This window comes from Colossoma macropomum, unplaced genomic scaffold (assembly GCF_904425465.1).
Source record: "Colossoma macropomum unplaced genomic scaffold, Colossoma_macropomum, whole genome shotgun sequence".
Lineage (NCBI taxonomy): Eukaryota > Metazoa > Chordata > Actinopteri > Characiformes > Serrasalmidae > Colossoma > Colossoma macropomum.
The window spans coordinates 22,548,462-22,690,550 of NW_023494800.1; the positions used below are offsets into that span (position 1 = coordinate 22,548,462).

General features: G+C 39.1%; 10 protein-coding genes and 1 long non-coding RNA gene across 12 annotated transcripts; 9 read left to right on the forward strand and 2 right to left on the reverse strand.

The window, feature by feature from the left end:
• Positions 1–3,630: 3,630 nt before the first annotated feature.
• mrm3b (mitochondrial rRNA methyltransferase 3b) lies at positions 3,631–8,584 on the reverse strand. The gene is made up of 4 exons (XM_036589016.1): positions 7,949–8,584; positions 6,995–7,239; positions 6,135–6,302; positions 3,631–4,341 (listed from the first exon to the last, which is right to left on the reverse strand). Exons 1-4 carry the CDS (start codon positions 8,485–8,487, stop codon positions 3,806–3,808), a joined length of 1,488 nt encoding a protein of 495 aa, XP_036444909.1. The 5' UTR covers positions 8,488–8,584; the 3' UTR covers positions 3,631–3,805.
• A 2,739-nt stretch (positions 8,585–11,323) lies between these two features.
• On the forward strand, positions 11,324–28,296 carry rskrb (ribosomal protein S6 kinase related b). The gene is made up of 12 exons (XM_036588727.1): positions 11,324–11,617; positions 13,813–14,064; positions 15,195–15,278; positions 15,421–15,489; positions 15,864–15,933; positions 22,886–22,993; positions 23,801–23,841; positions 23,955–23,982; positions 24,448–24,537; positions 24,785–24,873; positions 25,771–25,881; positions 26,057–28,296. The coding sequence occupies exons 1-12, from the start codon at positions 11,588–11,590 to the stop codon at positions 26,390–26,392; spliced, it is 1,308 nt and encodes a 435-aa protein (XP_036444620.1). The 5' UTR covers positions 11,324–11,587; the 3' UTR covers positions 26,393–28,296.
• A 505-nt stretch (positions 28,297–28,801) lies between these two features.
• Positions 28,802–39,385, forward strand: aldocb (aldolase C, fructose-bisphosphate, b). Its single transcript, XM_036587688.1, has 9 exons — positions 28,802–28,903; positions 34,772–34,891; positions 35,275–35,486; positions 35,840–35,894; positions 36,066–36,226; positions 36,498–36,581; positions 36,786–36,960; positions 37,313–37,512; positions 38,137–39,385. Exons 2-9 carry the CDS (start codon positions 34,780–34,782, stop codon positions 38,227–38,229), a joined length of 1,092 nt encoding a protein of 363 aa, XP_036443581.1. The 5' UTR covers positions 28,802–28,903; positions 34,772–34,779; the 3' UTR covers positions 38,230–39,385.
• Positions 39,386–42,420: 3,035 nt separating this feature from the next.
• pigs (phosphatidylinositol glycan anchor biosynthesis, class S) lies at positions 42,421–51,862 on the forward strand. Its single transcript, XM_036588711.1, has 12 exons — positions 42,421–42,470; positions 42,817–42,956; positions 43,573–43,684; positions 43,764–43,853; positions 43,936–44,027; positions 45,285–45,522; positions 45,912–46,054; positions 46,160–46,274; positions 46,681–46,826; positions 47,120–47,220; positions 48,954–49,164; positions 49,567–51,862. Exons 1-12 carry the CDS (start codon positions 42,452–42,454, stop codon positions 49,843–49,845), a joined length of 1,686 nt encoding a protein of 561 aa, XP_036444604.1. The 5' UTR covers positions 42,421–42,451; the 3' UTR covers positions 49,846–51,862.
• A 3,008-nt stretch (positions 51,863–54,870) lies between these two features.
• Positions 54,871–60,085, forward strand: srsf1b (serine and arginine rich splicing factor 1b). 2 transcript variants are annotated; one of them, XM_036587570.1, is made up of 6 exons: positions 54,875–54,961; positions 55,086–55,282; positions 56,566–56,735; positions 57,325–57,497; positions 57,933–58,752; positions 59,446–60,085. In XM_036587570.1, exons 2-5 carry the CDS (start codon positions 55,089–55,091, stop codon positions 58,119–58,121), a joined length of 726 nt encoding a protein of 241 aa, XP_036443463.1. In that variant the 5' UTR covers positions 54,875–54,961; positions 55,086–55,088; the 3' UTR covers positions 58,122–58,752; positions 59,446–60,085. The 2 variants fall into 2 exon arrangements, with proteins under 2 accessions (XP_036443462.1, XP_036443463.1); XM_036587569.1 differs by having other exon boundaries at positions 54,871–55,282; positions 57,933–60,085.
• Positions 60,086–62,058: 1,973 nt separating this feature from the next.
• dynll2b (dynein, light chain, LC8-type 2b) lies at positions 62,059–66,700 on the forward strand. Its single transcript, XM_036587572.1, has 3 exons — positions 62,059–62,250; positions 65,709–65,845; positions 66,152–66,700. Exons 2-3 carry the CDS (start codon positions 65,714–65,716, stop codon positions 66,287–66,289), a joined length of 270 nt encoding a protein of 89 aa, XP_036443465.1. The 5' UTR covers positions 62,059–62,250; positions 65,709–65,713; the 3' UTR covers positions 66,290–66,700.
• Positions 66,701–67,740: 1,040 nt separating this feature from the next.
• heatr6 (HEAT repeat containing 6) lies at positions 67,741–89,179 on the forward strand. The gene is made up of 20 exons (XM_036588640.1): positions 67,741–68,841; positions 70,183–70,290; positions 71,790–71,930; positions 72,019–72,134; positions 72,412–72,526; positions 73,308–73,409; positions 73,670–73,813; positions 74,648–74,946; positions 75,957–76,134; positions 76,275–76,481; positions 78,016–78,115; positions 78,283–78,647; positions 80,349–80,471; positions 80,569–80,658; positions 81,443–81,577; positions 83,353–83,475; positions 83,669–83,793; positions 83,885–83,981; positions 85,172–85,376; positions 87,217–89,179. Exons 1-20 carry the CDS (start codon positions 68,566–68,568, stop codon positions 87,843–87,845), a joined length of 3,678 nt encoding a protein of 1,225 aa, XP_036444533.1. The 5' UTR covers positions 67,741–68,565; the 3' UTR covers positions 87,846–89,179.
• Positions 89,180–100,953: 11,774 nt separating this feature from the next.
• On the forward strand, positions 100,954–117,538 carry hnf1bb (HNF1 homeobox Bb). Its single transcript, XM_036587950.1, has 9 exons — positions 100,954–101,425; positions 103,693–103,892; positions 104,984–105,260; positions 106,167–106,387; positions 108,861–109,006; positions 110,591–110,711; positions 113,358–113,507; positions 114,521–114,618; positions 116,105–117,538. Exons 1-9 carry the CDS (start codon positions 101,097–101,099, stop codon positions 116,123–116,125), a joined length of 1,563 nt encoding a protein of 520 aa, XP_036443843.1. The 5' UTR covers positions 100,954–101,096; the 3' UTR covers positions 116,126–117,538.
• A 378-nt stretch (positions 117,539–117,916) lies between these two features.
• tlr22 (toll-like receptor 22) lies at positions 117,917–122,522 on the reverse strand. The gene is made up of 3 exons (XM_036588103.1): positions 122,496–122,522; positions 118,832–121,857; positions 117,917–118,736 (listed from the first exon to the last, which is right to left on the reverse strand). The coding sequence occupies exons 2-3, from the start codon at positions 121,733–121,735 to the stop codon at positions 118,731–118,733; spliced, it is 2,910 nt and encodes a 969-aa protein (XP_036443996.1). The 5' UTR covers positions 121,736–121,857; positions 122,496–122,522; the 3' UTR covers positions 117,917–118,730.
• Positions 122,523–123,509: 987 nt separating this feature from the next.
• ddx52 (DEAD (Asp-Glu-Ala-Asp) box polypeptide 52) lies at positions 123,510–134,397 on the forward strand. Its single transcript, XM_036588823.1, has 15 exons — positions 123,510–123,622; positions 125,676–125,898; positions 126,086–126,240; positions 127,222–127,407; positions 127,641–127,784; positions 127,903–128,014; positions 129,533–129,605; positions 129,760–129,963; positions 130,322–130,412; positions 131,766–131,888; positions 133,255–133,405; positions 133,517–133,592; positions 133,705–133,776; positions 134,001–134,099; positions 134,237–134,397. Exons 1-15 carry the CDS (start codon positions 123,536–123,538, stop codon positions 134,304–134,306), a joined length of 1,866 nt encoding a protein of 621 aa, XP_036444716.1. The 5' UTR covers positions 123,510–123,535; the 3' UTR covers positions 134,307–134,397.
• A 241-nt stretch (positions 134,398–134,638) lies between these two features.
• Positions 134,639–140,576, forward strand: LOC118820597. Its single transcript, XR_005008261.1, has 5 exons — positions 134,639–134,883; positions 137,290–137,379; positions 138,210–138,299; positions 138,407–138,449; positions 140,516–140,576. It is a non-coding gene; the product is annotated as an uncharacterized LOC118820597 (long non-coding RNA).
• The last annotated feature ends 1,513 nt before the right edge of the window (positions 140,577–142,089 follow it).

The following is a 142,089-nucleotide window of genomic DNA, read 5'->3' on the forward strand; positions in this document are numbered from 1 at the left end:
ACAATGTCGTTAAGGTCCCATTAAATGAACTTTCACAAGGGAAAAAGGCATATCTGTACCTTTCCTTAAAAAGGTCAGGATGTACTATGGTATACTGTACTGCGTTGTCTAAGTAAAGGTACTGAAGACTTGTGGGTGCCGTTGAAGTCACAGTGTTTGCATCCTGAAAGACATACTATACAATGAGCTTTTAAAAAAAGGCCAACCAATAACAGAACATTAAACAACAGTTAGTTCTGATGACACAGTGTGGTGGGTTGTGTTCTGTGCAGTTATCTGTTGGAAATCTCGCTCTTAAAGACTGACAATGTCTCTTTAAAGGGCCCTCATCATGGAAAACAAAATTTTACTCTTTTTTTTTAAATAAGAAATCAATGTTTTATGTTTGTTAAGGTTTCAAAATGGACCATCAATTTTACAGTCTATATGGTTCATACAGGGAAGGCTGCAAATACAGCCTGTTCTTAATTCATTGTTTTTTTGTGATGTCACAAAAACTGACACATTTGAATATGAATTAATGCAGGACAGGCAATCTAAACAGAGAAAACATACATATATGAGTCCTAAAGGGACAGTAACAAAGCCAGTATGTTTACTTCTAAGGAATAAAGAGAGATTGGAAAATGGCCAAATGGCCATGAATTATGACTGTTCGTGGTACACAACACCACACAAACGTGGGCATCAGAGAAAAGAAAAACACAAGAAAAATATAGGATATGGGCCCTTTAAAATATAGAACATATTCTCATTATTTTTGATGATCACTTTATGCTGCAGCTAACTGTTACTAAGTTTCTACTTTAGCAAATAAATAAACAGAAAATGGGTATGTTAGATCAGGCATTCTTAACCTTTTCCACTTCAAGGTCCACCTGTTTATCTATTTATTATTTATGAAGGCCCACAGGAAAACAAAAATACTTTTTGGGACATTTTCAACATGGCAATGTTTGGGTGCCACAATATGCAAACATAAACTATCAACAGATTAGGCTAACATATGCTTGTTTTATACCTGAGATCAGGTGGGATGCTGACAAATTAAGCAACATTTTTCACTCACAAGTGAATAACTGAAATGTTGGGGCAGGGAATTTTGTTTCTAGAGGCAAAGGACAAAAAGTAGATATGCGCTGTTGTTGCATGACTTGTTTTAATATTGTTTGTCATTTGAAAACATTTTATTGTTTGTCAATTGAAATTGAATTGACAATTATTTTTTCACTGATTTTTATGATTAAGTGCCATCACTGGCCCACTGGACCACCACGGACTCCTCCTTAGCACACCGCCAAAAACTACCACAGGGTGCTTTCTGGCCCACTTGTGGTCCATGGCCTGGTGATTGAGAAACACTGCATTAGATAACTTCTATAAAATAATATTTAACCTGCAGTCCCTTTGGTCGGATTCTGAAGAAGAGTGTGACAGCAGGCCTACATCAAATTCTGAACCTGTCGTTGCTCCTAAGCAAAGTTTTGGTGAGCAGTTGTGAGAGAACAACTAAACATGCTGGAATTAGCCAGAAACAAACAGAACACGATTCAATGGTTTACAGACTGACTGGAACAAAATTACTTTTAAGTTAATATATCAAATACTGTAAAAGATGAGCTGAACCTGATATTGCGACTCATTTAAGACTGTAATGCAACCGATACTACTTTTCCTTCCCTGTGGTGGAAGGAAATGGAAATATTAAAGCATGTTTAATTCAATGCTTGGGGCTTCTATGTTTTACTTTTTTCTTTATTTTGCAGAACTATTGTATAAAAGCAACAGAACACTCAAGGTCGTATGTTATCATTAATAACATCACAGCTGCAGCTTGTGCCTGTAACAATGCCCTCTCTCTTATGTTCTATCGCTTAGGTAACAAACCCTTCCAGAGATTGCAAACCAGTTTACTGTCCACCTGCATCTGTTTTTGCAGTTTGAAAATCTGTATTATTCTCATGCAAACTTGCCAACTAATCGTTGCTGATTTATCAAGAAGTAAAATTTCAACTGATGATCTTTTTTTAATCCAGTAATCGAGTTTGAGTAGTGACAGCTGTACTATATTCAAGACTTTAAACCCTTTAGACTGAATCTGGAACTAACACTAATTCAAACAGATGTTTGTGCATTTTCTCGGCCATTAACATTAAGTTTGAATATAAATGGCTGTCGGATATATTAGTGTGTGCCAGGCAATTACGTCCAAAAATGTCAGCTCTCACTGGAAAACAAAGGATGACAAAGGTTGCTGCTTCTTTAAGACTGAGCAGCGCTGACAAGTCGAACCAGAGATCAACAGCTTGCACAGATCGGGTGTCATAACATGTCAGCGTCATTCTTTTACAGCCCAGTTAGAGAGTGATGGGACACTGAAGAAACAGAATTAAAGTGATTTAGAAGTAGCAAGTACGGTAGCAAATATGAGGCAACTGGAAGCATTTCTCCACTTTGTGTGAAGCGTCTTTAACAATCTGTGTAATGTAGTGGTAAACATTTCACCTGAGCATTAATAAATGAACAAATCAGAAATTGAGCATTTATTATGACTGACAGATGAAACCCTCAGGGTCTGATGATGTACTGAGCCTATCTGGACTCTTTCTGCCTGCGTGTTATGCATGAAACTGGCAAATGAGCCTAAACGCGTAGTTTACGGTGTGTGGGCATGGTAAACATGCAAAATGCGCATCTCTTGCTCATGCATATGCATTTGATGGAGGGCTGTGCAAATTAACTACAGTTTGAACAACTTGCGCCAAGTTCTCTCCACCTTTTAAATCCAGCTGTAAATTTGTATTTGGGTCTCAAAAGAGGTGTTGTTAAAAGACTTCCTTTAACGTTGGTAGAAGAACAGCAGCTGGATGGAGGCACAAGCCTTGAACACATGCTAAAAGAACATTTATCATCAGAATAACACTGTTTAAACTCTCTGGACCAGATGTACGTGTGGGAAGATGTAGCGCGAAATATGGCATGATGCAGCCGTATGTGCATACAGGCTGACTTTGCCTCCATCTAGCTGCTGTTTCTTCTACCAATGTTAAAGGAAGTCTTTCAACAACACATCTTTTTATAAACTTTTATCTTCTTAGCCAAACTAAAGTAACACCCCTTTAGAATGTTTAATTGGGAAAGAAGTTTATTTCTGTTTTGTCTCTTGTTATCTTGTCTATTATGTTGCTGGCTGCATTATTTCACTGCCTTTTTTAAACCCTGCACCTCCCGAGTGAGCAGTTAGTGAGCGGGGCTGCACACAGTTTGCATGCTAAGCTGCAGTCTTAGTAAACTGAAAGTTAAGTTCAGGCACATAGCAAGGCACATTTTGTGCTGCAGCTGCACTCATACATACATTTGGCCCTCAATGTCAGGTAAGATCTAATATGTTACTGTGCATTGCACTTGGAGTACTCTGCACAACAAAACTTCCAATATTAAATAAGCCTGATAGAACTAAACTTGGAGATAAATTTTGATATTTTAACTCAGAAATAATTCATTCATTCTAAGGCAATGCAACACGGATGAATTCAATGTGCAAAGAAAGGATTTTCTTCTTATTAAACTTCTGTTTTGTGGCTATGCAGAGCATAAACAGTTCAAGAAAACCATGGATTGTTGAAACACTTATAAACAGAAGCCAATGCTTCAGCCCTCCCAGTGTATTTTGACTTCATATGTTTTCCACCTACAGCAAAACGGCTCAAATTTGTTGTCTAGGGTAACTGATAATACAATACAGATGTGGCAGATGGAGATTAAGCTTAAAAACACTGGAGTCTTCCTTTAACCCTGTCCTCTTCTATTCAGTCACATGCATCAGTTGTCTCCTCCCTTCAAACAGCAACACACTGGTAGCCATGGCAGAATTCAGGCTGTCCACTCCATGCACCATGGGAATCAACAATCTCCGCCCCCCTGTTTGACCAGCCAATTGCAAGGCTTCGCGGCTCAGACCATGAGTCTCTCCACCAATCACCACGGCCGTATGCCTACCGGCCCATCTGATATGATAAGGTTGAGTCTCTAAAACCGGCCTTGTCGACCTATCCTTCTCATAGTCTTCACCATAGCTAAAATCATCCTCATAATGCATTTTCCAAGAGTTATGGCGGCTGCTGACCCATCCATAGTCTCTGGCTTTTTTCTGTTGCTGGGGTGCTGCTGAGAATTCAGGTTCCTTTGTGGTTCCTCTACAGTTGTCAGCCACATGGACAGTTGTGTTGGCAGAAAGGTGAGTCTGAATATCAGTCCAGGTAAGGCTAGGAATTATGGGTAGGTGAAAGTGGGCTCCCATGGCAACACAAAGAACTTTAGGCTCCCAGATATCAACACAGCCTAAAAAAAGGATTGAAAAATGACTGTTTACTCACATTCGCATACATATTCAGCTCTGTACTACACTCTTTAGCCACGTTATTAGAAACTCTTAATTTGTAGCTCCACTTTGCTGATGTACAGTTTGGTTTAGCCATCCTCTAACCCTTTATCAATAGTCAGCTTCTGACCACAGAGCCGCTCTTGGTTGGATATTTTTGGTGACAGTGACACTGGCATGTGTAAAAAATATGTGTAAAAACCCCAGCAATACTGCTGTGCCAGATACACCTGTACCATGCCACTGCCATGTCAGCGAACTGTAGTGTTGAGAATAGTTCACCACCCAAATAATCTCCGGTCAACCGCTATCTTGTGGTCAGAAATTTACCAATGAATTGGGTAGAGGAGAGCTGATTACAGACAGGCTTCAGATAGGCTACAGTATGTAATGCACATGTATAGTAAAACCTAAAAAGTAAGTGTATCTCAAATTGACCATTGAGATGCACTTATATTATTGTAAGTGTTTTTAATAAAGAAGCATGGTAAATGTAAAGGCCTATTCATACCATTCGGATTTTAACAGTTGGAAAAAAACACATGGCAAGTTTTAAAAACAAACATGCACATATTAATGTCTCTTTCACATTGATTAAAGTATTTAAACTCTATTAAATTGGACACTGTCACTTAAATATATATAACACCGGCTTCCTGCCTCAGTTTTAACCCGGCATCTTGTTAGTTCTGTAAAATATGACGATTTAGATCTGTTTTTGAGTCTTTCTCTGGTAGGTCGCACTGCAGCCTACTAATTACTTTTTAAGAACAGTGAATGAAAGTGTTTTATGTCTGACAGAAAAAGCCATAATCTCTGGCAAAAGGAGTTAAACATATGTTGAAAATGAAGATGTGAGCCAGACTCAAAAAACTTCTTTTACTTGAGAAGTTACTAAAATGCACTTCTCTGAGATATCGCCGTTTCCATTTCCTTATGCTAGCTTATCGCAGTTTCTCCGCGAATCGCTGTGGTGGTCTTACATGTTTTTTTTTCTTCAGTTTTCTTTTTTTTTTTCAAAACAGGTTAATAAAAATGCTCAACACTTTTTTTTTTTTAAATGTCTGAAACATACTTTGTCAGATGTCCACGTACCTTGGTGCAGTGGAATATAAATAATTGGATTCATGGTTTTTGATACTATTTTTTTTATATATATGTGGCACTACTTTGTCTGTACCAGCTTATCAGGTATCAGAAAAAAACATTCCTACATATTGTGTACTGTGAAAACTTGAATTATCGTGATATTACATTTTTGCCATATCATCCAGTTTTACAACATATGTTTATATCCATTGTTTGTACATTTGTGTATCACAGTCTGTTCATGCAGTGTTTTTTGTACAATGTGGTTTACCTAGTGTGTACACCTTTTAATTGCAGCAACTACAAGAAAACAATACATTTGTTATCACTACTACTTCAAGGAATCCATTCTTCCTTCCTTATTTGTCTTCTTCTGGCATTCTCAGTGTTAATTTAAAAAAAAAAGAAGACTTGGGTTCCACTCTGATGAAAATCATGTTTTTTTTATCCAAAAAATATACTTGCACAGGCCTTAAGCCTTACCAACTGACAGAGGCATTCCATTTTCTTTAGTTACTATAATCAGTGGTGCGAATTTGTATTAATTCAAATCCTATGCCTTACATATATGGATGTTCAAAGTCCAAAATCTACATCCATTTAAAAATTGGCAGTAATTAAGTGAGTCATTTTAGTAAATTGAGAATATCCGCTATGCAGATACCTTTAGTGAGCAGCACGCTGTGGCATCCAGCAGCAGCTGCGCAGTGTAAAGCTGTTCCCAGGTATCCAGGGTCTCGCACATTATCACAGATAAGGGTCAGCGGCAATGCCTTCCCAAACTTCTCCTCAGAAAACTGCATTTGGGACACTTCAGGACGTTTGAAGACAGCTGTGAATATAAATAACAGGTGAGTTTTATAGTCTGCCTGCTATAGGGTGAATGGAAATGTTCCTCCTAAGCCCTTCACTAGCTGTTTTTTTATAAGCAATTCTAACCACGGACCGTAACGAGGTGGGATTTATAGCCTGCTTTCTTTACACATAGTTTCTGCACCTCCTCTAGCCTTTCTTCATTCCACAGTGAAACTTTACTAAATACAAACACTAAAAGCTTTGACTTGTCAAACACAGTCAGTTTATACACTGCTCTTAAGCTTCAGTCAACACCATAAATGGGGACGAGAGACTCAGAAGCTCCTTCCTGTAACAACTGGTCTGTATTAATGGCAGCTTGGCTGTTTATAGTTACTAAGTTTACATGTACACGAATGGATTGATGTTAGTCTAAGGGCGTTTTCTCACTTGGACCATTTCATCATTTCAAGTGGACTCAGACCACTGAGTTGTGGTTTTCTGTGATTTTAATCGGCCCCAATGGACCGAACTCCAGCCAGAGTGGAGTGCATGTAAACAGGACTACAAATGGACAGGTATGTTTTAAATTTAACAGAATATAGGAATAAGTAAAAAAAATAAATAATAATAATAATAATAATAATGATTTTATATATATATATATATATATATATATATATATATAAAATACAATTCTAACACAAAATAAGAAGGCCTGGCCATTACCTATGAGGTCTTGTGGTGTGTCAACATCAGACCAGATTCTCATGTCCTCTGGCTTGACTCTGATTAAGCCAGCTTGTGCGAGTTTGTTCAGGGGAAGCTCCTGAAGTCTCTCCACAGTAGTGAAGAAGATGTTCTGTGGTGAAGCTCCCGCATCCAGAGCTTCACTAATGAGACGCCTTCCTTCCAGAAGAATTTTGCCTTGTTGTTCACGAAGCTTCTTAGAGTGAGCCAAGTTAACCAAACGTCTGCAAAAGTTCATACGAAAATTGAGTTAATGACTTCTGGTTTGACTATTGCTCACAGATCAATTCACGCTTCAACTGTCGCCCACATAAATGATCAGGATAAACACATGTCCACATATGTCAGACGCCCTTTCTAATTGGTTTCTAAGCTACTTTAGGCTGCACTCACTGTTATGTAATCTGCACAGAAAAGCACTGTGGTTTATAAAGGGGTAGTGTATGGTCATATGACTTTCATTTACTCTGATACAGTTTTAAAGTGGAATTCCAGCACTTTTTCAACATTTTTGCATAAGTCTGTTGCAATGTAAACAAAGTCCTTTAGAGAAGTTTGATATGAAATGGTGCATAATAGAGGAAGTTACAGACTCTTTCAACAGATACGGGTTGATACAGATTTCTTTAAAGTGGTGGTGATAGGAACTAGGTATCACAATGTCAACATCACGAATACACCACAAAAGAACCTTGGCCTCTCTTCTGAGTTTTATATGTAATGTTGATGATGATAAAACAGTGGAAAATCTGAAAAAAATATGTTTTATGGGGACTATTTTGTCTTACAACACCCTGCCTGTACTCCTCCACCACGATTAACGGAGCATATTAATTCACACCAAACCACTCTGAATGACTTTGTTTGCATCTTAACCCTTTAATTATGTGGAACTTTAACTACAGTTTACTGAAATCCAATGCTAACACTCACGACAGTCTCTTGTCACCAGGTTGGGCCTTTTCATACCGCAAGCCGTCTATCTGGTTTAAACGTGAAAACCTGGAAGGAAAAGTAGCTTCTCTGCTCTCCGTTTTCTGAGGATGTGAGTGTGTGAAGTGCAGAGATGCAGCCCGAGCCTCGTCTCCATGTTTCTGACCGACACTTCTTTCAGTCTCGTTCACTGGAACGGAGTCTCGGCTTTTAACCCGCAGGTCTTGTAGACCTGAGGATTCGGACTCGGGGCGGACACTCAGCGGTGAGCGTCTCACATATCTGCTGATTCTGACTGTCCATGTCGGTTCAAGTCCTGTACACACACCTCCAACGTACCGCATGAGCGTCGCCATGTTTACTGCTGGTACAGGGCTGCGTTCCAATCCGTGTGCTTGCGCACTAAGACGCTCAGATAAAGTGTGGGAAATTCTGCCGTTGCTCCTGACCGTTAGTGCTCCAGAGTCTGAATATGATCCGTCTTTGAGCGACAGCAAAGAATGAAATCTTGGCCGGACTTCTTGTTCCCAGAATTTCATTACCACTTCTCAAACCATGTTTATGTTCATTTTACTGCTTGAATAAGTGGCTAGCTAATGGCCAGCAAGCTAATCAACTCAGCATTGCCTTCGAGTGTGAAATGAAAGGAAAACGATGATGGTATCTGCTGAGCTGACTGCAGCGGCTTTAAGTGCACTGAGCAGAGGCTTATTGATAGCGTTACACTTAGTGTAACTTGGTAACGTTATTATACTAGAGACCGCTGTACACTGGCCAGGGTGCCAGCATCCAGACGCCAATCGGAACACCGCCACAGCAGAGAAACGGCGACGCAACACCATAGAAATCCACCATAGAAACTGTGAGAGTAACGCTATGGAAGCAGGACAGTGCGCTAATATAGTCCCCTTGCAATTTAACTGTGTTACTGAAAATAACAAAAGAGTTTATTTAAAAACACTGAGGAAGTAAAAAGAGCTTATATTAATACACTGAGGGAGTGCAAGAGTAGATGCAAGAAGGCAGTAAATTTGTTTGTTTGTATGTATTTCATTCCTTTGAAATTTTAACGTCATTTCAGAATTTCTTAGAATTTCTTCTTGGTATGTCCTTCTTTTCCTTTAATGACAGTGCACACCTAAGCTGGCGTGGACAAGTTTGTGTAGAAGCCTATGATCAGTAGATCAAATCCACCTGAGAATTGTCTGAACATGCAGTGAAATGGAAGAAATAAAACAAAAAACCTCAACTTTTTGTACAAAGGCTTTACTATGATCACAAATCTGTTTGAAAAGTGACCTAGAAATAGTGCAGAATTTCAAATATTTTGTCTTCATTTTCATTTGTCATAACTTTGTTTTAAATTTGTAAAAATTCTAACATGTTCTGTTGTTTATTTCCAAGTTTGAATGAAGAAAATAGTAGAATTTCTACACACACACACACACACACACACACACACACGCATTCATTTTCTTCATTATCTTATAGTTTGCCCACATGGTCCTAGAGGCCACATATGGTATATGGCTGAATTCAGTCTGTAATCAGGTTTGCTCACTGGACCGTTATGGGCAATTATGCAACAACTGCTCTAAATCTACTGTTTCCAGGATCAGCAGTGTGTGTGTGTGTGTGTGTGTGTGTGTGTGTGTGTGTAAGAGAGAGAGAGAAAAAGAGAGAGAGACTAAATAAATGGAGGTAAAATAATGGCTGTGGGCCAAAAAGTCCATCTCAAATCAAGTTTTTTTACTTTATTACATCACACCCCTGCAACATTTTGGTGCACTGTTCAAAATACTTTTATTCCCAAAATGATGAAAGATACACTGGTAACTTCACATCAGAAATTTTAAACATTTACAAATAACTCATAGACTGGCCTCTCGATCTCCACAGCAGTGCAGGCACTCATCCCTTCTGCACTTTCCCTCCTGACTGCATCACAGCTGATACACAGGATTATGGAGAATGTAGGATAGTCTTACACTGCCTTTAGTAATCAGCCAGATGGATTTACCTCAGCAGGCGGCTTCTTATGCAGACATTTAATTCAGACATGACTGGGTCCTTCCTCCCTCTGAAAACTGCCTGAGTGGATGGCGGTTGTTCATTTCAGCCAAATGAACAGCCTCTATTAGGCTTCCTTTGAGAATACACTCAAAATCCAGCCTCATAAACAATGCTTAGACTTTAAGATTTCCCTCTGCTGGTCTTAGAAAAAGACTGAACAGTTTTCTTGGAGTGTGTTTTATATGTATGATCTATTCCCATCTAGTCTTCTTACTGATCTGGAAGGTGTCCTATATGTTACAGGTTGAGTGAGTAGAGAGCACTTTATCAGAATTTCAGGCTTCCACAGTCACACTTATGCACATGAAGGGGTTGAGCCAGATTGTAAAATATCATCTGTCAAATCCTCCATACCACTGAGATAATCCAATCTACTGAGCCATGCCTTACGCAATCTCACTTCATCAGCATCATGACTGATGGTGGACATTTCAGCATTCACACAGTGTTCATTATGAACTTGTGGGTTTAAGATATTTAGAGTTATAGAAGAGGTTGGGGATATGGCAAAAATATAATATTGTGCCACTTCAAGAAATTTTAAATTAAATTTTTTATATTTTTTTTTATATTTTTTATATAATTTTTATTCAATATTTGGATACTGTCCAGTTAAATCAACTAATTCTACAGTCTTTATGATGAAACGTGCAGTTGGTTAGTGTTACTGATTATATCACACTATGTTCAGAAAAGCATATTGTATTATGGCATAATTAATCACAATAACGATGTTTATTGTCATATTGCAAAGATCTAAATTATAGTTTGCTTTTCTCTAAAATATAGGCTACAGCAGGTTTTGGTATTTTTTGTCAGCTGTCCTACCAAATCCGACACGGGACTCCTTAAAATCTAACATATTGTAATACACTGCGAGCAGCTTACAAGGGCACTTTAAAAGGAAGTGTAGAAGCGGCAGCGATTGTCTTTGCAGTTTTATTCATATGTATTTTTCACTTAGTCTCGGTTGGCAAGTCGTTTTAAAACATGCATATGGAAGTAATATGAAGTAAATTATTCAGAACGAAAGGCTGCATCTGCTCTTAAGTGCGTAGGCGTTGCTCGGAGACAAGCGAGCGATTTCATTGGACAGTCGATCAAGTCTAGCCAATCAGATGTGGGCAGAACGTCGACGACGGCAGAGACCGTTCATTTGTTTCCCACCCCTATCCAGGAAACCCCGCCTCTAGCGCGGTTGACTGCTATAGGATTAGCTACCGATAGGTGGACAAACTCGGGAGTCTGAACTACCAGCCAATCCTTGCACAGGAGGGCGGGGCTTGTCTGAATGCGGGTGGGTGTAAAAAAAAACAAGGCTAACAGAGATTATCTTGTTTATGTCGCCATCACTGTCATTCTCATGAGGAGTTAGATGTGACTTCGTTCTTCTGGTTTCGTTGCACGCAGCTCTGCGGGCAGATTGTCGTGTGGTTATGGAAAAGCAGAGTCTGAGAGATTAACTAATTCTATGAGGCTGGGAAACTGCGGGCTAATGTTATAGCCGCGCACAACATGGACGAACGAAATACATGACGAACCTAGTTTTCCGCGCGAAGTGATGTGATGGGCGCCGATGGGAGCAAGAGCAGCAAGGTGCGTACAGGGAGTTAGTCGGGGGGGAGTTTGGACAGGTGCTTTTATTAAGCCTTTTAGGGGTCCATCTGTGATGTAGAAAGACGTGTGCGTGTGTGTGGTGGTTGTTAAGTTTTTATGGGGATCAAATGAACAGTTTGCCAGACATTTTGCTGGCTCACATGAGACATTTGTTTATTTATTCATGTATTTTATAAGAATATTGGAAAAAAAAACTAAAGAGGCTCAAGATTTTCTAAGGTTTAAAGCTGGGTTAGCAGGGTTAGCTGTAATAATACAGAATGAATGCACATACTGCACAAGTAATGAGCTGTTTGTTTAAAATGGGTTCTAAATGTTTTTTTATAGTACCGAACAAAAGTTCTATGGCTTGTAACAGTAACAAAAGCCTTTTTCGTGCTATACACTCTTTAAAAAGATGGTTCGTCAAGGGCTCTTGAGCAAAGAGAATGGTTCTGTTTAGAACCAGTTTATGTTTAAATGGCTCTTTGGTGAAATGGTTCTTCAGATTGATGGAGAATGTGTTGCATATGGTTCTGTATAGCATCAAAAAAGGTTCTTCTGTTGTTATAAGATTGACATTGTAACAATAGCAAAACCCTTTTTGTTGCTATACAACAAAATCAGTCTGAAGAACCATTTGACCATGCAAAGAATCGTTTAAGCATGAAATGGTTCTATGTAGAACCATTCCCTTACTTAAGAGCCCCTGAAGAACCATCTTTTTGAAGAGTGCACAGAACTGTTTAAAAAAGAAATCTTTATATACACAAGTTTTCCATTATAGACAAGAACCATTCAAGCATTCCGATGGTTCTTTGAGTTCTTTAAGTTGTACTATGAGGTGTAAGTTCTATACACTCTTAAAAACATTTCATTGTAAGTTTATTTTGTTTTTATATCTGAGATGTGTGAATGTGAATAAGCTTTTTAAAGTACAAAGAAGCTCTACATAATGTAAAGAATCCAGGAAGAACCCTTAAATTGGCAAAGAACCTTTACGTTTTGTGAAGGTTCTTTAAACCTTTAAAAGGTTCCTCACACTATTAGATTTCTTTTGCATGCATGGTTCTTTAGGAAACCAAAAGTGCTTTGTTTGTGACATGACCCAAATAACCTTTTGTGGCAAGAGTCTGTATAACCCTTGCCTTTATTAAAGAATCATTGAATAGTTTAAAATGCACCTCCAGCAAATAAACAAGTAAATAATTAAAACAAACAAACAAATAAAATCCTGTTCTTAGAAAGCTTCACTCTTTTGCTTCTGCTTTGGGATCTGTCAAGTTTTTCTACATACAAGAATTTCACTCTTCGCCATGGCTGTATTGAAGTATTAATATATTTAATGTTATTCCTTATTCTGCTACAGTAGGAGTGAATGACAGTTTGTTGTTTTGACAGAGCGGAAAATATCAAACACACATGGAAAGTACAGATGGGATCAGATCTGACTTGCTGTCTAAATACACCCTATATGTATATGACGTGTCACAGTGACACACCGACTGGTTTAATTATTAAAAATTCGAGCAGTGTCGCTGCAAGCGGTGCTAAAGAATGCCAAAGGACCTTTTTAGGTCACACACAGCTCGTCATCATCCAATGAACCTTCATTTAGGCTGATGTGAACTTTTCTAGAATAATTATTTCTCCTCATTGAAACACTGGTTAGTTAATGAATTTAATACTAATGTGTTATTACAGAGTATAGAAGTGAATTGCATTGTATGGCAGTGATCATATTGTATTGTATTGTTGCATCATGATTAGCACGTTAGCTTGGGGCTCACATATTAGCTGGTGGCTAGATGGTGGCACGAGACTGAGGCACTATAAAGCACAACTTTTGTTTCAAATATTGTGTTATTTATATGTTGTTAAAACACACTTTACACATTCAAGACTTATTACTGCTCTGTTATGATTCATACAACATTCATTAGAGAAATAAAATATCTCTTGCATTATACATCAGTTATTATTCTATTAAAAACTCATTATATCCAAAACTGTTAGAAATGGATATACAACATTGTAGAATGAAAAGCAGCATAAGGCACATTTTCAGTCGAGTACCGAAAAATGTATCAAGTAGAGACACCACTCATATTGTGTACCATTGAATTTTAATTTTCTTAATTGTTACACGCCTCGTGTTTAATCACTCTGAATTTCGTGATCCCTGTGTGTTACAGCAGGAGAGCCGCTATTTATCCGGTTGGCGCGGCTTTCTCTCCAGTATGGGCATCTCTCTCCCCCCGCCGCTGTGCCAACTTGGTGCATCCCGGCGGATGATTCAGGACAAGGGGGCGCGTATTCCAGAGCACCTGCTGTCCTCCATGCCCGGCCCAGAGAAACTCCGCATGGAGTGGAGTCTCCCCGGCTTCATCACAATGTTTCTGCCTGAGTTCCCCCACCGCACCGTCCCTGGACATGAGCACTTTCAGGTAGGCCACTTTTGCAGTGGATCGCTTGATATTATAACTGAGTCAAAAAGTTCAGAAACCCAAACATAAAGTTAATTCTCATAACTACATAACTTACATATAATTGGCATTGCAGTTATTGAATAATTTGTTGCAGTTACTGAATAATAACAAAGTAGGGAGGTCTGTCAGCTCAGTGGCCATCTTGGCAACGCAGTTATTTCCACTCATTCAAGCCCAAACTCTTTTGTCTTTAACTGGGGGAAAAACTAAAAGCCACATTCACATTACAAAAGGTTATTTGAAATAAATGGTAAAATCTGACAGAAACTGCATAAATAGTATGCAGCATTTGGCTCAAATAATGCACAAAACATGTAACTTATTCTGGCTAGTGCTTGTTTGCATATCTCCACCACACTCACTTGCGGCTTTACCAGCAAGCTGATTGGCTCTTTTATTGAAAGGCAGGGCTTTCCCCATAAACAGACGCCATGTTGAGCGCTACAAATTTTCCTGTTCAGTTTTCAGCCAGTGAACTGTCTTTGTGTTTGTAACGTCTCTAATAATAAATCTTATATTTAATAACTGAATAGGAAGCCTGCAGTTTAAGGAGTTGGTGGTTGCATGCAGGGGCTTTGCAACTGGGGGAATAGTGGAACTAACTACCCAGAGCTCCTATGCTGCATTTACATTGCAGTGAAGCAGAACACTTACCTTGTCGACTATTGGTCGCTTTGTGGGTGTGTCACTAAAATACAAGCAAGTTTAACTGTTCAGCTTTGATTTCAGGGTGTAGTTTGAATATGGACGTGACACACAATGTGACGCTCCCAACCAGAAAAATGTGCTTTTTTGTTTAATCCCCCCTGCATAACTGCCACCTGTCTCAATAGAAATCAATGAGAGGTAAAATGAAAATTGTCTTGCTTAGCTATAATGTAAACACAGCATTACGTGAATGGAGGATTAAAAAGTTTGCTTTGTATAGTTGTACGGTTTTAAATTTAGGAATGGGGCCCATAGTGACTGTATTTAAACAGGGCCCAGACAACTGGGGAAATCCCCTGGTTATGTGTCTCAATATGGTAAAGTATTACAGTGGTCTTTGTAACACTTCTTCTAAAATGCTCTGTGTTTTATACCCCCAGGTCCTGGGTTACATAGCCAAAGGATCCTTTGGCCCCATCTTAAAGGTGAAAGATAAATCAAAAGAAAAGACTTACGCAGTTAAGGTAAATGCAATACTCTTACCATTTCATAATGTCAAAATAAAACATATGTACAAAATATGTAAGCCTGCAGCTCTGTATCACTTCTGTGGGTAAACTGTAGTCTGATCATCACAGTAAGCTTTACAAGTTCTTGGTTACTCAGGTTATCCCAAAGTCTGAGATCCTCCGGCTTGGTGTGCTGGACCAGTCTAAAGAAGAAGTGATAGTCCAGGTGAGTTCAGGCAGATCCGTACTGGCCTTCTCTTGTGCTTTTGGCTCCATGAATGTCTAATGTCTTTTGTATAGTCCACAATTTCAAAATGGCACAGTTGTTTAAGTAGCATTTGGAATCCAGTTCTTAGTGAAAGGATCGAGTTGAAACAGCTGAAGGACAGTTCAAGTGTAGGATCTATACTGTGCATCAGGGAAGTGCTGGATTTTACTTGTTCACGAGGTAAAACTATAGGGAGGGTGAATGTAAACCTCCATCTTTGTATCCTTGCCCATATTGACCCCTGTCCATAAAAAGGCAGAATTGTGGACCTGCAGTGGTTCAATGACTCAGTTAGTCTGTGCCGTTGTTGTTGTTTGACTGTTGCCTTGCAGCGTCAGGTCCGCCACCCTTTCGTCCATGATCTGCAGGACTGCTGGCAGACCCAGCGTCATCTCTACATTAGTGAGTGACTCAGACCCCACCCCCCACCTCGGCCCAGCTTTCCTCCTGCTTTTCCTACCAGAATGTCCACCTTTCCTCACACCTAATCACTGTTTCCCTAGCTACCACAAACCCTCTTCTTTCATGTGTTCAGGCTCTTCCCTTATCCTTGTAAATCGTTCTACTTTAAAGAAATACTTCGGTGAAAAAAATTATTTTCCCTTAGCAGAAATATAGTTGATCATTCAAAACATGTTTGGTGTCTGACGTGTGCTTCTTTAGAAACCATATAAGCAAGAAACCATATAAGCAAGCAAGCCTCGCAGCTCCAGTGCAGAACTAAAGAAGCAAACTTATGACACCAAACAGCCAGCTTATCTAATCGACTACCTTTGGGGTGAGGAAGATTGTGTACATTTGATTTTTCTCTAAACAATCACATGAAGCACCTTTCACTTTACTTCAGAAAAGAGAATGAGCTCAGAGAACTAGGCACGTCACAGTTACTACATAATCGCCTAACTGCAGTTATTTGAGCTGATCGCCACAGTTGTTAGTTGTGTTTATGTCACAACAATCAGAATGTGTGTTGGTGCGTTTTATCAGTTGGGTGGAGGCGAATGAATGTTACAGAAAGTAGAAATGCATTTATTGAGACATTAAAACAACAAAAGTTTTAACTTTGATGCCACGTCACATATAGAGGGGAGTAGTTAGCAGTGAGTAATGTTTTTTTGTGTTTGTGTCATCAGTTGGGAGCTACTAAGTATCGACAGCTAGAAATCAAAGCCAATTTGACCACTTTAGGCTTGTACTTCAGTAGTTACAGACAATAAACAAAAAGCTTGTTAACTTAATTTTTTGTCATCAAGTTGACAAATCAGCCTTCTGGAGAGACTCAGGACTCTAGACTAGGGCACAGGATGTACCTTTTTTTTACTAGGCACTTTCTAGCACTTACTTGAAGGAAAGCCAAAAAGATAACAGGGCTGCACAGTCTATACCTGCCAAGAGGCTAAAAGGCACTTAAGTAGATTATCAGTATATCATGACTGTCCATGGTGCGATTTTCTCTGGAACCAGACTTGCTGTTTTGTACTCCGAGTGAGTACATGCTGTCTGAGTAGAAAACAGGCCAAACCTACTGTGTCTATTTCTACCTGTATTACCAGGAGAATTAAGGGTATCTCATTAGAACATGCTCAGAGCCACAGATTAGTTCTATACTGCACCACCACATAGACCATGCAGAGTGATTTGGAAAAGGCACAGTGCAGTTAGGGCAGTGGCTGCTAATCCTGGTGTTGAAGTAAGGGCTGGCAATATAGCAAAAATGTTAAATCCCTTAACCATTCGAGGTGTCAGTGTTCGAATACGGCAGTCACTATTTGGGTACTCGTTCTGTTTTATTACAGTAAAATGGAGAACAATTCAGTGAAACACTGTGCAATGAAAAATGCCTGAACGTGAGCCAATGCAGAGTGTGTGTAGTTAGAGACATGACTGAAAAGGTAGAGAAGGCAGGTAGTACAGCTGTATTTCTTACTAGACTAGGCTCTAGCTGATGTTGGGTCCAGAAACATACATACATACATACATCATCTAAACCGCCTATCCTTCTGGGTCGCGGTGGGGTGCTGGAGCCTATCCCAGCTGTCATTGGGCAGAAGGCAGGATACACCCTGGACAGGTCGCCAGTCCATTGCAGGGCAGACAGACAGACATATTCAATCACACACACACTCACACCTAGGGGCAATTCAGCATTTCCAATTGGCCTGACTGCATGTCTTTAGACTGTGGGAGGAAACCGGAGTACCCAGAGGAAACCCACGCCGACACGGGGAGAACATGCAAACTCCACACAGAAAGGACTCTGGTCGCCCGGCTGGGAATCGAACCCAGGCCCTTGTTGCTGTGAGGCGACAGCACTGGGTCCAGAAACAGTGAAAATATATTTCTCTGACAAACAATCATGTGGGGCATTGTCCACTTTGGTGAAAATATCTTGTTCAGAAGATGAGTTCTCATCACCATCCCGTGTACCACTTAGCTGGAGTTTTAGCTGAAGAGGCAACATGAAAACTACCAATTTTCCTTTGCCTGTTTTGAATAAAACAACGTTTTCAAACCTGTTTCCTCTGCCTGCTGCTGATTTTTTTTTGCCTCTTAAACCAGACCCATTGGCTAAATGTGTAAGCCTACCCCTATACGTCCGTTTTGCTTGAAGTTCTTTTCTTCCTTACCTGTGGTTAATAGGATGTCTATTCAGTAACTCTTAGCTACTCTTAGTAACTCTTTTCAAAACTAGTCAGAATGCACACCTACTGCACAGCAGACTCAGTGGTGGAAATAGGCATGGCCTGCGAGAGTTTATTGTTGATGTGAGGTAACAATCTGCCTTAACTCAAGATGCAGTCCAAATAAGTTTTGTATTTGCGTGGGATAATTATTTTTTTTCTTGCCTGCTCCCACCTGCAGACCTATATAGCTGGGACTGTCAAAGTCGACAATCAACTGTCATGTCTGTTATCTAGCAACCGACCATATGCACGCAGCTGAAAAGTAAACACGTCAAAAATGTAAGTTACAGCTGCTGTCACTGATGTCAAAAAGGTCAAAACAAAACTAAAGTCACGAACGCTTTAACAGTGCTATCAAAACTATAGAAACTGGCAGTTAAAACAGACGTTAGGTCAGCTCTGGGGTTTTCTTAAAGTTAAGACAGAATTTAGGAAATTTTGTCTAGTTAAGATGTTAATGTAATACTGTTCTCTTATCTGGAGTTAGAATAAGATTATGAACTTAAAAAGTGTTGTTCTGTAATAGCTATTGACCTAAATTCAGTGCTAACTGAAGTTGTCCTAGTAACTAAACAGATAAGATTTCAGAGTTAAGATGTTTCTGAGTTACATCTGTGTTCACGACTGAAAACGACTGCCATAGGTCAGACTTGCCTTTAGTAGTGTTTATTCTCATGTATTCACCTTTGTAGTTATTATTGATTGTAATCATTTCTTCATCTGTGGGATTCCCTTACATGCATGTGTTGTCCTGCTCTCACCCACATTGGGCTGGTTAATGTTGGGCTGCAACATATTGTGTTGCTCATCTCTATTTTGTAGGCCTCTCGACTGCTAGCCAGGTAACATGCTATCAGCTGCATTTATTACAGGGAGTAGACGAGAGTGTTGTGGGTTTCAAGGTGTCCAGACCAGAAGAAAATGTATGCAGACTGTTCTAAAAGTACCAAACCATGAGAGAAAGACACAGTGATATGTAAATTATCATTGATAGCATATCATAATATCGCCTGTCCTGAAGCAGCTCCAGAAGTCAGAACTGCAGAATGCAAGGAATGCCACTGTTTAATATGACCCCAGTCCTGCTCTGTACCACACAACACTACCAACATCACATCCCTGTTCAAACCTCAGTCCTTCTTTCCCTTCACTGAATTAGCAGAGTGTGTTTTTCTTTCTTCCTTCAACTGTGGTATTTGTTCCCCTGGTACAGTGTTGAGACCAAGCTGTGACTGTTGCACTTTTGTTGACTCCTTGACTTCTGATTTTCACCCAGCTGTGTAGATAATAGGGCTGTCCCCGACTAAGCATCCCCAAGAAAAGAAAGGTTTAAGTAAACAGCATATTGGAAGACCTTGTATTATAGAACTTAAAACTAGTTGCTCCTTAAATGAAAGCTTTTGTTTCACCTCTGGATGTTATTGAGAACGATTTTAACAACTTTTGAAGCATGGCTTCGTAACACATTCAGTAAAAGGGTAATTCCTACATAATGAAATCTTGGCGATGTAAACATTCAGAGTTGTTTAATGTAAAAAGGTGCATTGCAAAGAAACACACCGATGTCTAAAACTCAAATATAGCCATTTTATTCACTATCCAAAACCACCAGTGTCTTCAGAGTTTTTGTAATGTTGATAATAGCAAAATAGCGGTAGATCTGGAAATCTTTGGGGGCTTTAAACCAAAATCATATATGAATGTATTGTAAAACACTGTGTCATTCTTCAGGCAGCGTTTTATAACCATAACCATTTCATATAATAACTTTCTGTGTATTAAACCCTTCAGATGTTTGGTTCCTATCACCACCACTGTGAACAATGACTCAGTGAGTTTCTCTAGACTGGGGAATATTACATCAAACCACTCTGAATGACTTTGTTTTCATTTTAACTCCTAAATGATGCAGAAATGTAAATGTATATGGAGATTTGCTAGCAACATGGTCCAAACTTCCATTTGCTAAAATATCTAAATGTAAATGTAAACATAAAAAATTACAGAAAGATATAAAAAATTGCATTTAGTCGGAATGGCTGATTTAGTTGACTAGTTGACTTAGAGGGGACAGCCCTAATAGATGACCTCTACCTGTGTGAAGAGGACTGTGTTTATTTATTGTGGGTCAGCTGCTGATACGGCTGCATGGCAGCGTGCCTTTAGATTCAGTTAATCACACAGGATGTTCTGGGTTTATCTGGAACATAGATTTAACTTTGTTTTTTTTCCCTCAATCAGATTTTTTTGTGTGTATGTGGGTCTATACATATCGTGTGTGTTTATCTGTGATTGAGACAGATGTTGTGGACAGATGTGTTGGTTTGAGTCTGGCGCTCTGCCAGCATAACAGCCATGACCTCTGTGCATGTATGTGTTTGTGTAGATGATTGAGTTAGAATATGGTTGTGTATTTGTTAGGGCTGGCCAGAATAGCATTTTACAGGCTTTAAATACTGCTTGTATACTCAGAATGAGTCATTGAGTACTTGGTACTACTCAAAACCACCCAGTTTAATCAGTGTTTCAGTTCACATTGGCTCCGCTAGACATGTCTTAGATTCATCAAAACATGACTCTTTCTGATCCGTCACACTTTGTCACTTGCACACAAGTGAAGGGTTTACTCTATAGAGATCCAGTCAAATCAGTTTAACATGAGATAAAGACAACACGAGTAAACACAAAATGCAGCGTTTAAATGATCATTCCATTTATTGAAGATAAAGATGTATTCAAAACCTATATCACCCATGTGAAAAAGTAATTGCCGCCTAAGCCTAATAACTGGTTGTGCCACCGTTGGCAGTAACAACTGAAATCAAACGTGAAATCACTGTGCAGGAATTCTTTGCAGAATTGTTTTAATTCAGCTACATTGGAGGGTTTTAGAGCATGAGCTGCCTGTTTAAGTTCTTGCCACAACATCTTAATGGGATTCAAGTCAGGACTTTGACACCGGCCACTCCACAACCTTAATTTTGTTTCTTTTGAGTCATTTAGAGGTGGATTTGTTTGTGTGCTTCGGATCATTGTCCTGCTGCATAAACCAACTGCACTTAAGCTTTAGGTCACAAAGTGACAGGCGGACATTCTCTTTCAAGATTTACTGATAGAGAGCAAAATTCATGGTTCCATCAAGTATGACAAGTCATCCAGATACTGTTGAAGCAAAGCAGCCCTAGACCATCACACTACCACCACAATGTTTAACTGTCATGTGTTCTTATGGTAGAATGCTGTGTTAGCTTTACGCCAGATGTAACAGGACCAATGTCTTCCAAAAAGTTCCACCTTTGACTCATCAGTCCACAGAACATTATTCCAAAAGTCTTGGGGGTCATCTAGATGTTTTTTGGCAAATGCAAGACGAGGCTTTGTGTTCCTTTCGGTCAGCAGTGATTTGCGCCTCCATTCCCCATGGATGCCATTTTTGCCCAGTGTCTTAATTATTGTGGAATCATGTACACTATGTTCTTAACTGAGGCAAGTGAGGCCTGTAGTTCAGATGTTAGTCTGACCTCCTAGATGAGTGGTCGATGCACTCTGGGTAAGATTTTGGTAGGCTGGCCACTCATGGGGAGGTTCTCCATTGTTCCAAGTTTTCTCCATTTGTGGATAATGGCTCTTGCTGTGGTTCACTGGAATCCAAGAGCTTTAGCAATGGCTTTGTAACCTTTTCCAGTCTGGGAGACTTCAATGACTTTGAAATCTCTTTAAAATCTCTTTAAAACGTGGCATTATGTGCTGCATTTTGAGACCTTATAGCCTGATTCATATTGCCAGACACATTGTATTTAAGGGATTTTTAGATTCAAATTGAAGTTGAACCCAGTAGTCAATTGAATTTGGTTAACTAGTTGATTTAGTAGCTAAGGGCCTTTTTTAGATTTAGCGGCTAATTACTGTTCCACATAGAGCCAGGTATGGCTGAACAGCATTTTTCCATTTTCATTTTCAACAAATGAAATCATCATTTAAAAACTGCATTTTGTGTTTACTTTATCTTTGTCTAATATCAAAAGTAGTTTGATGATCCGAAACATTCAAGTGTGACAAATACACAAAAATAGAAGAAATTGGGAAGGGGGCAAATACTTTTTCACCGCACTGTAAGATGATTCATCAAAGATGTCATGCCTTCACAGTATACTAGCTTTTAATCACACATTGTGTGTTGAGTATTTTTCTTATTGTCAGATGATTGAAGGTGCTCTCACACGCACAGCCTCTGCTCTATTAGCTTTGAAGGCTGAGATGTGCAGTTTGTTGCGCTCTGAGGTGAGGTGATGTAGATGCCTGGAATTCATTTATGATGTATTCGAAACTAAACCAGCTATAACGTATGTATTGTCAACATTTCTCATACATTAACAAACACTGTTCTATCTGAAGGCTGCTGCAGATTAAATGTATTTAGGCTACAACTGTTGTGGCTTAAAAAAGACAAAGCTTTCAAATCCTGAATGAAGAATTAAATACCACCGTAATAAATGAGTACTCGAGTATTTGAACTATTCAGGGCCAGCCCTAGTATTTGTCTGTGTGTATATCTGTGTCTGTTTTTCTGTCTGTATTTTGTCTCTGCTTGTCCACTTGACTTTCTGTTGTGTCGCTGTGGGTTTGTTTGACTGCATGTTTTCCTAACACTCTGCTTATTCCCTTTCTAGTGTGTGACTACTGCAGTACAGGAGATTTATACACCTACTGGGTGATGATCGGTCAGTTTGGGGAAGGTGCAGTGAAGGTATTTGCCGCGGAGCTCGGCTCTGCTTTGGGTGAGTCCTGAATGTAAACTCACTTTAAATACCTCAGTGTAAGTGGTGGTAGGTGGACTGGTTGCAAAGATAAACATACTGAACATCTGCTAGTGGCTAAAAATCAAATGTACATAGTTGATCCCAAATGTAGGGAATAAGCTAAGACTTGTTTGGTTATTGCTTTAAACTGCATAAATAAATCATCACATATTTGCCTCAAACCATGCCAAGACACTCATTTTTGGGCGGAGATTCTAATGCACTCTCTCAGCAAAAAGGGTTCTATATAATACCAAAAAAGCATTCGTTACTTTGACTCGTAAAAATGTGAAAACATTTTTGATGCTATGTAGAACCATTTTTAAATGGTTCTTTAAAGAACCATATACAAGAGCTTCTCCAGAGAAGAGAAGAAGAACAAATATGTTTTGGTGGATCAACCACCATTGAGATCTTTTTCATTTCATATTTTCATACAAGCATCAGACAAATCAAAATAAAAAGTGATTTTGTGTTACATAATGCGACTTACTATGCAGTCTGTGTTACTATGCAGTCTGTGTTACTATGCAGTCAATGTTACTATGCAGTCAGTTCCTGAAGGGAATCTTAACCGAGGGACAACTAATTGTAGGCATTTCTGATATCTCAAAAGCTACACAGTGTAAAATGTTTTAGAATAATATTAGTATTTGAATAATTGGATATCCACAGTATCTGTAAACATATGTACAATATATAATATATAATGTCATATAATATTTTGTTTTACTTGAGTTACAGTGAAATGCTGTAGGCAAAAATCTAAAATTCTCCAAATTGCAGGGTTTCTTCATGATTTTGGGATCATCCACCGTGATGTAAAGGTAAATACTTTACTATGTGTTTTACCATGTTGATAAATGGGTGGTCAGATGAAGCGACATGCAGTCAGATGTCTGCAAATCAAGACGTTTTTCATTTTTCATTTCTGTCCTAGATGGAGAATATCCTCTTAACAGATCAAGGTAAGAGCAGGCTGTAACTTGCGCTGCATCCACTAGAGGGTGATACAGACTAGCCTTTCCTTTCTGCCAGCATAGAACATTCCAGAATCCAGACTGTTTACAAGACAGATATCCATGTTCTAATATGTAGTGATGGCAGTTTAAATAGTCCTGGAAATAAAGATGGTTTTTAAAAAGATGCTGTTTTCAAAATATGAAAAAATATCAAAACCATCTTTATTAAAGATTTTTATTCTTTTTGTATTTTTATATGAAATTATACACAATAGGTGTAAATCTTTTTAAGAGCATCAAGAAAATATTAATTTCAAGAAAATTATGAAATGACCTTGACGTCCCTTTATGAGTGCTAGTCAAATCACACAGTAGCACAGGCTAGCACAGTGGACATAATACCACACTAATTGTCTGTTAATGGGCCAGACTATTGTAATGATTTAATGTCTGTATGTGGATGTGTTGCAGGTCACTTACGGCTGGCTGATTTTGGTCTGTCGCGACGGCTCGAGCGAGGAGGGAGGGCATTCACCATCTGTGGCACTATTCAGTACATGGGTAATTATATTAGGAGAGACGGATGAAATACAGACAAAACAACCATTCATACATGCAGGAATGTAAGCATGAATGTATGTGCAGTATGTATGCTTATTGTATCATTGTGAATCATTTTAATGAACACACATAGGTCTGCTCATAGACATTATAATGAAGTCGTGACGGGTATGTAGTAAACTGCACAGTTAAGTTAAAATCCAGGGTGTTTTCTATAGTCTTGCAAGAGCATCCTGTTCCCTTATAGCTCCTGAAGTGCTCAGCGGGGGCCCATACGGTCATGCTGCTGATTGGTGGTCTCTCGGCATACTGCTCTTTGCATTGGCCACTGGCAAGGTGAGGTCATAAAGCATGTCACTGCCATGTGACTGCATCATTGTGCAGTCGTTGTTATTTATAACCAGTGATGCTTGAGTACAAGAGAATATCTGAGCTTTCATATTTTATATTTCTGCATATTTCTCATTTCTTCTGGAACAATATATTTCAATCTAGACTATGAGTTTAAAGCAATGGTTCAGCCACAAATGTCTAATGTACACAGTTTCCCCTTTATGCCCAATGTAAGTCGGCCAAGACATGTTTGTGGTATAAAGATAGCTTCTTTAGTTTTGTGCTGGAGCTACAAGGCTAACATAGCTAATAAGTATACCCCACCACTTAGCATCATGCAAACTGCATGCCCGAATCATCACATTTTTGCCTCTTACATTGTTAGGTTGTTAAATAATCTTAAGTAGACTTTCTTTTGTGGTTTCTGACACAGTGTAATATACTGTTATCTATAAAAATGGACAAAGGATTCCTATATTGTTTGATGCCCAGATGCCAGTAACACAGTTTGGATTAGTAAACACTTCCTATTATTGATTTGTTTTATCAAGGTAACGATAAAGTGTGACTGATGTTTGAAGAGTATTCATGTTCATGCATTTTCTTGTTTTAAAACGATCATTTGTGACAAAAACAAAATAAAAATCTACAAAGTTTGTTTTGTTAGATCAGCTTCTTTACATTTCAGATAAACCCAACAACATTGTTGAGAAATAACGTGATTACAGCAGATGAGTAGTTCAAACGACAAAAATAGCCACTTTTTTGCATCTGTTTCAAGTGTTAGACAGTCTCATACCAAGTAGTATTAGACCTTATTAGCTAATTTCAAAAGTGTGTACTTGTGATCCTTGACCTTAGAGATGAAATATCTCACTGCATTGTCTTTTCCTGTCTCAGTTCCCTGTGCCTCCTGAGCTGGATCATTGCAGTATGCTGAGGAAGGTGCGCTGCTTTCCCTATGAGATGCCCAGAAGTTTCTCTCCTCCATTTGCTCTTTTGCTCACTGAGGTGAGGCACGAACTCTTTCCTGGAGGTTCAGCCGTCCACACAATACTTAAGTTCATAGAAGACGAGTTATATGAACTTGCTGTAGAGTCTCTAAGAAAGTCCTTAAACTGTTTCTGAGAATTTTATTTTGGACAAAATATGAAGTCATATTTATCTTCTTTGACACCCTCCCCAGCTTCTGTGCAAGACCCCAACCCGTCGTCTGCGAACGCTGGAGCGCTTCAAGCGACAGACCTTTTTCCGCGGCACACCCTTCGACTCGCAGCTGCTGCAGAAGACACCCATGGAGCTCATCCTGGAGCTGAAAAAGCGGCCTGACCGCCCTGCCAAAGCCCGCCGAGGTCTCACCCTGGAGCCCTTCTCCAACTTTGACTGCGACTTCCTCGTAGATTCAACCTCCAGTCCAGCCCAGGAGATGTCCCCTACTCTTGCTAACATAGAACTAGTGGAGGCCCTCATCCAAGGCCATGTATCTCAGGGCAGTGTTCCACAGCAGGAAGTGTTTGTGTAGCAGTAAGCTGACTGAATAGAACTGTCTGCAGAGAGACACATGGACAATTGTTTACATTTCATGTATCAAACTGCATGTCTTGCTTTTACAGATACTCAGGCCTGCTACCTAATTTTGGGGTTGAATTTTAAAGGGTGTCGTTTTTGAACTTTGAACTGCGCAAGATACTCTGGGTCACATTTATGTTCATGAGAAACCGTAGCACTAAATGTGCCTTGATGCAGCTCACAATGTACATGAAACTAATGTTTGATTTACTAAGGCTGTAGCTTATTATATAACCTATGATAGAAGTGTTAATAAGTGAAGTTCTACCAAAACATTCTGTAAGGATGTAATTCTAATCCCACTAGAATTTGGGAAACAGTAACATGGATTGCGGGTGTTACTGAAAATGTGAAGCACTGAATTTATTTGACTCAAATGTGTCTGTTTGTATTTCCACGTAACATAAGCGTACATCCTTGAGAAGGTACGCATACAGTTATTCTCAAAAGTATGTAAACTGAAAGACAAAATTGTGGTGATGCAATATGTTTTGTTCATGTGGAAATTTGAACATTTTTAATTCAGTGCATTACTTTTTTCAGCACATGTTGAAGCTGCATGAAGACATTTTCTGGTGTATGAATATTCAGCCCAGAGAGTTGATACAGTTTTATCGTGTTGGCAAATATTCATTCAGCACTTGTTCTATGCCTGTGTCTCTGTCTAGTCAATATGACTGCTGCCATTGTTAAAGAAAGTCTACCAACAACACGTCTTTGAGATGCTACCACTAATCTACACCTGTTTTTAAGAGGCTGAGAAAGTTCCATACAAACTGGCTGTTGCTAGATGCGCAAATTTTCCAATCATGGTGCATAAAATGTGCTTTTAGGCTTGTATGGCAGTTTGGAGGAGAATGCGTCCTGTTAAGACAAGTACATCTGTTCCTTCGTGTGGTATGTTCTTTACCATAGAATTTTTGCAGAGTGCTCTTGTCCCTTTGTTGTTCTGTTTTGAGCAAAAAGCCAGATTGGATGTTTATTTTATGCCATAAGAGCTCCTAAATTCCCCAGCCACAGGTTTTTCACAATTCTCAGGGCTGTTGTAAATAGCACATTTAAGAGTTATCCTTAACGTGATTATCCTAAACTACAAACCTCAATATTCTAATGCGCCACCAGTGGATACCTCCACCTTTGCATGATATTCTATTTGAAACTGTGTGTTGTCACAGATCTTCTGCCTAATGCACTTTTGTCTTTTAACATGTGTTTACAAATGTATGTTGTGGCATGAGAGGCATCTTTTTATTTTAGTAAAATGTGGAGGAGTCAAACATTGAGCACAGAAAGTGTAATGTAACAAACGTATATTAAATGGTGTACATTTAGCTGATGCTTTTATTCAAGGCAACTTCCATTGCCTATTGCAGGCGCGGCCTGTTGGGGTCGAATCACCTTGCTCAAGGTCTTAATGGAGTATCATGATGTTATCAGGATGGTATCAAGCCCATATATTTTTTTTAAAGAAACTTTCCTGACCAGTGGGTTACCACTACCCCAAATACAAAATCATTTACTATTTGAGTATGTTTATAATGATTTGCTGTTTCAGATAACTGAGCCTCTTTGCATCTATGCACAATTCTCCCTTAATGTCTGCATTTTGTCTGAGATGACAGTCCTTACTGTTTGCCCTGAATGCCTCACACCTTTCATCCTTTCTTGTATTGTAAATCATAAAATGTACTTTATTCAGAATATAGGGAAAGATGATGTCAAGATGATGATAAGTTGTTTCATGTGCTTTGTGTCCATTTGAGTACTTTTATCACAGTTAAAAGCGACTGAACAACTATAATTAATGTGTGACTTGTTGCTTGGTATTCAAATACAGGTGATTTAATAAAAAAAAGATTGTACCAAATTATTTAACTTGACTTTTTACTTGATGACTCCTTCATGACTCAGCATTCTCTGTTTTTCTCTCTGTCTCCTTCAATGGCGTGTCTCTGTACCACAAACATGCTGGCTATACTCAATATAATGTACAAATACAAAGCAAATATAAGCACTTTTTGAGTTTGTGCTTGTAAAACAGTAATTATATAAACAGGATGTTTCTGTAAGTCTGAGGAGGCCTACAGATACTCTTTCAGTCACCAGTATGAAAAACAAGCTCAGTAATCATCATAATTAATATCGTTATTCTTTCATTCAGTTAAAAAGTAAATAAATGACTATCCACATTTTAAAGTTTTGTGCAGATCTGAACCATTTCAGCATCTTATGATGAGGAACGCCACCCCACCAGCCTACGTGCTAAGCGACATGTTTCAGGAACAAGTTGGTGACGTAGAGACGTCAGGAGGACGTATCATGAATATTCATCACCCTCATGAATATTAACGAACGGCTCGTGATTTTGTAAGCGGTCACGTTGCTCTGCGGTACCAGAACGGCAGACTAGCAGCAGCTGCGCATCTTCTCCATCCACAATCTCTAGCTTCCGTACTTCAACTAGGTAAGTTAATACAATTACACACTGTAAATACAACTGTATATTACATTGGTTGATTAGCTAACAGTATTTGCGCATTTTAAGTCTTATAGTTTGAATGGAAATGTTACACGTTGTCATATTATACTGAGAAAAGTAGATTTGGGCCTAACGTTACAGGAGGCACGTTTTGCGGTAATATAACCGAATTATTCGACAGGTGGTTTAGCCTGACATCTTAAAACCCTCACTAACCTAGCTATCATACGGCAACCAAGAAGGTCATTTATGTTGAAGAACGGAGCTTGTAACTACATTATATAAATTGAGTTCGTAAAACGAGGCTAGGGTTTTCTATTCGCCAGGTTTTTGTTCGTATTTTCCCGTTCCACCTTAAACGGTGCAGCAGTTACAGTCTGGCCTCCGGCTGCTGCACCATTTAAGATGGAACGGGAAAACTCGAACAAAAACTCGGCGAATAGGAAACAGACTAAAGCTTCGAGTTCGTGCAGAAATGAGGTGTGCTGGACGGTAGTTTAGCAGACCCTCAGGCAGCGGAAAGTGGAGCAGCATCATGAAAATGTCGCCGTCCTCATCACTGACAACCTTGAACACGAGTTAGGACATTCTCCTCCTCCTCTTCCGCATTGTGGGCTAGAGGACAGGAAAGATAAAGACGTAGCGTTGAAAACGGTTCAGACACGTTTTATATCCTCACTCCTAACGGAGATGCGAGGTTCTTCGTCTGCGGTTAGTGTCTACATCGTGGATGCGGAGGTTGATGCTCATTCAGGACTGTGTGGCCGTCTGCACGTAGGCACCTCAGCCGCAGAGCTGGTTAGCTTAGCTTCACCGGAAAAAGCTGCTGCTAGTCGGGTTGACTCATCGCCTCACGCCTTTTTCTTGGGTTATAAAACGGGAAATAAAATAGGGACAGGCCTTGAGACATACATCCACGAATGTACAGCCACTGTGTAGGTTACGTTAAGAGGATTATCCGCATACAGCCCACATTATTTGGTGAAACGTTTAATATCAAAATTATACGATGAGAACCAGAAGAACCTGGAATGTATGGCAAAAAAATACCTTTGAAAAACAGAATAACCTAAACATAAGGGCATATTAGTCCACGAACACATCAGTTAATACATGAAACGCCAAATAAATAAATAAATAAATAAATAAATAAATAATTCTGATCTACACGATGGAGAAGCTCTGCTTTTCTCTCTGCTATGAACTGAGGAAGGACGTACAAGGGCAACATCAGCAGCGCGTCCTAGGAACGCCGCCGCCTTTGGCCAGATCATTAACGGCCTCTGCGCCCCTGTAACGCATCTCGGTTGCGAACGCTACCCGCGTTTGATGACGACATGCAATGTTTACGTGCTGAAGGCGCTCTCCTATTGGTCTGGGTGCGGATGACGTTGCTGGTACTGTTCATGTTGCTGTGGGTTAAAGGCAATAAGCCTCTGATCCAGTCTCGACGACTGAGTTTCCTCTGGTCTTTTCTCAGAGGACTGTCATGTTCTTTTCGGCCATATTCTCAATGTCATTCAGTACTGACCTGTCCGATCTCTTATCTCCCAGAAACCACCTGGATGACAGTCTGTTGTCCCTTGAAACATTACCACATCAGTGGTGTCTAATCCTCAGCCCTCTGACTGCAAATGCTCAGTGTGTAGTAGCCTGCTTCCTGTCAGATCCTTTTCTGGCACGCCCCAGCCGTGGTGGCCTTGCTCTGATGGACGCGACAGGTACATGAGTGGGAGGTGGCTGGCTGCTGGCATGACGCAGTGCAGATCAGCAGACGTTGTTGAAGACAGGATGCAGACGGAGTCATTATACTGGGCTCCCACTTTAGAGTCTCTTAGAGGGCTTGCCCACATGAAGATGTCTGTGCAGAGAACAAAGTACTAAACAGCTAGTGACTAGGTTTGAGATTCTATTATAGTATAACTATGAATATAATGTTCAGGGATGCCCCAGTGTGGGAATTCTGGGTCTTTTGATATTTTATCATGCGCGTATCCGTCGATGCAGATACATAAATGTTTATAAAATGTAGAATTTGGGCCTAGATCCATCCGCATTAGCATTACAGAGAAATATAACATCTATTTCTGTTGGTTTGCTTATGCAGTACACTGAATAAAACGAAAAGAAGGAATATTAGCATAGTAGTCCAGCATCACCTAATATGTCCTGAAATACTAGGTTAATGTATTTGTCAAATGTAAATAGCTGTCCAGTGCTGATTTATTTATTTATTTTTTCCTGCCAATACTGATATGAACCTGATATCAGTGTGCATCCTTAGAGCTCTAGATCCTTGTAGAGCCTTCTGTGGTCTTTAAAGCATCATGTTCTCCTTGAACGTGCTGCAGCAGTCTGAGCTGCCGCATTCTAGCTGCAAGAAACCGTATCCAATTTGTAGGACATTTTTAAAAATAATTAACACTAGGCTTTGTTCATTTACAACATGTCTAATCTCATTGAAATATCTCAAGAATCCACACATGCAGCAATGGTCTTCTCAGCATATTACGTTTTTATGGAAATCATCTGCATTTAAGCACATGTCATGGGATGGTAGTTGACCTCCTGATGTCCTTCTCAGGGGCCTACGTGCTCAAGGGGTTGTCTCGCAAGCCTGCAGTCAGCAGGTATCCGCATCTTGCTATTTTTAGCTCAGGCTCCAGCATCATGGCGCTGGACAATCATCCTCCTTGGCCGTAACATCTGTGAGCCACGTGACCAAGCAAAAAACAGGCTAACTGGGAACTGCAGTGTAAATTGCAGCATCCAGTCTAATAAATACTTTTAAGTGTTTTACCTAAACACATCTCATTTATTTCTCTAATCCAATTTTTATTATTTTTTTCCTTTGATTATTTAAATTAGAATGGCTGGAGCGCTTAAAGCATAACTACATCTCATCATGACTCATCAAAGTGTGCTTTGCTGTTGTAGAACCCTTTTCATTGTTTCCGTTTACTAAGCCAGTCCTTTTAAGTTAGATTTGGGGCTGGAAAGCTTGACGTGTAACTACTAGGCCTTCCGTAATGTAATAATGACACTGGATGCTGGTCATGAATTCTTAATGATGCTAAGTCTGCACCTTTAAATAAACAGCCTTTTTTTGCAACCATAATATTTCCTTGCATGTAATTTTGTCTATATCTACTGTAGGCCCCCTGATTGCTTGTATAGCCTATAGGCCATACGTGCATGAAGCTATAGAGGAACGTGAGTGAGGCGCATTGATCTCAAAGCTCTAAGCCTTGGATTAACCTGAACACACAGTGTGAATCACCCTGATACACTGCCAGTCTCTGGCTCGATTGTGAGCATGCCAGGACTAGTTTTTCTCTTTCAGGCTACAGATCCTAACATACTTGGTCTCCAGTCATCAGAGTTGCTGCTTTAAACATAGGATAAAAAAAAACAATAATAATTAATAATAATAATAATAATAACAATGTTTTGTTGAACTGTAATCTTTCTTTAATATAATCCTGATGAGTTCTGAGTGTTTGTCCTACTTAGCTCATAATTTGATACTGTTACACTTGTAGAATTGAAATATACTATTTATAATATTTGCATCTTATTGCAATGCTTGTATTTTAATTTCATTTTTCCATCTTTTTTTTTTAATCTGTAAAGTGTTGAAATTGTATTTAACACTGTAGAGCAGCTTTAAATCTCTTGTGAAATTCAAATAAGGGTGGAATTTTCCAAGGTTCATAACATAACTATGATCATGATGTGGTAGAGGGATTATTCATAGTGATACTGTGTGCAGTGTCATGATGATTGTGCTTTGAGGTTATTGGGACACCCAGATCTGCATGAAATTTCCCCATTGTTTCTAACTGCATGTTGCACAAGTATCCTCATTCATTTGGTGAGAAGTATGCAAATACTCAACACTGTCAACGTATATGTTGGTCATATTTGTGGTCAGTCCCCTGCTGTACTGCATTTCCCCAAGATTTTTTCAATCAGAATTTCTAACACAGATCACTTTTGAAGAGTCAGTAGAAACATAAGCCCTGCCTAAATTCACTACAAATACAGACACAAATCAGACTAAATTATCTAATCTAATCTGCTTAATAACAAAATAAGAAGACTTTGAAACCACTTGTGAAGTTTGCAAAAAGAGACGTTTGAGTGAAGTAACTGACCGTGGTCCTGAAATGTAGAGTTGTAAAATAGAAATGGTTAAAAAAAAGCAGAATATTTTTTTTTCTAGGATGAAAGGCTTTAGCAGGATGTTACCACTAGTGGATCGGTAGCATTGAGACTAACAGCTTTAAAGTTGGGAAGCCAAAGGGAAAGAATTAAAATACAAGAAAAATGTATGTTATGGGCCCCTTACAAAGCTGTTGACCTCAGTGCTACAAAACAGTTGGAACAGAGGTGGCCTAGATGTGCTCCTTTACATCCCTAGTGTATGGTGGTGATAAATGAGGTGGTAGGTTGCCTAGGCTCCGGGCTTGTTTTTCAGTGGAAACTTCCATTGGTGAGCTGAGCCAATGAGGTGTAGCCTCTGACAAAGCCTGTACTGCACATGAGCTAAGCATGCTCTTAATGCTGATGGGAATATAAGATGCCCCCTACTGGCCCAGCTGGGGGGAAAAACAGTGGCCTATAAAACAACAGAGACTGCAGATATATAGTGGAGTATTGAGGAGGGGAAGAGGGTTGGATCTGTTTGTTCATATACGAGCTGTTTTGCCATTGTGTTGTACTGGAGCAACTGTAGTGAGGTGTTGGTTTACAATGCTGGTTAATTATGTTGACATTTTATTTTATTTTTTTTTCTGTGCTGACCATGGCAGCCTGGTGTTACTCACACAACACGCTAGCCAGTCTGTACCGGTTTTGTCTTGTTCTAGTGGTTGTGGGGGAGGGAGGGAAGCAGTCGACAGCGTAAAAGTGAGGGTAGTCTGCATGCAAAGAAAAGGAGATTTGTTGTTGGATTTCCATCCAAAGAGCAGGACATGGACTAAATACCTTAGACAGTTTAAAATTTGGATACTAGAAAAGTGCAGGTTTTTAGAATGAGGCTGATAAAGAAAGACTTCAGCAGAGCTTTGCAACAGAGTACCTAGTTTCTTAGAACCTTCAATCTGGTAAATGTAAGATGTATAAGGGATTTAACTTGGTACAAATGACATAAGATTTACAATGGGTGTAAATTTGCCTTTGTGTGGTTCTTAAGTAAAGGACATGTATACAGTATGTACAGTTGAAGTGCATAGTGGGAATATATTTAGAAAACTAGAGCTGGACACTGTCCTCAGCACACTGACCAGAGAGCAGAGGTAATGAGCACTGACAGCAAAGTTTAGACAAGCATAATTACATAATCTTGCTGTCTCTGTCAGTTCATCTCCCTGGTGACCAGTATTAGGGCAGCGAGCTGAAAATGGCCCTCTAGCCACACTTCAGCTGTGGTTACGTAATCCAGCTTTTGTTGTCGGCTATGCAGAACCATTGGAGGAATTTTAACCATAGTTTTATTGATACCCTGACACATTTTGGATAGCTCTAGTCAGCAGCTGAGTGCTGGGGATGGTAATTTCTTAAGTGGCTTAGTCTGAATTTTTAGGCCTCGGTTATTTATGCTGTGTGGATTTCCAGTGCAAAAATTTGGCCTGGTTCACCTCTTGTCCTGTATATACTACATAGCCATGCAGGGCCATACAACGATGGTGAAATCCAAGAACTGCAGTTTAGGTTCCTCAAAAGCCATGTAGCTGCCAGACAGCCTCTTGGAGTGCCCTTCTTTCAGGTTTGATGGAAATAAATGAATTTTGTAGTTATGGGAGTGTAACCATAGCCTCTCCTCTTTCATTTGGGTTGTTTTTTGAGCAGCAGGCATCATGACGCACCAGTACCCCGCCCTGACTCCTGAGCAGAAAAAGGAGCTGCAGGAGATCGCCCAGCGCATCGTCGCCCCCGGCAAAGGCATCCTCGCTGCTGATGAGTCCACAGGTTAGAATGAGTATATGAATATTTAGCCATTTTGGGACACAGAAGTGTTATGGGTGTAAATCTCTGACTTCACAGTTCAGTTACAGTTCATTAGGAAGTGATACAGTGCATTAATGTCAAATTTCATCTCCATTCATTATGGAAAGTCCTTATTAGCTTCAGTGAACAATATATAGTGTATGACTATGATATGTGATGGGGCTTTTCCTATATAAATGAATACGTAGTAGGATGAATAGTGGATCACTGTACACTTTTAGGATAGAGAGGAAAGCTATAGGATGAACACATGGCTTTATCTCCCTTCACATTTACTTAGATTTAAACAGTTTCTGCACCTTTTTATGAATCTTTGGCTTCATAACATGATATTGTATGAACAGGCAGCATGGCCAAGCGCCTGAACCCCATTGGCGTTGAGAACACTGAGGAGAACCGCCGTCTGTACCGCCAGCTTCTCTTCTCCGCTGACGAACGCATCGACAAGTGCATCGGTGGAGTCATCTTCTTCCATGAGACACTGTACCAGAACGCAGATGATGGCACGCCCTTCGTCAAGATGATCAAGGACAGGGGCATTGTTGTAGGCATCAAGGTAAGGGGATCTCAGATAACATATCCACACAAATTAAACCTTCTATGTCCAGCAAAAGCACCATCTCATTGTTCTCTGCAGTTTTATGGCCAGTGTTGGTGGTTTGTGTAGGTTTTCTATGTGTGTATTCACATAAGCCCTGTAGCTGTCAGCGCATATATAAATACCACAGCCAGTGCAGGATTAGGATTATGTGCTCAGTTAAATGAAGCAGGTGTCCTTTCATGTACACCCTCGTAGATGGCAAACCAGATGTTTTGCCCACCCCCCCACGTGTCCCACATGAGTCACGAGTATTTAGGACATTACACACATCTAGCTTTCTGATTCCATTTTGGTTCTCTGCCTAACAGGTCGACAAAGGTGTTGTCCCTCTGGCAGGAACCAATGGCGAGACCACAACACAGGGTGAGTACATTATCCACTAGTTAAGCCTAGTGCAGATATAGTAAAAGAAACAGATAATTTAATTATTTGACTCATTTCCCATCATAATGTTGATTATTCTGTTTTGTCTCTGATGAATAAATAAAGTAAATATTTAGTAGACAGTCAAAAATCATGTGTATGTGTTTGTAGGACTGGATGGCCTGTCAGAACGCTGTGCTCAGTACAAGAAGGACGGTGCTGACTTTGCTAAGTGGCGCAGTGTGCTGAAGATCAGCGAGACCACACCTTCAGAGTTGGCCATCAAAGAGAATGCCAACGTTCTGGCCCGCTATGCCAGCATCTGCCAGCAGGTGAGCTCTAAAACCCTTCCCACTCTGCTTCAAAGCCCTTTTTGAGCTGGATTAGTTAGCAGTTTCTGTAATAATATTTTTAAGGAAGTGGACTGGATTTTCTCAGATTACCACAGACACCCTAGACTCAAACGTCATATGTTGTTTTGCTTAAATGATAGCACCTCCTTAGGTAAAATTTATCCTTCTTGAACTAGGCTAAAGGCAGCAAAGGTAATTGTCAAATTAGTGTACGAATTATATGTAATGTTCTCTTCATTGTTCTCTTTAGAATGGAATTGTGCCCATTGTGGAGCCAGAGATCCTGCCTGATGGTGATCATGACCTTAAGCGCTGCCAGTATGTTACAGAGAAGGTAGATATTTAGCAACCTCTTACCATGTCTAGTGTCTGTCATTATTTATTTTTCATTTTCATTTTTTTTTTGTATGTATATGTAATTCATTTATGTAATTAATTTCTTTCTTTTTTAATTATGAGCTTGAATCTGAATCATAGATCTCATTCACTGAATCTCAATCTCTAATCCACCCATTGATGTGTTTCGTCTGTGCTGTAGGTCCTTGCTGCCTGCTACAAGGCTCTCTCTGACCACCACGTCTACCTGGAGGGCACACTGCTCAAACCCAACATGGTGACAGCAGGACACTCCTGCCCCACCAAATTCTCCAGTGAGGAAATTGCCATGGCAACAGTCACCGCCCTGCGCCGCACCGTACCTCCTGCAGTCCCAGGTTAATGGATTGCACTGCTGATGGTTGTAGTAATGAAGTGTTTTCAGACCCAAGCCCTGTTTCATTTTCACCCAAAACAATACTAACAGATCTACATTTCACCTACAAATGGAGCTTATATGAAAGCTAGCAATGACCCCAGGAGGATCGTGCTTTTATTCGTACAGTAATGCTTCTCAATAGGATAATGCTTTCACTCATTGTTAGCAACAGTGAGATTGAAACTTTAAATAGCCCATAGTGCAGTAGCATGTGGTATCTGGAATGCTCTGTAGCTACTGTTGACATTTTTGTCAATTATGCTTTTGCTTGAAGGCAGAGCTAAAGTGGCTGGATTGATATTTTAATTCAGGAGTGACCTTCCTGTCCGGAGGACAGAGTGAAGAGGAGGCGTCCATCAATCTGAATGCTATTAACACCTGCCCTCTCCCCAAGCCCTGGGCCCTCACCTTCTCCTATGGCCGTGCCCTGCAGGCCTCCGCCCTCGGTGCCTGGCGTGGAGCCAGGGACAACGAGAAGGCCGCCACCGAAGAGTTCATCAAGCGTGCTGAGGTCAGTTATTCAAATCCTGCCTGACATTCAAAACCCATAACCACACAGAGGTCCATTGTTATTAGGGGTGTACTACTGACATTACAACAGATGCATTAGATTGTGATTCATTCTTCAGTCCGATGGGTCTTAAATTTCATCGCTATTTTATTATATTATGATTATTTTTAAAATGCCACTTAAATCACAAATGTGATTTGGAGGAACTGTTTACTACATAGTAGAATATAGACAATAAAAACAAAACACCAAGCTTTTTTGCATAACTTACATTTGAAAAAAGGTAAGAATTATTTAGCCAAAAAATGAGCACATACTTTATTTAATATTATTATAATCAATTCTGATAGTTTAAATCAGTTGGATTAACACCTTCAGGTCAATATTTTTTTACAATGCATTGATATTTTACAGCCTAAATTTACAGGTAATGGTTAATTGGCAAAATGGTTACCTCTGATTAGTGTCTGATTGCTGACATACTGCTGAGATGGGTAGCTGAAGAAAACAATGCTCAAGGGACAACTAAATGGACAACTACTTATTTAGCTGTTATGAAGTGAAGTGTTTTGTTTCTCCAGCTTACAAATCGGTAACATTTATTACCTTTTTTCTCTCCCACAGGCTAATGGCCTGGCCGCCCAGGGTAAGTACGTGTCCAGCGGAACCGGCGGAGCTGCAGCACAGTCTCTGTACGTGGCCAACCACGCCTACTAAAGCATCCCCCACCGCCCTCCTACTCCAGCTACCGCCGACCAATAGTATCTTCCACCACTGCTACCCTCCATGTCACCGACCAATCACAGGCCTGCGCTGTCGTCTGTACTTTTAGGGTTGTCATTGCAATGTTCCTTTAGTCTGTCTATTTAAAATTGATTGAAAAGAAGAAGAAGATCGGAAAGCAAGGAACGGAGAGCTTAAAGGGCATTTGAGAGGGTCTGAAAGGGCTCTCTAATATTGTTGGAGTTGCTAAATAAAATGAATTGGTTATATAACCATTGTTAAAGTGGTCATCATGCTGTATTTAAAAAACGGTATTGCCTTTACGGCCAAATATTAACAACTGTAAGTCGTATATTTTTGAAAACCTTACTTTTTTTTCAGTATAAGTGTTCAGTTCGGGCACGCTTCCCCAGCTTGTGTAGTTTTTATGGCTGAGTTAGAAGTTCCATTAAGTTCCATTAAGTTCCATTCCCGTAAAGTGCAGCCACAGCCTCTCCAGTTGATGTGTTGTGTGGTCTCATTTGTTCATGCTATGCAGACTTCGTGTCTCATTAGCATTGCTTGATGAGAGTACCATGAATGCTAACCAGGAGCAAAACAATCAGTCTGATCCTACAGAGAGAGGGAGATGGAGGGAGTGAGGTGTATAGGTCAGTACACATGAAAAGACAAATGCACAGCCTCACAACGGTTTTAACAAATGATCAACTTACACCGAACACTGAGGAACATTTAACTCAATGTTCGATTCTCATCTGTTGTAGTGATGAGCGTTTTGGGTTGTGTGCAGCTACTGTATGATTAAGCATAGAATACTAACTATATTGGTTTGAAAGACATGAACAATTATGCGGTTAAATGTGCTATTCTGTGTATTCTGCTTAAGTGTACTATGCTCTCCCTCTATCTTAGTGGCACAGTGGTGCAGGGACCTTGGAGACAATGAAAATTCCAGTGTAACATAGACAATGTAATGTAAAATGTAATTCCTTGGCTTAACTCGGTGGCACGGACCAAACGTTGAAACTTTTTAGGGGGGAGCATAGTCACGCCTGAGTCAGATAAACTGTGACGTCATTGTGTCGTTGTTCTCTTAAGCACTTGGTGTGTCAGATTAGAAAAAACTCTAAAATAAAAAGATTAAAATCCCCACGTGGCTCAGATGCTTTTCATTTTGATGAACAATCCACTTTGCAAACTTACCATTAAAGTCTTTGAACAAATAGTTCCCAGTGTTTCATACGCATGACTCATCATTCCGAACTTCCTGCCATGGTTATCATAGACCACACAGACAGACCCTGGCCATTCAGAGGGTGGATACGGGATCTTTGCTTATGTACATGGGGTTCATTTTTATTTATTTATTTATTTTACCTTATTCTACTTAGTAAACAAGTTCTCATTGCCACAACTGATTGTGTTCCTAAAGAGTGCATTGAAGATGTGAAGGTGCTCCCTCAGCTCTTCCATAACAACTGAGAGTACGTATATTAGTATCTTAGCAGAAGAAAGAGTAAATTGAACCGGAAGTTAATTTTAACGGGTTCCTAAAGATGCAAATTAAGTATAATTTGCTTATGTTAGATTTTATTTGTTAATAATTGTGCCACAAAAGTTTTTGGGGCAAAGGTTTAAAAAATTAAGCATTTTTTTTACTCCAATTGAAATTTGACGTAATTCCATAATAATGTAGTTTACATCCAGGTCCAGTCTATACTACACAGTAGCCTATACAACCGCAAACATAAAACTGTTCATCGTATCACTGGGTTATTATGTGAGTTATGATCGAACAATTTAGCGAAAATGTTAAAATAAATCTGTATAAAACCAAAACTAGTCTACTTACCTTTTAACTTCACAGTTATTCTGTTCGCGTCACTTGGGCGAAATTACCAGGTATGAGAGGGAGGGATACACACTGGAGGAAAGCAGTGACGTATGTAAACGCATCACTACCAACGACATTCAAATAAGCATGAAGTAATAAAATAGTCCCAGTTGATTTATAACATCACATGCGGTTTGCTCTTTATCAGGTCTCGTTAGAAGATGGAAGTAACAGCTGCTTTGGGAGAATATTGTGCCGCTGAATTATTAGTATATTAGAGCTTCTGAAAGCAAGTAGCTTTTTTCATTCTGCTCGTGTTGAAGTCTATCTGAGGTACGTTTTCTGAGATAAACCCCTGGACTGTTCTTTTCACCAATCTCTTCAGTTTCACCGAGGACGTCCAGGAATGACAGTCAAATGAATGATGAAAGTTTTCGAACTACTGTCGAACTTTTTATTTTTATTAAATCATTCACATGTTGGCCGAACCTAAATGTTTCTACTAATTTCTAGCTACTTTAGGGCTGCCTTATAGACACAAAAGACTCGATTCTCCAATTCTAAGCATTTGTGAATCGAGAGTCGACTCCGAAGCTTTAGACTCGATTCCACACAGAAATGTTCAAGTTTCTGTTTTAATTGCTTAGACCAGGGGGTCTTCCACAAAGCTGGATTTTTCATTTAGCCAGATAACTTAAGCCCAAAGATAAAGATTGTCCAATAGAAATGTCCCTCAGCTCTTTTCCTATTGGACAAGCTTGACTTTGGATTTAGGTTCTCTGGCCAAATGGCAAAATTAGTAAGTACCCCCAGAAGTGTTAACACTTGTCTTGGAGGTAAAAGTGTTTGTGGTGAAAAATGAATGCAAAGCATTGCACAAATCAGGGAAGTAGGTAGGTTATAAACTGAGTTTCTAAAAAAGCTTTTATCTAATATGACACTGTTTCGTAACTATAAAGTCAGTCAGCTTTACTGTCATTTCTTGTCATCACAGATGTGTTGAGAAAGGAAATTGAGTTTCTCCAGGACTTGGTGCTACATTTAACATAGACCAACAGCAGATAAACACAGACAAACTAGACCAGCATCATACAATAAACTCTTCTGTACAATACACAATAACTGTACAACCATTCAGCACAGTACAATAGAGAAAACAGACCAGCTCTTGGTCCACAGCAACAATAATGGTTACATGGTTTTTTCTGATGAATAAATCTGCAGGCAAAGTACAGATTAGAGTGACCGTGCATGTGAAGTTTCACAGTAAAGTGACTATGTGTGAAAGGTAAAGTGCACCAGATGAAAGTGGGTAGTAAGGCTGAGGTAGCAGTTCAATGAGAATGTTTAAAGCCATCCATCAGGCAAATTCGTTTAGCAGTCTGACTGCCTATGAGAAGAAATTGTTCATGAGTCTTGGCTCTGGTGATCTGCAACCTTCATAATGCACGTTTTCCTTTTACACCTTTTGGTGTAGATGTCCTTAATGGCTGGGAAGTTTAACCAAGTGTTGGACAGGACAGTCTTCACTACCTGCTGCAGTGCTTTCCTGTCTGAGATGGAGCAGTTTCCACACCAGTCCGTGATGCTGCAGATCAGGATGCTCTCTATGATGACTTTCTTCACTAAAGATGAGGTGTTCAAGCACCAGGAGAGATTGTCAGTGATGTGCAATCCCAGGAACTGTGCATTCCACCAATGTACTGCTGATGTGCAGAGCAGTCTGAGACATATGTGCCCTTCTGTAGTCTGTAATCGTTTGTCTTGTCCTCAAAAATACATTAAAAAAAAAACATAAAGCTTATATAGAATAAAAATATGTGTGTTCTCTTGTTGAGTGAGAGTGTAGGGGTTAGGAGGGTGACTTTCTGGCATGTCCTTTTCCATGTCCTTACAAGCCAGATAGATTGGCTGCATTTTCCTAAGCTTATTTATCTGCTGTTATCTTTCCAGATTGTCTTGATAGGATCAATAAGACCATATAATTAAAGTGACATTGTGTCCCTGAAGAACAACCAGCATGTGAAGTTAGTACATCAAGATCCTTTAAGAGACTGTCATTCATACCATCAGCAATAATGGTGTATTGTGTACTTAACATTGTGTATTTAATTTTGCGAAAGCTCATTTCCTGTCTAGATTTTTGGAATTGAGAATACAGAATAATATTGTGTTGAATCAACTCGTGGAATCGATTCCTTCACTTCTAATCGGAGTCGACTCCATAATTAATGGAATCGAACAGCTCTAGAAAAGGCGCTTTTAAATCAAACACGAGCTGTCCTGTCGAGGCTTCCGTACATCAACAGCTCCGGCCCTTCAGTGCTCTGATTGGCCAGAGCGCTGCGTCAGGGTGAAACGCGGTAGTAGTTTCCTGCAGCAATGGCAGCGATCGAGATAGGCGAGTCACTTATACTCGATTTCTTCTCTCAGCTGTACTTGTGGTTTTAGTTTCAGTGAATTGTTGTGTTCCTGCTCTTGTCTTTCATATGGACCTGTTTCTAAATTAGCTGTAGAAGGGAGAACGTTTCTAGTTTACGATCTAACCAGCACGCAGTCGAGAGTCTTTCAGTGTTTGTGGTTGTTAGAGATGAGAGCTGGGTGGGTTAATCAGTCTGAAACATGGGGGATTCAGATATGTTCATTCATATTCCTTATTCCTGTATGTGTGTACTTCCCTCATGTTGACAAGCCTCCCTGTTTTATCCACTGCGGCTCTGAGATAGGTTTGATATTTTTGAATACAGAAAAGCAGCGAGGGAGATATGCTGCCCTGGCCATAGCCGCTGTGGTCATCGTGCTTGGCATCCCCCTATGGTGGAAGACCACCGAAACATACCGAGCCTGGCTCCCCTTTTCACAAATCAGTGAGCTCGACTCTTTACAGGTAACTTCCATTTATGCCCCTTTCATGTTTTCATGTACACTCAGGTGCCAGTTTGGTACACCTTCACTACATGTCCAAAAGGATTTAGACACTTCTTCTAATTGGTAAATTTAGCTGCCCCCATTTCTGACATGGGCCTTTTATTAAGCACACATAGAAAAGCATTTCCAGTGGAATAGGGGCACTGGAGCAGCTGCATATGAGACTAAGATCACCATGCCCAATACTGCACATGCACATTTTATTAGCTCCCCTTCTGCCCTATCCGTCAATGGAATTGAACTACTATAGGACCACAACTGGCCAGATGTTATTTTGGTGGTGGACTGTTCTCAGCACAGCAGTGACACCAACATGATAGTCGCATGTTAATGGGTGATCATATCATCCACATCAGTAGTACCATGTTTGTGTCACTGCAGTGCTAGGAATGGTTCATCAAATGGAGCATGGTGACCGATGGGCTACAGTCAGTAATTGTAACCTGTGTGCACCTGTATGGTAGGTATACTTGATCAAACAGACAATAAGTGTAGCTACAAAGGTAGATGTACCTGTTTATTGATTTTGAAATCTGTGAGTGTGTATGTGTGGTGTTTGTGGTTTGTGTCTGAAGCTTCAGTTAAGCGTTGAGGTAGAGGTGGTCTTCTCTCGAGGAACGCTTAGTCCAGAGCAGCAGAAGAAGGTTCCACTCAGTCAAACCAGACAACAAGAGCACCAAGTAGATGGTAAGAGTTTTCTTCTGCTTCTCTACAAAAAAAAAAAGCAGGACAACACGCTCACCCTCTCTTGTTTTCTCTGCCTTAGCTAAGACAGCGCTGCAGTACAGATATGAAACTAAGTATCGCACTGCTACCATCATGGAAGAAGATGCTCTGAACCAGCCCAGTGCTCAAGGTTAGTCATTTTTCTGTGTTTAATGAGTGATCTTGTATGATGGCAAATGTGCCTGCATTCATGCTTGACTTTCTTTTCGCAGAGGCTGATCTCTCCCTGCACATGCTTAGTGAGAGTGCTTGTGGCTCTGTGGTTGTTTATATCATCCCTGAGACCTCCACACTGCTCCCAGCGGTAAGACACATGCATACACTCATCCAGGGGTTAAATTGGGGTTTAGTAGACGAGGGAGCCATCTCCAAATCAAGGTTTTGGCCAAGGTTTTGGCCATGGCCACCCCAGTCCTCTGATCTAAACTCCATAGAAAATCTGTGGAACAAGCTGAAGAGGAGAGTCCACAAGTCTGGAGAGATTCTGTATGCAGGAATGGTCTCAGATGCCTTGCCATGTGTTCTCCAGTCTCATTAAGCATTACTCAGAGCTGTTATCTTTCCAGAAGGAGGCTGCGCAAAGTATTAAATGAAGGGGTGCCAACAAATGTGGCACACATAGATTTGAGAAAACTATGTATTTAATAGTAAGTTTTTGGATTTACTTTCAATCATCATACTTCAAATAAAGGTTAGATTTTTGTTCAAATTTTGAATGAAAATCAACCACCTAAGTGTTGGCCCTATCATCAGGAGATCACAAGTGTGACCCCTGGTGATGCTACAGCCATCTGTGACCGGGAGTCCAAGACAGCACAGTTGGCTTCGCTTTCTCTGAGTGGGTTCATTGGCCCTCTGCTCCATCACCCAGCGCGATAGTAGTCAGCACAGGCATCTGTTAGCTGACATAACAGAACTGGCAGTTAGCGTTCTCCTCTAAGCGCATTCAGATGTCCATTGATGTTGCATTAGAAGCAGTTTGAAAATATGCAGCGGCTGGCTTCACATGACTTGGTGGAAGCTTGTGTTTGCCTTCTCCCTCCTAGCACTGGTGGTATCATGAGATGGGAGGGGGTGCTAACAAGGAGGTGGGATTGGATACAATATATATTGGAGAGGAAATGGCTATAGTAGTGTAGTAGCTATATCAGTATATATCATTGGTTCCAGACCATCATTCTGTCAGTCTGTTTGTCAGGATATTTCCACAAAATCCAAAGAGTGATGTTCTCAAATTGTGTAAAAAAAAATTAAGAACATATTTCCAAAAATGGAGATACAAGGTTTTGTTCCGACAGTGATGACATCATTAGCTATATGCTGTGCATACAGGCAAAGGTCAGTGTAAATTACATAATTACACAAGCTGGCTATTAAATATAAAAATACTCCATTCACATTTTTTCCATTCATTACTGAGATACATTAGATTTAACATTAGATTTTAGATCAGTGGTGGCATCCATCATGCTTGTGGTACTTTAGAATACCGAAGCCTTTTGCCCTAATTTGTGAAGATACAATTGTTAAAAATAACAGACTGCTTCCTCTTTTCATTAAGGATGTGAAGGTATATGTTGGGCAGCGGCGCACTGCCCTGCTGCGTGCCGCTCCGTTTGAAAGCACTGCTGGCCTGAAAGAGGTCCTGTCCACTCTGGAGCCTCAGGTGAAGCAAGTGGTCGACACCATGTCCTTCAGCCATCACGACATCCTGGCTGCCCTGAGCGACCGCATCCGTGTCGGCCAGGTCAGCAAGGAGAGTCTGGCCGACAGCATGAGGGCCATAAAGTCCAGTCCAGGTTATATATCTGTTTTATTCTTATTTTCGTCCACTGTTGTGTCTTAAAGGGGAACTGAGTTTTCTGCATTTGTCTATAATTCAATTGTAAGATGTAAACAAAGTCACTCATATTGGTTAAATGTGAAATAGTCTGTTCTAAAGAACAGGTCTAGAGTCAGGGTTGTTCACAGTGGTTGTCATAGGAACCAGACATCCAGATCAATTAATGCCTCTAAAAGCTACTTTACAGAAAGTTATTACTGTAATTGATAATGGAAACTTATGCCTGAATTCTGAGATATTGTTTAATTGACACGATGATGTGTTCATATAAATACGTTAACGTTAAAACATTGTCAGTCGCACCCCGTCTGTCTCCCTTTTTGATGTCTTTTTTCTGACCCTTAGGTTATGAAATCACCTTCAGTCTCCTGAACCCTGACCCAAAGTCGCACAGCCTACACTGGGACATTGAGGGTGCTGTTAATAGCTACATCCAGCCTCTCCTGGACAAACTGAACCCAATAGCTAACTTATCAGTGGACTCACAGGTTGTTAAGAATAATTTTTTTTTTGGTAGGGCAAATTTCCTGAGAATTGTGCTGCTTTCCAGCTGCTGTCTGTCATCAACAAGTATCTACCGTTTTTTTCTTCAGATCCTGTACTATGCAGTGTTGGGGGTCAACCCTCGTTTTGATAACAGCGTGTCAGCCTACACGCTCAATGCAGACAGCCTGGCACACGTCATCAATCCTGTGGAGGCCAGACTTGGTGAGGATGATGTTTTGACTTTAAACATATCAACATTAACTTTTACACATAAGAAATTTATCATCCACATTAATGGCTCTGGAAACTAAAGGCTAATGTGTTGTTTATTCCTGCACCTTTAAAGAATCTTGAAACCAACATCATCTCAAAATGAGTTAATGTCCCTGGTCTTAATAAGTATGACTTATCATTTAAAAGACAAAATCCCTGTTTTCAATGTTCAATTTGATTGAGTAATGTTTTTACCACCCCCCTCTTCCTCATCCACCTATCATTGAGCAAAACACTGACCTAGCTCAGATTTCTGATTGGCATTGGTTTTACATAAAGCCATTTCTTATGTATTTCACCACTTTATTGAAACTGAAAAGAACAGCATGATAACTGGGTTTTGTATCATGTGTAGGCTCCAATGCTGCATCTTCAAACCCTGTGCTGAACTTCCTCCTGTATGTGCCTGATGCCCAACACTCTCCTCTCTTTATTAGAGACCACAGCAAGAGGGAGGTTCCCTCCAACTCCTTCCACAGCCCACGCTGGGGGGGAATCATGGTACAGTCCACTAACGCAGGGTTGTCAAACCTCCTGTAAGGGCATAGCCATTTAGAGTCTAGTGTTTCCATCTAACAGGCCTTAAAAATGCCCCGCTACTTTGTAAATGAGTTCAGTCGGGGGTGTTAAATAAGGTAAAGTTTAACACTAAACTCTATAGTGCTGAGACCGTCTAGGGTGGGAGTGTGGCTTATCTTAATGTGTATTCTAAAAGAATAGATGGGCCTTGTTTACAGGCCACACTTCTACTGCATAATGATTAGAGTGACTTCATTATACTTCTGATCTTTTAGGTGTACAATGTGAATGACATGTATGGGCCTGAGGCTGAATTTCCTGTGGATATCAACATCAACATGAGCAAAGTAATGGGGGTCTTCTTGGCACAGTTAAGGTATGCAGTTGGCTGATGGAGTTAGTGCTAAAGAGCTTTTTCAGAAAGCTCTGCATAATTAAATGGTTGAGATGTAAGCAAAGTAATTCAGAGTGGTTTGGTGTGAAATATTCTGTTCTAAAGAAACTTGCAGAGTCAGAATTGTTCACAGTGGTGGAGATAGGAACCAGACGTCTGAACCTTTTAATGCCTCTAAAAGCAAACAAAGTTATTATGTGGCTATGGGGACACTGCCTGGTGCCTTAGACGTTGCTTTAAAATAGTTATGAGATAAAGTGCAGCAACATGCAACAGCAGTTTTTTTGCAGGAAATGACATCATTATATAATGCATTACATTGCAAAACTCAGTGTGATGGAACTTTTTTTCCATTTCTCATTTTACTGCTTGCAATTTATGTAAACACTCAATGAAAACAAAGCTATTGCTGGTTCTCTGGTCATTTTGAATGGTAAATGAAATGGCTATAGTTGCGTCGTAGACATCCTGAAACCTAGTTACTGTCACCACCACTGTAAAGAAATCCAAGTCAAAATTTTTGTACAATTCACATCAAACCACTCTAAAGGACTTTGTTTACATATCATGATTGCATTATGCAGATTTGTATTAAATCAGTGGAATTCTCCTTTAAACTTCATGCTCTTAACAAGTTAATGATGTTAGTGTTCAATTCAGTAGAGTCTGGCTGCAGACATGCACTCTCAGCCAGATGCACTCTCAGCCCCAGTGACGTCGTGTGCATGTGCACTCTCTGCCACAATAGCAGAAACAGCCCAACAGCACGTTAACTTTTGCCTGCTGCTGCTTAGTGATATCATCACTTAATCCATTTTTCATCCATTACACGGCTAGAGAGTTACAATTAATGTACCCCCCTGTTGAAATAATTAATAGAACCCATTAAAAGTGTCCTGGTGGTTTTCAGTAGTCGTTAATGGTATTCTGTGTTTTCCTGATGGGTTGATGTCACGGTGTAAAGGATTCTGATCATTTAATTAGGTGTTTTGTGACTGATTCCAGATAAATTTGATAATTTCCTAATGGCCTCTAACGGCAACCATCAAGCCATTTCACGTTAGGAAGCAAAACCATCAGGTTTTATTCCTAACGGCCCTGCAAACACAGCTACGTTGTGACAACATACTGTTTTCGTGCCCACAGCGTTGTCTGCTTGGTGCTGTCTACACTGTCACAACGCTGAAATGTAATTCCTCTTAAAGTTATGAACGTTGTCTGACAGTTTTCTAGGAGGTTGTGACGACGTTGACGAGACAGCAAAAGTAACTGTATGTTGTCACAACCTCCTAGAATCCTTAATAAGTTCTATTTTAATCAATATTACAGTTTTTAATAACCGGTTCTAATCGTCTTCAGCATGGCTTTCATTAGTTTCAGTAGCCTATTTGTTTTTTCTGTGAATAAACCCAACATTTAACTCTTATCGTCGTGGCAGGTTTTATTTTGAAAGTTTCCATATCTGATTACCTTATTATCAGTCTGGCAATGTTAATATACATTCAGTGTAACTCTTGTTGTCCAAACAGTACGTGATTCTCTGTTTTTCCTCATAAAACCGACAAAACACTGTCGTGGCAGAGCGTGCACTGACGTCATCAATAGGCTAGCAGTGAATGTAGGCTGAAAGTGCATGTCTGCAGCCAGACCCTTCTCGATCAATTGCCTACAGACAGTTTTCTAATATTGAACATTTCTCCCTCTTTCTCTCTTAGGCTGATGCTGGGTGTACAGAAGACTCAGCCTCCTCCTGGCTTTGTGCTGCAGAGTGCAGGCAGTGCAGGAGTGGCGGACTGGGAGCTGGACCGGTTGATGTGGAGCCGCAGTGTGGAGAACGTTGCAACGGCCAGCACCACCATCACCTCCCTCGCCCAACTGCTTGACCAGATCAGCAACATTGTCATCAATGACAATATCGCCCAGCAGGTGAGTAAATTGGTCAATTCATCATGAAATTTGACATAATGTAAAGGATAGCTGCTGTGCTCAAATGATGCAGAAAAACTAGAATCAGAAAAAACTGAGATTTTTTTCAAACAGTGGTGATGTATAGAATCTAACTTAATACTTCTCAAAATGCTTCTCATAAAAATTGCTAACAACTTAAACACTACTACAGTTTCTTTAGATAATTACGAATAATTGCATGCACTTACCCTTTTCTTGCAGTCTCATTAACATTAAAGTTCATTTGCACCAACATGACCTGGTACTGGATATACATAGTACTATATTCATGCTTCATATGCTCTAAGTATTTCGAGTAGATAGAGTAGATAGAGTAGATAGAGTAGATTTCAGTATGTAAGCAGTGCTTCTTGTTTGCAGGTTTCCAGTGCGGTGACATCGCTGCAGGCAGCCGTGGCTGAGCTGGAGGCTGGAAACTTGGCCTTTGCACTGCAGTACAGTAGGGAGGCCATTTTGGCTTCTGAGAGGGCGTTTTTTGATCCCTCTCTCTTGCATCTTTTATACTTTCCTGATGACCAGAAGTTTGCCATCTACATCCCTCTGTTCCTGCCTATGTGTGTGCCTATTGTGCTCTCACTGCTGAAGATTGCCAGTGAGATCAGACAAAGACGTGCAGACAAACTCGCCAAAAAAGACTGAAAGCTGCCAGAGAATTTGGTGTGTTGTGTACCTGTGACCATTAATTCTATGCACTGATTTTTTTTTTTCATTACAAGGTTATTCCTGGAAACAGTTTGTTCTCATTTCTCCACTGTCTCTCAAAAGTTAAAGGGGAATTCCAACAATTATTCAGAATTTCTACATTTCAATCACTGAGATGAAAACAGTCACTCTGAATGGTTTATGGAGTGCATTGTATGGAAACTTGGATTTCTTTAAAATGGAGGTCATAGGAACCAGGGGTCATTAACGTCTAATATAGCCATAACACAAATGTAGCTGTTTTATTTGCTATACAAAATGACAAGTGAACCTACACAGGTCTTCTGGGTTTTATATGTAATGTTGATGATGGTAAAATAATTCTGGGTGGGTATATTTTCTTTTGGGGTGTATTTTGCCTTAGAACACCCTGCATGTACCCTCCACCATACTTGTGTGTGTATATATATACATTTAAAATATACATTTTAGGCCAAAACCTTCTGAAAACTATAAAACAATTTTTTAGATGTCATGCAGCCATTTGATATAATAACTTTTTTGTGAGGGAGCTTTTAGAGGCATTAAACTCTTCAGACGTCTGGTTCTTATCACCACCGCTGTGAACAATTCTGACTCTGTAAGATTCTCTAGAAGAGCATTTCACACCAAACCACTCTGAACGACTTTGTTTATATCTCAATCATTTCATTATGCATAAGTTTTGAAAAATCAATGGAATTTATATCAGTCAGCCCATTCACACATTTTTAAATGTCTCTTATTTTATATGCTGCCTTTTGTTACAGTGTCATGTACTGACACAGGAAAACAGTCTGAAACTAAAGGAAAACACAAAATTGTCTAACAGATGAAATGAAATTTGCCAGAAGCCCCCTAGAAACACCCCATTAAGAAGCCCTTTGTAGAGTTATCTGTACCAGTACAGGCTTGACATGTACATCGATGTTAATATATCAGCAGTCGCACAACAGCATTGCTCATGCTTCCTGTATATTGACTGAGGCAGCTTCTGTGGTGAGGGAAGTTTTTTTTCATTTGATTAGAAGTAGTCAGTATTGCATGTCAGCCTTCAGTGTAGGGATCATTTAAGGATTTAATGAGAAGACAGGTTTGTGGAGAAAAACAACAGATTGTAGTTGAGTATTGTTAAAGAACAATAAGCAGACATCAAACTGAAAGGAGGAATTGCATCTGATTATGCATCATACATGGCGATGCCAGGGGTGGGTAGATTCTTGTTACATTTACTCAAGTACATGTACTTCAGTAAAACACTGACAAATGTGTACTCTGATGTGAGTATTTATACATAATACTTTTCAAGTATATTAACAAGAAAAGGAATCTAGTTTTTACTCAGTTCCATTTTTTTGCAATTTATGTGTAGTTATTCATTTCATTTTATGTTTTGTTGGTGACATCATCTGTACTGCTTTGTGAACGGTCACACCTCTGATTTTTTAGCATTTTATCTTAGACCAAAAGTCCCAAAAAGAAAAATATAAAGCCTAACAAAGTTTAGTCCTTGATAAATGCTGGATTTACTTAGTAGTTCCACTGCAGTTCTGTACATTACTTCTAAGTAGGTATCAGTACTTGTATTTGAGTATTGATTTAGGCTGGTCTACCCACCTCTTGTGATGCCACACTAATTGTGAAGGGAAAAATGCCATAATGTAACCTAAAGGTACTGTAGCTTCCTCAAAGATGAGAGAGACTGGTGATGGTGGCTTTCCCCATTAGGACAGGCTCTGTATTACTATTGCTTAACACGTTTTTATGTTTAATTACTCTGTCCGAATAACTGGAAAGAAAGTTTTTACTATAAAGCCTAGCACTTTTGGTTCGGTATGAAACCAGTTTTCTTGTAACTACTGATTTTTTTTTTCCTTTTACCCAATTTTGTGCAGGCTGAGATAATACAAAACTCTTTTGTTGTTAAAAATATTTATTATTTGTAAGGTTATGAATGAATAAAGAGAAAATTATACACAACGTGTGCATTGATTAAACAGCTGTAAATATTACACAGGTCTTTCTGCTCTGGTATGACTGGATATTTAGCATAAAACTAAACTTCCAAAGGCTTTCATACATCTTTTTTACTTTATGAATGCCATAATCATAGACATGGACTGGCGGTACTCGGATGGCGTCATTATGTAAATGTGAGGTCACAACGCGAAGCATCATTCAACCGTTAGTCCGGATTAGCATGAGAAAGAACGAGTTGAGTGTGTGTTGTTCTTTTCCTCTATGACCGTTACCTGTTAACGACTTTGACGTCACAATAGAATCTTAGCTACTTTCACAGTTCCGTTTAATTGCGATGATCGACTCGGATCATTCAGTCACTTTGATCTGATTGGAAATCTGCGTTTCGAATTTGCTCGTGACGTCACGACACAGGTTATGCGCAGCAATCTCACAACTATGATTGGTGGGAAAGTGGATCTAGTACGTGATGACGCAGAGAACGTGCGTCTCGCACTGTTTGGAAGCCTCTGTTAAAGGTTTTTAGCATCACTACTATTAAATGTTAGGGTGGGTGTTAGTGAAATACAAGTCTGCACAAATATAAATCTGTAGGTTAGAGATCTATACAAGACGATATACACTAGCGTTCAATAGTTTGGAATCACAATTTCAAATATAACGGATCAAGACATAAGATTTATAAACAGTATTACAATATATAAATACCATTTAACTGTTTAGTATTTCCAAAACACTTGAAATTCTAAACAAAAACATCCTAAGATATCTTATGATGTCTAGTTTATAGTATTTCAGTCTACACAAACAGATAGTTCCGGTCCTAAAATCTGATTGGCTGAGCCGCGTTGGAAGTCCTTGTAAAATACATGATAAACGCATAAGAAACGGCTCACAACAACTGAATTATGTATCACTGCGCCACAGCACGAAAAACCCTTCTGCTGTTAATGGAATAACCTTTCACTCTAGTGCTGTTTGCATGGACCACTGAGTGTACTGGTGAAGTAAGAGCCCGTTTTTTGTTTAAATTGAGGGGGTGGCAACTTATATTCTTAACTAGAACTTGGCTGGTCAGAACACCCTTCCCTATGATAAATCACAGTAACGCCCGGCTTCTGGTGGCTTATTGCTTTAATGTAAGCTGTTACTGAATAAATCACAATTATGAATATTCCAATTCCAAACATTTGAATACTGTTTATTCAACAGGGGTTGAATAATTTGCCAATAATAAACATTAATATATACTGAGTTCAGTTTATTTGGTACAAAGTACACCTACCTTCCTATTTGCCATATCAGGCACACCCAGGACTCGATTTGAGGAGAGATACAAAGCATTTCAGTTAGACAAATGATCTCTCTTTTAAAGCTCCTCTCCCTTTTTCCATTCCCTTTGAATTAGTGCTTATATAGTCACTGTCAGGATAAAACCTCTCATCTCCAAAAAAGGTAACTTGACAGTAGAAGGGGAAAACATTCTTAACTTTTAATGAAACATAATGGAGAAATTATTTATTCCAAGTAATTAAACCATTTCTATTGGTCCATTCATCAGAAAGTTTTGACACAATGTGAAGGACAGGTGGTAATTTCTAATTGTTTCAAAAAATGAAATGACAAATGGATATACAAGGTTTTGTCCTGACAGCAACCACACACACACACACACAGACAACCTCAAGAAAGGTTTCATGATAACCCTCACATTGCCACATTGAGGCTGGTTCTCACTAAGACTTTACAGACCTGCAACTGGGGCATGTTGAAAAGTTTTGCAGTTTTACATACCACACCCCTAAACCCCCTTCTGAAATGAAAGGCAAGTAGCAGATGCCACCATATAATAGTTGTTTCACTCAGCAGAAGGTAGATAAAGCAGTGGCCTTGCAGATTCAGATTTCTTTACAGTGGTGGTGATGGAAGCCAGGGGTCACAATGTCTAAAACACAAATACAGTAGACTAGTTTGCCTTATAACATCCAACATATATCTCTCCATCATTAATGGATTTTAAAAAGTACACTGTTTTGGGCATCAGGTAGTGAATTCATAACCATTTCATGTAATAACTTTCTGTGAGGGAGCTTTTAGAGGAATTCACACATCTGGTTCCTATCACCACCACTGTGAAAAATTCTGACTCGGTTAGTTTCTCTAGAAACGAGCATTTCACGACAAATGACTTACTACATCTTAACGATTTACTTATTGAGAAATTTAAAAAAATCACTGAAATTCCTATTTAAGGCTGGCTGTACATGGTGAGACTTACATGCCATTTTATATGTCTGAAATGTTTATTGTCTGAATGAAGCACTGCCTGAAGCTCAAGGAATAGTTCTGTGATGGATATGAGAGCAACTTTTGGGCACATTTTTTTAGTCCCCAAAGAAAACGTATTATTTTTACAGATTTGCCACTGCTTTATCATTCTCAACATTATAAACATTCAGAAGACGTGTAGTTTCACTGGTGGTTTTGGATAGTAAATAAAATACCTATATTTGTGTTTTAGACATTGTGACCCCTGGTTCCAATCACCACCACTGTATAGAGTCTGTAATTAGGCATACATTTTGAAAAATGAGTGAAATCCCTTTATAAAGATCCAAACGCGGGCGCCTTGTAACATAATTAATTTAACATTCACGTAAAGACACAAATTAAAAGTAGCGAAGTTAGCGTGTTGCGTCTTTCCTCGCGCAGGAACTTTTATTTTGAAAGTGATGTACCTGTTTTCACTGACCATTTTCATTCGTACGGCAGCACAAATAGCCCATATAAACATTGTTATTCCGTGTAGGAAGGAAATCATTATGTCGACAGTTGTTACTGCACAGGTGGCATGCCATATAACACTCATGTATATAGATATATACATTAAAGATAAACATGAAATCATACACCGGCTCAAACACACCTTCCTTCTACTTCAGGATTTTCAAAAGTAAAAGTCCTCCAGCACTAACCGTGTTCCGCGCACACAAGAGCTTCTTCATTCACGTATCCTTCCGCCGAGCACGAAGAAGAGACGGCGCCATTTTAAGAGACGTGTTTTTCTCTCTGCCTTGGTTGGAAGTTATTTTCGGTAGAATTACTTTGACCTCTACATCACTTTTGTTAATTGTTTATTTACTAGCAGTGCGTAATCAGCGTTACTGCGAACTCTTGTTTTCGGTGAAGCCCGAAGTCTTTTTGTTTGCTCCTGGTAGAAGATGTCTGGCGGCGGTGTGATCCGAGGTCCTGCAGGAAACAACGATTGTCGGATTTACGTCGGGAATTTACCTCCCGACATTCGCACCAAGGACGTCGAGGACGTTTTTTACAAATACGGGGCAATTCGTGATATCGACCTGAAAAATCGGAGAGGAGGACCACCTTTCGCCTTTGTTGAGTTCGAGGACCCCAGGTGAAAACAACAAAAGCGCTTTCTTTAGGCAGCAGGCCTCAGTCCTAACACAACACCAGGGCGGGGAGCCAGCGTTAGCTCTTCTGACCCAAAGTGACATAACCTACGTACTATGGTCACTATCTTAGTTCTTAAAGTTCGGTATTACTGGCGATACTTGAGTTAGTGGAGTGAATCTTTCTCCTGAAGACTTTAAAGCCCGATGGTCCACTGCTAGCACAAGATAATCCTCTTGGTTCATGTTTGGTACGTTAGTTTGCTAGTGTTAGTTTTTGATTTACCCTGCGATAAAGTTTATTTAAAGTTTACTGTCTAGTTTAGTGGGTATGAAGTGACAGTTTAGGTCATATCTTATAGTTTAATTCGTTAACATAAAAGTTTATTTCGGCTTAAAAAAGAGCAGCACTACACACTGTCAACAATACGTTAAACATCGACTGAATGCAAGCGAGAACAAACGGTTAACGCATTTGAACCATTTAAAGTGTTTTTGTTCTGTCTTCATTTTATTCTTCTGTTTATTTGTCAAGGTCACTCATTTTATTTGCTCAACTTTGTGAAGCCTTCAATATTTATGTAGCAGTGGAAAGCACTGTTTACACAAAAATCTTATTGCTTTAAAGTTTGTACTTGTGCAATTAATAGTGTGCATTAAATGTTGCATAGCAGAGATGAAGTGATCTAAATTTCTATTCAGTCAGTGCGAATCGAGAAGTGTCTAAATAGCCTGCAAAACAGATTCCTGTATCTGATCATGGAGTATATAATGCCGTGATGTGACAAAGAACAAAACTGGGCATTGTCTGTAATTGGAGGGTTTAGTAGAGATTAGTGTTGGATTTTCTTACAGTTGTTTTCCATGCGAATACAAAAGCTCTGTCTACCAGAAAACCTGAATAGCAGACAGTAAACTCAGTGTAACTAAATGTTGATTCCGGTTATTCACACTGTGTGAAAAGCAGTTTCGTACTGTTAGTGCTAGATCACAGTGGAGCTTCTAAATAAGACCTAATCTTTACTGTAAGACTTTTTTTTTGGTCTGTATTTAAGGTCAACATCTGACAACGCTAAGTGTAATGAGGATGGTGTTTAGATTAAGCATACGACACACAGTTTCCTTAACTAAACTCTAGAGGAATAGCAACACTAAATTTGAGGAAGTGAAAAAGAGTCTTTTACAAACACTAGCTATAATGCAGTGAGCAGTACCGGTGTGTACACCTGGTCGATTAAACTTTTTTTTTCTTTCTTTCTTTCTTTCTTTTATTTTCTGGCCTTTCCAGAGATGCAGAGGATGCTGTGTATGGACGAGATGGCTATGACTATGACGGCTACCGTTTGCGGGTGGAATTCCCCAGGAGTGGCAGAGGTGGAGCGGGAGGTGGAGCTGGAGCCCCTAGAGGCAGATATGGCCCGCCTTCCAGGCGCTCTGAGTACAGGGTCATAGTTTCAGGTGAGTGGAGTCTTTCTGCTTGGACTGTTGACGTCTTTTAATACTAACTCTGTTCTGTATTGATGTCATCTGTCCACATTTGTAACAGTATCCATTTCTAAAGGCCTGTTTGACTCATGCTACCTTTGCGTGGTGTGATTGACACAGCACAATAAGTTCTGGCGAGCACAGCTCACACATGCTGGCCATTTACACTTACAAGGCTTATATTTTAGAGCACTGCAGCAAGAAAGTTCTAAAGACGGATAAATAGATAAATAGTCAAGTCAGTCGCTTTGCTTAATAAAATGTCATTTCTAAAAGAGTATACTACATTTGTTTACCCTGGGCAGCATTCTGACTTGGGAATAGGGAATCATTTCAAGTCTGGTAGACCAACTGGGAAATCTGCATGCAACACTGAAGGTTTAACTATATTTCATTAGACATGAAATATTGAAAGGAATAGTAAGATGCTCAGTGTTGCCACGCAGAGGTAGTATATGTGAAACAGGCTTTGATCTGTGTAACATCTAGATACATGTGTTGGTTAACAAAGCTTGCAGATGATGTTTAGGCACTTCGTGTTAATAAGGTTGTTTTCTCACAGGACTCCCTCCTAGCGGAAGCTGGCAGGACCTGAAGGATCACATGCGTGAAGCAGGTGATGTATGTTACGCTGATGTTTTCCGAGATGGCACCGGTGTTGTGGAGTTTGTGCGCAAAGAAGACATGACCTACGCTGTGCGAAAGCTGGATAACACTAAGTTCCGGTCACATGAGGTAGGTTTGAGTTTCTAAATAGGAACCGCCATTGGGAAGGACAGGACAGGACAGGGCATAGCTTAAGGATTGGGAAATATCAAGGTAAGAGTGATGTCAGGAACCCATGGTGGAGCCACATGGACTAGCAGGATCCAAGGAATGGCTTAGGATGCTCACTTCAATGTAAGTGATTTTGCCATTGGGTTGTGCATTTGCCAAACAGAATTGTGCCAGCTACTGCCAGTTCTGTTCCAATCCTGTGGTGTTACCAAAGCCATTATTATTACATTTCCTAGTTTTCCCGTGTTACTATTCATTTGCCTTAGTTTTGGGGGGAAGCTTCACAGAGATTAAAATAACTTTTGTTTCAGGTCAGCAGGCGGTAAGTGTCTCCTGAATTAGGACGCCTTCTCTCCTTCCTTGATAGAAAGTGGTCTGTTATGTGTTCCCCAGGGTGAGACAGCTTACATCCGTGTAAGGGTGGATGGTCCCCGCAGCCCAAGTTACGGGCGCTCACGCTCTCGCAGCCGCAGCAGGAGTCGCAGCCGGAGCAACAGTCGCAGCCGCAGCTATTCACCACGCCGCAGCAGAGGATCCCCACGTTACTCGCCCCGTCACAGCCGTTCTCGATCCCGCACCTAAGCACCCACATTACAGCTAGTTCTCCAGCCACAACCATACACCCTGTGTCGCCCTCTGCTGGACCTACTGTTGTACTTCATCGCCTTCTTGACTTGTTTTGTCTTCCCATGGCCCCAGTTTATCTTTGGTTTGCAGCCGCACCGATTTTTTTTTTCTTTTTTTTATCATTTAGCTAACAACAGCAAAGTGTAGCTAAGTGGATGTTCCCTTGTCTTCCTCTTCCTTCCTCCTAAAACCTCTTTCTAGTGTTCTGTCCTGTCTCTTATCCTATCTTTTCCTTTTGTGTTTTTTGTTCTGCATCTACATTTTAACTGGATTTTCATACCCATCATCTGTACATATGTTAGACAAGGGAGATGTTCAAATGCTTAAGAGTAATGTTTGAGGAATTTGCCACTGTATGTTTGTTAGCAGTGGGCTTTTGGGGTGGGAAAGATGGGTTTTTATTTTGTTGGTTAGGATTTTTGTTGCAAAATTGTTCTATTTTTACCTTTTCATGTGTCTTTCTATAGACAACAGAGGAGCAGGATTAAAGAATGCTTTGGAATAAAGGATTGTCAAGAACAGTTCATTCATATTAGGATAAAGCGTTTTTGGAGGAGGAGGAGCAGGCATTTCAATTTTGGCAATGGTATGACAACAAGCGGCTTTAGTCTCCTTCAAAAAATGTCAGGATTTGTTTTTCTTTTTTTCTCCCCTCAGACTTTCAGTAATCTGAATTTTCTTAGTAAAGTAACACTTCAGTTATTGCTTTGCCATTTCCCCTCCCTTTACAGTACCCCTTCCCTTTTATTTTGACCTTTTCTTTCTGGTTGTTGCTGCCAAGCATGCATGCGTTCTTTGTCTGAATGTTGCCATGCTCGTGCATACATCAGGACAACATTTTTGTTTTAGTTTTTTATTACTACTATTATTTTTGCTTATCCAAAATACAAAACATTTTTTGCTTGTCATCTGAACTGGACTGGGACTGTGCCACTGTAGAGCAACCAGGCAGAAACATCTCAATAGATGCTGATGGAAGAAGGTTTGCCTTGATCAATTGTACCGATGTAAATGCTAATCCACTAAGAGAATGATTGCTTTTTTTTTGTTTGTCGGTTATACTGGCACAATGTGATGTTTGTGTGGTGCTTAAGATTTTGTTGGAGCATATCAGTCTGGTACCCATTATATCACTTACACTTTAGAAAAAGAAAAAAAAAAAGAAAGAAAACAATACCGCTCCTATAATCGTCACTTAATAGATGCACTCAGAAGCATTTGATTTAGCTGTGATTCTAACTTGTTGCCTCCCTCTTTTTGATTTTGCTGGTATTCTAAGGTTTGGATTGGAGGAGGGGCTCACTGTTTCCCGATCCTTGGAGCCGGATCATTGGATCAGTTCAGGATCAGGAGCAGGATTAGGATTAGGATAAGGATGGATACATACAAGGAGCGGGATCAATTTACCGGGAGCGGGAACCATAGGAGAGGATCCCAACCCCAGCCCCACAACCTCTCGCCAAACCGCAGTTAATGGAGTTAACAAAAAGCGGAAAACTTGGCTTTTCAATTGGCTTTCGTAGAACCAAATTAAAAAAAAATTTTTTGCCTTTTTTGTGGAGCCAAACCAAAGATGTGCACACTGAAGGGATCCTGCAGTTGTTTTTGTTTTATGAGATGAGATTTCGGTAAAGTGGAGCAAAGCCAGGAACCAGGAGGCCGGATCAGTTGCTTTGGATGGAATCCACATGAGGAGCTTGGTAAATAGGGGGGGATTTAGGGTTTTGGGGGGTGGGCTGGGAGGCTCATTTTGAGGGGGATTTTGTAGTTTATTTAGGGATTCAAATATACAAAGTGCTTCTGCATTTTTAGGCATTTGCTGTGTTGAGATTTGGTGGGTTATATTCTGAATGGGCTATTTCTGATTCCTAGTTTGTGTTTTTCCCCTCTACCTTTGAATAAAGTTAGAAAGTCCAGCAGCTGTGTGGAGTTTTCTTTTTACTATGTTTTGTCTTTACTGTTTTCACTGAGATACATGTTCCAGTGCAGGACAGCCTAATCCAGGTCTTGGAGATCTACCACACCCTACAGTTAAGCACAAGGCCTAATCCAACATACCTGAACCAGATAATAGGGCTTTTGGGGGTATCTTAGTATTAGAGACAGGTGTAATGGATCTCAAGACCAGCAATGGGCACCCCTGATCCAGTGGATCTCTCTTGGTTCTAGGATTCTTTAAAAGGGCCCATATATTGGAAAACCAAGGGGGTGTTTCACAAAGCAAGATTTCAGTTTAGCCAGATAAATTAAGACCAAAGTGAAGGTTAGCCAATGGGAAAAGAGTGGAGGGTCATTCCTGTTGGGCAGTTCTCAGCTTTGGGCTTAAATCATCTGGCTAACTGAGAAACACTCCTTTGGTAAATACACCATCCCCCCAATCTCTGCTTGTTCATTCAGGATATTAACATTGTTCAAGTTCAAGAATGTGCAGTTCACTCCCCGGTCCATGCAGTGTAAACTGAGCTGCACAAACAGCCCATTGTTATTTGTTTTTGTTATGTCACAAAAAACGAATGCAATTTATGTATATCCACCAGAGCAGGTTTATAAATTTATTTGTTAAAGTTTAGGGTTAACTTAGTATGATGACATGTTAAAAGGTCACTTTAAAAGAATAGGATAGCTTCTGTTCACTCACGTTATGTGGCTTTTCATTACTGTGCATCACTGAGCAAATGTCTGTTAGGCACCATCTGGCAAAAGATGGAATAAAGGTATCAAATATTGTTGCAGAACCACACGTAAAACGATCCCTTTTCTCATGAATGATAGATGAGTACAGTAAAGAGGGGTGCGGGTAAAGTCAGCTTCTTCTAGCAGTAGGCCGCACTCAGTGAAGACTGATGCTCACCGTTGAAAGGCATGTATTAGTGAATGAGGTCCAGTGTTCTGCTTTTCCAATTAGAGGGCATCTCACAGTCACAGAAAAGCAGATTTAATAACAATGAATCACCATTAGTGTGTTTTTTTTTTTCTAATAATAGGCCACTAGATATTTGGTGTGCAGAGCTGAAGTGTTGTGTTTACTCTCTCTGGAGTGTACAGCCCTCTGGAGTTAAAAAATAAATGAACAAACATTAAAGGAATGGTTCACTGAGATTAAATTCATGCAATGTTCTTCTTACTTTAAAACATAGTAAAGTGCAAGACCTCTCCCTGCTCAAAAGGGCCAGTACTGGTCTGGTCTGGTTCTGGTTTAGCTGGACACCCCAGGATTGCCATGCTGGTTGACCGGCATACCAGTATCTAAAACACAACATATGCTGGTTTTGCTGGTCATCAGCATATCAACTTCCATTACTGCTGACCAGCATCCATAACACCACATGTGCTGGTTTTGCTGGTCTTCACTGTATCGACTTGCATTACTGCTAACCAGCATTCGTAACACAACATATGCTGGTTTGCTGGTGACCAGCTATGCTGGTCTATGCCGTTTTGTCTTGCAGGCTTACTGTACCTAGTTTGCTTCTTTAGCTTTGCACTATTGGGTCCTCCAGAATCTTTTAGGATGTCAGAATTCTGTGATGTTAGCTTTGTAGATCCAGTGCAAATCTGAAGAAGCAAACTTAGGATGGGAAGGAGTGTACATTTCAGTTTAAGTGACCCTTCCTTTAAGTTTACAGTAACTCAGCTTCGTCTGAGGAACACTGACATTTTCTGCGCTTAAATGGCTGTTTAATCAATCAGTACAGTATATTATGGGGTGTCAGTATGAGAGAAGAGGCCAAACCTCCTCATTCCCACCCAGGCTGAAGGAGGGATGGATGAAAAGGCACCTCCGCTCCTCATCTCGCCCCTAATGCATTGTGGGATGAAATAAAACGCAGGCAGTGGGAGGCTAGTGGAAAACGCTCGTAACATGCGGGGAGAGGCGCCGGCTCGACCAATCAGAGCGCGGGTGCAGTATGGTGGGCGGGGCTGATGTCTGCTCCTGACTCGGTGGGTGAATATGAGTTAGAGGCGCAGCCACCGCATGGACATTGTGGCGAGTTGAGCGGTCGTCAGCAGGTCAAACGTGGAGCACGTCGGTCCGAGACAAGCCTGAACCAAACAGTTCCCTGGTGAAGAACCACTACAAGAGGTAAGCAGGCTAAACGCGTCTGTTAAATGCATGTATCTTAAGTGGATATGTTGTGTTTGAGTATCTGAGACAAGTTCATTTAAGAAGTGCTCGAGACGAGGAAAGCATGACATGCAAATACGCCACGACATGGCAGCTTATGTCAGCGTCCCTGCCGGTGTTTTCTTCTGCACTGAACAGTTGGCTGTGTTGTCTGTCAGTCCTCGGGTTTGGTTGTACGTGGGTTTTTTGTCAGGATATTGTAGACTCTACTGCTCAAAACGTTTTGTTGAAGAACAGCTCAGTGCCTTGGAGCAACCTGCTCAAAGTTGATGAAGCTGAAGTCAGCTTCTTATTCAAATGTTCCCGTTCCACCTTAAATGGTGCAGCAGGTACGTTCTGACGCCTCAGGCGCCAGAGTGTAACTGCTGCACCATTTAAGGTGGAACGAGAAAATTGGAAAAGAAGCTGACGAATACTAAGCCAACTTTAGCCTCGTCCAAAGTTGAGAGGCGAAGCGCTGCTGGCTGAAGTAGCTAATGCTATTATGTAATTCTGTTGATGTGAAGCCACTGTGAACAGCTGCATAGCACATCACGGTGTGGTGTTTATCACCTTTTGCTGCTGTTATCCTCAAATACGTTCAGCTCTTTTCTGACTGCTGCCAAAACGTGCTATTAATTTTGCATATGGTTCAGTTAGTTGTAAATGGTAGGTTAACTGTGGGCCTGTCCTCATGAGCCTGCAGCAGTCACCTCAGGCCACACTTGTGCCTTTGCCTGAAGCAGAAGGCAACTTTTGATTCAAGGAAAACTGCCCAAATGTTTAAGGACATATTCCTCTAACTGCCACGGAATTCGTGCATGTAAGGGTTTCTGCCTGACCATGCCTGAGGACGTGTTAATCTGACGTTCAGAAGACGCCAAGCACAAAATGACATTGTGCTGTACAGAGAAACTCAACACTGCCCACTCAGATACATTAGACGTTTCTGAAAGCATATATTCTGGGCCATGTATAGACTATATGGTATATGGAAATTACTTTTTAATTGGCCAGTGAATCTGACACGTTATTTCCCACGTTGTCAGACAGACCATTTTACTTCACTGAGTTTCATGCTTTCCCTCTCCTGGGCTGAACACAGGAGAGCCTGAGAGAGCTGATTGAGGTGGCCTCCTTTCTGTCAAATCATGACTGTTCCTTTCTTTTTTGGTTGCTGCACTAGTTCCTTAAATGGATGGCTGGGAAGGTAGACGACTGGCAGGTAGTGGTCAGGCCTCGTCCTCTTTTTATTTGTCAAAAGAATTTCCTGTGGCAGATTTGTGTTTGGATTTATACGATGGCTGTGGGTGAAATTCCAACTCTGTGCTCTTAGGCAGAAATTCAACTATTTCAGTAATGGACTTGCTTAAAATGGTTCATTTTGTTCAGACTCTCTTTGGAGAAGGTTAAAGGGGAACTGAACCGTGTTGGACACTGTCATTAGGAAAGGTGCCACGTCTGTGCAGCTTTTGTCAAACTGAAATACAAACTACATTTGTGCTTTTATTAGTCAATTTTTGTTTATTAAAAGGGGATTCAATCATTTTTCTACATTTTTATATCATTTAAATCATTGAGATGTAAACAAAGAGTGGTTAGATGTGAAATGGTGCATCGTAAAGAAACTTACCAACTCAGATTTATCTACAGCGGTAATGATAGGATCCAGGGGTTGCAGTGACTACAATGCAAAAAAAAGATTATTTAAAATCCAGAATGACCAGTAAGCATTCCAGTGTCTTCTGAGTTTTTAGATGTAGTGTTGATGGTGGTAAATCTGAAAACTTCATTTTTCTTTGGGGACTACTTTGCCTTTGCCTCACAGTGTTACTTTTTTTTTTTAATTAGGTTTTAGGTCAACGTTTTGAGAAGGCTATCATAAAACAGTGTCTCGGGTATTAAGCAACTCAATTCATGTAATAACTTTCTGTACAGCAATATAAATGCGATTAGTCCCTTTACTTGTGTTATTGACAGAGATGACCTGCAGGTGGTCTCGAAATGGTAAAAGCATGATGTTCCATGTGCTGTTCAGAGATATCTGTTAAGTAAAGAAGCAAAATCATAATGAAGCATTATTTAAGGAGGGCTGGCATGTTGTCAGATAACATTGGGTTTCACTTGTTGGTGGAATAATTAGCTACGTTTGTCACTAATGGAGTGAAATGGCTTGAGAAACTTGGCAAATGCAGAATTTGCACTCAACAGCGTAATAGCAGCCAATTTCCAAAACACGTCAAATGTGTGCGGTGTTTGGCAGTGGTTGGCCATTATGTTTATGCCTTTTTCCTTGAAAGTTACTTTAGGACTGGATTCACTTGCCTCGCTTGTTTTATTTGAAACTTAAAAATTAAGGCAGATCTGTATCGTGCAGCTTAAGGGTAGATAAGGTTTTGCTCCTCTTGGCAGTCATAGAGTTTCAGCTATGTTCGTACTGTTTCTTCAGCCCAGATTTTCTTCTTTCAGATATTTTTTATATTAACGTTAGGTGTTCATTAATTCAGCGCAAGACTATTTTCAAACAGTTAAGTCACAGATAGATGCGCTGAGCTCTTGACAGCTTATGTTATGTGCTAGCGTGACATTTTTATAAGAAACGTCTTTTGTTTGCCACCCCAGGGCACGGCAGAGGTCAGCCGTAGAGCTGGGATTAGTGTTTGAGTCACAGCTGTGTCATGTAGCGCCTGTCAGTAGGGACCCCTGAGAGTGCAGTCAGTTGCAGTATTCATTTGGAGGAAAAGACAGTGGGGTCCCGCTTTACCCTGTCACCAAGCGACGCACCAGCCAGGGGAAAGGATGTGCTGGCTTCATACACAATAGAGCGAGCATGTTCAGCTGTAGCTTTTAAAGATTAGAGGTGTGACTTGATGGGAAAACACATCTAATGGGTTGAGAATCGGCTACGGATGAATCTGAACACTGCAAAAGCATAAGAGCTCAGATCTCATACCTGCTATTATACAGTTTCTTAATATTTATCAAAAAAACCATCAACTATTATATTTTTAGAATCAAAATTTCAAATATAAAAACTGTCCATTGTCTGTGTGAAGAACCTTTTTAATGTTTAAAAGATCCACCACATATTTTAAAGAACCCTTAAATTGGTGTAGAACCTTTTTGTTTTCTGAAGGTTGTTTAAACCAAAAGTGGTTCTTTTGTGGCTTTGCTGAACCAAACCTTTGTGGCACCTTTTATTAACACAGTGTACTGGTGAAAACTTCTCTTAGAGAAAACAGACCTCTGTGAACCTGCTTTCCATGTATTCTGTGACGGTGAAACAAAGCATTCTCTGAATGCTGTCGGTGCCGTTTTGCGTTCTGATGACATTCTTGCATTGGCCTCCATTCTATTCATTTGATTACATCTACTATCTGGAGCCGCTGTCATTGCTTTTGTAATTCTAACTTTGTACCTTTTTGTGTTTGTTTTAGACATCATGACTGACAGGAAGGCCGTGATAAAGAACGCTGACATGTCTGAGGACATGCAGCAAGATGCTGTGGATTGTGCCACGCAGGCCATGGAGAAGTATAACATTGAGAAAGACATTGCTGCATACATCAAAAAGGTAATTTGATTAATGCTAAGTGGACAGAAGAGTTTGGTGTATGCAAACATTTCTCAAATTTCAAAATGTACTATTCATTTTCTACTTTCATCTTTTACCTGAAGTGTGTTTTTTGAATGAAGGCATATTACTGGACAGTCAGTGGACTACAGGGAACGAAACTAAACGCAAGAAAAATGTAGAATATGGGCCCTTCTAAGGCTTTAAAAAACGGATAACATAGTGCATCTGTTCAAGCAGCTGTTGTTGAGGGTATTTATAAGCTTTTTTTTTAATTGTCTTTTTTTTTGTCCACCCTGTCAACAGGAATTTGACAAGAAGTACAACCCCACGTGGCATTGTATTGTTGGGCGAAACTTCGGCAGCTACGTGACGCATGAAACGAAGCATTTCATCTACTTCTACCTTGGTCAAGTGGCCATTCTGCTCTTCAAGTCAGGCTGAGGGCCAGCCTCGACGTTTCATCTCTCAAATTCTGAGCTTAGGCTCTAAACCTGGACTGTGATGCACTGATGACTGAGGCCACATCACTACACACACAGACACGCACACATACACATAGACCTACACGCATAGACATACGCACACACTTACTCGTCATGAAGAAATAGCTATAGAGGCTGTGCATTAGTGCATGGACCGTGTACAATATTTAATTTGTATATGTTGCAATACAACTATTGCTTTTCTGTAGTTGCTCGTGTTAAAGCAACTTTGATTTTTTCTTTTTTTTTTTTTTTTTTTTTTGTTTTGTTTTTTCCAAAGTCAATTTTTTTGCACTGAAGTTGTACAAAATGCTTCGACTGCTGCCTTTAAGTAATATTAAAGAATAAAGAATAAATACATCATATGTTATGTGTCTCTTTCTTTCTTTCTTTATGACTAAGCTTGTTGTTTGCATGCCACCTGATGTTCTAATGGCTGATGTACTAATCCTAGAAATGTTGTTAGCCATTTTATTATCCCTAAGGAGGAATGTGTAATTTCATATAAATTAAGAATAGAGATGGGATTGAGGCCACTTTCTTTTGATGATTTTGCAATATTTTGGAGTTTGTTTGCTCAACAGATTTAAAAACCAGTAGATCAGTGCAAAGGTCCAAAACAGTTCAAATAAAAGACTGAGAGGAGAAAATGTGGTCAACGAATTGCCCAGCTTGAAAAGCTTCCACTTTTATTGAGTTACTTTTGCTAAATTAGGTGCTTTTTGATTCATTGTGGAACCATGAAACATGATTAGTACGTTTGACACTGCTGTAAAGCAGTGCTTCCCAACTCTGGTTCTAAAGGACCACTGTTCTGTAAAGCACTAAAATGTGCAAGGCAGTGCGCCTCAACGATCAGGGAAACACTGCTGTAGACATTTAACTTGGTAAGTTTTCACTGATCGCGATTTAAAAATCTGTAACTGATTATTGATTGATTATGGCGCAGTGAGTTCTGGGTTAGATTCCCTGGCCGGGCAACCAGGGTCCTTTCTGTGGATTTGCATGTTCTCCCCATGTCTGTGTGAGTTTTCTCCGAGTATTCTGGTTTCCTCCCACAGTGCAAAGACATGCAGTCAGGCCAATTGGATAAGCAGCTTAGTGTTTGTGTGTGTCTGTGTATGTATGTATACACACACACACACACACACATATATATATATATATATATATATATATATGTGTGTGTGTGTGTGTGTGTGTGTGTGTATATACAAACCTTGTTTCACTTACCTGTAGGTGCACTTTGTAGTTGTACAATTAGAGACAGTAGTTCATCTGTTTCTCTGAGTACTTTTGCTTTAATGCAGTCAACAAAAATTACAGTGCAAAAAAAGTGCAATAAAACATACATTACAAAAAAACGGATGAAAGAACTGCCAATACAACTACAAAGAAAGGTCACAAGGGTTTCTTTATAAATGTTAAACTTTGAAGGAGTTAAAAGAGGGCCTACATTTTTTCCATTTAGAAATATGAATATGATATTTACCCAAAGGAATAATGACATTTATTAAAACAAATATGTGCGGCTCCAAATTATGCTTACAAAAAATATTATCAAGACTTTCAAAAGGAGAAACGCTTATCACCCAACTCTGTACATCTCTCCATAATCGACTGGTATAACAACATTTTCAAACACAAGTGTACAGCTGTCTCTACAGCAGAAATACAAAAAGCACAAGGCTCTGTCTCTAATTTAAATATCTATAAAAAAGCTCACTAACCAGAAAGATGTTAAACATCATTTTGTATTGTGTAACTGGCAACAACTGAGAGTGAAAGTCATCAAAAAAGAAGACATCTAAACTCTTTACCAATCAGTCTGTTACTACATTGCATCAAACAAGTCAACATAAGAGTCTTTCACAGTGGGCAATTAAACTTGGGCTTAAATAAGGAATTCTGAAGATATCTTTGGATGAGACTGAGGAAAGCTGAGGGAATTGTTTCACAGATCTTCTCAAAGCCCTTACAATGCCTATATATATGCAACTAAAGGCATTTTTGCTGTCCAATTCTTTTGTTTAGAAAATCTTAAGAAAACTACATTTTAAGCATCAGAATATTCTTACCTTAGCTTGAATGTTTGAATGTTAAAATGTGTTAGGACATAAAGCCACATCACACACACTAACTAAGACTTTTAAACTGAATACGTCCATTTTCCGCTTGCCATCGGATGTGGATGGTGGTTGCCATAGCAAAGCCGCTATTTTGACCTTCTCTAAGATGGCCGGTAGAGTCAGTTCACTGGACTCGGGCTGGTGTTCGGTTTCTGGTGGAGATCGGCCTCCGCTTCACTCTGACACTCAGCGGTTCGGTTCGGGGGCTGAGCTCGCTTCTCTGCAGGGCGGAGATGAGCCGTTCCGCCGCTGCAGCGCTAAACTGAGAGGACTGAGCGGGTCTGGAGGAGCGGCAGTGAAAACAGAGCTGAACCTGCTGCTGGACGAGCTGCTCTCTCACAACTACAGCAGCCAGCTCAACAACCACCACATACCAGCACAGGTAACTTCACTCACCACAGCTTTTTAACAACCTCTCTCAGAACTACAGCAGCCAGCTGAACCACCACATACCAGCACAGGTAACTTCATGTAAGTTACTACAGCTTTTTCAATTCATATTTGTACAAAAGTATCCATTCATCCCTCGTCATCAACTAGTGAATTCAGCTAATTTAAAGCACACCCATTGTGTTCAGACAGCCTGTATAATCTCCTTTGAAAAACATTGGCAGTAGAATGGGAACGGCAGCACAAGTCTAAAGTCACCATGTTAAGTGCCAGGCCTCAAAGGGTATTAAGTAATAGTAAACAAAATGACAATATGTGTTGTTATCATGATGACAAATGTTTGTCACTTTGTTTTTTTCCTAAGCCATTCGTTTTCTTTCTTTTGTTTAAACTAATCAAACCTGAGAAAAATAAAATATCAGGATAAATATCACGTGTCGAAAAATTGTCTTGAAGTATCGTCATGCTATATTTTTGCTGATTGTCCACCCCGAGTACTGGGCTGAGGAAATTGTGTTAGAGTGAGGTGAAGTAGGGATGGGCAGCATGGCACAATTTTCTTTCTGTTTTTTTGAGTACAATGATTTTTATTAAACGTATCACATACAGCACTGCACTAAATCCAATTAAACAGGACTTATTATGCTCTCTTTTTTAACAAAACATGCAGTTGTTGTGTAAGTACTGACAATACCCACAGTGTGCTCAGAAAAACATATTGTGATATTATCACTATAACACTAGTGTCATCATATTGCTCCCCTAATCATTCAACATCAGTACCTGACCACTAATGCTCTTGTGGCTGAATGCCATCAAATCCTCACAGCAGTGTTCCAACATCTAGTGTAAAGCCTTCCCAGAAGAGTAGAGGCTGTTACTGCAGAGGGACAAACACCCTATTAAAACCTTTGATTTCAGAAGATATGCTGGATGAGCAGGTGTCTACAAACATTTGGGCATATAGTGTAGCTGCTACTATCACCCACACAAATGAAGCCATATCTGGATGTTGAAGGTTTCTGCAGCATGTTTGTATAAATGTCAGTGTCTTTAAACTGCTTTATTTTGTTTGGCAGTAAGTGGACGCAGCTTCAAGCTTTGTCTTGTCTTTAACAGTCGTCAGCTTTCAGTTGGCAGCACACAACATTTAGCATTTATTGGCAATCTGAAGTTTTGAGACTAAGACTGGGTCTCAAATGTCTCTTACTCCTTGCTGGTGCTCTATGATGGTCATGAAACAAGGGTGTCTGCATCGAAATCATGCATTTCCAATAGGGAGCCATTTCAGTCAACTGACTGAACAAGATTTGCCATCCTTTTTGTCTTTTAGGATGTGTGTATGCTGCTTGTGCACGCCAGCCGACTGGTTCCACACAGCCAAGAGCACCTTGTCATCAAACTGTGCCAGCTGATTCACCAGCTGCTTAACCAGCTGCAGGTATGTAATGGATATTAAATTACTGAATGCTAGTTACCCTGAATATCAGTTACACTGACTGTAAGTTGCTTTCATACTGCATCATCACTGCTCACTGGCTTCCCCTGTAGATTTTTCTGACATGTGATCCAGGTGCATCTGTTTAATCTTCCTTATAAAGTTCTACTCAGAGTATGATGGCTTTCTTTTTTGAGTCAGTTCTGCTCGTTGATTTTTCCCAATGCACTTAAGCAGTTTTGCTTGCATCTGAGGCATAGAGGTCTGGACCTGATTTTCTGTAAAGCTGCTTTATGGCAATGTCTGTGGTAGGGATGGAATGATAACTGTGATATGAACACACTGCCCTGTATTGTGTCTCATTCAAAAAGCAGTCCAGACTCAGCTTATAACATTAGTGTGAATGTGCAGGGTTGAACTCACGTTGGCTGAATTGTATGACCTCACCAAAACAATGAATTCAAAATGGGTTGTTTTTGCAGCTTAGTTTCTGTATATAGATAGATAGATAGGTAGATAGGTAGATAGATACTTTATTGATCGCGAAGGAAATTTAGGAGCCAGTAGCAGTCACACAACACAGGACGGTTATAATAATATGGACTGTATGAAAATAAATGTCTTTTATTAAAATAAAAAAGACAATTTGTTTTTCCATGGTTTGGGCCCTTTAATAAGCCACAGTGGGAGTAAATATAACTCCCTGCAAAGCACGCACCAAGGCAACGCATATTTACATAGTTTAAATCTAAACAGTAAACAGTAGTCCTGGGAATAATTTCATGTTTATTGGTATTATAGTTGATTGTTGATGTTTTAAAGAAATACAGAAGGTTTAAAGGGGAATAGAGATGTACAGAATGAGAAAAAATGTATGTTTTTTGGAACACTAAAGCATGTATATCTGTTCTAGTAGACCCCAAAAATAAAATTATTAACATTGAAAATGAGCGTAATAGGTCCCCTTTAATAAAAAATAAGGATGAGCCCAAACTGTTCAACAATTCTAGGCTAATGCCAGTATATTACAACTATTCTCATACTGATACATAAATATTTAGAAAATTGTTATGGAATGACGTGGATTGGCATTACAGAGAAATGCAGTAAAATTAATAAAATGCAGAAATGTTAGAATCGAAGCCCAGTGTTACCTAAACATTCTTCTGTTCTGGAGCATAAATACATCATCAGATCACACTTTGAATTATTGGTCAAATCTAAGCATCAGTCCAATGCTGATAAATATATTTTTAACAATTATCAGTCGATACTAATATAATTCCGATATCATTGTGCGTCCCTGTTTAAAATCCAGTACAATACTTATGCTGAAATAATTTCAGTGTACATTATTTTAACAATACTGCATTAACATTGAAAACTTTTGTATGTCATCATATGAAATTTTCATAGTGTTCCATATTTAGTCTGTTGTAAAAAGGTCTGTAGAAAAATACAGAAACTTGAGTTGAGAACACTGTGCTGTTCCTTCTTCTCAGGTGATTGTAGACGAGCAGACGCTTGATACACTCGTATCGTACTGTACGCGGGCTCTGCGGGTTTGCAGCTCATGGACGCACTCGGAGATACTGCTGGCCCTCTCATCGCTGGTATATGGCAATGGGCCCAGGTGCCAGCGGGTAAGAGTTATTCACACAAGTGCTCTGTTTATAGTCTGATACTGTATTTTGTTTTAGATGCTTATCTTTAAAATTCATATTCCTCTAGCACCTTCCAGAACTGCTCGGCCAGAATGGTGTGCTTCTGAACTATGGTGACCCCAGTCAGAGTGATATAGAACTGCGGCGCTCTGCTGTACACTGCATGGCCAACCTTTGTCTTGGGTTAGTCATCTCAAGGTTATAAATTCAGAAAACACCATGGTTCAAGAATATAGTCTAGGCTTTAATTGTCTTACAGGAACATGTCAGGAGTAAGACTGACGTATTAAACCCTCTTACAGCCTAGTATGTATCTGGTTTTCAAAAGAATACAAATGTTGTTTTGTGGTCCCAGTAGTCAAAGAAGAAAGAAATTCTACTTTACAGAATTGATGATTATAACATAATTGTGATGTTTATGATATGTAATTGTCTGTGTGCATGTGCCTGTTTGTGTTAGTGTTCCTGGACATCCTTATTTGGAGGAATCATACAGAGGAGCATGTTATAGAATCTTCCTGAAGACTCTACAGTCTCCAAAGCCATCTAATGTAGAAGACATGGTCTTCTGTACGGTCAGTACTTTCCTTACCAATTCAATCAATTTTGTTGAGACTTGGTTCGATCCATTTTTGTTCTTATCAGTCTTCTATAAATATCAATGTCAGTGTCAATCGTAAATTGTAATGCATTTTCCTTCCGCACTGTGATGTATACAAAAGTTTGAACACCCCCCAGTCAGAATATTTCCATTACTCTAAATTATGATTATGTTACTCTAAATCTCAATACAATATAGAATAGTTTTACCTAGGGAGATATTAGTATTGAATGGTACTGGTTCATGGGTTGAAATTGTTTTCTCAGGTATGAGTTTCTTCATTACCATTATACTGATATGCCACATATATGAGCAAATAACGTGACATACAATTTAAAATGCAACTAAAAACGCAGCAGACCCTCAGTCATCTCCTGCTGTCTAGTCTGTTGCATCTGAAGTAGTATACTTTGTTTTTGAGGCGGTGGACTAAAAGGAATGGCTGGTATTTTGGGGTAAGCATTGGCCAACACCAGAGTGCTTCCTGTCATGCCACCTATGGAGCTGCCTCACTTCTTCAGCTGCATTAGATAGCATTGTGGTGTCGTATGTCCGGGACAGATGTCTTGAGAAAGTCGCCAAAGCTCAGGTTCCACATTAAATGGTGAAGCAGTTAAGTTCAGGGGCCTGTACAGGTTTCTGAATGTAAATGCTGCTCAATTTAAGGAGGAACAGAATAGTCAAAAGAAGAAAAAGCTGTCTTTGAAAAAGAAGCTGGCTTCAAAAATATTTATAAAATATTTTTTCTTTCTTAGTTATTGCAAAGCTCTCTGAAGGGCATGCAGTATTTCCTGAATGGGGCTAAATGGAAGGCTTCTCCTGATCAGGACCTGGGCTCTCTATTGGCTCTACTCAAGGTAACACAGTACATCAACAACTGCATCTTTCATAGAGGTTAAGTTAAAGTTAAAGAGAAGGCAAGTCATCTTTGCTGTATCTATAGGGAACTTGTTGGTGGGCTTATACTCCCTCTTTCCTTGTATCTCCCTTTCAACTGCTTTTTAATATTTGCCTGCTAGTTCACTAGAAGTTGTTTGTTTTCCTGTAAGTACTTGATTTGACATAGAGGAAGACCAACTACATAGTTAAAGTGTTTTTTTCTGTCTCTGCCTGGTAGAAATACATGTTCCATGGGTTGCCAGGGATAAATGTGGAGATGCCTCAGGTTCTGTACCCAGCACCTCTTCCCCAGTATGAGACAGTTCCTGCAGCCAAAGCTGAGCCTGCACAGGACACGCCAACACAGAGAAAAACACCAGCGGTACGCTTAGGGATGTTTCGGCCAACATTTACAAATTCACAAATCAAATGTATATAGTTTCCTCTTACATCAAACATAGTTAATCAGTTTAGACATGCTGGTTTCTGAAGTTGGACTTCTTTAGTTTTGCACTGAAGCTACAAGGATAATGTAGCTCAAATGTAACTGAAGTCTGTCAGAAAATAAAGAGAAAGAAAGTGACAGACTTATGTTCTATTAGACTTGTAGCTCCAGTGCAAATCTAAACAAACTAATTTTGGACAACATGGTGGCTGATCGACTACATTTGGGATAAGGGGGAAAATTGTGTAAATTTGATTTCAGTGAACCATTATTTTAAAGCAGAGACTGCAGATACGCCACACAGATGGTGCTGCATGAATTAATGTCTGCTCATGCTTTACTTTAACCCCATTCTCTATATCTTGTTGGCTCTTCTAGGTTTTTCGTCCTTTTTCTCAACTGCATACCTGCGTATTAGTTTAATAGTATTTACTGACAAATTTATAGTAATTACTAAGCAACCTTTAAGACTATCCCTTAAATTTCCACATGTTGAAAAATATAATTCAGTAACTGCATGAAACAAACAATGCAAAGTGATATTGATAATGTTGATTATTATTGTTATTGAGTTATTGTTTGTTTATAACAATAAGGAGGAATGGAAGTCTTGGCTTGCTGGTGAGTTAGTGAATGTTAATGTATTTAATACCATAATAATATTCACAGAATTTAAGGGGTTAAAGTTTATGCTGGTAGAATTGCTATGACGGGAACAAACAGAGAGTTATTACTCACAGGAGTAATCATCCCATCCTTGCGCCCCCCCAGTCCCAGCAGAATAAGAAGCGAAAGTCGCGGGGGAAAGGGAAGAAGGCCAGAGCAGAGGGGAAAACAGATGGTGGACCAGAGGAGGGAGATGATGAGGAGCCAAGCACAGGGCCCGTCAGGAGTGGAGGAGGTGGAGGAGCAGGACGAGGAGAGGGCCGGATTGGGTGGCCTCAAACCTCTACCCCCTTCGCTCTGCCTTTGCAGCCCGGAGCGGGCCCTCAGCTCTACCCCTGCTGGAAGAAAGGCAGCTCTGACTCAGAGTTCTCTGACCCTGAAGGAGGAATGCAGTCAAAACTCAGGTTTGATTAAATCCAACCAGTTTCCCTGCTCTTACAGCTGTAGTTCTCAAATCTTGCCCATAACGTATCCCTGTCTCATAACCCTAGTCCCATATATTTCCTCCTCTAAAACACTTATTTTAGTTTATGAAGAACTTCATCATGAGCCGATGAGGTTGGGCAGGGAATACTTGCAGGGCAGATCGTCCCGGGACTGAACGTGAGAAACACTATACAATCTGGATTAGTTTTATCTGGGGAGGCACTGTAATTAAAGTGATTTACCATAAAGTTTCTGATTTAATCTGCTATGTCTATAACACAATTGTAAGTCTGATTTAACTAATCAGCTAATTAACAGGCCCCTCCTAGCTTAGAGCAGAGAAAACACTAAAATGTGCAGGAAGTGGACAAAGATCGGGGAACAGTTACTTCAAAGGAATAGTTTTTCCAATCATGCTTACACTTTTAATAGTGAATGAAATTAGAATGAAAGAAGGACAAATTGGCATTCTGCAAATGAAGGCATACTAAGAAGTGGCTTCTAACTTTCATTTGCTGTTTGTCATAGTAATATTTTAGTTGCACTATTGCTTTAGTAATCTATTTAGTGATTTAGTGATTCAGTAGGGCAGCAACTAATGATTGTATCTATTGATTAATTGACTAACAAACCATTATGCATTCTGCAGTTTCCTTCCACTTCCTGGTCACAGTGACATTGTTGCTCAGAGTTCAGTCTGTGCTGCAACAGATTTCTTCTTTTATGGTGAAGTGAAGCAAAGAAGACAACATGTCCCTTAGTGGACTGCAGTCTTTTGGAATGATAACATGCATCTTATAAGCATTATAAGTCAGTATTGAGTGCTTTTGTTTTTAAGTAAACAATGCGTTGACTTTTTTTCCCATTATCATTGTCGTCAATGACCAGCTGACATTGTTGGCTAATTGTTGCAGCCCTACTGTGCAACCATTTAAACAGACTGTGGTTTCCTTGTAACTATGTAACGTGGCTGTCCTCTCTTGCGCAGGCTGTACCAGGCTCGTGTGCGGCAGAGTGCTCTGCAGTGTTTCCTGGCTGTGGTGAAGAGTGTGGAGAAAAGAGTTCTGTATGGCTATTGGTCGTCCTTCATCCCTGACGCTCCTGGCATTGGAAGCCCTCCTTCACTTACCCTCCTCACCATCGCTCTTAAAGACCCCTCCCCTAAGGTACCACAGGAGACTGGCCAACTCTGCCCCCACAGATTCAAAAACAGAACAAAAATATCAACTGCTAAATAATGCTGTGAGAACGTAGCTCATATATATATATATATTTTTTTTTCCTTTGTGACCTGATCGTCTTGCAGGTGCGTGCAGGGTCACTTCAGGTGCTCTCCGCCCTTCTGGAAGGTTCTCGTCAGTTCCTCTCTGCAGCTGAGGACACTAGTGCCCCCCGGCAAGCCTTCACTCCATTCTCTGCTACTCTGGCAGCCAGCCTGAGAGAGCTCCACCGCTGCCTTCTGCTAGCACTGCTTGCTGAGTCCTCCTCCCAGACCCTAACACAGGTCATAAAGGTAATGACACCAACACACAGTGCCTGCGTGCATAATTCTCTCTGTGTGCAGTAACAACACTCCTTAGCACTTCAGCGTGATGAGTGGTCTAAATCGCTGTAGGCTGAATGTGAAGTCATATGTAGATGTATTAATGGTTGTGATGTCACAACCATTCTGAATTCAAAACAGGCTGTTTTTGCAGCTTAGTCTTAATACATAACCTGTATCCACTACGAAGTGAACAATACATGCAAAACTTTACACAGTAGATCAAACTCTTTAAAGTAGACGTATTTTACTCCTTTTATCCAGTTTAATATAGTTTAATACAAAGACGACATACACTGTCACAAAATCATGCCAGCCAAGCCTGTCATAATACAACAATTATTTGCTTTGAAAGTAGCTTTTTTTTACGTTTGCCCTGCTAAGATAAAGCTAATTTCGAGTAGCTTGGTAATAGAGATGTGCCTGTTCATCTTAGCATCACGCCAGTGGTGGTGAAATGTTTAAATTAATTTTATAGCAGCTCTCTAGATTTCTGGCAGATATTTGAAGCTCGAAACATACTTTTAAGGAACATTTTCTTTGGATGTGGTAGTTGGGATGTTAACTCTTTAAGTAAAGATATAAACTTGTTGCTAGGGCAGAAATATTAATTATTTTTATATTAAAATTGCGATTTGCTCACGTTATCAGCAATGCTGTCTTAATAAATTATATTATAGATAATTTAATCTTATAAAACTGAGCTTGTGAACTAAATGTAGATCAGTTAGACCAGTCAGGAGAACCCAAACACCCATGTGCTGTGTACGTGACAACGCAACCAGCGTTAACTGGCAGTCTGGCCAGTTTCGGTCGCTGTGTTCAAAGTTCAAGCCAGAAAAAAAGGATATGCTCGTCTTCTTGGCAGAAACATGGCCTCGACCTTTCACTTTAAATCCCAGTTGCAATATTGGTCAGCAAAATCACAATTAGATAATATGTCTAGATTGTTCAGCTCTGTGTGAAGCCTGTCTCTGAATACTACTAGAGCCTGATAGCTTAGCTATATGCCAAACTGTAGTGAGGACAAAATATGGTGAAATTTGCCAACAGAAAGCCTGATGACATTAGTGAAAAACAGCCTGCTGAATCAGTCACCAACACAGAAGTTTGGTGTTTGCAATATGTGATATGTGACTGTTTTACAGTCTTGTCCGTCAGAGATGTCTGTATATGTGAAATGGCAGAGGTGACAGTGAAAGCATGCAGTCTGGCTGAGTGGGTGTGTTTGCTCGAGTGGGGGGCAGATGTGATGTGACTCTGAATTGAGCACAAATCGTTACAGCCTGTAGAGTCATATGACTTTTGAGGAAAGTAAATGTGTCAAAACAGACTAGACTTTACATTTCTGAATATATACTGAATATATACAATTACTGAATATATATACAGTGACAAGTAATGTATATATGAACTGGCAAGGAAATGCTGTTTTTTTGCCCTTTAAAGTTAAGGATGAGCCAGCATTATTTCTTCAGATAATTAACTCTGTGCTCTGTTTCAGTGCCTTGCCCATTTGGTGTCCAATGTGCCCTACAACCGTCTTAGGCCAGGTTTGCTCAGCCCTCTATGGAAACAGATCCGTCCATACGTCAGGCACAGAGGTGAGCCAGCCTCAACTATCCAAGAAATATCTGCTACAACAACTTATGCAAGCTAGCAATACCTTGGATATTACAGTCTCTCATTCTCTCTTTCCCTCACTCCCTATCGCTCTGTCTCGCTCGCTCTTGCTCCCTCTTCCTTTCTCCCTACCCGTTCCTCTCTTCAGATGTGAATGTGCGCGTGTCCAGCCTCACTCTGTTTGGGGCGCTGGTCTCCGCACAGGCTCCCCTCCCTGAGGTGCAGCTCCTCCTGCAGCAGCCTGGGCCGAGTACGGGACCTGGTGTTTCTGGAGGAGCCACGCCGCAGGAGCCATCCCTCAACTGGAGGCAGCCTGGCCGCAGGGAGAGAGACACAAATCTGCCCTCGCTGGGGGCAAGTGTGGAGGTTGTTCTCGAGGCATCGTGCTGGCTGCTGCAGCTGTGTGTGGCTCTGGTTACCCAGCCTCGCGAAGAGCCGTACTCTGATAGCGATGCAGCCGGGTCCACCGGTGGTGCACTGGAGCCTTCTCCTGTCCGCCTAGAGGCCCTGCAGGTAAGAGCTCTGATTAAAGTAATAGTTTGGTGAACATTTTTTTTTCCTTTATTCCAAATCTGAAATAATCCAAAACATGTTTCATGTTTGAATTTCGTTTTTGTAGTTTTGTACTGCAACAATGAGGCTAATGTAGCTAACATAAAAATCCATTACAAGTTACTATTTAGTTCTCTTAGACTTTCATATGATGACTTTACTTATTATTTCCTGAAAAATGTAATCTTAATACTCCTTGCTTCTACATTACCTTTTTAAAATCCATAGACATCTGTACCAACTGTACAAGACAAAACAGTCCATTTTAGTGCTTTATTTAGAAAGAAAAAGTCGTGAGCAAGACACACTCACTTTGATCAAGACACAGCCAGCTGATTAAAATTATGAATGGCTTATGCTGTTTGAAAACCCAGAAACTAGTCAGTATAAGCTGTAGATGCTGTTCAAAAACAGGAGGAATAAAATCTTTACGAAATAAGATGGAAAGCTTCCAGAGCTGTTTTTGAATGAAAATCGAGTCTGCCCTGTGTAGGTGAGGCCGGGTCTCTCTCTGTTCTTCAGCATGGGGATCTTTTAGCCATTATTTTCATATTTACACGATTAGAAGCTTCAGCAGATTGTTTGAGTTTACATTGCTTCCCATGATCACGCTGCACTGCTCTTCTTCACAAAGTTACATGAACAGCTGAAGCAGGTTGCACAATATAACTAACACTGGTAGCTAACGCGCAGTGGTGGCTTAGAAAACTCCAATTAACATGATCCAAATTGTATGAGATGGTCATTGTTAAAATTGTTAAGCCATATATAAGTAACATCTCTAAAACTGCATTATTGCTGAAGGAGCATTCAAAATATGACACATGCTAATCCTACAAGATGCTGAGAAATTAGTTCATGGTTTCATACCATCTAGAATAGTACTGCATGCAACAATATGTAATATATTACTTACTGGTTGCCCTGTTGTGTCTTGGAATGAGATCTAGTTCAGAGAGCAGCAGTCTCTGTTTTTAACAGGAAAAGAAAATCAGAGCATATTACCTGGTCTTACTCAGTTTATATTGTCTTCCTATCTGGTTCTGCATTAAAAGTAAGATCTTGCTTATGACATTTAAAGCCTTTAATGGCCTAGCTACTTCATATCTTGGCAATCTCATGAGGCATTATAGCCCGTCCAGACCACTTCACTCAGCTGAGGCAGACTTACCACAAATCCCTAGGAACACTTGACACAGCTACTATCAATAGTGTGCCTGAAAATATTAGGAATTCAAGCTTAATAGATGTTTTAAAACTGCATTTGTTCAGGTTAGCAAATGCCTATAGAGGTTATCTTTTACTTCCTGTTCTATAATTTGTCATTGTGCTTTTAAGTAACATAATATTTAAACTTTCCAGTGTTGTATTATCTTTCTGTGTAGAATAGAATTATTGTTACCATGTCTCTTTGAGATCACTTAACAACTCAATTCGTTTGCAAATGTGTGGCGATTTAGGTATAGAGTTTGTATGATGCTAATGGTTGTAGCTCCAGTGCCTAACTAAAGAAACAACCTTCATGTCCTGGCTGATTACATTTGGGGAAGAATATGTAAATTAGATTTTTGGCCAAACTATTCTTTTAAAGTAGCTGTACAAGAAGGAGAATGGGATTTTGTTTGCTGCCTGACCGGTCCTGCATATACGTGTGTTGCTCAGGTGCTGGCTCATCTGGTAAAGGGCTACTTCCCTTTGGCTCAGACATCTTTGCTGGAGCTGGCTCAGCTCAGCGCTCGCTGTCTCAGTGAACAGGACCCCTCTGTGCAGCTACATGGAGCCAAGGTGATGCTACTTCTACTTGTGTCTCTGTCTATCTGTGTTTTCTGTCTAACCATTTTCCTCCCTCTCTAATGCTATAATGTTCTGCCTGTTCTTGTAGTTGTTGGAGGAACTGGGCACTGGGATTATCCAGCAGTACAGAGCTGATGCCCACAGTGTTGAGAGTGCCAGTGCTGTGCCACTGTGCCAGGTAGGTCATTAAAAGTGTATATGAAATTCAGTACTTATAAATAAAATAAAACTAGAAATCACAGACATAAAATTCAGTATAAAACTAGAGAAAAGCTAAAGTACAAAGATACATTTTAAGCTGCTTTTTAAATGGCTAACTGAGGATGTTAGTCATATGTCTTGGTGGGGTCCACAGATTGGGAGCGTATACGCTAAATGCCACCTCACCACTTCTTTTGTGTTTTGTTCAGGAACAGAAAGTAGTCTGTTCTGTGTAAACTGTGTTTGATCTTACACACCGTTGTGGAGAATATCCAGCTAATCAATCTGACATGCATTTTATCAATCTGACATTGATTGCCTTAAAAACAAATAAAAGAACTTTAAAATGTAATCTGTCTTAAATGGGAAGCCAATGAAGTGCTGCTAAAACAGGGTTATATGTTCATTCTTCCGAGTTTGGGTTAGAACTCTTGCTGCTGCATTCTTTACAAGCTGTAATTTATCTGTGCTCTTTATAAGTAAGAGTATGTATACTCAAATAAGAGGACTCTTATCAGCACAGGCCTAATCTGTGGCGCAGGTTCCAAACTTTGGTCTTGAAGTACCTCCTGCCCTGCACATTTTTGTGGTTTCTTGCCATAACGTACCCACTTCAGCTCAGAAAGGGCTTGTTAATGGGGCCATTGTTTTGCATCAAGTCTGGTTGTAGCAGGGCAGATATTAAAATGTGCAGGGTAGGGATATGGTCAATGGATAGATATGGTAATTAGGAGTTGTTTTCATCTTGCCATTTGGGACAGGTGGTGCAGTTCTGGTCTGAGGTCCTGACCGGTCCACTGATAGGAGCCTTACAGAATGATCAGCACCCAACCTTACAGACCAGTGCATGCGACACCCTCTCCTCCATCCTACCCCAGGCCTTCAGCCAGCTTCCTGTGAGTCTGTCTGTCCCTTTGTCTCAAATCAAGTACCTTTGTAGTGTATTGTCCAGATATGTCCTGTGATGGGCTGGTGAAATGTCCAAGGTGTTTCCTGCCTTCTGCCCTATGAATGCTGAGATTGGCTCTAGCAGAGGATCTTTGAACAGGATCCAACTAATCATACTGCTTTAGTTTTCATATTGGAATGAAGGGGTTATAATATGTCATACAATCTTATTGCAATGGTTTGGGCACCCTGGTCACATGATGTTTTGTTGTTTTTCGAAGTGAAAATAAGTGAACACATCTTCTACAGAGAACACACTTCTGCACATTTTAACACATAATTACCGCTAATTACTAATAAGTATTTGCTGCTTTTAACACCTTGGAAAAATGTGTCCTGTGCAAGTTATAGCACACTTTCTTTTTCCCAATATGTTAAAGTTAGCAAATAAGTAGAAATTGTGCTTTAAAATTTGCTGAAAAATTCCATGCCTGTTTCTTCCCCGTAGAGGATGTGTTATTGTCATTGAAAATCAACAAAACATGTAATTTGGCAGGGGGTGTTTAAATTTTTCATAGAACAAGCAAGCTGGCAGTAGGAGACAGCTTGGACAGGCTTGTTGCTATAGTGCAATGCTCAGAATGCAATTTCCGCTTATGTGTAATGAATTGTGTCGTGACACATTTTAGAACACGACAACAAGCGAAACTGTGCTTGTGTAGCTCAAAGCACCTGAGTTTGCATACTTGTATGAAGTATGTTTCTGGACTAACACAGGAAATGGGATGTAGTGCACTGTTAGTACCCGGATGATGCACTATAACCACCAAATAATGAAATGTTGAAAGTTGCAAACTCATTGCCATACGTAACAGAAGGGAATTAGTCATCAGAGGTCACTGCAAGCAGTGGCTTGAGTTACAGCGTGTTCGTTTGTCTTTTACGTTTTGGACAAAATGTTAGAGTTGAATTTGAGACAGTGCTAACCTACAAAGTTATGAGAACTAGACAGTAAAGGAACTAGTAGATATAAGAATATAGTCCATAGTGTCCAAATTGTGACACAGGGTGGGAGTTCATTCCTGTGTGTTTTTTGTGAAGTGAGGCAGTATGTAACCTGTGCATTGAGGGGAAGACCCATAGCACATTTAGTCTGCTTAAAGGAGAATTCCTCCAATTTTTCATTTTTTCTGCATAATTAAATGGTTAAGATATAAATAAAGTCATTCAGGGTGGTTTGGTGTGAAATGCTCCGTTCTAGAGAAACATGCTTGAGTCAGAGTTGTTCACAGTGGTGGTGATAGGAACCAGACGTCCAGATAGTTCAATGCTTCTAAAAGCTCCCTAACAGAAAGTTATTACATGAAATAGCAAAATGTACACTGCCTGATGAGTGAGACATTGTTTTATGATAGTTATGAGAAGGTTTTGGTGTAAGATGTATAACACATTGATGGCAGAGAGATACATGCAGGGCATTGTAAGGCAAAATAGTCTCAAAAGAAAACTTGATTTTTTTTCCTGATTTACCACTTTTGTATCAACATTTACATATAAAAACTCAGTGCATGGTGTCAGTTCACTGGTAGTTTTGGATAGTAAATAAAATGGAATTATATTGCATCCCCTGGTTCCTGTAAGAGTTGGTAAGTTTCTCCACAATGAACTGTCACATCAAACTATATTGAAAGACTTTACATCTCAACCACTGAATTATGCAGGAATGTTGAAAAATGTTGATTCCACTGTAAGTGTCTAACTCCGTGTCTGTATGTTTCTGAAGGACAAGACTCAAGTGTTCTGTATCACAGTATTGCTTGGACTGACCTACAGTGAGAACTCTCTGGTGAAGGCAGCAGCAGTGAGAGCGCTGGGCGTCTACATCCTCTTTCCCTGTCTCAGAGAGGTATGGTGTGTGCCTTCAAACACTGGAAGCATCCTACACTCTGCACACTGCTTTTCAGCTATTATAGATTACATGAAGAGTGAACATAATGGCTAGTTATGCAAGAGATTTAGTTCTTCTAGGAGCCTTAGCCTCTGCTGCCCTGTGCTGAATCAGATCCGTTTCTTCATCTGTTGCTCTCTCTGACTCACAGGATGTGATGTTTGTGGCAGACACGGCCAATGCTATCCTCACCGTCCTGGATGATCGCTCTCCCAACGTCCGTGCCAAGGCTGCCTGGTCGCTAGGCAACCTCACTGACACACTCATCGTCAACATGTAGGGGATTGAGAAATGTGTTTGTGTGAGAGAGTGATATAATTCTGTTTAATTAACTGTTTTCAAATTTGCTTCTGCTCTTTGTGATCAGGGAGTCTGTTGGACTGGAATTCCAGGAGGAGGTCTCTGACATGCTTCTTCTGAAGATGCTGAGAACCGCCACTCAAGCTTCTGGAGACAAGGACAGGGTACAAGTAGAGTATTATGATAAACAGAGGGGTGTGTACCTTGCAGTATTGTGCAGATGTCAGAGACCAGTCGAAAAATGTGATTTTCAGCATGAGGAAAAAATCTGAAAACATATTTAACAGAAAACTACACAGAAATCTCAACTTCTAAATGTATTTTTTTCAATATTTATTGTTTCCACACTTTGCCTTTATTACAGCTTCCGATCTTTTGCACACCTCTCCAACATTCTCCACACCTCTAAAGTTTAGTTGCTTTTATTTTCTGCTTCTCGCTGTCCAAGCAATCCCAAACACTTTCAGTGATGTTGAGGTCTGGGTTCTGGAATGGACAGTCCGTTATTCTGAGAACACCAGAAGCTTCTTTGTTTGATTTGCAGATTTTTTACTTTTTTGTCTATTTTCCTTTGTCAGTAACAGCTTCTTGACGGCTACACATCTTTTCAGACCCCTAGTGTTAAGTTGTCTTCTCACAGTGGAAGGATGGACAGAAACACCGGTGGATTCTTTTCAGATATGAAGCAAGAGTGGAGCTTGATTATCTCCTCTCTCTCAAAGATGGAAGCTTTAAGTGCTGTTTATCTGATGGTGGTTTACCATGGTGGTCAGTGGTCATGGTTGTTAGGCGTTCCATTTTCTCCATATATTTTCATAACTCTAGTTTTGGAAACTCCTGTTTTTTTTAATTATTTTCTTATGACTTCCTCATTCATTGTGCAAGTAGATTATCTTATATATAATCTCCTCAGAAATATTTCCTGAGAAATGAATAACCTGTGGCTGTATTGACTGGGAATTATATAAATGAATTGTGGTCTCTAACTTTTGCACAATAGTGTATGTGTACTAAGAAAAAAATGTAAATTAAAATGAAAACATTAAAAATACCCTTCCTCAGTATTAGTTTAGAATAAACATTCTGCATCAAAAATTCTGAGATGTACTTCAGTTGATGGTCATCATGTTCTGGAGTGGCTGCCAAGTTCCAATTTGCATATAACCAATAAACAGACCCAGAACCACTTGACCAGTTGATATTGTATGACCAGCTAAATGTTTTCCATAATTCATGCTTGCGATACCTTTTTCCTGGAGTCAGTTTTCTGAATGTTAAGAGCCTAAATGTTCAGTAAGCTGTGGCTGATATATTGGAGTGTGTTTTAATTATACTTGTCATTGTTGTGTTGTAGGTAAAGAGTAACGCTGTGCGGGCTCTTGGGAATCTTCTACATTTCCTGCAGCCAGCGCGCCTGGGGAAGCCAGCATTCGAGCAGCCTCTAGAGCAGGCCATGAGGGCTCTCATAGACACAGTCAGAGGAGATGCCACCATGAAGGTGCGCTGGAATGCTTGCTACGCTTTGGGTAACGCGTTCCGAAACCCTGGCCTGCCTCTGGGTGAGTATTGCGAGCTGTGTCAGTTCTCTATTAGTCCTCCCAGTGTTGTTACACTTAGTCCCTGCTTCCACTGCAAAACTGAGTCCACGTTCTTTGTAACATTGCCATTTATGTCCTCAAGATCAAAATTTGCAAGGTTCTTAGTAGGAGTATGCACAGATAACTGAATACTCACTTTCAGGTGCTCATATTTGAATACTTAAAGCATTATTTCAGGCAATAATGAAGTTCCATTATGGGAGGTCAGAGAGAAAATATATAGTGCGATAATTCAATAAAACACTGATTGGATGTTTTAATAAACTAACAGTCTGAGTTAAGCTCCAGTTTGTGTATTACACTGCCAAAAAGGTTATTTTGGTAAGGGAAATCATCTTAAATCTACCAAAAATTTCTAATAATTCTCATTATGAGATTGTTGTAAGAATATTATAAGATTATTCTTCTTATTGTAATTTGATCTAATTTGATTTAAAGTCATTTTATCTAGGAAAATTGTCTTATCCTATTGGCAAATAAATTGGCTTGTTTCAAGCCTTATTTCTTGAAACAAACAACATTTTATGCTTTATGTCTTGAATTAAGCTGGATTATCTGCCAAAAGACTGACTATTTCTTACAAACGTCTAGAAGTAAGTTGAATAATCTTATAATAGCCCTACAGCAATTGCAAATTGAGTAACATTTGATATTTCGACTAGATTTAAGATGTTTGCACTTGCCAAGATACCTTTTTTGCAGTATATTTTGCAGTAAGAACTATGTACAGTCGTCTGCATAAGTTTGAAGACCCCCAGTCAAATTACGTTATGTTGATTTTCTAAGTGAAAAGTTAACACATCCTCCACAGAGAGCAAACTTAAATATAGCATTCATCTGTAAATTTTATTGCACAACTTCTATTTATTCACTGAATTTAATGTATAATAAAATATCATAAAATATAAAATGTGCCATAACATTCGCACAGGCCACATTTCATGTTTCATATTCCAATATGTTAAATTCAGCAATAAACAGTAATTCTGCATTAAAATGTGCAGAAGTGTGTTCTTTCTAAAGGATGTGTTAACTTTTTCACTTTAACAAAACCAGCATCAACAAGACATGTGATTTGACCAGGGCGCCCTAACTTGGATACAATTGTATGGCCTGTAACAAGGTTATGTGTTAATTCAGTAGAGCTTTTGCTTTTCTGTGCAGTTGATTTAATTGCTTTTGGTGTGCAATTGATTTAAAGTCAAGATTTCTCTTTATTACTTTTGTCAAACACATAATTTAACTGCTGTCTGAATTTTTTTTATATCGTCACTGTCACACAAAAACCTTTTATCTTCACTTTGTGTTTTTTTAATTTGAAAACTCCTTTTACCTTCTGCATTGTGAAAAAAATCTCATTATGAATCTTATTACAGTAACTTTTTTTCCTTCTGTAAAGTTACCATTTTGGAGACACAAAGTTTTCTTCATGATTTGCTGATGGTGGACAAAGCCCATAGGTTTTATTACTTCCCACGGTTAACTGACACCATTCATCACCTCTCATGGAAACTTGAATTCCAAAATTAGTCAGAATGCACATCCCAAGGGAAAGATGAAGAGACCTCTCTTGTTGTTAAATGGAGACATGTGACTGAGGGTTCTCCTCAAAGCATGCTGAGGTGCTTTATAACTTGTTATGAATGGCAGTTTGAAAAGATGCAATGGCCAGCTGCACATGTCTTGAGAGGACTGTACTAATCTTGGCTCTCTCAGTTTGGTCGAAGAAACAAAACAATCCTTGATATTGTTACATGTGTGTCCATTGAATCATCTTGCCTTTCTTCTGTTACCTTCTCAGGCACAGCGAGCTGGTCTAAAGAGGCCTACTCGGCTCTCTCATCTGTGGTCACTTCTTGTAAGAACTTCAAAGTGCGGATCAAATCTGCTGCTGCTCTCTCTGTTCCTACGACACGCGATCACTACGGAGACACGCAGCAGTTCGCTGAAGTGTGGTGTGCCTTGGCTCAAGCTCTCGAACACAGTGAAGAAACAGAGGATTTTCTTGAATACCGCTACTGTGCTAGTTTGCGCGCCGAACTCTGTCATGCTCTCCTTCACCTTCTGTCCTTGTGCCAACTCGATGATCTGGCAACAGTGGGGACATCACTGAATTGCCAATCAAAATCAGCGCTCCAGGGCTTCCTGGTTCATTACCTCAGTGACATGGCTTTGGTTTCCAGACACGATGATGTCAGTGGGGAGGATGCTGGAGATCAGATGGAGCCAAGGGACAGGCTGAAGGAGCTGGATCAGACCCTGAGTAGACTGAAGGAGCTGGAGGCTGAGGTTAGAGCAGATAGTAAGTCTGATCTGGACACTGTGAAGAGGTTCCTAGAGGATGTTGCAAAGAGTTGTGAGACAATAAAGGCTTCAGATGGCCTGGACGTTAAAGTGACACACACCAGCTCTCCTCAGAAGCTTTTATGAGACTCATACAGATGTTATTATGGGCATGAAAAGAAACCGCAGTGTATATGAATCCTGCATTAACCTATAACAGTGATGAAGACTTAGAGGTGGAAATATTAGAAAAAACAAAACTTAATCTAATTACAATTGTTGCCAATTGATTTTGCAAATGTGTGGCAAATGTGATGTCCATCAGTGTCAGTAAGATGTTTAGAAAGTTCATCTTACAGCTTTATTTGAATGAACCTCTCTGACATTGTTTATTAATATCACATCAAGCTTGAATTTGTTTGCAAAGCCAGTAAGGCAGTGTGATGTAGCTTAAAGTGGAATTCCGTTGATTTAGCAAAGTTTCTATATACTTCAGTCTCTGAGATGTAAAAGGAGAGAACATGAAATGGTGCTTTCTAGAAAAACTTAGAAGAAGAACTCTTGATTTATTTACAGTTGTGGTGATAGGAACCAGGGATCACAATGCAGTGCAAATTTAACCCTTTTTTTTTCATTATCCAAAACGCCTGGTGAACCTACCTGTGTCATCTTAGTTTTTGTAAGTTATGCTGATGATAAAACTGTAGTAAATCTGAATAAGGTTCTCTCTGGACTGTTTTGCTTTACTTCTCCACCATTTTTTAAAAATATGTTTTAGGTGAAAAACTTTTATCAAAAAAGAATGTCTGTCTCAGGCATCAGCCAATGGATCTGTACCAATTAATTTAATAGCTTTCTGTGATGTAGCTTTTATAGGCATTAAAGACTTTGGATGTCTGGTTCCTATCACCACCACTGTGAATAATTCTGATTTGGTTAGTTTCTCTAGAACAGTGCATTTCACATCCAACCACTCTGAATGACCTTGTTTACATCTTAATTAAATCATGCAGAAAGTTGATAAAAATCCGCTGTATTGTCACTGTAAGTGTCACTACGATGTGTTGTATATCTTTTGTATTTGCAGCTTTATTTGAATGGATCTTTGCTGTTTTTCATAACAGCACATCAAGCTTGAATTCCTGTGAAGAAACAATAATACAATAAGACACAGTTTAATACCACAACCACGAATCTGCCAGGTATGACAGAGTTAGTCCATAACTTAAGACCCTGTGATGTTACTCATTTCCTACAGATTCTTTGTAAACATGCACATAAGCATTTGTGTGGGCATATCAGTGCATATCATGCTTATCAAAGATGTTTGCGTAGTCCTGACTCAGTAACAGGAAGTTTTGTTTACACTGTAAACCATTTACCTCAAAGTCAAGTATTTTATATTAGGCTTTGGTGGGAATCCTAACTCTACTTAACACAGATAAGTCCTAACATTTTATATAACCAAAGCAGTAAGAAACAATAAAAATGTTTTAAGTTAAACTGGCTGCTTTATCCATTTTTTGTCAACCTCAGGTTTCTGTGACTGTGTTACACAGTATAACTGCAGAGGGCAGTAATGAGCTGTGAGTGGACGCTAAGAGAGAGGCCCTCAGTCTCTTCAATAGGATAATCACAGTTCATTTAAAGAATGAGGATTAGAAATGACGGTGTGTAAACTGTATGTAAACTAAATTTATTTACATTATGTTCCAGCACATTCCTCTTCCTTCAGCAAAATGGCCATTAATGACCTTTTGATGTTTTACAGCAATAGATCTTTTCATGCTTTGGACATTACAACATAAACTACACATACAGAGTTAAGTGTTGTATCAAATTACGTGTAGACATATTTTACTGTACTGTACTCATTTATATATTGCACTGGAAATATTAATAATAATAAAGTCTACCAATTTAAAACTGTAATTAAACCACAATTACATTGTTAAGACACAAACAAATTAATTCAGAATGTTTTGAGTCGAAATGCTCCATTCTATAGAAACAGAACTGATCACAGTGGTGGTGATAGGAACCAGACGTCTGAGTTTAATGCCTCTAAAAGCTCCCTCACAGAAAGTTATTACATAATATGGTTATGAAAACACTGAGACATTGTTTTCTGAGAGTTTTGAGAAGGTTTTAATTTAAAAAGTATTTTTAAAAACACATAAATGTTAAGGGCAGAGATGTACATGCAGGGTGTAAAGCAAAATATTACCAAAAGAAATCTTTTAACCGCATTTACATTGAGGTCCATGTAGTTACTGAATAATAAGCCTTAGTATGTAATGAGTTGGATTTTAAGGGGTTAAAGGTCCTCTATGGCACCTTGATTTAAATTGATAGTGTATTGTGCTCCTGGTTTTCCAGTATAGAATTGTCTATGGTGGTCCATTTATAAAGTTATGAACATTTGTAGACTGTTAGAAATTGGTTCATATTCAAGGTCTCCCCCAGGGTTAATAGTCTTCTCAAGAAGTGCTAGGCATCAATAATATGTTTGTCTTTATTACCAGGCATTAAAGATGTAGCAGCAGTTTATGAGTAAAAGTTTATAGGCCATAAAATTGCTTCAGCTTTTTCTGTCCCAACACTGAGAAACTCCTTCCTGAGGACCGAAGTTTTGGACAACTGAAATGTTCTACTGTTTCATGCTGTTCATGGCAAGGTGGTAAAATACATAGATAATGATTGACACTTGCTTTTTCTTGCCTGCTTGGCAGTGCTTAGGTGCTGTTGACTAGAATACATGTGAATGCAGAGAGTCCAGTGTGAGGATCATAGTGTTGTTATAAATTTGGCAGAGTAACAGATAAAACTACACTGACTCAAACTTTTACTGCCGACAGCACAACTTTTTTTATGATTATACTGAAATCTCAAGTGTCGGCTAGTACAGATACTGATTCAACTTTTTTTTGTTTCTTTAGAAACTTCTAAGCTTTAAAATAAGCGGTAATTTTAGCACTTCCCTTAAGATGGCCATCTAAAAGTTTCTAAACGGTTTGTTTGTTTTGGCTTGGATGTATTGTTCTAATTGGTATAAAACTTTGCCGACATTACTCCAAAGAACTCTTTCTGGCAGGTTTATGCGTGCTCATTACTCATTCCTAGGCTACGTGTGGCTGCTGTTGTTGTTATAAGAGATTATGTGATATTTAAAGCTAGATTAGTTAAAGAATGGGATCAGATTAATAGTTTTTCCCCGATATCCGGTCCAGCACTTTCTGCCTGTGTCAGCCCGATACCGATAGTGGATATCGGATCAGCACCATCTCTAAGTTTTACATTTGTGTTATGAAAGTTTCAGGTTTGAACTGTGTTTAATCAACTATCTATTATCTGTTAAGATGCTTTGATGGAACTCTGTCCTTTGAGAGCTGCTGCTCACTGAGATGTGACAGAGAAAAGCAGAGGGAGGAACAAAGAGGGGGAGGAAGACGAGGGGCAAACGTGTGATAGCGCTGAAGAACAGCTCAGGCAAGCGTGAGGTTCAGTGCGAGCAGCAGGGGGGCAGAGTCCACTTGTCTCTAAACGACGGGGGGAAGGAGGGAATGCTGATTCAGGCACGTCCCCGAGCACTCACCCCCATCCTCCCATCCTCGCGGGTGGGTGTATGTAGGCGGATGGGGCGGCTGAGTGGACGGACATAGTCTCCCACTGGACTATGATGTCTTAAGGAATTAAGGTATCAACATACAAAGACCAAGGCGTGGGTCCATGGCAGGCTGCTAATTTCACTTTATGATCTGTAAATTACCTACAACACTCTCTTCTGTCTTTAGCTTTTGGTAAGCATTTATAAGGCTATATGACTTATAGGCCTTTGATAAAAACTAACATAAACCTACACTGTAAAGACAGCCTAATTTCTACAATCAAGTACTATGTTTAAGTCAGTGTAATATTTAAAATGTGTTTTACAGTTTTATACAGTACCCCATGTTAAATTCTGGGAAAATATTTACAGTACAGGCAGATTATACTGTATCAAAGACCTTATTGTAAAGTTATTGCAGCAGTATATACAATACATCAAAACATACAGTATCCTCAGCTTTTTGACCGTCATCTTCACAGCAATTTAATTTTGTTTTTCAGTTTTCCATTATTTAAATGTTACAGAACAAGCTGAGCTGCATTAACGTCTGTGCCCAAGAGTAAATACAAGTTTATACTTAACTAGTAATAGTTAACATTAGCCTAGCAAGTATAACCAACTGTACCAACATAAAATAAAGCATGGGGTTTTCAAGTGAAATTGTGAACTTTTATTTTTTATCATATGTCATTATATGGCAGATTTTAAAGTAGAAATGTTCACTCAAAATATCCGTATCTTCCCCACTTGAAAAAACAACATACACCGGCATTGCTGGTCACCAGCAAAACCAGCATATGTTTTGATTCGCTTTTCAGTTTTTGACATAATTTGAAAATGCCTGTCTTTTACACTGTGTGTAAAGAATGGACCAAAAGAAATGACCCAAAATGACTCGCAAAAACATCTGGTTCCATTGAATTACACTAAAAGTAAAGTAGGTTTTTTCCTTCTCCTGTAAAGTTACCATTTTGGAGATATGAGGTTTTTTCCCGACAACAGCGATATGCTGGTCAACGATGCATCAGCATAAACCAGCATAAACCAATTTATTCCATCTTAAACTAGTTCAGCGGGGAGATTACCACTACTATAATGCTAATTGTAGCTAGCTGTGGAATTCTGTCTCCATGGGATTTGCTAAGTCATGTTAACAGTGGTGTACTTTCATTTCCCATGTTGAATTTAACACTTCTGGACTTTTGGAGCATTTTACATTGTTTAAAGCACTTTTTTAAGTGAATCCTTCAGTAAACACTTCAGCTTAAAGCCTAACTTTGAGAATTATTCAAGGAGCCTGTTAGCCTGCTAGCTTTTGAAAAAGTAGCCGTTTGTATTTTTGAGAAACCTCTTTTTTTGATTTTGTACTCTTTAAAGAAGTATTTAATTTCAAGCTGCTGTTTAACTCTTTTTATTTCCAGATGTGTGTGCGTTTAACATTCAGAAAATAGGATATTGTTGATTACGTATTATACTGTTGCCAGTAGTCTTACAAAAGTAGTGTTACCAAACTTTTTTACACTCTATGCTAGAACCCATGTGTCAAACACAAGGCCCGCGGGCCAAGTCAGGCCTGTGGCATAATCCTATTCGGCCCTCAAAATTAGTTTAGTTTCAGCCTATTTCACCATGAGTTGCACTATAGTTTCCAGCACGCAACATAAAGTGTGCTCCCATCCCCTCCCCAACAACGATCTATGGAACTACACCACAAAAAAAAAAAATAAAGCCAGGTGTCTAGTTCAAGCAAATGGACAGTTTTTTTAAAAACCTACTGTACACTGGGGACATTTAAAGAGGTTTAAGAGTCGTTGGCAGATAGTGTTGTCTATTGTTTTAAATAAAACACTTTTTTTATTTAAAAATGTTTTGTAATTATTTAAATATTCATTGCCTATTCTTGCCATATTTTGAATAAACGATGGCAGTTGGGGTCATGCCAAAATGTTAAATAAATATAAAATAAAAACACAGCTGGCCCACAGATTTGTTGAGATTTTTTAATATGGCCCTTTTAGTGGTTGAGTTTGACACTCCTGCTGTAGAACAACCACTTTGTGTTTCCTAAACAATTTTTAATAGATGATTCAAGAAAACTATTTTTCTAAACAAGATCATTTTAAAATGTACAGAACCTCCACGTAATGTATAGGTTCTATACAAATTAATAGCTTTTCCTAGAACTCCAAGCCAAGAACCAACGCAAATGGCCAGAAACAGTATAGACTCTGTCAGTGCATACCTATTTGTTGAAGCACATTAGTTATGAAACACTCAATTAACTTGAGTTACTGTTTAGCCAAATGATTGTGCTTTTGGTCAGAATGACTAAGACCCTTCTCACAGGGTAGAAAATGAGTGAGACAGTGAGAGGAAGAACTCGCGCTACATTTGTGTGGAATGCAAACTAAAACCTGCTGAATGAACCCTAAAGGAAACATTCATTTTATCTTTCATGCAACATGTTCTAAAAGACAGCATCTGGGCCGCGTGTCTGGGCCGTGTTCCACGTCACATGTACTTTTAGACATAATGTCCCTCTGTTCTTTATGGTTGGCGCTTTATAGGGCCTGCAAACTCCCCCAACCCCACACTAAGAACCGTTAAATCTCTCACTGCAAATCATAATTGCTGAGTTGCCCTTCAGGCCTTTACTGTGTCATAAAATCACAGTGGCATCATAACATTGTAGTGCTAGAGTACAACACTGCTGCTTAGTGTCATTACACTTGGACCTGGAGCCGTTGTTTTAGGGGCCCATATCACTTCCTCACTTTTTAAAAAATATTTAAAACAGCTTGTAGGATGTAAACACTGTTACAGATTCAAGACATACCATACAGTCCATATATGGAAACAAAGCAGCAAAAACAGATGTTTTTAATTACTTTTTTGTGATGTCACTCAAACCAGCCCGTTTTTATCCACTTACTCGGCCTACAGCAGTTTAACCTTCCCCATTCATATTAAAGTTATAAGGAGTGTAAAGTGCACTAAAATGCAAAAACTAAAATGCAAGAAAAATATAAGATATGGGTCATTTAGGAAGATTAGAGAGGTTCACTGAAAGATAATCTACATTCGTTCTCTTTGGAAAGACATGTTCTTAATTTATAGGACTAGGATTGACATTTTATTTAAGGATTTAGACGATGTCTAAGCAGCTTTATTGATATTAAAATGTGTTTCTGAATGTATTTATGCAATAATTACATATTCTCGCCTGCTGCGCTCATTCTGTGACAATAATAACCAGAAAACCCAGCGTTTGATAAAATACTTACTAATTAGGTTGTGTTTAAAGACTCACTAAGCATTACAATGGGATATATTGCCCTGCTTCACTTCATCTGCTAACTTAAAAATAGCTATAAACGTGGCCACCATGTTTTCGGATAAAGCCTGCCTGCTGTTTGCCCTGCCCTGATGGGATGATTGACAGGTTGGGAAGTCTGTGAAAATGAAAATGCAGTCTGATCGAATGGACTTTCAAAAGCATTCTGCCACAGAATAAGCGGAGAGACAGAGAGGAGAGATGTTTCCCATTTACATTTGAATTTTGCTCTCTGTCTAGCTTGGTGTTCTCTTTGATAGTATAATTTCAAATGCATTATTAGGGAGTGAAAATTCTGATAAAGTAAAATTATGCATTATACACCATTATTGCATAATAACATTAAGCATAACTACACAATTCTGGAAACACTTTTCAATTTAAATTAAGCTACTAATTAAGTGTCTAAATGTGCACATGAAATGTCAGTACCAGTATACCAAATGGCAAATTATATTTAAATTAAATTAAATTTTGAGTCCAGCATTCCATATATGAGTGGGAAATTTAAATACAAAATTGTTTTACTCTTAATGTTTTCATTTTAATTTTGCTACTGATTTGCTGCCATAGTTTTTGTTGCCATGTTTGTTAGTGTTTTGAAGTTTTAACTGCATATGTATGTGGAAGAGAGTGACCAAAAAAGAGAGAGGGAAGAAAGCGTAATGAGTATGGAAAGGACTTTCTGCACTCTTACAAATAGGATTTTTTTTTTTTATGAAGGGGTGATGGCATAAAGCAGAACTGCCCAAAGTGAGGACATTTGATATAACCAGTAAGTTGCTCTAATTCTACCCCTGTGCTGTTGGCACAAAAATCTCCATTTTTTAATTTTTACATTTTTTGCAGAATTTGCAATATGTTCAAATTTAATGATGACTGTACCAATCGAAATACACCAAAGGTTCTTGGAATTCATGTTCCATAATCTTCCATTCAAAGTTGCGAACATTTTTCCTTCTCCTGTGAAGTTACCTTTTTGGTGATATGAGGTTTTGTCTCGACAGCAACGATACTTGTATACTATATATAAAACTTATTATATTCTTATTTTCTTATTATATCTTATTTAATATTAAAAGTTTTTGACATCAAAATAAGTGTAATGTTTTTTAAAAATTCCATTTGAAACCCACCTACCTTCTTTATCTGTGTACTGTTTTGCCATTTTGGCCCTCAGCCCACAACAAACTACACTTTGTTCCACCCAGTAAAAAGTTTAGGCACCTCGTCATAATAGAACCACTTTTGGTTTCCTCAAGAAACTTTAAGTGGTTTTCATTTGAGATGTGAAACCATCACATCTCAAATAAAAAAAAAAAAACACTTAAAGCAGGGGTGGGGGACTTTTACCCAGTTCTACTCAATAGCTAGATCTCCTCTATTGCACAGTGCTACCATGCTGCCAAGCTAAAGGCTAGCATATGCTTCTTCCAAGTTATGTGACGTCAGCCACTGCATTTCCTCAAACTGCAGCAAATGCAACTGGCTGTGGCATCATCGGGACAAACTTGCAATTTCCTGATGATAGAACCAACGTCTACAGAGTTGCATTCTGTAGAACCCTGTGATGAGCCTTTTTAAAGTTTAAAGAAGCTCTGCATAATTTAAAATTGGTGTTATACCACGTTAAATGTTTTTCTAGAACCATACACTAAAGCCAAGAACCATTTAAGAAACATTTTTGTGAATGAGTTGGAGAATAACTCCACAACCCATCCTCCTCGAAGTTACTCTACATAATAGATCCCATTAGAACCTATCTCTTCATGGACGTCTTCATGGACTTCATAAACATTTGAATCTTGAATGGCCAGGGCCCACCGGTCAGTTTTATTTCACTTCTATAACATAAGAATAGCTCAACCAGTTTGAAGTCCCTGTAGTTACTGAATAATAAGCTTTAGTATATAATACGCCTGGGAATGAAACTTTCTGCATAATTAAATCATTAAGTTGTATACAAAATCATTCAGAGTGTGAAACGCTCAGTTCTAGAGAAACTTACAGAATAAGAGTTGTTCACTGTGGTGGTGATAGGAACCAGACGACCAATTGTTGAATGCCTCTAAAAGCTATCCCACAGATTTGTTTCTTATTGTAATGTATTATTATTATTATGTATATAGTATCTATATATTATTAATGTAATATGTTGACTATCAACATTACATATAAAACCTCAGAAGACTCGTAGAGGTTCACATGGTGGTTTTAGATGGTGAATAAAATGGCTATATTTGTGTTGGAAATATTGAGACCCCTGGTTCCACCACCACTATAAAGAAATCAGAGTTGGTCATTTTTTTTGCAATGAACCATTTCACACCAAACCACTCTGAATGACTTTGTCTACATCTCAATGATTGAACAATACAAATGGAAAATAGGTGGAAAAATCAATTCCCCTTTAAATTGTGAAATTACCAGTCTACTTGGAGCAAATATATATACATGTGCTCATGTTAAAACATTTAAGATGTTATTTAATAACAATTATCAGATTACCCTTCAAACATCATCAAAAAATATCCTTGTTCATCTTTCATTTTACATAAACCTCAATTATTGATTATTATTAATATTGATTATTATTGAATTATGTAAAATATCTGAGTGTGTCCAATAAAAGCAAGTTCCTTTTTATAGTGAGTTAACTGTATAGTAAGCATTCATCATGCAAATGAGCCCCCAGCTGGATATGGTATTGAAGTGAATCATTAACACAGTGATCAAGAGAGTCTTTATATAACGTCATACGTGTGGCTACAGAGGTCGGTTTCTGATGTATCAGCAGCTAACAGGAAGACTTCTGCCATTTGTGTTCTAACAAACACATTAAATAGTTGGGGACCCTGGACTGCTGGACCAGCTTTGTTTAGACAGGCAGCTAAAACCCCCAGTGCAGTTCAAGGCACGTTTGTTGTTTTAAATCTCATTCAAATCTGATCTCTGGACATATACATACAGTTTGATCAATCAGATCAGACTTTGTGTTTCTTTTTTTTTATCATTCAGTGCATGACCCTTTTAATTTACAGCATTTGGCAGACATTTTAGCCAAAGCAACTTACTATTTGGTCGTTTTACAGGGTGTAGCGTAGAGTGCTTGCCCAGGCAGGGGACTGACCCCCAGTCTGCAGTGTGGTGGGCAGAGGTATTACCCGCAACACTATACCAACCAGAAACAATGGAGTTCAGGCACAAACCTGTCGTTACAGAATGTAATTCATTATATAGCAGTGTAATTATTTATGTAATGACATTTGAGTAGTTATGAGCACCAAATAAAAATCCCATGTGTTGCAAAATGGGTAGATATGGGCACCTCCTTTTTAGCATTTTGGCCCTCCAGCATCTGCTGTTGCTGCTCTGGTGAGTGAGACCAAATTGAAGACCAGTACATTCATTCACTGGTTACGCTTAGCACCAGAACTACACCAGAGCCAGTGAGAGAGAGAGAAAGGACTTTTTGAGAACAAACTTTTTGGTCCTCAGGCATATTGTGTCCAGCTGCCCTAAACGTCCCAACTAATGTAAAAGCCAAATCATGGCCCTTGTGGGGACGTTTTGCAGGTCATTATGAGGCAGAGTGCTTGAGAAATATTAACTTAACCCCTTAAAATCAAACTGGATGTGTTATTCTTGAGTAGATTTAAGTAGGTCATTTAAGGGGTTAAAAAGCCAAAGCTTTTGTTTTTGTTACAGAGGGCAGGGTTGTGGTTAGGGTCATGGTGATGGCGGTGGTTTGGTGTGGGGTTAGGGTCAGGTTAGAGTTGAGTTTAGGAGCGTAAAGGTATGAAATATTAGGGCTCATGAGAAGAAAAGAGTTATTTGTGTGTGTGTGTGTGTGAGAGAGAGAGAGAGAAGTACTACTGATTTTGTGAAGGACTGCCCAAAGTGTGGTCTGCAGGTCAAAGTGTGGCCTGTAAAGACATTTATTTTGGCCCACCAGCAATTTACCCTAACCTCACCTCCTCACCCAATGAGAGACCAATTTTTTTATACTATTTTTAACTTATTAATGTCTAATTTTCCTTTTAAATTTGTACTTTTGAAGTATGTTATTAACAGGATATAGTGTAATATTATAAAATACAGTTTTAAAATCCAGAGTGCTTTTGCCCTCTCCTGTAAAGTTACTATTTTGGAGATACATGGGTTTTTTTGGACAGCGACAATATATTTATGATACAAATGGGCCATACTACTATTAAATATACATACTTACAAATATAAAATACATATGGGCCATAGTCTTATTACAAGTCTTACAAGGTAAGGATATATAATACTTATTGAACGTACACAGTGTCCTGACATTTTATCAAAAACGTGTGTGTGTGTGTGTGTGTGTGTGAGAGAGAGAGAGAGAAAGACAGAGATGTGTATCATTTTGAAGTCAAGGTTCAGTTTGTTAACTGAAATCTATCTTTTTGGTCACTAATTCTCTGAGTCTCACACGTCCCGTCTAACATTAACGTCTGAGAGAGTTTATACACACATTACAGAACTGAACACTTTCATCAGATGTTACAGTACTGCTCCTTCGTTTAAAATGAATCCAGGGCTCACACTGAGAAATTATAACTGAGCCGATTCACTTTTGTGCTGAATAAATGTTACAGCTAAAACAGGAAGATGTTTCAGGGACACAGTGGAGCAATTTTTGTGATTGTGGCATCCTGTTCACCTCTTGTACCTCAGGGAAAAAGAACCTTAACAGATTATTCATCCGAATCTGTTCTGCTCCACTGGTCCTTTTGCAATGGGGCTGCTTTCACATCCTGGAAAAAAAATATGTAATTTTGGTAAGTTTGTTATTAACCACTGTTAATCATTGAGCATCCAGTCTCTTGCTTCGAAAATGTGTGAAAAGGTAGACAGACAGTTTAAATTCAGCCTCAGAATGATGTCAGTATCAGAGGCAAACCTAATGGAGGAGCTCCTCTCACTACACCTATATGTGTATATATGTGAATATATGTGTTTATGATGTTTACTGACATATAGAACTTCTTATAATCCATTTTTCTTTCTAAATAAATAAACCTACATTTTACTTTCTCTAATAATAGGGAAATTAATCATCCTATTGCATTTATTTTGCAACCAAACCCTTCATATACAGTTGTATGCAAAAGTTTGGGTACCTCCGGTAAAACTATGTTTTGTTGATTTTCTAAGTACAAAACAATTTAACTGAAATGTGGCCTGTGCAAAATTTATGGCACATTTTAGATTTTTCAGTATTATTTTTTTCCAGCATGTCAAAATCAGCAAATAAATAGAATTTGTGCACTAAAATAGCACAAAAATACCATATTTAAGTTTTATCTCTGAGGATGTGTAACTTATTCTCACTTAGAAAATCAATAAAACATTTTGAGCAGCAGTGTACATCATATACAAAACTTTTTAATGTAAGTTGCTGTGACTTTAGTTGTTAGAATAGCATCAACAGATTTGTTTCTAATAATTGGTCTAATAATTGATGGAATGCTTGTGTTGGCTTATAAGAACAACTCATATAGCGTATAGTTTCACATTCCCTCAGAGATGTTGGATGAATTCATAAGATACAAATAATTATCACAGATGATGATTTGCCAATGTATTTTCAGAGCTTAAATGTGTTAAATTAATCCCAGCTTTCATGGATTTAATGAGCTTGACCGAACTGCATCTTAAAGTGAATATTTGTGTGTGTGTGTGTGTGTGTGTGTGTGTCCACAAAGTGTGTCCAGTATAGTGAATTTCATTTATTTTTTAATTAATGGGACTGACCTGCATTTATTTTTCGGTGTCTGAAAAGCTCTGATAGAGGCCGATTAAATGATTATTAAACTATTAAAGAACTTAGACTATTATTAAACCAGTACTGGAGGCTTCTCTGTCCATAGAGTGATATTCTCTCTAGTCCTAACTGTTCTTACTGTTTTGTTGCCTGTGAATGTTGATGTATCTAGTGCGAGGGTCAAAGTGTAATTTTATAATCTCAATATTTTATTTACGCTGTTATTGTACGCCCAGCCTTAGTAAGAACATGTGAATTACTTTGAATTAACAAATATTTTCTTGTGCTGAAAAACCCAGACACATATTTTTTTTTACAGATTTGTTGGAAATTAATTTGAACATATTAAGTAAACCGATCTTTTCCACTCAGCTCACAAGGCTCAAGGCCAAAGTCGCATATATTTGCATAATAACGAGCAGAACGTGGTTCTGTTTAACGGGGCTGAGCGTTAAGCCCCGCCCACCGAGGAGGCGGGGCCTCTCCCCTCAGCAGGTGAGTTTAGCCATTTCGCTCATGACCGCAGTGCGGGCTCACACGAGTCTGTGGTTTATGTCCGTACTGACTGGAAACTTTTCCTCCTTCAGACCTCCAGGCTGAGTTTTCCCGGAGTGTTCTTCCCGCGTTGCCGCGCCGCCGGCTTCATGTTTTACTGACATGGTGTCCAAGCTGACCTCCCTTCAACAGGAGCTGCTGAGCGCCCTGCTGGACTCCGGCCTCACCAAGGGCGCGCTGCTGCAGGCGCTGGAGGACCTGCCGCCCTGCCCGCCCGGCCTGGGCATCAAAACCGAGCGGCCCCTCTCCCCGGCCAGTGACAGTGACTCCAAGCCGGTGCTGCTGACGCTCGGCAGAGTGAGCAAAGTGTCCGGGGATGAGGGCTCGGAGGACGGAGAGGACCGGGACACGCCGCCCATCCTGCGGGAGCTTCAGGCGCTGAACACGGAGGAGGCGGAGCAGCAGCGCGCTCAGGTCGAGCGGATGCTAGCGTGAGTGTGGATCAATTTAAATGAAAATCACTAAAAACACTTAGCATAGCGGGTTAAACGGGTTAAGACACTCAGACCGCTCAGTTCGGTCTAATGTGAACAACATCTGAGGTAGTTTGGACTGACAGAGTCGAGGCTGTTATAGTAGGATAGTTTAGTGAACAGCAGTGCAGTTAGTTTTTAAGTGAACAGACGCGAACAAACAGCTGCAGATCGGGGAATTTTCACACATAAAAACACAGCAGGGAACATGGAGCTGAAATTAATGTTCGTTCACATGTTACAGTACCGTTTGTTTGAGGTATTTGTTTTTGGGAGGTTAAGTAGTTTGGTTAGCTCATTCAGGCCACCTGTTAGGAACATTAACGCACACGGCGGTAGTTTTTTGAGTTTGTAGTTTTTAAGCTAAAACGGTGAAGCGGAGGTGAAACGGTCTGTTTGTGTTTCCATTCAGATCGAGCGGCGTGTCTGAGCGCTGTGGTCATGTAGGTTAAGTTACCCACACGGACTGGTAAAGACAGACTCGTTTATTTGAGAAAATTTAATTCTACACCGTTTATAAGAGACATTTAATATGGCAGCCCAGAAAAACAAAACTGTTTAAATGCTAAAAGCTGAAGCGGGTGATCCAGTGTGAGTCTGGATTCAGCTTCTTCTGTTTAACAGCCCGCAGACACTCACAGGCTAACAGGGTCTGAACACGTTCAGCCGCTTTATTTATTATTTAATTATTATTTGAATAATTTAATTTCGGAAATATTAATTATTGGAATAATTAATTATTAATTATAATTATGTGAAGACAATAGATTCAAACACCTTTATTTGAATTTTAAAAAGAAAGGTTTAAACGCTATATATTAACAACATTAGCTGATCGACATGGTTAATCTGAATGAACTTTTCGAAAGAAGAAAAGTCATTTTCACAGCGCTTTTAGGAAATTTACTATGACCACAGTTTTTTTTGTTGTCTGGTTTTTTGTTTCTCAGCACATGTGCAGGCCGTGTTGTGCCCGGCTCTCTCAGCGCTGTCTGTGCTCGGTGTTTGACTAGCTCGGCCTCTCCTCTCCTGTCTCTCTGTGGTCTCCTCGGTCTCTCAGCGCTGCGGGTCTCACTGCTGCTCGTCTGTCTGCTCACTTTCTAAAACCTACAGCTGCCGGTTGAAGTCGCTCGGCGTGCAGCTGTAGAGACCAAAGCGAAACCACGTGGAGCTGTTGTTATTAATTTAATTCTATAAATCATCAACAGAAAGATACACATGTCGTATGATTAGAGAGAATAGATATGTTAGTTATTCATTGTCCAGAGTTATAGGCCTAAATCAACATCCCGGAGCCCGCGGAGGGTTTTACTCCTAAAAACAAACAGAGGGACTGCTCACCCACATCCTCCACATCCACTACTCACGCTGTGGAGATCTCACAGAGACACGCGGCTGAGTCCTTCACTGATCAGTCTACAAATACAGCGCGTTTAATCCAGAGACCACCAGCACACAGACACAAGACAGAAGAGACACAGCAGGTCCGGTTTTATCAGCCTCAGCACTAAAATTGTTTGCAAAATTGTTTATGACTAAGAGCAGACATGTTTATATGATATTGCATATTTAAATCATTGCAATTGCGTTTACTGTTAGTGCTATGTAGGCTATTTTAATACTGCATCATCATAAGTTATATAGAGAGGCTCTGTAGGCCTGTATATTATAACTCAAGAACACTGGAACCAAAAGTTCAAGCACCTTTTTACTGTAAAGGTTTTCTTTTTCTTCTTCTTATTAGTAGTAATACTAATGCTAATACGAATGTTATATTATAATATAATATACTATAATTATTATAAATGCCAGTAATATAATTCATAATAACAAATCAGTTTTTGTTATTAATAATATTATTAATATTAGAATAGTAATTCTAATATTAACATTAGTTTGGATAAGATAATACTAATGTATAGTAACTAACATATTTTATATACATACATATATATATATATGTATATATATATATGTATATATATATATATATATATATATATATATATATATATATATACTAATTGTAGTATAATGAAAGCTAATGGCTAATGTTATAAAAATACTAATAACACTGCTGCTAATATTGTTCATGATAACAATACTTATTATTATTATTATTATTATTATCATTATTATTATTATTATTATTATTATTATTATCATTATTATTATTATTGCTGTTGTTATATTGGCTAATAGCCCTTGCTGTGTATCTCTTTTAGTGAGGATCCATGGCGAGCAGCACGCACCATTAAGAGCTACATGCAGCAGCACAATATCCCTCAGCGAGAGGTGGTGGACGTTACAGGACTGAATCAGTCTCATCTCTCACAGCACCTTAATAAAGGAACCCCCATGAAAACAGCCAAACGAGCTGCGCTCTACACCTGGTATGTGAGGAAACAACAAGAAATCAACCGACGTAAGTCTGCACTTTACAAGTTTTTGTTGTTAAGTGTTATCATTTATTTATTTATTTATTTTTAATTATTATTAACACAAATAGTGTATAAAATGTGTCATGGGCCATGTGTCAGGATTTTATTTCTTAATATATAAGACTTCAGTTTTGGATGTTAATAATAAGCCTTATTTATACAGTAATTACAGTTATTAATTTAAGACTTTTTGTTCAGCAACTACTATAAATTATGTAGTAACTGCTTTGTAGTTACAGTCATATGCAAAAGTTTGGTCAAGTTACATGTTTTTTGATTTTCTATGTGAAAATATGTTAACACATCCTCTATAGAGAACATACATCTGCACATTCTAATACAAAATTACTGTTTATTTTCTGAATTTAACATATTGAGAAAAAAATAAAACATAATTGTGTATTGTGCCTAAGATTTGGCACCTTTGCTATTTTTGTTTTAATTTTCTTTCAACAACATTAAACTCTGTTAATAAATATAAATTGACTGTTTAAACTTTTGCATACAACTATGTGAGAGTGAGGAACTGAAGTGTATTTCCACAAATGGGGTTTTTGTTTGAACTGTTAATTATATGCAGTTAAATACAGTTAGATGTACGACATGAACGTTATTGTTTTCCTAGTTTGGAATCACTTGGTAAATTAACAATGTTCATTATTTTATACATAAAAAGAACTTATACAATGTGGATAATGGTAAATATGTGATGAAGAAGTTACTAAATAAGAACTCTATCTAGTTATTTTGCTTGAAAGTTATTTTTCCTTCTTCATTTTTGAAATATGAGGAATTCTATATATATATTATTAAAACTTCATTCACATCTAACATTTCTTCATTTTTATTTATGGTGCAATTTTAATTGTCTTACTAATTATTTCAAATCTGTTGAAAGGCTATTAGAATGATTTTAAATGCTTGTCTGCAACCGAATTGGTTTTAAAATATTGAAAATACTGATTCCAGACTATTGAACAGTCGTGTATCTTCCTCTGCGGGAATCCCTCACTCAGTTCTGTCATGTGTGTATCTTTACTCTGCACCCAAACATTTCCTCCTCTTATTTTCACAGAGTTCGACCGTGTTGAGGGCTCTGACCCCAGTGACTCAGGCAGTCAGGATCAGGTACTGTTTTTTTTCCCAGAGTTCAGCCATGCCGGGCAGAGTGTGGCCGCTGCGGGGGGTCCTGGAGTGCCGCTGGGGGACGAAGGGGAGCCAGGTTCAAAAAGACTGAGGCGGAACCGCTTCAAATGGGGGCCAGCATCTCAGGAGATCCTGTACCAGGCCTACGAGAGACAGAAGAACCCCAGCAAAGAGGAGAGAGAGGCACTGGTGGAGGAATGCAACAGGTTAGAGTTACATAAAGTGGGCAAAGATAGTGCTGAGATCAGGCTAGTTTATAACAGTCCATTCTGTAAACAGCTTGTTTGTTATAGAAGTGCTGGTTCAGCCAAAAATCAAATTCACATGTTTTTTTTTGTTTGACTTAAGACATGATTAATATCTGAACTTCTTTAGTTTTCTACTATAGCTACAAGGCTAATGTGTCTGTCAAGTAATAGAAGCTTATAGCCACCACTTAGCATCATGCCGATGTTAAGTATTGTCAGATGGACTTGTTTTTTAGGCACTGTGACAGACTGTTATCTATAAAAGTGCACAAAAGAAAATAAGCGATGGCTTTTACCATTTTTAGCTATGCAGTGTATTTTATAGACAACAGTATGTCATACAGTGTCAGAAACCACATAAGTTAGCATCCAAAAGGAAGAGGTACAGTCATATGCAAAGGTTTGCTCACATTTGCACACATCCTCTACAAAGAACATACTTCTGCACATTTTAATACACAGTTACTATTTATTTGCTGAATTTAATATATTGGAAAAAATAAAACATAAAATGTGGTCTGTGAAAAAGTTATGGTATATTTAAAATTTTATGTTTAATTTTTTCCAAATATGTTAAACTCAGCAAATACATAGAAATTATGCACTAACATTTGCAGGAAAATGCATATTTAAGTTTGTTCCATGCAGAAAATAATGATAACTTTTTTCACTGAGAAAATCAACAAGACATGTAGTTTGACGGGGGGCATGTTCAGACTTTTTCATATGACTGTAATTTTCAGACATCAAACTGATGAACTACATTTGGGGTAAGCTGAAAATTGTTTATATTTTTGTGTTAAAATTGTGCTTTTTGGTTGAACCATCGTTTGAATCATCAGTGATTTTTTGTGTCATTTTCAGGGCTGAGTGTGTACAGAGAGGTGTGTCACCCTCTAAAGCTCACGGTCTGGGCTCTAACCTAGTCACAGAGGTTCGCGTCTATAACTGGTTTGCTAACCGGCGCAAAGAAGAGGCTTTCCGACAGAAGCTGGCTATGGATGCTTATCCTGTTCACAGCCTGAACCCCCTACTGCCTCCTTCAGCAGCACACCAGCACCACCATCACAGCAGCACAGATACAAGTAAGATACCAGATTTTGTCTCTATTGAGAGCTGATGTTCTTATTCTCTCTGTCCGTCTCTTACACAGTACTTCTGAAATCAAGAGTACTAATTGGGAGTTTGTCCCCGCTTTGCTGCAGTAACAGCCTCTATTTTTCTACGAAAGCAGTCTAGGTGTTGGAACATCGTTGTGAGGATTTGATTGTATTCTGCCACAGGAGCATTACTTAGGTCAGGTACTGAGGGATGTTGGATGATTACCTCTGGATCACTGCTCTTATACTGCTTTATATCCCTCTAGCCGATGCTGGGCGTGGTTACCTCATGTGTGGCTGCGTCAGAGCCCCCATTGTATTGTCTTTGTCAGCAATGGGTGCACCTTAATGTAGCTGAATTCACTAATTAGAAGGGTGTCTAGATATTTTTGGAAATATATTATAAACATTATTAAAGTTTTAAGATGTACCATTCAGTCCTACAAAAACTAATGCATTTGCACATTGCCACCTTCTTAGCTGCAGTGGTTTAACCCACCTGTTTGCATTGATGTTATGAGGTGTGTTTCGGTCCAGAATGGCTTCTGAATGGAGGACAACACAGGGCAGCCAATCAGAACAGAGGTCATTTAGATATTTCAGATGTAGCAGGCACAGTAACAAAAACAGCTTAATGTTTAAGGGATTAGGAAAGGTTGAAAAATGGTCAAACGTCTTAAGTGGACATGATGAGAAAATGAGAAAAATAAAAATGTAGGATATGAGCTGTTGTTAGTACTTAAAGTTAAGTTAAAGTTAAATCAAGTGTGCTGATGGCAGAGGTCTGTGCAATGGCGGGGATGCATTGAGGGGAACAGTACCCAAACCTGTGTTCCTCTCACCATGTTCCACAAATTACTCTTAACTTTTTAAAAAGTAAAATTATTGGGTTTTTTTACAGTATTAATATTTATTTTTAGTTATTGTAAGCAGAAAATACAGAGATACAGTTTTTCTTGGTTGGCCTAAATAGTGTACATGCACACAAACACACACACGCTCACGCTCATGTACACACACACACACATACGCACACTAAGTGGAATGCAGGTAGATGATGTGTGTTCTCAAACATGAATATTTATAGCTAAGTGGAGGAGAAAATCTGAAAGGTGAGAGCAAATGAGCTGGAAAGTAAACGGACTAGTGCATTGTTTCTGTGTGTTTGTGTGAGTATATGTATGTGTGTGTGTGTGTGATCAGAAATTCCTTTGTTGGCCAAAGCACACAGCCACACCTGTAGACACCTTTATGAGTGCAGCACATAAAAGTCTTGCCACATGCTTGGGGTTAGTTCTCGGTTAACTCAAAACCAGGGCTTGGCACATATAGGAGAGCCCAAATTAACCCAGCAAATCATTTTCCTAAAAGATAAAGTGCTCTTTTTAAACCCACTTTTAATTCAGTTGTTAAGTCTTGAGACTTAATATTGAGTAACTGCAAAAAAATCATTGCTAAGTACTGTGAACCTAATATGTAAGTTGTGTAGTTGAGAGTGAGGAATTAAACTGTGGGCTCACATACAGACCCTTAAAGTTTAGGAAATTTATATTTATAAACGAAATAAGTCCATGTTCTAGATCAGCGTGCCCAAATGTTTTTGTCTTGGAGGGCCAAAGTGCAATGTTTATAATAGGCAGAGTGCCAAAAAGACAACACAGTATACATTAAGATAGGTAGGTTTCAAGTTATTTTTAATTGTTTTAAAATGTATTTTGTTCCTGAATTACACTATATTTTGTTACTAGAATACTTCAGAAATACAATAAATTACAATTAAAAGCAAAGTAAGGATTGAATATGTTGAATATACAGTATTAAAATGTATTTGTTTCCTCATTAGGTGAGGGAGTGGAGTTAGGGTGGCTTTCAGTGGGGTCAAATCAAATGCTGTTGCTGGCCCTACTCTAAAAGAAATTTTTGTCTATTATTTAACTACTTAACAACTTGTAAACACAGTTGTCTGTTTTTGTGTCTTTGTGGGCCTACAGCTGTGAAACAGGGTAAATTTCGCAGAATGTTTGCGGTTGGATTACGCGTTACGTCAGAAGTGTGTGAGTCAGAGAACTGCATGTTTGCTTGTACTGTGTATTCTGCTGCAGTCGCTGACCTCTGGCTGCTGAAACATTCTGCAATTGTGTCTGTCTGCCTGCCCGATTACAGAAACAGAAAGAAGTCAAAAGTTTGTTAGAACTAGTTTGGAAAGATCAGCTGATTGTGAACGTTTAAGAGACAGAAAAAAAGCCGTGAGAAAATGGAAGTGAGTTTGAAGGAATGGTCTCGTTTGATGTCTTGGCCTGTTTGTTCAGTACAGACTCTTATCGATTAGCTGATACAAAGGTATGCAGCAAACGAGGTCATATACAGATACACGATCCAGGTCAGGCTGTGCAGCTACAAACTCTCTCTCTCTCTCTTTCTCTCTCTCTCTCTCCCTCTCTCTCCCTCCTTTTCGCAGAACTCAGGTACAGCCAACAAGGAAGCAGTGAGGTCACTTCCTCAACGGCCATCAGTCACCTTGGCAACAGCCAGTCGGTGTTACAACAGGTGTCTCCAACTGGCCTGGACCCCTGTCACAGCCTGTTATCACCTGAAGCCAAGATGGTGAGTGTCTGGTATAGTAGAATAGTGCAAATATCAGCAACAGCTGCATCAGCCTCAGCTTGAGGTCTTTGTAAATAAAGGCTTTTTTGGCGATACTGTGGCGTAAACACTAAAACTAGAAAATAAACATGCAAGTGTTCACTTTTAGAAGTTTGGGAACAGTTTTGAATACTAGAAAACCAATGTTGTTGCAGATAAAATTATTCTAATATGATACTAATATTTTATAGATTTCAAACAGTTTGTAGGAAGTTGTAAAAGGAAGAAATATTTGAAGATGAACAGAGCTTTATATAATATTGAGGAAGTTGCGTAGCTCTGAGAATGAAATTATAATAGAATTAATGTCCAGAATGCACCATATTCAAAAAGGAGGGCACAATCTTACAGAATAGAGATTTAACCAAACGTAATTTTAACTATGAGTTTGTATTATTGTGTGTACAATGTGTATATTTCTTATATTTGTATATCTGCTGTAATCTTGCACTAATCGCTTTGCACTTTCTATCCATCCATCCGTCTGACCAACCAAACAACCACATCATTGTTTTGATAATTATTTCCCAAATCAACCATAATTTTTATAAGCTCATTGATCAGTCTGGAAAAAAGCAGACTAGTTATGTTTATATTTTCTGTTTCTCTTTTTGATCGTATGGAATTCATCATTATTTATCATGGATAAATCGTTAAAAACTGGGTTTTTAAAAGGAAAGATATCAGGGCCGGGCTATCTACAAGTGAAGGAGTGAAGGATATTTCAGACTGAGAAAACTGAGAAAACATACAAAGCATAAAACAAAATTAAGAAAATACTGCAGTGAGTGCCTAGCGTTAGTCTTCATGTGTGTGGGAAATGACTTGGAGACTAAACATAACATAAAACTAATAAATTAAGCCGGACCTACTTTTGCAGTTTTCCTCTCTTTAGCCTAACATACAGCCAAACAACATCAGCCATCTAAATTGGTCATCTGAAAAAAGCGAAGGAATCTGTTTCATCTTCTTGTAGGTTGCAGTTTTTTCTTGTTGGTTCTGTGGTCCGCAAGTTGCAAATATTGGGAACCTCTGACATAAGTCATTATTGAATAACTATTATGACAAGTGATCCCAAACCTTTGCACTGTAATATATTTAAAATTTAGATTTCACATTGGTTATAACTGTTTACTGATCCAATCATTGCTACACTTATAGGTTTAATTCAAGGCACTGCTCCAACGCATCACTTTTATGAATAAATGTGTTATTTTGGAGATTGTGATTGGTGTAGGAAGGTGGCTTCTTGTTGCACATAATGTGGCATGAACTGGGTCACAGAGAATAGCAAGTATAGGCAGCGCCCATAACACCATAACAATGTCATCACTCTACTTTATGACTGGAGTGAATGAGCCCTCTAATAAACATGACTCACTGCTGTGCATTCTCAACCCAGCCGCTCTCCCTCAAAGATACACTTTGAAGATAGAGAGGACATTTGTTCTCCAAGAAGTGAGAACCCATGACCTGACTTGTAATAAATTTGAGTGTCTTATATGTGTTTACTTTGTGTGTGTGTGTGTATGTGTACGTGTCCAGATCTCGGCCTCAGGTGGAGTCTTGCCGCCAGTGAGCACTCTGACCAATATCCACAGCCTGTCTCAGTCTTCTCATCATCACCAGCAGGCCCAGAGCCTCATCATGACCCTCACTGCACAGAGTGAGTTCAGCTCCATTCACCTCTCTTTAACTACTATCTTTATTTGAATTTACTATTATCACTTAAAGATTTGGCTAAAGTGTGATAGAATACACAGTGCATGTGAGATGATCTAAATATATACTACATATTTTTAATGGAATAGTTTGACAAGAAATCCAATATGCAGTATTATCTAGACTTTTGTCCTGTTGACAATTGTGTATTATACAACCCGATTTCCAAAAAAGCTGGGATGCTGTGCAAAATGTAAATAAAAATGATGTGCAAATCATGTAAACCCTATGTTTAATTAAAAATAGTACAAAGACAAACTGAGTACAGAGTACAAACTGAGAAATTTTATTGTTTTTTCTTTAAATATATGCCTTTTAAATTTGATGCCATCAGCATGTTTAAAAAGAGTTGGGACAAGGACATGTTTAACACTGTGTTGCATCACCTCTTTTTTGAGAACTGAGGAGACCAATTGCTGTTGTTTTGAAAGTGATATATTTTCCCATCCTTGCTTGATATAGGATTTCAGCTGCTCAGCAGTTCAGGGTCTCCTTTGTTGTATTTTTCATTTTGTAATGTGCCAAATGTTTTTTTTAAATAGGTGACAGGTCTTGACTGGACACTTTTATTATGAAGCCATACTGTTGTAATACATGTAGAGTGTGGTTTCACATTGTCTTGCTGAAATATGCAAGGACTTCCCTGAAACATACGTTGCCTGGATGTCGTATGTCGCCAAAACATGTATATATAATTCAGCATGAATGGTGCCTTCACACATGTGCAAGTCACCCATGCCATGTGCACTAATGTACCCCCATACCATCACAGATGCTGGCTTTTGAACTGTGTACTGATAACAAGCCGGATGGTCTTTAGCCCAGAGGACACAGTATCCATGATTTCCAGAAAGAATTTAAAATTTTGATTAGTCAGACCACAGGACACGTTTCCACTTCAACTCAGTTTTAACTTGCGTTTGTGGGTGCAGGGATGAACTGCATTTTTGCACATCATTGCATTCAGTTTTTATTTATTTTTGCACAGCGTCCCGGCTTTTTGGAAACAGGATTGTAAATATTTTTTGGTCCGTTTTTACTGATAACAGTGTATTATATAGTGTCAGAAACCACGTAAGCAAATCTATTTGAGATTGCATAGCAAGTAGTCACAGTTTAAAGCAAGTGCGTGATGAGCATGCAGTTAGGAACAGTGCTAATTGGTGGAGTATCAGCTTCCATCACTTAGCTACATTAGCCTCATAGCTTTTGTGCAAAAATAAATAAGCAAACTTAGAACAGCAAACATGCTGACTGATAGAGGGGAAAATTATGTAAATTCATACTTAGGTCTATGAATAGTGCCCCTTTTGTAAAGTGTAAAAAACGTTCTGTCTTCAGTGTTGCAGTACGTGTTGATGCAAAGTAAAATAACTGAAGTTATTTCTGCAGAGTCAGCCTGCGTTTGTCCAGCAGTGGTGAATGTAATGATGGGGTTGCCTTGTTGCAGTAATCTCAGGTCAAATTTGCCATTAAGCTCTTAGACTTAATGCTTATTAATTAATTATCCTATTAATTAATTATCCTCAAAAATAATCCTACATCCTTTTCTTGCTATAATTTTTCCCCCTGAGGTCCACTTACGATGTTTGTGTGGGTTTATTCACGTTTATTAAAATTCATATGACCATTTCCCGTCCTCTTTTTAATCTTTAAGAATTAAACAGGCTATATTTGTTATTGTGCTTTTAAGATTGATGTATGTATATGATCTTTGTTTTGATTGGGTCCCTGTATTATGCCTTATTCAAAAGGCAGACCAGGCTGAAACAGTCCTTATAACTTCAACATGAACAGGCAGAAATATGTAAATGCATTGGTCACAATGGTGATGTCACAAAAACAGTGAATTCAAAATGGGCTTTTTTCAGGTTAGGTACCATATAGTATAGACTGATGAGTGAATGATATGTTTCGAATCTTTAACAATGTTTACGTGCTACATCACACTCTTTCATTTCAAAGAAGTGAAGAACAGTCATTTTTCAAAGATATGGGCCCTTTAATCTTAAAGCTTATTATCCAGTAACTACAATGAATTATTCAGTAACTGCTATGAAGCTAATATCTGAACAGAGGTGTGTAGTAACTATTTTTTCAAATGATAATGCTTTTAATAATAGATTATAAAACTTTTTCCTACTCTAGTATATTTGTGACAAATCTACTTTTTAATCAGTTACATATCAGTCATTATTCAGTTTCAGTCCGTTTTTAATTTTGTTATGTTACATAGGCAACAGCATCTGTACTGCCTGGCAATTGTTCAGACCTCTGACTGTTGAAGTTCATCATTTCAGTGTCAAATTTTAGGCCAGAAGTGCTTTACAAGTAGAATACAGCCTTGCAAACTTCTTTTCTTATGCTGATGCTGGATGTGCAAAAATATTGTACTGCAGTTCTATAAGCTACGCTGTTTATATGTCATTATCAAACAGCCGTAAGCAATACTTTTTATGTTATGTAAGTAAAGCGAGAGTGGACGAAGGTTTTTAGAGTTGAAGGGGTTAAGGTTTGGGTTTGGATGGGGGCTGCTGATCCTGAATCAGTGTAAAATTAACCATCCTCTTCTTTTTTTCTTCTTCTTCAGGCCTGAGTTCCCCTCCGTCTCAGAGTGTGCCAGTCATTAACAGTGTGTCTGGACTGACCACTCTGCAGCCCATGCAGTTCCCTCACAGCTCCGGCCTCACACCCCTCACCACTGTGCACTCCTCACAGCAGCCCTATACACACTCACACAGTGAGTATGCTGCACATGTCTGCAGATACATGCTCTTTAGAAACCTGCACTACTGCTCCAAATTTTTTTTTTCAGAAAATATGAAATTATTCTAATATGGTGATGGTAATATGTGACTACATATAGTGGGGTTCAAAAGTCTGAGGTCACATTTGTAATTAGAATATTAGAATTTTTCATTTCAACCAGGAAATAAACAATGAAAAGTTTTAGAATTTTGAAACATTTAAAACAAAGTTATGACAATTAAAATTATTCGCTATTTTTAGGTCTCTGTTCAAATTTAAGCAAATTTGTTATGCTGGCCATGTTAAGGCCTTTGTACAGAAAGCTCAGCTCTTCCATTTAAGCCTGTGTTCAGAGGACTCTCAGGTGAATTTGGTCTAGTCATCAGAGACTTTTGCACATGCTTGTGCCGTTCATGCCATCATGAGTGCATGGTGTCATTATTCAAAACAGAAGGAGATCAAATAGTAAGAAATTCTAAAATTTATATAAATATTTAAAAGATTTTACTTTTAATGCAAGTTGTTATGCTGGTAATATAAACTAAAGAAAAAAATATTATTTTAGAAAAAATGTCAAAAAATAGAATAGTTTTCTGTATTGGTCTCAGAGTTTTGGACCCCATTGTATGTTGCAAGTAATTTATAAAATAATAAGACATTGTAGATATGTAGATGATTCTGAAATGATTAGCTGCATACCATTGAAAATAAAGTTACAATAAATTTATCGTCCTGGACAGAATTCCTCCTATTTTAAAACCTGATGATTAAATCTTGAGGTAGAAAACCTGACAGGAAATTAAATACATCATTACTGTATATTATTTATTATTGTCGTTGATTAATTTCTTGTTCCATTTTAATCCACACTGTGCAAGTTACGATTGAATAAAGTAACAAATATGACTTTCTATATTAATATGACAAGTGATTTCAAACTTTTGAATGGCAGTATTGACTTTTTGAAGAGTTGACATTTGACTCCCTTTTTGGTCCCTTCCTCAGTGTACTCCCCCAAGCAGGAACCTCCTCAGTACTCCCACCCAGCTCGATTCTCCTCCATGGATACAAGCACTATCACTCATCTGGGCTCTAACAAGCAGGTAACTCTCTTTTAGCTTGACTACTTAAGCTCTCACTGCTCCAAGCTTTACACTTTCAAAAGACAAGACGTACCTGCTCACACAGCAGAGCACTTAAATCATCTGCTCAAGTAAATATATGTGTCAGTTCAGCCTTTTGTACCACATTAGTACACAGTGGTTGGGTTGTCCTTCTCTGTGAGCATAATATATAGGTTCCTGAATGTGATGACGTGACCTGAACCCGTACTTAAATAAGAGTGTCGTCGTTTCGATGAAATAATTATTCAAGTAAAAAATTTGATTATTAAAATTAACTGGAGTAGATGTCAGAGTTCTATGTTAACAAAAACGCCTTGAGTACAGAATCAGAATCAGAATCAAGCTTTATTGGCCAGGTATGCTTACCCATACAAGGAATTTGGTTTTGGTTACAGGAGGTCACAGTGCACAGTATCAGACGAGACATTTACATGTAGTGAATAAAATGAAATAAAATAAAATAAAATAAAATGAAACATGCATTCCTACCATCACTCACTCACACACACACACACACAGTCATACCTGTAACAGATATTTTAGGGTACTGAGTATCCTAAAACTTCTTAGCACATCAAGCATCTATGAGCATAGAACCTTAAGGTTGTAAGGTACTGTTCTTCTTTTTCTTAATCAACAGAGCACAAAGAAATTAAACACAAAAAGGGAATTAATAGTTAAATGTGAATGGCTAAAGTGGAACAGAGTAAAAGGTGCATTACATTTTACACACAAATACACTTTGAATACCATATTGTCATATGAAAAAGAGGCACAGAATTTATTTTAGTATATTAAATGGAATAAATATAAACTTATGGAAACTTCTGTGGGTATGTAAAACATTTAGGACTCTGTATAGTATTGTTTTGTTCAATGTGAACCTCTGAATTCAATATGAACAAGAATCGAGCAATACTTTTGACAAATTGGAGCAAAGAAAGTCATTTAATACTGCAGTATTTTGCATGAAGTATTATAAAAAATTTAACAAGCAAGCCCCCCCTGGAAGCTGTAATAACCACAAAGAGTGGAAGCACTACATACTAAAATATATGTAGTTGTTGAGACTTGTGTGTCGTTTTCTGTTAAATAAATATTTTCTCCTTTATTGTAATTTTGTCCCATTTTGACGGAAAAATTAAATGAACAGTGGTCTCTGACCTTTGCACAGTGTTGTATATTATCTCAGCATTATGCATTATAATAAAATATTGTACTTTTATAATGTTTAATGCTATTAAAAACATAGAAACATTAACTTGTAAACATACATGAAAATGCACATTTTCAAGCTTGCCTCTTACCTTATTTTTGCAGTATCTGAAAACATATTGAGTCGAGGCAGCATTGAATAGTACAGAACCAAATTGTGAGATTTGTGAATAATTATACCCCTGATAGCAAAATATGAAGTGATTATGTTCACCACAGGCTATTGTAACCCTCTTTTCCTTTGCTCTAGTGCCCTTTGCAGGCTTGGTGAGAGTGCACACCTGTGAAAGACCTTCCTTGGCAGCTAAGCAAGAGGAGTGCCTTAAGCCACAGTAGACACTGTGACTTCTCAAAAGAACGACTACAGTAGATGACAAACCAGGAATATTGAGTCATATGTTGATTTTACTAATGAGGGGACGATGCTGTGAGAACCTGCTGAAACATTTCGATAATTGAGCCCAGTAGCCTAATTGATCAAGGCATTTTCTGCTCAACTTTTCAAGAAATTTAAATCTAAGGATGCTCATTCACCCTCTCTGCTGACCAGTCTTCATCGTCTACTAAACATTTACAGAGACCTGAAACAAGACTCCTGTTTAAAAGGGTGCACACAAGTGATCATCGACCTTCTGAAAAAGACTGCATGGAGCTGTTCTCCGACCATCAGACCGTTAACTCTGTGGATGCTGCAGCCACCATGAATCATCTCAGTTGAAATTCTCTGTATAAGAGGCTCCTCCTCCATATTTTCCTGTTAAGTTTATCTTGACGGTGAAATATGGATTGTGACGAGGTCAAGCAAGAGAACGTAATGGTCAATTTACAGACAGTTTTTTTCTTTTTCCCAAATCGCAAACTCTGATATATGTAGTCTGATTCTTATTTTTTTATGAAAATCATTTCTGTGTAACAAATTCCAGATATTTTCAGGATACAAAAATGCCCCATTGACTGTTTTTGCCAAATAAGATCATTCAACAAGATGCAACTGTAATTGTCTCTCAGGGACTGATTTTACACCACCCTGTTGTGGAATTGTGAAAATGTGTTGCCTTAATAATGTTTTTAGTGTGTGTAAATTCTGGAATCATTTGAATCATATTTATACTGTTGTAAAACATTGTGTATATTGAAATTATTTTTAAAGAACAACACTAAAAGTGGAATGCTTTATTTTTGGCAGAGAAATGCAAAAGATGTACAACTCTATAGACAACATCTAGTTTAAGTAAGATGAGCACAGTGGCAGTAGATTGAGAGATTGTGAGATGGGGTGAGAGGATAGGGCGTATGTTTTCTTTTCCAGATTGACCCCATTAGGTCTATTTCCTCTGTCTTGGCCTTGTGGTCAGAAGGCATGAAAACTCAGTTGAGTGGCCACCATGAGGAAGTGAAGAAGTCATTACGCTTGTCCTTTCATCATGTGACCTTTCTGGAGTGTGATTCAAATGTGCATTTTCCCAAGGGAAAAGAGCCAAAGCTACTTACTGTAACCTGGAGGAAAAAGTGTACTTTTATAGATGACCACAAGCTCTACTGCACCTCTAAATCACCAATAAGACACCAACTTTAAGGTTTATGTCAGAATTTGTATTTGGTATTATGCATATTTGGTGTGTTTATTACACCGTTTTTTGAAAATTGAACAAAATTGTCACAAAAATAAAACATCTTAAATACATAGTATTTTATTGATTTATAAACATATGTTATGAACAGTATAGAGATAATAGACTAGTATAAACTATGCAACAACACAAAACTAAATTATATTACATGCTTTAACATACTATTTAGCAGAAAGCATCTTAAGCATCTTAAAATATACAATATGCTGTATTTTCTGGTTATTTTGATTCCTTTACTGTTTTGTTTTCTCACTTCCTATCAGCAGCTTTTTTTAATTAATCTGAAATGTTTTTAATGGAAAAATCTGCCTGTCAGAGTTAATAATGAAGGAGAACATAATGTCTGCAATAATGAAGAACTACTGTTCATACAGTCAGCAGTCAGAGGGCACTCTCAGAGAGACAGACAGTGAATAAGACAAAGGTGTAGATCCTCACAATTTTACTTGCTTGCATAAGTAAAGCAGTTTCTGAAATATTCTGGAGTATTCAAAGAAGACATAAAGGTGTGGCCATGGATAACATGAATAATGCACATTGGTGTTGTACAGTTAAGAAAGTTTAAAATATAAAAAATATAAATGATGTGGAAGCCACAATCAGAGATTTTTGAACAGTAACAGCTTCTACTCATAGGGTCGTTTTGCTGAACAGGGATTAAGGCTGGACTACACAGCCTGGACTATATAGCATTCTAAATGGAGATTCCCTATTGAATGGAAAATGTAGTCCAAAATTAGGCTTTTCTGAAGGACAGCAGGAATAGATCAAGAAGCTCTAAAAGTAGACACAAATAGCTCATTGAAAACAGAATAAACATTTTCCAACATTTTACTCTCTTTCGAGCGTCTATATGCCTCAAATATAGACTTTTAGACAATGTTCTAAATATGTGCCATGGTAGAACATAGGTGGCAGAACACCAGCAGTTTGAGTTACTAGTTTGAAAGATAATGAAAATTGAGAACCTGCTTGTTGTAAATTTCCCAACAATTCCAAGAAAGTAGTTCAGACAGCGGTGACAGTTTTCTTCTGTATTCTCCAGCAGTGCAGAGAGAGCAGTTATTATAACCTTCTGTGTAGAGAAAGGGAGTCAGGATGGAGGTCAATAGAGGTCAAAGCAGAGGCGTAAAGCATAGAGGCCTGCTGTTTGAAGAAGAGACACCAAGTCAGCTCCTTCTGGACCCCCTTTAGATTCAGAAGCCTGTAAGATGCTGCTGACATAGGTCTTGTTACTCCTCCTTATTATTCCTAAAACAATGAGACAGTGTTTCAGAACATTTCATTACATTTCACTGATTAGGCTACAGAAACAGAGGACTGATGTTTGACAACTGAACAGTTACCTTCACATTACAATCCTTGATGTAAGACTGTTCTTCTCCAGAAAGAATAATGTTCTGCTTGTCTGCGTCTTCCTTGGTCTCTAAAGCCTGTCTCAGTTTCTGCCAGAAGACCCTGGTATCATCTCCAGGTTTGGGCCATTTAAGGTAGGTTTTCTTCTTCACCAGCTTACGCATTTGATAGTAAGGAGACAGATGGCAGGTGTGAATATCCTCCAGGAATACCAGGATCAGCACATCCTTCTGATCATTAAAAAGCCTGAAGTTAGCCATCTGAATTTCTTTGGAACACCAGTTGCTCCTCAAGTAATTGTGGGTGATCAAGCAAATGGTCTTACGACTGCTGTATATTCCGTCCATGATGTTGTCCATGATGGGTCTTCCTGGCTCAAAGTCTCTGTAATGTAGACACAGTCTCCAGCCCTGATCACCCTCCAGATTGGGCACTAGCTCCTCAACAACCCATGGTTCATCTTGGGCGTTGTAGGAAATAAAGGCATCATACTGGAACTCATGTTGGTGGTGCATCTGTTTCTTCTTGCTGTCATACACAAAGGCAAGGAATAGGTAGTATGCATAGATCACTTGCCAGTACAGGAAGTGATGGACAAAAGAGACCAAAAGGGTGATGATGACAACAGCAGAGCTGCAGACAAAGCAGATAAAATCCACATTCACACTACAAGAGTCAGTATTGAGGTCTGCAAGGTACTTGCCTCTTAGTGAAGGTGGGTAGCTGCAAGCGTACTTGCTCAGGTAGACAACCTGGGTATTGTTATTTTTCATAGCCCAGTCAATGAAGAAAGCATTGCTACAGTCACAAGTGAAGGTGTTTTTTTCCAGGTCAAGGTACCTCAGCCGAGGCAGAGACTGAATCAATGTCTTGTTGATGACATCTAGTGTATTTTCAGAAGCTCTTAAGACTGACAGTCTGGAGAGGTTTGCATCTAACAGGAAATTGAGGGAATGAAGCTGAGACCTTTTGAGGATGAGCTTTGTCAGCTGCTGTATGGGATGGAAAACTTCTGCAGAGATTGACTGCTCATTTCCAAATGCATTCTTTGAGAGGTCCAAAAACCACAGTTTAGGGGTGGAGTTAAACGTATCGGGATGCAGATATTGAAGGTCCATGCTTCCACCGTAGAACATTTTCAAGGAGCTTAAACCTTGAAGCAGGTTTGAAGGTATTTTACCTACACCCCGTCGTTGACTATGAATAGACAGAATTTTGAGTGACTTTAAATGTACAAAAGGAGGTAGGTGCAACGTAGTTTCCTTAAATTGAATGAAATTGCTGAACAGCTCCAGCAGTTCTAACTTAGGCATGCCTAAAAACACTGTTGGATCTTTTTTAATCGTGTCCTCTGTTATCCTGTTTGAAGAAAGTTGCAGATGAGCTAAGTTTATAAGCCCTGAGAATGCTTGGCCTTCAATCTCGAAAATCTGATTGTTAGACATGTCCAAGACTCTAAGATTAGACAAACTCTTGAATGTTCCATTTGTGACTGCGCTTAACTTATTGTTTGCCAGTTGTAGCTCCATCAAGGATTGTGGGCCATGTTCGAAAGCACTGCCAATAGTCAATAAATGATTAGTTCCCAGCTTTAGGATTTCAAGATGCTGCAAATCTTTGAACAGGCAGGATCTAATTTCCGAAATTCTGTTGCCGTACAAGTAGAGGTGGGTCAGCTGTGTCAAATTGGTAAAGTCATAACAGCTTAGCTTATCAATTCTGTTTCTACTCAGGTCTATAAACTCAAGTGTTGGGATCATTTGAAATGAATTGTTGACCTGGGACAGTCTATTGAGCTGTAGTTGCAGTTTCCTTAGCTGTGTTAGTCCTTTGAATACAGGTGCAGAAACAATAGATATTTCATTATCAGCTAAGTCTAGCTCTGTCAAGTTGAAGCAGTGTTGAAACATATAATTGGTCAGCGTTGAGATGTTGTTGCCCTTCAGACGTAATACGTTAAGTTCAGGTGAGCATGCAGCCTGTAGAAGAGCTTCTACTTTCACCCCCTTGATTTCATTTAATCTTAGCTTATTCAGTGAAGCCCAAGATGAGTTCTGAAGTAATGCAGTTATGCTCTCCCCTGGAATGTGGACCCCACTCAAGTTAAGTGTTCTTACTGAATTCAGAAAGGCCTTGTCTGTAATGTTCCACAGCATTGATGTATTTTGACCACAGTGTGACATATCAAGGTAGTCTAGAACAGAGAAAATGTTGTCCGTTATTTGGAAGGTAGTCAAAGGATTGTTAGAAAAATCCATTTTTGTCACTGTCAGTGATCTCCTTGACAGCTCATATGAGTTAAATGTGTCAAAACCGTTGCTTCCAACCAATAATTCTTCCAAACTTGGTGATGCAAGCACAGGTTGGACTCTGTGAATCTGCTGGAGCTTATTTTTTGTGAGGTTCAACACCTTTAAACTGGAAACGGTGTTGAAAGCATGTGGGTCGATGCTTTCAATTACATTACCATCAAGACGAAGCGCCTGCAACTTGGTTAGTCCCTGCAGCAGACCTCCTGACAGCCTTTTCAGCCTATTGTTGGCCAGATTAAGATTGGTCAAATTGGGAAAATGTTGAGATGTACCGTCTTGTATTCTTGAGATGTGGTTGTTCGATGAGTTCAGATGACTCAAGTTCCAAATGTCCTCAAAGTCTTTGACTTGGATTTCTGAAATGGAGTTGAAGGAAATGTCTAAATATTTGACCTTGTTGGGTATCTCTGCAGGAACCTTAAAGAAGCCCATTTTGTAGCATAGAACTTTCAACTGGAAAGTCTCATCTTGAACCGTGCAATTCTGTAAAGAAAATGCACCAATCTGGACAATCAAGATGCATAATGAGAAAACAGTTCGTGGTATGTTAATGCTTGAACATTTTGTAGGATTTCCTGCCATTCTTGAACAAGATGGGCTGCTCTCCAGCCCTCTTCTTTAAGGCTTCTTCTTAAATATGGGTCCTGCTTTTAAAATTATACCAGATCCAGCAGATTTGATTTGGAGAAGAGAGCCCACCTAGTCTGAAAAATGACAGTGTCAAGCATGGCCACATGTTGCATCTGGACAGCATAATGATATTCATAACAATAAGCACTGTTTTAGGCAAACCACCAGCTTGTTGAAGTATTAAAATATGTCTGAAACAGGACGGAAATTATTCTTTTGTCTTTTACTGTGACTTCTGTCTACAAATTAGGAGATGTTAGCTAATGTAGGAAGTGATGCTTCCACATACACGACTTTGCTACTGACGAAGGTCCATGCATGCAAAATTCCATTCTGTTGCAATGTCATCATTCTCAATAACATCCTAATCTAACCACACTTTAAAATAACACACACACACACACACATCATCTAAACTGCTTATCCTTCTGGGTTGCGGTGGGATGCTGGAGCCTATCCCAGCTGTCACTTTAAAATAACAGAAAATGTGAAATATAATTAGAACTTATAACTTTTTTAACTTTTTAACCATTTTTATACTTCACAGACACTGTTTTGCATTGTTTTGCATTGCTTGATGCAGTCACTTTTTCTTGGGAAAAAAATACTGACAGTAATGTATCTGTTATTAATTATAGACAGATAGGCTTATAATAGCAATTTGACTAATCAGTTGCAGTATGTAGTAAAGACACATAAACTGATCACATACCTTCTGCTCGATATCTCTTCATGTGATCTCCTGAGACTGTTTCAGCAGTGAGGAAGTGTGGTCAGCTACTTTGAAGCAGAAGTGAAAGTATTTTTCGAGCTAATGAGTCAAGGTGGAAAATTCACTCCCAGGCTTGAATGACAGTTGTCCCACCCGCATTTCAAATATTAAAGGGTCTATGTCCACTTATGATGTGTCTATGTACAAAAACAGCCATGGTTCATTTTACATGGCCATTTTCTAAACTCTCTTTATCCCTCAGAATTAAACAGTATGTGTTTGTTACTGTGCCCTTAAGACTGAAATATGTAAATGGATCCAGATCTAATTGGCTGCTCTGTATTGTGCCACATTTTAAATGCATTCTAGGCTGAAACGCTCCTCATAACTTCAGTGTGATTGTGCAGGTCTAACCTGCTGTCAGCTGAATAGGTGCATAAATGTGGATGCGTTAGTTTTTGTGGCATCACAAATGCAGTAAATTCAAAATGGACTGTTTTTGCAGTTTAATTTTCATACATGAACCGTACAGACTGGGTAGCGAATGATATGTTGGTAGGAAACTTTAACAACGTTGACATAATACATCAAACTCATTTCAAAAAGAGAGGGAAATTTGGTTTTCCATCATATGGGCCCTTTAAAGTAATATGTCAGTAAATAAATACTAACTAATGGAAGATGGAGTTTTATTTGTTGTAGAAGTCTGAAAATTGAAGAAGAACAATAAAAACTGTTAATTTTAAGTGACCTCATCATTAGCTGTCTTTTTACCCATAACCTGTGATTTACTGTGTAACACGGTGGTCTTTTATTGCTCTGTTTGTAATATGTGCTTTGTGTGTCTGTACGTGATGGTCAGGGTCTGGTGTCCTAACACTGCTGTACGTCACTTTCAGGAGATGTCTGTAGAAGCAGCGCACCCACGTGGACATCAGGGGTACTTCAAAATGTCTAATAATCAATCACCGAGCTGCGCTTCAGGAAGGCTCTGGAATAGATTAGTTAGGCCTTTCCCCTTACATCTGTATCGTGACTCAATGGACGCGGTGGACCTGTTCAGAAAGCTCGGAGCTGGAGCAAAGTTTGATTTCAAGCGATTTGGGAAAGATGCAGAAAGGTTTAAGGTGACGACTGTGTGTCTTTTTGCCTCTTCGTGTAAATATTGTCATGAATGGTAGCTTTTTTGTTGAGGTGCTGGCGTTTTGCATGAACTTCAGTTGCTAGCAAAGTCTGTTAGCCGCGGCTAACACGTTTAAAATCCTTCGTTAAAATGTAGCTTAGTGGCTGCATGGACACATGGCTTGAGTTAGCCAGACACCCAGATAGATGCTCGAGAACTGCTCAGCCAGCCAGTCAGTAAAGTTAAACAACAGTCATTTAGCGATGTAGTGAAAGTTTGTTTTCATTTAGCAAAGGCGGGGAGAACACTGTATAAGCCACACGTGGCTAGTAAGCAAGGCTAGCTTGCTGGCTCACAGTGGGAGTAAACAGTCACGTTACAGGACTTTTTATCCTTATCAGACACTAATTTGATCAAAAAAAAAAAAAACACAACACGTCTCCTAATGCCAGTTGTCTGTAGCCCATTTTCAGCCCTCACCGTTCAGCCGTAACATTGAAACCACCTCCTTGTTTCTACAGTCGTTGTCCATGTGTGCCCACAGGACCGCAGGTACTATTTACTTGGTGGATCATTCTCAGCACTGCAGTAACACTGACATGGTGGTGTGTGTGTTGTGCTGGTACGAGTGGATCAGACACAGCAGTGCTGCTGGAGTTTTTAAACACTGTGTCCACTCACTGTCCACTCTATTAGACACTCCCACCTTGTTGGTCCACCTTGTAGATGTAAAGTCAGAGACGACAGCTCATCTGCTGCTGCACAGTTTGTGTTGGTCATCCTCTAGTCCTTCTTCAGTGGTCACAGGACGCTGCCCACAGGTTCTCAGTCCGGCAGCAACACTGGGGTGTTTAAAACTCCAGCAGCACTGCTGTGTCTGATCCACTCAGACCAGCGCAACACACACTAACACACCACAGTGTCACTGCAGTGCTGAGAATGATCCACCAGCTAAATAATACCTGTTCTGTGGTGAGGAACAGGGTTAAAGGGGACTTACAAAGTATGCAGAGAAACAGGTGAACTACAGTCTGTAATTGTAGAACTACAAAGTGCTCCTATATAGTAAGTGGAGATGATAAAATGAACAAGGAGTGTACAAACAAGGAGGTGGTTTTAGTGCTATGCCTAAGCAGGGGAGTGTTCTGTAATTCTGTGGATAAAGTAGGCAAAGCAGTTTGTTTATGTTGAACATTTCATATACAAAGGCAGTGCAAGAAGCTTTTCATGAATAAAAGCAGAAAAACATTTCTATCTAAAGACAGAATGCTTAACTGCAAAATAAGAAAATAATAAATAAAATGTACAATATTACTCAAGCCTTTCCAGCACCTTTCGTGAGGATAATCACCATCTGTAAGGTACTAATCAACCCACATAATAGCAGCCTACCATTTAGCCTACAAGAGAGTTGATTTAACCTAGGATAATAGTTATACTTTAGCCTTTGCCAGCACTCTAGAAAGAGACCTTTCACTGAATTAACGTCAGCCACAACTAGTTATGCTTTGAAGTGATACAAAAAAGTCTCTAAAGAAGTAATCCTTCCTTGGGATAACAGGGTTAGCCCATAAACCTTAGATAACAAATGCACATTTACACTATATTCATTATATATTTTCCAGCGTCCTAAGTAAGGAAGATCATCACTAAGTTATACGTCATAGTAAAACAAGTTGATCAGCCTTGGGACAACAATGCTAGCATCTTCCAACTTCCAAATGAGTTCATTAATTTTAGGATTAAAAAACACTTTTCATTGTTAGATGTTAGATTAACCCCCTTAGCACATTTCTAAAGAAGATAGAGCAAAATGATCAGGGATTGAGTAATAAGGTGATAAAAGTGCAATTACTTCAAGAAAAGCAAAATAAAGACAGCATACATACACATTAGATATATAAATTACCAAAAAAGGACATTGACTACAACAAAACAACAATAATGCAGAGAATGTGAACATTTTGGTCAATGATTTCACAATAGATGGTTTTCCACACTGTCCCATCACTAGTCTAAATGTCCTTTCTTTTCCTGTTGTTTGTGCGGTTAAACAGGTAGCGAGGTCTCAGAGCAAAGACGTTTCTAAGCCCTTAGAGGGGTTTAACTTCTTTGGCATCAACACCCGAGAAGAGGCAGCTGTACACGATGATGAGAACGAAGAAGAAGAGTCAGAAGAGGAACAATCTGCTGTCACACAAAAACGGAAACATAGCAACAAGGATGAATCGTTGAGCAAACCGAGGAAGAAACAGAAAGCGAATAAGGAAGAAACTAATAGTGAGAGCCAGTGTTTATGACAGTGTTTGACACTTCATGCCAGAACAGTTCATGCCATTTTATTCATTATCAATCTCTGACCTGCTGCTGTAGAATCTTAAATCAAGCCAGTGTTGAAAACCTGCTTGTTTAGATCTGCATTTGCTTGTCTTACTCTTACCTTATTGCTGTATATATTGCTACATAGATGCAGAAAACAAGACTGATGGTGGTGAGGAGGAAGAACTTGAGAACAGGGGGATTCAGTGGCTGTCATCACAAGACAAGAAGGCAAAAGGGCCTAAGACAAAGGCCAAAGACAAGCTCTCAATGAAGAGATTAAAACAGCTTCACAGTGAGAAGGTAGGAAAATCTCTGTCTTTCACTGTCTTTGTTTTTTATGATTACGAACAAGTTTTAGGGGATGTTTAATATCTTCAGCAGTATCTCAAACTAAGGATGGGCAGTATGATGATATTTAATGTTATCGTGATCAGTGATGTTACCGCAGCATATTGTGGATATTATTTAGTGAATGTAATACACTGACTAATTGAATGTTTCTTTAAAGAGAGCATCGTTAGTCCTTTTTAATTGTATTTAGTGCAGCCGAGTATGTGAATAAAAATGTGGCCGTAGTGGTTCTTTCCTGTCTGTTTCAACCTATCAAAGCCAAAAATAAAATATCATTATTAGGCCTGACCTAAGTTATTTGAATACTCAAGTACTAAAGTTATTTTAGTTTTCAGTTCTCTATTTAGTGTGCAGAAGGTTTGTAAGATTGTAGCCTAAAATAAATGTAATCAATAAAGGCCTTTAGATAGTAATTGTTAATATAAAAGTGTTAGAAATAAATTATAGCTGGTTTAATTGAATGCTTCATAAATTAATGACAACTATCCACATCACCTCAGAGCACAACAAACTGCTCCTCTCTCGACATAGCCAGTGAAGCTAAAAGATGGGTGGGAGCACTTTCAGTTATCAGACTATAAGAAAAATGCTCAGTGAAAAAATTGTGATAAGAGGCTGGTATACCATGAAAGCACAAAGTTTGATGAATCATCTCAAATATGCAAATATAGTGATCCTTATCTGAAAACCGCCACGCATTCAATCCACACTGCCTTCAGCTCAGCTCTGTCACACAGCTGTTTCAGGCAGGAAGATCAACAGCCCTAATTGTGATGTGTATTGTGGATTGTGTGTAAAATGTGTTCAAGTATTGTGATTTTTTTTTTTTAAATCATACTCCGTGTCCTTTTCTCTGAGACACAATCTATAAACATCATTCTTTTCATCTGATGAACCTGTGTGCTTGTTTTAACTAAATGTTTATTTCAGGTCAATCAGATCAGGCACAGTAACAGGATAAATGTGCATGGCACAGATGTCCCAGACCCTCTTAGCACGTTTGAAGAGCTTCAAAAGGAATATGGGCTGGACCCAAGGATCATTCAGAACATCAAAGCAGCAGGCTTCCAAACGCCCACACCCATTCAAATGCAGGCCATACCACTCATGATGCATGTAGGTTGATGTCGGTCAGTTATTTCTATATAGATAAAATGCTTTTAAATATTTGTCTGTGTTTATCATTTGTTATTAATCTGTTGTGAGTGAAGCAGAATTGCCAAGACTTTAGTACAGACTTAAGAGCACTGGTTCAGTTCATAACTAAACTGTACTAAAAGTACAGTTTACTTATGTTTAAAAATTCAGATAACATCTGGGATTTAACAGTTTTGTTCTCTTTGTTTCAGAGGCGAGAGATCCTGGCATGTGCCCCCACTGGCTCTGGTAAGACCATGGCCTTCTGCTTGCCCTTGCTGGTCCACCTCCGCCAGCCACTCAACAAGGGCTTTAGGGCCCTCATCGTAGCCCCTACCAGAGAGTTAGCCAGCCAGGTGAGATTTTATCACTGACAGTACAGTTTAATATAACTGCTTTCAGTTATTGGTAACACTTTAAAACTGTAAAACTGACTTGCATTTTTTCTTTGTTTGGTTGTGCACTTGCTTGTAGACGCACAGAGAGCTGCTCAAACTATCAGAGGGAGTGGGCTTCAGAGTTCACATGATCAACAAAGGAGTGGATGCAGCCAAAAAATATGGTCCCAAGTCAGCTAAGAAGTTTGGTAAGTCATCATTCCATAATCCTTCAAGAGTCAGTGCTGAGGAAATTATGTGCTGCTTGTTTATCAGACATGCAGACTTGTTGCCTTTTGTTTTGAGTGGTGCAAATGCCATTCACGTGAATCGTATAGGATGTTGTAGATCTGATGAGTTTTTGTCCTATTTTTGCAGGCCCTCTAGTGGTCATTACACTGACTCTAATATTTTTTATTAATATGATCAAATTAAATATCCCCCCCCCCTTACTCTGTTATCAAATGAACTAGGACACAAATCTCTGTGTGTGAAATATTGTGATTCTGTGTTGAGCTGCTAACGAGCAATAAGGGAGGAAAAAGGAGGGGTGAAAACTCCCTGCTGTGAAAGCTATTCACACCATTTCACACAAACAGCGATACCTAAATGAAACGGACAACATTACTTTAGCTTTCTTCATACCTTCAAGCCTAACAACTGCCACAATATTTATGTTCATTAAAAACACTTTTCCAATTGTTTCCTGCTTGCACATTTAAGAAAGGCGAAAATACAGTTTGCTTTTGTTTTTTGTTTTTTAATTATACACATTTCTATCTAAATATATGAGTTATTAAAGACGAACGGTAGCTAAAGAGAAAAATAGGTCAACTGAGGGACCTCCTCCAAAACAGGCCTTTTATGGCTACTAAAAAGGAGGTTATTTTGGGAAGGGCGGGATCTACTGAGGATCTACTAGAGTATTCTGAGGAGGAAAACCCTCCTCTTCCCCAAGCACAGCAGCAGTTTACACTAATTGTCAGGCCAACCCACAGATACAGTATTTGCTTTTGATTGGACAGTCAGAAATAAGATAATATTTCTAAAAAGTGAAAAGACAGCCTTGATTTGTAAGCAGTGAATTAATTTCATTATCTCACATTCAGATTTTGTTTTTCAATAGCTTTTAAACAGTGTCCAAAAAAGGCTAATAGATTATCATTAATTGCAACCAAGACAATCAGCTAACGCTTTACCTTTGTCTGAAATTGATTTTGTTAATTTCTGTGAACTGTGGATCATTATGAGAGCTTAGCAGCCCTCTACAAATTACTTTGTAAAAACCAGGCACCGGGGCCCTAGCATGAGATGTCGTTTTGAAGCCAGTAGAATATAAATATATAAATATAAAATATGTGCATAGTGGCCTTGTTTATAATAACGTCCCAAAAAGAAAGATGTCTGCCCAGTTTGTACAAATTTATCGTTAGACTTTGGTATGGTAAGCAACAGGTTTTTAACAAATACTTAGAAAACAGTGGGTTTTAGGACCTGACTTTACTTGGATTGTTGCATAGTAGTTGGACTCAATAAGCATTATAAATTAACTATAGAATTCCACAGTAATTACTGCTGAATTGTAGTCTCAGAATCAACCAGAATTATGGTAAAATCATTGTTGGACCCTGCTATAGGGAACGGTTTCTGAACTTTTGATCCTTTTTTTGACTGCTCATGAATGTTAATGTCTGGTTTATTTGACAAATCTAACCTTTCTTTCTCAGATATACTGGTGACTACTCCTAACAGGCTGATCTATCTGCTCAACCAGGACCCACCAGCTGTTGATCTCAGCAGGTGAGCTGCAAAAACAGATGCACAGTAATCACTGAATCAAACACTCTAACAGAACAGGCTCTTTATGCATGTGCTTATGCTTATTAAGCTGTATTTTTGTCTGTGATGCTGTTAAGGTTTAACTGTAAAGGTTACTTTGCTCTCTTGCTTGCAGTGTGGAGTGGCTGGTGGTGGATGAGTCTGATAAGCTTTTTGAAGATGGCAAAAGTGGCTTCAGGGATCAGCTGGCCACAATCTTCCTGGCCTGCTCCTCTCCAAAGATCTGCCGAGCATTCTTCAGTGCCACCTTCACCACGGAAGTTGAGAAGTGGTGCAAACTCAATCTGGACAACCTTGTCTGTGTTAACATTGGACCCAGGTACAGAAATGGATCTTTATTTTATATTAAGAACAATTAATTGATGAAGTTGATTAGTTATTGATTATGGAATAAAGGCAATGCGTCATTTACTTAGAGACAAAAGCGCCATAATGTTCTGTATCTCGTAATATACACAGCCGTTCAGACAGATTGCAATAAACTAAAGAAGGCGATATGTGTTTGTTCCACCATAATATAAGAAATGGCTTGTTGAACAGATGAAACTTTGAATGATGGCTATGTTGTGATGATTCCTAGGTTTTCTTGCTTATTTCTTAGTAACACCGGCACTATTTTGGCTTCTCTGATGTCTAATTTTATTAAGCTCATTTACCTGCCATGTTTCTGTCTGTAGGAACTCTGCTGCAGAGACAGTAGAGCAGGAGCTTCTGTTTGTAGGCGCGGAAAACGGCAAGCTGCTCGCCATGAGGGACTTGATTAAAAAGGTTGGCGAGATTTGAACATTTTAAAAATCAAGGAGAGAAGAATTAATAATAGCTGATGAGAAAACCAAAAGACACACATGCACAGAAATAGGTGTGCATTAAGAATTTTGGTACACATCATGGCCAAAAGTAAATGGCTACTTTACTATGGCTACTATGGCTGCTGTTTTTTTGGTACACCAGAACAATCTATCGAGCTCTACCTAGCACTCACAACCCAGGTCAAAACTGCCTCTGTTGGTTGAGAGCTTCATAGATTGGGTTTCTATATCCAAGCAGCCACAAACCAGACAAAGATCATCACTATGCGCAATGCCCACCATCGATTGGAGTGGTGTGAAGCACAGCGCCATTGCACTTAATAGAAGCACATTCTATGGAGTTATCAATTGCGCTTCCATCTGGAAGTCTCATGGATGAATCTGGGTTTGGTGGATGGCAGCTCTAGCCCAAACCATGTTTGGGATAGAGCCCAAACCATGTTGATGTTATCCATAAGGTTGGTATGGTGTGGTGGGTAACACCTCTGCCCTCTACGCTGTAGACTGAGGTTTGGTCCCCTTGCTGGGCAAGCACCCTACACTATACCAATAAGAGTCCTCGGGCAAGACTGCTAACACTCTTTTCTCCTACCTGTAAAAAAAAAAAAAATGACCACATTGTAAGTTGCTCTGGATAAGAGCGTCTGCCAAATACCATAAATATAAATGTCACGAATGAAAAACTTTGGCAACAAATTGTGTTATCAATTAGTTGTCATGATGACATTTGTGTGCACATTTACATCACTTGAATGAGAGCAGCGGAGACTACAGTACAGGGTTTATGCATGATTTATCTAGATAAAACATGTTCATGACAGAAAAGCTCAGTGTGGTGAAAAACTGCTAAAACCACAGTAAAAGTGTAGTCAGAAGTTAAAAACAGTGTGGGTTCTATTTTGGTTTTGCAAAATAAACACAGTTGGCTGAAGGGATGAGCTGCATGGCTAAATTATACTTATTTGTTGCAGATGCTTACAGATCTGCATTTCCACATGGATGCAGATTTTTTAAACGCTTTTTTTATTTTTTATTTTTTTTTTATTTTGGCTTCCTGCCTGCACAAAAACACTGTTTTAGGTTGCTGAGGCTTTGGAAAATACTTTCCAGGGTGGAGATTTCAAAAATTCTGTTTTGAGTGTTTTAATGTGTGTTACGACAGCAAAGCATATTGATGCTCAAAATTAAAAAAAAAAAAGGTGCATTGTTTGTGTGTCCACATACTTTCGGCAATGTAGTGTACAGTAGTCTGTAGTATAATTTTTAGAGAATCTGGATTCCAACCTTCTGTAACTCTGAAATATTTTTGCAGGGTTTTATGCCCCCCATGCTGGTGTTTGTACAGTCCATTGAACGAGCCCGAGAGTTGTTCCATGAGTTGGTGTACGAGGGCATTAATGTGGACGTAATCCATGCTGACCGCACACAACAACAGGTTTGTTAAAAGAAAAGAACAATGAGTGATATTGTTTCTGAAAAGCCTTACAGGAACTGGGATGAGCAAGATTTCAGTAAAAGTTGCTGTGGATCATAACCATTTTGTTTATCAGTAACGAACTTTAAGAAGTTAACAGTTAAATTTCAGATTGTTTTGTTTGCCCTTAATAGTTCTGCGAAGTATTTCAATATTTATTTTTGTCAACTGATTGCACAGCTTGTTAATTAGTCTGGACATTTTTAGCTGAAATCTGAGAATGCTTGCATATGTTACAAGATAAATCCTAAAAGAATCGTAAACAAAACAGTATATGGCTACTTTTATTATTTCTCATAGTTTTTTACATTTCTCTAATGTTTAGAAGTCCTGAGTTGTTGTTTTGCTATGCGCTGGATTTATTTGTATGCAATTGGACAATTACAATGTAATTACATTGTAATTAAGTTGATTTACATTTACTCTACATTTGACATCTCCATCTCTGACTTTTTGTTGATGTCAAATTACAAAAACATGGCAATAATATTTGGTCGTTTTTTTTCTTCAAAACATATTGAAATCATAAAATTGATGCTCTTCTCCAAACATTCAGTGTTTTGATGGACTTTTTTTTGGCATTTTGAATATGATGTGTTTGTGTTAATCTGTAATTACTGAGGCATTGAAGGGTTAAAGGAACATCTACCTATTTTGTGAAACTCAGGAAACATTTGCATTCATTTCAAACATAGACAAATACTTGGCTTTAATTAAATTGCCACTGTTGACCAAAGCATGCATTCATAGTTTTCTCTGTGTAAAATGGTTTCACAAAAATGTTCTAGCTTCATTTAAAAATGACAGCCCTGGGAAATAAAACAGTAACACCAGATTTAGAAACCAAACTTTTTCATATGCATAATAATAATAATAATAATAATAATAATAATAATGCCTGTTTATAGTGTTTTTGCCGAAATTATGATGCAGATCTGTTTCTCAGTCTAGCATTGCCTGCAAAGGCTTGAACAATTTCTACTTCAGTACGCTAGGTGGCGATATGCATCTTTTGCTCACAAGGCAAGGAGGAGTCAAAAGTTAGGAGCCTTTTTGAATTTTAAATTGAGCTTTAAGGAATGCACAATAATGATCATTATATGAATTGATAAAGAAAAAATACAGTGTAATAACATTTTTGTCCAGGTCCTGCTGTGGAATTGAGCAAAACTTGTACTGTAAGCTTATTGTTTTAACGTTTACCATATTTAAAATGTAGCATTAGGTACACAAGTTTAGCATTAGGTACACAGTTTAATAATGTACAGTTTGTTATACTCATGTAGGCTAACATCTTTTCTGATGTTTTTTCTCTCTTTGTGACCAGAGGGATAACGTAATAAGCAGTTTCCGCTCTGGTAAGATCTGGGTGCTGATCTGCACGGCTCTAATGGCCCGAGGTATCGACTTCAAAGGGGTCAACTTGGTCGTCAATTATGACTTTCCCACCAGCGCTGTGGAGTACATCCACCGGATAGGTCAGTCCCTACAGGTTAATCTGTCCACTGCCATATTTATATCAGCTGCAGTTCTTCTGTAAAAGGACGTAGTTAACTTCTATTCTTCTTTATGATTTCATCCTTCTGTAGGCCGCACAGGAAGAGCAGGCCATAAGGGGAAAGCCATTACATTTTTCACAGAAGCTGACAAACCTCTTTTGCGCAGGTAACAGTATGACTAACATAGTGTGAATGACTAGCAACGCGTTAGGGAAGATTCATGTTTATGCTGATCTGCCTCACTTGTACTTTCGTTTTTCCCCTGTTTTTATCCTCAGCATTGCCACAGTAATAAAACAAGCTGGATGTCCTGTGCCTGACTACATGATTGGATTCAAGAAAATAAAAAGGTGCCCCCCCAGTCCTTCCTTCCTTCCTTCCTTTCTTCTATCTTCCCTCATAACTGTTTTTCAGCCCCTCCTCCCTTTTTCATTTTTTTTGCCAACTAAGAATGTAAGAAAACCAAGTCTGGTATCTCTTCTCCAAAACATTGTTTCTAAAGGGAAGTGGGCATCGAGACTGTGATCAAGTGTCTCATGTTTCTATGATTTTAATATAACTTTCATCTCCACAGCAAAGTCAAACGGCAGCTTGAGAAGAAGCCACCAAGGAGGTCAACAATCCGCACAATGCCTCGCTTTCTCATCAAAAAGAAACCTGACAAGCGGAAAAGGTATAACTCTCAGTCTTACTAACTACACAGTTCCTGTATGAAGCATGATGTAAGCTTGAAGTGGAATTGCCAGTCAAATTTAAATGCAGCTGTTGTACTGAAATGTGATGTACACCTTTTATTTATCTGTTTTTCAGAAAAGAAAGAAAAGTTGAGGCACACTCGAAAGCAAATGGAGTAAAACCAGAAGAAAGTACAAATAACTGAAATGGGGAAATTGTGTCATATGTGTGTGTGTAAAAATTGTGAATTCTTTTCTGCCTGACCTCTGTTTCTAATAAAATTCAACAACTTACAAACAAATGTTTGATTTTTTTGTTTATTTCTATAGCAGGGTACTCATTGCTGATGCACCAGTTAAGCTAGTAGAAATGTACAAACTGCAAATGTGGTTCTAGGTAATAAGAATAACAGCCTTAGCTTTCCTACCGGTTTTGCATTTTCCGGTGTGCGCCTCGTTTCGGCGTATGCAAATACTTTGTGTGGTTGTGGTTTTATGGGGTGGTGCATATATTAGTGTTTCAGAGTACATGTTTAATCTCTCACTGTATCAGTTTGACTGCAGCTTACAAGTTGCTGTATCTTACTCAGGCAGCTTTATTTTGCTGAGTAATGTATCGTTGAATTCTTTTGAGAACTTCAGATTTTTTTATCATTAGTTTCTTAAATGAAGGGACTACCTGATACATGGACATTTTGGCAGCTTCTCCTAAGACCGTCTGAGGGTTTGGAGTCTCGGTTCTTGTCTCAGTGATCAGTTCCAGATGGCTGAAGAGGCTGATCGGTAATTTTTATGTGATTAACCAAATTATTGTGTAGATTGGCTGTGATTTCAGGGCAAGAATCTTGGGTTATTTGTGCCAAATTGCTTTACAGTGTATCAATTTTCAGTAGTAATTCAGACAAATTCAGCTTTGTGTAAACTGAAAGTGTTTCTCTAAAACTTGAAGTAAACTTGTTCAGAGTTAAACTGTACTAATACAATTTTAATGAACATGAAAATCGTAAGACAAACCTTGTTTTGGGGGGTTTTGATAGGCGGCGCTGTCTGTAGCCTGCATTTCCTCTCTGGAGTGAAATTCTGTGGTGGTGTGCAAGCGAGATGGTAGGATATTTCTAAAATGGATCAAATTTGTAGAAGTACATATTTTTAGCATCAACAGTGTATTATGAATGCCCATTTTAATTCATAACATTCATGTCGTTAGTCTAATACTCGAGTGACATATATCTGTTAAAGTGATCGGCAGCAGGTCCCTTTGTTTGAAATGGGAGTTTCAAGCTTTTCTTTAAAGTCTAAATAGATTTTTATTTCTCATGTAGATGCTAAACATGAATTGTTCTGAATTTAATGTCAGTTAAATAAGTTTGATAGCTTGCAGTTGGGCCTTGTCGCTTATTTGTTGATGAAGACCGCTTTTTTTGTTGATGAAGGCTCATGTTTGCCGAAGGCCGAGGCCTGTGTGGTGCAGTGTATATAATATGAAAGTATTGAAATTCAAAATCTATAATAAAAATGCTTGCTGAGTTCTAACGTTGCTATTTTCTATCCAGATAAATCTGAGTATGGGATATAATTTTCAGTTATTACTACTATGAGTTGGGCATAACAGTGATTGGCTAGAGAACGATAACACTTAACCGTAATATACATCGTTTATTTTTGGTTGCTGTAATATGCATTTTTTAAACGCTGGCTATCTAAGGCATCTTTTAAAGGACAATGACATTAACTTTAAAATTAGCTCTTAAAATCTCGTCGAAAGAGAAATACCATCGAGTTCTCAACATTTCAACGTAACTATGTTTTAAGATGTCTACGGGGGCGATCAGAGTGGTTTGGTGTGAAATGCTCCAATCCAGAGAAACTTACCGGGTCAGAATTATTGATAGTGGTGGTGATAGGAACTAGATGTCTGAAGCAATTAATGCCTCTAAAAGCTCCCTCACAGAAAGTTACTGCACTAAATGAATGCGCTGCTTGATTCCAGAGACATTGCTTTATGATAGTTTTGACATTTTTAAAAAATCCTTTACATGCATTGCATTCTAAGGCAAGACAGTAACCAAAGATTTTTTTCCCCCAAATTTACTACTATTTTACTGTCATTAAGATTACATATAAGAATTCATAAGACGTGCAGATTTATTGCATAGCAAATTTAACATCTACAATTGAACTGTTGATGTTACAACCACTGGTTTCTATTACCACCACTGTAAAGAAATCTGAGTTCAGAAAGTTCCTTTTTGATGCACCATTTCACATCAAATCAGTGAAAATCTGCTTTAAAAATTTTAATTTTTTATGCTGCACATAACTGACAGGTTATATGGTGCTACTAGAATAATACAGAGATATTTTGATGTATTAATATGCTCTGCGCCAATTTACGCAGATTCATTGTTGTTTTATTGAATACAGAAATACACTGACCGGCCACTTCAGTAAGCATCCTGTTCTTCAATGGTCTGGACGACCCAGGACCACCATAGAGCAGTAACACTGACGTGGTGGTGTTGCGTTAGTGTGTGTTGTGCTGATACAAGTGGATCAGACACAGCAGTGCTGCTAGAGTTTTTAAACACTGTGTCCACTCACTGTCCACTCTATTAGACACTCCTACCTTGTCAGTCCACCTCGTAGATGTAAAGTCAGAGACGATAGCTCATCTGCTGCTGCACAGTTTGTGTTGGTCATCCTCTAGTCTTTCATCAGTGGTCACAGGACGCTGCCCACAGGACGCTGTCATCTGGATATTTTTAGTTGGTGGACTATTCTCAGTCCAGCAGTGACACTGAGGTGTTTAAAAACTCCAGCAGCACTTCTGTGTCTGATCCACTCAGACCAGCACAACACACACTAACACACCACCACGTCAGTGTTACTGCAGTGCTGAGAATGATACACCACTCAAATAGTACCTGCTCTGTGAGGGTCCATGGGGGTCCTGACCACTGAAGAACAGGGTAAAAGGGGGCTAACAAAGCATGCAGAGAAACAGATGGACTACAGTCTGTAATTGTAGAACTACAAAGTGCACCTATATAGTAAGTGGAGCTGATAAAATGGACAGTGAGTGTAGAAACAAGGAGGTGTACTTAATGAAGCGGCCAGTCAAATCAAATACTGCGTGTTAACAGTGTTGTTAGTGTAGTCTAATGAAATAAATGTTGCTTTTTAATTTAGGGCACCGATAATTCTAAAAACGGCCTGAAGATAAACTCAGCAGAGAGACCAGACACTGACTGTGCCGGTTATCTGGTGGGACAAGAGAAGGTACTGTGCTTTACCTTTGCAGTTCTGGACTTGTTTATGATGTATCCAGTATTATTATATCCACAGCACAGACAGACAGACATGTTGTGTTGATGTTCTGAGTGAAGATAAATCATCCTCTACATCAAGCATGCTCGGTCCTGGTCCTGGAGATCTATCACCCAACAGAGTTCAGATACAACACACCTGTCTCTAATATTCAGAAGCTCCTGATGGCCTTCAGTACCTGGGTTAAGAGTGTTAGATCAAGGTTGGAGCTAAACTCAGTAGGGTGGAAGACCTTCAGGACCAGGATTGAGTACCACTGCTCTACGGGGAAAAAATGTTAATATATAATGTGACATATTTGAAAAACATTAAATAAAAAATGTACCATAACTTGAGCACAGGCCACGTTTTATGCCCCCCCCCCTAAAGAATGTTAAATTCGGCAATAACAATAAACAGTAATTGTGCATTCAAATGTGCAGAAGTGTGTTCTCTGGAAAAGATGTCACTTATTTTTATTTAGAAAATCAACACAGTGCTGTTTCACAAGGGGCACCAAAACCTTTGTACACAACAGCAGGTTGATTGATTGATTGATTGATTGATTGACCTGTCCCACACACTGACCATAAAATACCTAAAAAACAATACAAACAATACACACAGACAAAGAAGAACATGGCCATTTATAACAGCTCCTTAAAAAAATACCTGTTTATCTGAAAAGTTAACTGTTGTTGGATTTTAGCTGAAACTTAGTATTGACTGATTCACCTGGAACTCACATGGTAATTTGATAGATATTAAACAGTCTGATTTTTTCCTTGCTTATTTTCTTTTAGGTCCCAACTCAGTGTGTGGGAAACCCAGAGGGACATGGGTATGTGGTGATATATGAGGATAAAACCTTCACCATGACTAAACAACCTCCAGTAAGTGTCCTTTAGTGTGACAGCAGCATTCCTAACACAAGATGGCTGTTGCTAAGTGTTGGGTGTAAAGTTTTTTTTTTTGTCCGCTTTCCTTTTTTTTGCTATAGGCAGAAGAGGACTTGGATCTAATCATCATGGAGCTATGATGAGGTGAGATTTGAGACTGTTGACACAAAAGTGCTGTCCTTTTTTAAACAAAAAGAAGCATTTCAACACTCAGGGCCAGATTTATTAAAGCTGCCTATGTAAAATTGAAAGAAGCAGCATTGCTGAGTGAGGACATCTAAAACACATTGTGTGTGTGCTGCTGTGAGACCCGCAAAGCCTGAAATAATAGTGGTTAGGGTCAGATTTTAATGGAGCTTTTTGTACCACATCAAATGTCTTTCGTATTATTGTCACTTGCACAGGCTCAGCTCTGGCACAACAATGAAGACATAATGACAATAGTAGATAATTCACTTACATCCTTGGGAAAACACTTCCTTCAGCAAGTATTTGATGTGTTGGTGGAAAAGAACATCCACTGTTTGGTTCAGTATTTTTGGGCTTGGTGCAAATTTTTCATTTAGATATTGGTTATTTAGACTCAGGAAATCTTCAACATTGTAATTTTTATATCCACCATATCATTGCTGTCATGCAAAAACCTTGTATCTCCATTTTTTCAATTTTTACTTATGACGAATGGACCAATATAAATGGTCCAAACTACTTTAAAAAAATCTTGTCACATTAACGTCCATTAAAGGTTAATAATCCTTCTCCTGTAAAGTTATGATTTTTGAGTTTCATTCTGACAGGAATGATGAGGACAGCTCAGCTGACATTCCTCCACACCTCACAGCTTCTTATCTATAGTCAATCCACACTGACTGTTGAATCATCTATCAGGGGTGTCAAGTCTTATCCACAAAGGGCTGGTGTGGCTGTGGGCTTTCATTCCATCAAAGCAGAAGCTCACCTAATCAATCGTTCGAAGACGTAGACTAACTGATTAAACAAGTGGAATCTTATGTGCTTCTGCTTTGTTGGACTGAAAACCTGCAGCCGCGCCAGCCCTTTGCAGATAAGATTGGACACATCTGCTCTAGATGGTCTGGGGCTTGACTTAACCTAACCTCTGAGCCTTTGATAGAACTGTATAAATTCCATGTGTCTTGCTAGAGGTTGCACAGACTAATTGAATTGTCGACTTCACTGCTTGGCGATGATGCTTCAAGCTTGATGTCGACTAGTCCCTGATCACATGTTTGACACCATGGACACCTCAGAAAAGTCAACAGTTGAGGAGCCTGGTGACTTCAGGGACTGTATCTCCGTTTTCCTGAAGGCTAGCAGTCCAGGGCTCGTTATAAAGGGCACATGATTCTCTACTGACCTGTGAAGTTTGTCTTCATTCTAACATTTCTTTGTCGATCTGCAGTACTTCAAAGATCAGATATTGAACAACGTTTTCTCAGTTTCCCAAAGACTACAGTAAAAATTCATGGTCGTTGGAGAGGGGGGAGCAATGCCCTATAATCCTTAATCGTTTACTCTTATTTTCGCCAAGTTATGGCGCTCTAAATTTCTCTGACTCTCTGGACCTCCGCGGGGATAAAGTGTCTCGGCCATGGAGCGCCTAAGTCAGATACAAATTTACAAGATTCCCAGGTCTGCATCCCCGGTTCCCTGAAGGCTAGCAATGTGATCCATTGCTCGTTGGAAAGGACATGTCACACTCTACTGACCTGTGGAGTTTGGCTTCGTCACAGAGTCAGGATTTTGAAAATCACTTGTTGCAAAGCATTCCTTTCTCCTGTGGTTTTATTCATGATAGCATCAATGGTTAGTCAGCCCCTAGTCTGAAACCTTCATGGCCAGTAGTTTCTGCAAATAAACAACATTTTCATCAGTCTAAGAACTGTCTGAGGTTAATGTTTAATTGCACTCTTACACTGCTTTTTAAATACTGCCTGGCACCAGTAGTTGGCACTCCTGTGCATAGTTTACATGATTAACTATAGCACTAAATGTTGATTTTAGGTGCATTATGAGTGCATACTGCAGCTACATCATGACACATTTTGCGCTATGCCTTCTCATGCATGTACATACATCTAGCCCTCAATATGTACCAATTTGTACCATTCTGAAATCTTGTTTGTGCTGTGCAAGGAAATACTAGAATTCTATACAACTACTGTACTTTGTTTGTTTGTTTGTTTTTTCAGATGGCCGACACTTGTTCCCAAAACAGTGGCTACATTGAAAGAAAGGCAAATAAAAATTTTCATTATGACTTGACTTGTTATTTATTTGTGAATGTGAAACGATGTGAATTTTAGTCATTATCAGTTGCCACCCACTAGCTCCCCCATAGCATTATCATACCAACCAGGGTGGGTGGTTTGTGTTTCCTCTAAGATATGTGAAGCCAGTCATCCTACCTTTGTACAGTCATTGGACAGCTGTTTACAGTTTGCACACCCCTGGCCAAATTACATATTTTGTTGGCTTTTGAAGTGAAAAGAAGTAAACACAATCTCTGCAGCAAACTATTTAAAAAATAGCAATTCCAGTATGTGGAAAAGTTTGTACACCCTTCCTGTTGTTAAGAACTTAACTCTTTAGGCCTTAATTGACTTGTGAGAATTGGTTAGGCAAGTCAAGAACTGTCAAAGCTAACTGATGGGGAGGGCTATAAAAAGATTTCAAAGTGCCTCCAGCTCACAGTTTCCACTGTCTAAAATGTCCTTAAGAAAGTCTCAAAGATGAAGAAAACTCTCTGATAGAACTGACACAATTGTGATGGTGCACCATTTTACTGTACTGTGATGCTTATATCTGCATGGAACAGTCAGTGAAAAATAACCCAAGAATATCACAGAACTAGAAGCATTTGCAAGCGAGACTGAGTGAAAATACAGAGTATAGAAACAGAGAACTTGTGGGAAGCAGAGAATACAGAGCCAAAGAGAATCCTTACTTCATAATAATGTTAAACAGCGGCACCTGTTCGTTTAACTTTTATCAGGAAACTTTATGCCAAAATGCTCAATGGGTGCAGTTTACACAAAGAAATTTCAGGAATCTCACATGAGGACAAAGAACAGAACAATACACACGTATATACTGGATAACATTACAGAAATTGGAATAATGAAAGAAATGAGTGTATGTGACTGTATGTAAAATTCCATCATATTTGACAATACTCATAATATTAACTTCATTATACTTATTGATACTTAACTGATGATTATATTTGATGCTCTGAAAGCTTATTTAACCCATGAATACTATATGAATAAGTTTTATTACACACTCCTATAACCTAAGAATAGCTCGACCAGTTTGCATTAACGTCCATGTGGTTAATGAATAATAAACGTTATCATCATTATCATCATTACTTTTTATTTCCCATGCTCAAGGATGGTTTACACAATTAGAAAGTTCCAAAATGCATAATCAACAATAAATAAACAACACAAAACACACACACTCCACGGTTCCCACAGCTAGCGAGAGTCCACTGACAACGGTAGTCACTTTTGCTAACCCAGAAAGAAACCTTAACTCCGGGAGAAAGTCTCACTTCGCAACTATTGTGCATCACACAGAAGGCCGGCCCAGGAAGCCTCAAAGGCCGAAAATGTCCTCAGCCATGAAGGGGTAGCATTTTCCTGCAGCAGAACACTACCAGTCCAGGCAGCCTCATAGCTGCAATGCAGCATCATCCAGGTGGCTGGGCCAGGCAGCCATGTAGCTGCAATGTAGCGTCGATCAGGTCCCAGGTTCAGAA

What these genes read in the sequence shown, in the direction of transcription:
- mrm3b (XM_036589016.1), bottom strand. Translation starts at nt 8,487, where the DNA reads ATGAAATTCTGGGAACAAGAAGTCCGGCCAAGATTTCATTCTTTGCTG. An exon ending in CACACCACAAGACCTCATAG is followed by an intron (nt 6,303 to 6,994) that starts GTAATGGCCAGG and finishes TTATATTCACAG; the next exon opens with CTGTCTTCAAACGTCCTGAA. An exon ending in CAGCGTGCTGCTCACTAAAG is followed by an intron (nt 4,342 to 6,134) that starts GTATCTGCATAG and finishes TCCTTTTTTTAG; the next exon opens with GCTGTGTTGATATCTGGGAG.
- rskrb (XM_036588727.1), top strand. Translation starts at nt 11,588, where the DNA reads ATGGGCGCCGATGGGAGCAAGAGCAGCAAG. An exon ending in GGAGCTCGGCTCTGCTTTGG is followed by an intron (nt 22,994 to 23,800) that starts GTGAGTCCTGAA and finishes TCCAAATTGCAG; the next exon opens with GGTTTCTTCATGATTTTGGG. An exon ending in TTGCTCTTTTGCTCACTGAG is followed by an intron (nt 25,882 to 26,056) that starts GTGAGGCACGAA and finishes CACCCTCCCCAG; the next exon opens with CTTCTGTGCAAGACCCCAAC.
- aldocb (XM_036587688.1), top strand. Translation starts at nt 34,780, where the DNA reads ATGACGCACCAGTACCCCGCCCTGACTCCTGAGCAGAAAAAGGAGCTG. An exon ending in CGCTGCTGATGAGTCCACAG is followed by an intron (nt 34,892 to 35,274) that starts GTTAGAATGAGT and finishes TTGTATGAACAG; the next exon opens with GCAGCATGGCCAAGCGCCTG. An exon ending in GCATTGTTGTAGGCATCAAG is followed by an intron (nt 35,487 to 35,839) that starts GTAAGGGGATCT and finishes TCTGCCTAACAG; the next exon opens with GTCGACAAAGGTGTTGTCCC.
- pigs (XM_036588711.1), top strand. An exon ending in CACGCTGGGGGGGAATCATG is followed by an intron (nt 46,827 to 47,119) that starts GTACAGTCCACT and finishes CTGATCTTTTAG; the next exon opens with GTGTACAATGTGAATGACAT. An exon ending in GTCTTCTTGGCACAGTTAAG is followed by an intron (nt 47,221 to 48,953) that starts GTATGCAGTTGG and finishes TTTCTCTCTTAG; the next exon opens with GCTGATGCTGGGTGTACAGA.
- srsf1b (XM_036587569.1), top strand. Translation starts at nt 55,089, where the DNA reads ATGTCTGGCGGCGGTGTGATCCGAGGTCCTGCAGGAAACAACGATTGT. An exon ending in GTTGAGTTCGAGGACCCCAG is followed by an intron (nt 55,283 to 56,565) that starts GTGAAAACAACA and finishes TGGCCTTTCCAG; the next exon opens with AGATGCAGAGGATGCTGTGT. An exon ending in GTACAGGGTCATAGTTTCAG is followed by an intron (nt 56,736 to 57,324) that starts GTGAGTGGAGTC and finishes GTTTTCTCACAG; the next exon opens with GACTCCCTCCTAGCGGAAGC.
- dynll2b (XM_036587572.1), top strand. Translation starts at nt 65,714, where the DNA reads ATGACTGACAGGAAGGCCGTGATAAAGAACGCTGACATGTCTGAGGAC. An exon ending in TTGCTGCATACATCAAAAAG is followed by an intron (nt 65,846 to 66,151) that starts GTAATTTGATTA and finishes CCCTGTCAACAG; the next exon opens with GAATTTGACAAGAAGTACAA.
- heatr6 (XM_036588640.1), top strand. Translation starts at nt 68,566, where the DNA reads ATGGCCGGTAGAGTCAGTTCACTGGACTCGGGCTGGTGTTCGGTTTCT. An exon ending in AGCTGCTTAACCAGCTGCAG is followed by an intron (nt 70,291 to 71,789) that starts GTATGTAATGGA and finishes CCTTCTTCTCAG; the next exon opens with GTGATTGTAGACGAGCAGAC. An exon ending in ATGGGCCCAGGTGCCAGCGG is followed by an intron (nt 71,931 to 72,018) that starts GTAAGAGTTATT and finishes ATATTCCTCTAG; the next exon opens with CACCTTCCAGAACTGCTCGG.
- hnf1bb (XM_036587950.1), top strand. Translation starts at nt 101,097, where the DNA reads ATGGTGTCCAAGCTGACCTCCCTTCAACAGGAGCTGCTGAGCGCCCTG. An exon ending in CAGGTCGAGCGGATGCTAGC is followed by an intron (nt 101,426 to 103,692) that starts GTGAGTGTGGAT and finishes TATCTCTTTTAG; the next exon opens with TGAGGATCCATGGCGAGCAG. An exon ending in TCACAGCAGCACAGATACAA is followed by an intron (nt 106,388 to 108,860) that starts GTAAGATACCAG and finishes TCCTTTTCGCAG; the next exon opens with AACTCAGGTACAGCCAACAA.
- tlr22 (XM_036588103.1), bottom strand. Translation starts at nt 121,735, where the DNA reads ATGGCAGGAAATCCTACAAAATGTTCAAGCATTAACATACCACGAACT.
- ddx52 (XM_036588823.1), top strand. Translation starts at nt 123,536, where the DNA reads ATGGACGCGGTGGACCTGTTCAGAAAGCTCGGAGCTGGAGCAAAGTTT. An exon ending in GAATAAGGAAGAAACTAATA is followed by an intron (nt 125,899 to 126,085) that starts GTGAGAGCCAGT and finishes ATTGCTACATAG; the next exon opens with ATGCAGAAAACAAGACTGAT. An exon ending in CCAGAGAGTTAGCCAGCCAG is followed by an intron (nt 127,785 to 127,902) that starts GTGAGATTTTAT and finishes ACTTGCTTGTAG; the next exon opens with ACGCACAGAGAGCTGCTCAA.